Below are 144,179 nucleotides of genomic sequence, written 5' to 3' on the forward strand. Positions count from 1 at the left end.
TGTCCCTGTCAGGAAAGAAGCAAGTACCAGTCTCGCCAATATCGCTGCCTTCCTTCGCACATACGCAATAGAGCTGCATTCCGGCGCATCCCTGGGCACAATACAGCGAAACGGCTAATGCGCGTGCGCAATTCAGCTAAACGGCTAATGTATGTGTGCAATTCAGCGAAACGGCTAATGCGCATGCGCGATTCAGCGGAACGGCGAACGTGCGTACGCAATAGTGCGCGCACAATATGAGCCTCCCACTGGGCTATAAAGCCACTCTGTGCCATGACCAGATTGCTGGTTTGTCTTTCAGCTCCCCGTGTGCTTCCTGCTTGTATCCTGATTCCTGATTACCTGTTGTGACCCGGATTGACCTTGACCTGCTCTGATCTCTTCCTGCATCTGACCCTCGGCTTGCCTCTCGGACTTCTCCACTTGCTTCCTGTGTTTGACCCTCGGCCTGTCTACGGATATTGCTTCCTGTCTCCAGTGATTGACCCTCAGCCTGCTCCTGGACTTTGCTATTTTCTTCAGTGCTTGACCCCTGGCTTGCTCACAGACTTTGCCTCCAGTTACCTGTGTTTGTCCCTCGGCCTGTTTACGGACTTTGCTATCAATTTTCAGTACTAAGTCATCAGCTTGCTGACAGACCTGCTAACAGTCCTTTGCACTAGACTGTTTTTGCCTAAGAGACTCTTACTAGTCATCGGTGTTTGAGCCCCAGCCCGTTGTTGGATTAGCTATTTATCTTCCTTCTTGATCTTCAGCATCTTCCAGTCCTGCACAGCTGTCTCCCTGCTGGTGACCTTCATGCAAAACCTGCCCAGCCTGCTGGAGACTCGTGCCTCTTTGTGCCCTTCACCCCCTGTACCATCTTCAGGAGTGGAGTGCGCTTAGTCACAAGAGGTTACCGCTCTCAGCATCTCGGCCTCAGTGAGTACCCTTATCTGACAGTCCCCATACTGTCCTAGAACATTAGAGGTCTCCAGGACCCACTCAAATGCACCATGGTGTCCACAGTCCTCAGGAAGCATGCTACAGCTATTTATTGCCTCCAGGAGACTCATTTGATTCCAGAGATGGTATCCTGTGTTAATTTTGCATGGGTGGGATGGGGTACCACTCTACGCACACCTCCTATTCCAGGGGGGGTGAGCGTTCTAGTGCACCACTTCCAAGTAAATGATAAATTGATTGATACTGAAGGGAGATATGTAATTCTGCTATGTAAAGTGTATCAACTGAAATGTATTATGGCTGCTTTATATATCCCACCCCCTTTAACTCAGAGGCATTGAGAACCCTCCTAGCCTTTCAGCCTGGCCACCCTGACCTACCAGTGATTGTTATGGGGGACCTTAACTGTTACATGGACCCCCTCCTGGATAAACACCCGCCTCTGGCGAGCGGCCGCAAAATTGCCCGAACAGCACTGCGGAAGTTCGCAGAGGAGGTGGGATGGCTGAACCCATGGCGGGACCGTAATCCACTGCAAAAACAGTTCTCCTGTTTCTCAAAGATGCAACTATCTCCATCCAGAATAGATCTGTGCCTATGCACAGCACAAACATCCCGCTTTCTACATGACATTCAATACCTTGTCAGGGGCATCTCCGATCAATCCCCCCTCCTGATCCACCTAATTTCTAAGCCTGACATGACCCTGTTGAGGGCCCCCTGGAAACTCAATGCCTTCTGGTTAAACCTACTCCCCTCCCATGATGGCCTACTAGAGGCAATTAGGGAATTCTGGGAGTACCATGCGTACTACCCTGATCCTAATACCGCCTGGGATGCCTTTAAGGCGTTCCCGAGGGGTACTCTCATTAACATTTACATTTACAAACATCAATCCAACACGAGGGCACAGAAGGAGCAAGCGGAACACCTGGTACGCCAGCTTAAAACAAGGTTTGTTAATAGTCATAGTGATTCAAACAGAGAGTCCTGGCTAGCGGCGCAGGAGACGGTTGTTCAGATTACCAGGTCAGCAGCTGATAAAAAGATATTTTTCAACGGGCTTGCTTTCTATGAGGAAGGGGAACAGACAGGCTGCCTACTAGCAAAGATTGTGAAGTCTTGCCAGACTTCTCCCTCAATTGGCGCTCTTCGCACCAAATAGGGGAAGATGGTGAACACTCCTACCCTAATCATGCAGGAGCTGGTGGAGTATTACACAGATCTCTACAGGTCCAGAGCGGGATACGCGGAGGCAGAGTTGTTGGACGCCCCTATTATCATAGAGGACCTCCAGGAGGCGATTGCCCTCTCACCTAACTCTAAATCCCCGGGGAAACGATGGCCTCCCAACCAAAATATAAAAACAATACAGAGACTCCATTTTACCCCATCTCCTTAGAGTGCTCAACTCGGCCAGGGACAGTCAGAGTTTACCAGAGTCCATGACCAGAGCAAATATTGTACTTATATTGAAGCCGGGGAAGGACCCATTGGACCCTGGATCATATAGGCCAATATCCTTTCTGCAAAGCGATATTAAAATCCTAGCCAAGGTACTGGCCCTTAGACTTAATAAGGTTATCTCCTCCATCATACACCCAGACCAATCTGGATTTATCCCCCAATAATCCACTGCCATAAATCTCTGCAGACTTTTTCTTAATCTCCAAGCCCGGTCGGATAATACGGGAGACAGGGCACTGCTGTCATTGGATGCCCACAAGGCCTTTGACAGCATAGAGTGGCAATACCTCTGGACAGTTATGGGCAAGTTTGGATTCAGGGACATGTTTCTGTCCTGGGTCAGACTGCATTATATAGCTCCCCATAGGCGGTTAAGAGATAAGAGAGGCTGATCACGTTTCCCTACCCTTCAGACTTCACAGGGGGACCCGACAGGGCTGCCCTTTGTCTCCGCTCTTGTTCACGGTTGCGATCGAGCCAATGGCCGCCCTGATTGGGTCTAATCCGCAGGTCCAAGGCTTCAAGTATGGAGTTACATGAAAAAATCATGCTATACGTGGATGACACCATGCTGTTATTGGGAGACACTTCTGACTCCTTGAGAGCAGTGATGTCGATCATAGTACAATTCGGAACGTAGTCTGGCTTGGTGATCAATTGGTCTAAATCATCACTCATGGTACTAGATGCAGAACCTGATGCCCAGGGTACTGTGGCACTCCAAATACCGGTAACCTCAAGTTTTAAATATTAAGAAGTACAGGTCACCCCGGAAATGCAAGAATATGTCCCCCTTAATCTGTCACCCCTGTTGGGTCATATTCGTGCCTGGATAAAAGTGTGATCGAGACTAAAAGTGTCCCTGGTGGGAAGAGTAAACATTATCAAAATGATTTTCATGCGCCAGCTCTTTTATATTCTACACAACACCCGCATGGTGATCCCTCTTAAAATATTTTGCATCATTAACTCTATTTTTAGGTCCTTCCTGTGGCAGGATAAACCCCCCAGAGTCAAGCTGGAACAACTGCAGAAACCTAAAGATGCAGGAGGTCTAGCTTTGCCCAACCCTTGGCTTTATCAGCATGTAGCCCGAGCCCTGACCCCGCTGGACGGGGAGGCGGAGGGCCACCGTGCAACAGACCCCATCAAAACCCTCATGTGCCACGAAATGGGGGTTCCAGATATAGAGGAGGGTTTGGAGGCTTATGCCGCGTACACACGGTCGGACTTTCCGGCATACTTGGTCCGGCGGACCAGAGTGTGCCGGACAATCCGCCCGTGTGTGGGCGGCGGCGGACTTTTCCGGCGGACTTCTTCCCAAAAGCCCGCCGGACCTAGATTTTAAACATGTTTGAAATCTTTCCGTCGGACTCAGTTTCGGGCGGAAAGTCCGCTCGTGTGTGTGCTGGTCCGACGGAAAGCCCGCTCGTGTGTAGGCTGGTCCGACGGACCAAATACGACACGAGGGGATGGTATTGCATCTCGCGCTCGCTGCAATAGGAAAAACAAATCTTCCTATTGCGGCGAGCGCGGGGCATACCAGGCCCTTAGGTCTGGTATGGATTATAAAGGGGAACCCCGCTACGCCGAAAAAACGGCGTGGGGTCCCCCTAAAATCCATACCAGACCCCGATCCGAGCACGCAGCCTGGCCGGTCAGGAAAGGGGGTGGGGACGAGCGAGCGGCCCCCCCTCCTGAACCGTACCAGGCCGCATGCCCTCAACATGGGGGGTGGGTGCTTTGGGGGAGGGGGGCGCCCTGCGCCCCCCCCCCCAAAGCACCTTGTCCCCATGTTGATGAGGACAAGGGCCTCTTCCCGACAACCCTGGCCGTTGGTTGTCGGGGTCTGCGGGCGGGGGCTTATCGGAATCTGGGAGCCCCCTTTAATAAGGGGGCCCCCAGATCCCGGCCCCCCACCCTATGTAAATGAGTATGGGGTACATGGTACCCCTACCCATTTACCTAGGAAAAAAGTGTAAGTAATAAAACACACTACACAGGTTTTTAAAATATTTTATTAAACAGCTCCGGGGGGGGGATCTTCCTCCGGCTTCGGGGGTCTTCTTCCGGCTTCGGGGGTCCCTCCGCTTCATCTTCTCCCGGCGTCCGGTTGGTTCTTCTCCGCTCTCCGGCCTCTTCTCCCGGTGTCGCAGGTCTTCGGCCGGCCCCTCCGCTCTCTTCATGTAGCTCTATTGCGAGCGGAGGTCCGGACTTCTTGGCTTCTTGGCTTCTTGGCTTCTCTTCTCTTCTCTTCCCCCAGATGTTGACACGACGCTCTCTCCGGCTGGACTGGTCTCTGAGGGCTGCGTTGTGACTTATATAGGCGGAGACCCCGCCCCCATATGATGTCACAGTCCCTGGGCATGCTGGGACTGTGACGTTTTAGGGGGCGTGGTCGACCACGCCCCCTAAAACGTCACAGTCCCAGCATGCCCAGGGACTGTGACATCATATGGGGGCGGGGTCTCCGCCTATATAAGTCACAACGCAGCCCTCAGAGACCAGTCCAGCCGGAGAGAGCGTCGTGTCAACATCTGGGGGAAGAGAAGAGAAGAGAAGCCAAGAAGCCAAGAAGCCAAGAAGTCCGGACCTCCGCTCGCAATAGAGCTACATGAAGAGAGCGGAGGGGCCGGCCGAAGACCTGCGACACCGGGAGAAGAGGCCGGAGAGCGGAGAAGAACCAACCGGACGCCGGGAGAAGATGAAGCGGAGGGACCCCCGAAGCCGGAAGAAGACCCCCGAAGCCGGAGGAAGATCCCCCCCCCGGAGCTGTTTAATAAAATATTTTAAAAACCTGTGTAGTGTGTTTTATTACTTACACTTTTTTCCTAGGTAAATGGGTAGGGGTACCATGTACCCCATACTCATTTACATAGGGTGGGGGGCCGGGATCTGGGGGCCCCCTTATTAAAGGGGGCTCCCAGATTCCGATAAGCCCCCGCCCGCAGACCCCGACAACCAACGGCCAGGGTTGTCGGGAAGAGGCCCTTGTCCTCATCAACATGGGGACAAGGTGCTTTGGGGGGGGGGGGGCGCAGGGCGCCCCCCTCCCCCAAAGCACCCACCCCCCATGTTGAGGGCATGCGGCCTGGTACGGTTCAGGAGGGGGGGGGCCGCTCGCTCGTCCCCACCCCCTTTCCTGACCGGCCAGGCTGCGTGCTCGGATCGGGGTCTGGTATGGATTTTAGGGGGACCCCACGCCGTTTTTTCGGCGTAGCGGGGTTCCCCTTTATAATCCATACCAGACCTAAGGGCCTGGTATGCCCCGCGACGGGGCTAGCAAGGTGTCAATCTCGCCGATAAAAGCGGCAAGATTGACATCCTTCTCTAGTCCCGTCGCACCTGAGTCACGTTCAAAATGAACGGACTTGTCCGTGTGTGGGCAAGTCCGTTCATTCTGAAAGTCCGCCGGAACTCCGGCGAAAGTCCGTCGGAAAGACGGGCGGACTTAGCCCGCCGGAAAATCCCGGCGTGTGTGGGCAAGTCCGTTCGTTTTAAAGTCCGGCGCACCTGGCGGACAAAGTCCGTCGGAAAGTGTGCCGGACCAAGTAGGATAGAAAGTCCGCTCGTGTGTACGCGGCATAAGCCTACGCAAAATCGAATAAGAGATTCCCCACATTTGCTCTAGTCCAGAAAATATGGAACAAGGTCAGACAGTTACAGATGGTGGATGGTTTTACTAAATACAGCCCAATATGGGACAATGGGTACTACCCGGAACTGCAATCTCTGACGTGTGGTGCTCGGTGAAGGAAACACAGAGTCACGCACCTGCGCCACATTTTTACAGCAGGCAAATTGAGCACTTTTCCTGATCTGCGGGAGCGATTTCGGCTCCCACAGACGATGCACATTTATTATCTCCAGTTGCAACACGCTATCAGGGCTCAATCCAGCGGGACTCCGTGGATTCTATCCCCAACCCCCATATTTCACTATATGGAGGAGGTGAGCAGTTTTAGAGGCTTTATTTCTAACTGTTACTCGATGTTACTTGGGGTATTCTTAACGGGGTTCCCCTCAAGGACGGTGACCAAGTGGGAGAATGACATGGGTGCCCTCGAGGGGGAACAGTGTGAGGAGGCACTTCTGTCTGGCTAGGATGGGGGTGAGACCAAACTCTGATTGTCCAAGGTGTGCGAGAGACCATGGAGACTTAATTCATATGCTATGGCGTTGCCCCAAGCTCCACCTATATTGGAGAGGGGTCCTGAATACCATCAACAAAGCCTTCTCAGTTACTATCCCGAATGACCCAGACTGTGCATCCTGGGCATCTTAGACGACCTCCCCCTGGAGGACAATTTTAAACCGCCTATTGCAAGAGCCCTATTTCAGGCCCGCCTGCTCATCCTTCGGCACTGGAAGGCAACCGACCCCCCCTCACTCAGGGAATGGATTCACCAGGTGGGGGACACGTTACGGCTAGAAAAGTTTATCTTTCAACACAGGAGACGCCCTAGCAAATTTGAAGCGCAGTGGTCACCCTGGCTGAGCTCCCCGGGACCTCATACTTGACAGGCTACTGTGCTGAGTCAATCGCGAGAGGATTAACACCAGGCATCACTGATAGAAGATGGCCAGCGCAGTGGGTCATATAGGTTGTTGGGCAACAAACAAATGCATGTTGAAGCTACCACGCCCTAGGCTGAGGTGTAGAGTTGATAAGATAAAGTGTATGTATACAGTGACTTGTTGAAACTGGAATCTTTGACATGATTGTAACTTTTGTTTTTTTTTTGATAAACTTTTTTCTGAGAAAAAAAAAAAGGAAGCATATTTCAAGTGTTTTACAGTTTCAGGCGTTTTTGTTTAGCCAACAGAAAACACTAGGGAGAGGAGAGGGAGAGAAAATTAGGGGTGAAGAGCTGCTATTTGAGCGTTTTACAAATGCTTTACAGGCATTTTACAAGCGTTTTTCTGCTCAAGTCAGGCATTTCTATTGAAGTCTATGGGGCCAAAAATGCTTGTAATCTACCAAAAAGAAGCTCATGTACTTTTTTGAGCTTTGGTATTTTGCTTCAGGAGACAGGATGCCCATATGTGAACAGGGCTTGTTGAAATGAATGGAATTTTGCTTGTTGGGCGTTTTGGAGCTTCAGAGCTGAGCGTTTTACAAGCTGAAAATCGCTGAGGCATGAACAGGGCCTTAAAGTGGAACTACAGTGCCTTGAAAAAGTATTCATACCCCTTAAAATGTTTCACATTTTGTCATGTTACAACAATGTAATGATGGAGGCAATCAGCCTGTGTTATGGAAGTCCAGGTTGCTTTGATAGCGCCCTTCAGCTCGTCTGCATTGTTGGGTCTGGTGTCTCTCATATTCCTCTTGACAATACCCCACAGATTCTCTATGGGGTTTAGGTCAGGAGAGTTTGCTGGCGAATCAAGCACAGTGATACCATGATCATTAAATCAGGTATTGGTACTTTTGGCAGTGTGGGCAGCTGCCAAGTGCCAAGTCCTACTGGAAAATGAAATCAGCATCTTTATTAAACTGGTCAGCAGAGGGAAGCATGAAGTTCTGTAGAATTTCCAGGTAGAGGGCTGCGCTGACTTTGGACTTGATAAAACACAGTGGACCAACACCAGCAGAGGACATGGCTCCCCAAATCACTGACTGTGGAAACTTCACACTGGACCTCATGCAGCTTGGATCCTGTGCCTCTCCACTCTTCCTCCAGACTCTGGGATAGAGTTGCCACCTCATCCCTTTAAACCCGAACCAATCTGAATTACACAGGTTCTGAGGCTAGTTTAATGCGGATAAGGCACCAAGTGAGTTTAATTACCACCTTAATCAGCCTCAGAACCTGTGTAATTAATATGTGTTCGGGTTTAAAGGGATGAGGTGGCAACCCTACTCTGGGACCTTGATTTCCAAATGAAATTCAAAATTTTCCACAGTCCGTGATGATTTGGGGAGCCATGTCCTCTGCTGGTGATTTTATGAGATGCACCTGTATAAGAATACCAAAAGCAAGTTCTTAAAAAGGCCTCCTTTACACTTGCGGTTGTCTGTAAAAAGAGATCCATGGTGGAACGCTTTTCACAGAGTGGCAAGGGGGTGGCTCATAAGCGTTCAGAAGGCTCATAGTTACAGTGAGGCCCCATTTACTTGAATATGTCGCCTTCGGTGCACGGGGGGATTATTTTTGCCAAGCCACAAAGGATGTGTCATATGTACACACGGCTATGTTATGCGGAATTCATATTTAACATCAATCCCACCACTCACACTGCTCATGTGTGAACATAAATACTCCAACCTTTGTAAAAAAGCAGAAACTGGCTTACATAAACTCCTTTTGTAAAAACTGTAAGCTGGTGACCTTGCTCATTTCCCATAATAGGACATGCAGAGTCCCTGCTGAACCAGCCGAGCCAGTCCTTACTATAGCACGACATTCTTACCTCAAATCAGATGGAAGCTACACACAACAATCCTCACCGCGCAGCTAAATATAGAAGTCAAACATAGTAAAACTGGTCCTACTGACACCAAAGTAATGACAGTATTTGATAGCAGTACAGATACAGTCAGTTGTGAAGAGTGAGTACACATACTTTTCTAAATACAGCTCTCAGCCAAGGTGATAAAAACCTTGGAAAAAATTTCTCTTATCTATTTTTTCAAATATTCGTCATTGAACCCTTTCGCTGCCAGAGCGTTTTTGCTATTTTTTTGTTTTTTTAATTCTCCACACCTGTAAGAAAATGCACATTTTGTAAATGGAAATACACTCTAAAGCGGAGCTCCGCCGTTTTATTTATTTATTTTTTCTATAGTCAGCAGCTACAAATACTGCAGCTGCTGACTTTTAAAATAAGGACACTTACCTGTCCAGGGCTCCCGCAATGTCAGCACCTGAAGCCGATCTGTCCCTCCGCACTCGGGTGCTGCCGCCGCCATCTTCGGTAAGGGAATCTGCTCCCCCCTGAAAGCTGCCAAATGTGACACCGGAAGGTGGGGGGGAATCTGAAAAGCGGTAGTTCCGTTTTTGGGTGGAACTCCGCTTTAAGGTGGAACTACACTGCATCTGAGCACCACAAACCAAAAACACTATTTCATTTATTTTTAATATTCAACGCGAACTCCCCCATTCATCCATGTCTCCATGCTTTTTTTTGCTGAGAAACCACTTTGAAAAACACCCCCAAGAATTCCTGCCTGTGCCCATCTTGAGTAAGGGCTGATGATTCATGTAGCATTTCCTGGAATTCATCTGCCCTTAGCTCAGGCATGCAGACCGGAGGGTGTGCTTAGCTGAGAAAGACCCTTCTCCCCTCCTGAAGACTTCTGGGATGTATGACATCATTTGCCTACACCTGGAAACCTGAAAGTAACTAAAGAAATGTTAAAAAACAAACAAAAACAAATTTAAAAGAAATAAAAACACAATATACTTTCCTATCTATTTACTAATTCTAGCAGCGTAAGGATTAAACATAGTCAATGTTGATTGAGAGGGTAAAGTTCTGCTTTAAACCCTGAATACATTACATATTTTTTAAAAGCAGAGACCCTGTAGAATAAAATGGTTGTATTTGCAAATAATCTATGCGCGATTGTTAATAAGATCTATATTTTCAGTAGCAAATACACAAATTATATTTAGTGCACACAAACACAATATAATCTTCCAGTGGTGAGGTCATCGCGGGATGACCTCACCACTGCGACTCCTTGTCGCAGTGGTGACGTCATCCCGCGAGCATCTTGTTGTTCTTATGCATCCTGAGCTTTCACTGCTTAAGTGCTGCGTTTGTCAGTAACGTTTTAATATTTTATCAATGGAATAAACCCTTTTGATATACAGAGAGCACTAGATCTTCTTTTTTTAATTCCTATGTTGACCGGACCCAACCGAGGGACTTTCACTGGCTGATATCCAGATAATTAGCCTGTGGCAGCATGGATGGAATAGGAGCTTCATGTTCAGCTGACCCGTTTGTGTCCCTGAGAGGGAATCTGCTTTTTCTGACCTGCTGGTATAACAGGGGTCAGAATTTGAGGTGAGCAGCTAGAATATTGAGGTGGAGGAGAGCACTAGGACTTTCTATTATTTGCACTACGGGTGTTGGTTCGTTTGACAGCCATTTTCGTTCAGAAGATTTTGAGGACAGTTTTTGGACTTTATATCACATTTGTTTGAAATATTCCGATTTATCATGTCACTTTCACTTTGTTAATTTTAGTGTGTATTATTCCCAGTCAGGGAACACGAATATTTGATTGTGTACCAAGTATCTTGCTATTTTGCAAGTTTATCATTTATTCTTGTTGGGATTTTCTTTCAGCTATTTTGTTATTTAGGCAGCGCAACACTGTTTTGGTTATAGAATTGCCCTCAGTGGATTGCAGGTGTAATGCCAGGGTACAGCAGACTCTTCTTCCAGCTCCCTGCCAGTACTGAGGTATAGGCTTTCAGATAGAGAGCTAGAGGAAGAAGGAAGGATCACCATGCTCATGTCCAATTGGGAATCACAAGTACGTCTGCCAAGTCAAGGTCCGTCAGATCTCTGTGAATGAATGATGTGGCTTTGCTATGCTAATTTTTAAAGTGAGAGCCGTTACAGGAGAGAACCCCCACATGCGGTGACATTGTTGCTATTGCACCATGTTACACCCTAAAAACAGGTGGAACCTAACAACTTCAATAGCGGGCACTTTGACCCCCCTACTCCCTGACAATTTTCAGCTTTCACGCTGTCATACTTTGAATGACAATTGCGCAGTCATACAACACTGTATCGAAACTTCATTTTTTGAGACAGATAGAGCTTATTTTTGATGGCATCTAATCACCACTGGGTTTTTTTATTTTTTGTTAAACAAATGAAAAAAGTCCAAAAAAACCCCCAAAAAAGTTTTTCTTAGTTTCTGTAATAAAATTTTGCGAATAAGTCATTTTTCTCCTTCACTGATAGGAACTCTTGCGGCTGCACTGATCAGCAGGACATTGATGATCAGTGCCCTGATTATCAGTGTAAATATCCCGTGTCACACTTGCAGATTACTAGCTCTCCTCTCCTCACGCATTGACAGTGCGTGAGGAAAGGAATGCCGATAACCGTTAAGTTTGCTTACATGTGATCAGCTGTGATTAGACACAGCTGATCACGTGGTAAAGGGCCGCTGTTAATGGTCCTTTACCCTGATCACAGAACGCAACAGATGCACGCCGGGGACATGGTTTTAGGAGGATGTCCATGGACGTCCTCCCAGAACTGGATGACCGCGCTGTAGCAGTCTTTTGGCTGCAGCACAGTCGGGAAGTGGTAATATTGTACAAAAGGTGCAGCTGACCTTTAAAAATCTGTACAGCTCATCAATTTAAAGTTGAAAGAGAAGTATGGCCAAAGCTTTTTTGGCCATACTTTTCATGTGGGTCACAGTAGTGCACTTAGTTCTGCTTTCCTGTAACCCAGAATCACAGGGTAAAGTATGCGGTCAGCTGACATCACAGAGCCGCGACAAACTCAAGATGTATCCTGACAATAATGTCAGGATCCACCTACTGTACTTCAGCACATTGAATATCACTGAAGTCAGATCAAAGTAGGATCATTGTCTTAACTGATCCAACTTTGGCATGCGACTTGTGCTCTGGGGATCTTGAAGGGGAACTCCATGCCAAATGAAAAAAAAAAGGCATGGGTTTCCCCCTCCAAAAGCATACCAGGTCCTTCGGTCTGGTATGGATTTTAAGGGGAACCCCCACGCCGAAAAGAGGGCGTTGTGTTCCCCCACAAAAACCATACTAAACCCTTATCCGAGCACATAGCCCGGCAGGTCAGGAAAGGGGGTGGGGACGAGCGAGCGCCCCCCCCCCCCCTGAACCAGGCCGCATGCCCTCAACATGTGGGGGGGTGGGTGCTTTGGGGAAGGGGGGGCCCTGTGCCCCCCCACCCCAAAGCACCTTGTTCCCATGTTGATGAGGACAAGGGCCTCTTCCCGACAACCCTGGCCCCCCTCCCTATGTGAATGAGTATGGGGTACATTGTACCCCTAACCCCTTCACCTAAAAAAAAGTGTCAAAAAATAAAATGCAGTACACAGGTTTTTAAGGTAATTTATTATAACAGCTCCGGCGTCTCTTCCGACTTCTCCCCTCTCCAGCTTTTCTGTCTCCTCCACTGATGTCTTCTGCTGGTTCTTCTCCCCTCTCCGGGTCTTCTCCGCTCTCTCTCCGGTTCTTCTCCCTCTGTCCGCTGTCTTCTGCCACTGCCGGGTCAACACGGAGACAAGGTGCTTTGGGGTGGGCCCCCCCCCCCTGCCCCAAAGCACCCACCCCCATGTTGAGGGCTTACCTCCTGGTACGGTTCAGTGGGGGAGCTCGCTCATTCCCACCCCATTTCCTGACCTGCCGGGCTGTGTGTTCGAATAAGGGTCTGGTATAGATTTTGGGGGGGCACCCACGCCATTTTTTCGGCGTAGGGGGTTCCCCTTAAAATCCATACCAGACCAAAGGGCCTGGTATGCTCCCTAAGAGGGAGCCCATGCCGTTTTTTGTTTTTTTTCTTAACATTTTGCGTGCAGTTCTTGATATTGTCGGGGATCAATGTTGGATCCCTGTTCATTGAAGTTGGACGCATGTGGGACTTCAAGTCGCAGGGCAAAGTTGGATCCAAAGTGGTACGACTGTCATGTCATACCAGTGTGAACCCGGTCTCCATGCTGGAGGATATCTCTTATGCCCCGTACACATGGTCGGACTTTGTTCGGACATTCCGACAACAAAATCCTAGGATTTTCTCAGACGGATGTTGGCTCAAACTTGCCTTGCATACACACGGTCACACAAAGTTGTCGGAAAATCCGATCGTTCTAAACGCGGTGACGTAAAACACATACGTTGGGACTATAAACGGGGCAGTGGCCAATAGCTTTCATCTCTTTATTTATTCTGAGCATGCGTGTCACTTTGTTCGTCGGATTTGTGTACACACGATCGGAATTTCCGACAACGGATTTTGTTGTCGGAAAATTTTATATCCTGCTCTCAAACTTTGTGTGTCGGAAAATCCGATGGAAAATGTCCGATGGAGCCCACACACGGTCGGAATTTCCGACAACACGCTCCGATCGGACATTTTCCATCGGAAAATCGGACCGTGTGTACGGGGCATTAGATTTCAGCCTATAGGCTGAATGAAAGAAATCTATGCATGTACTATATGACCAGATTAAAGTGGTTCTAAAGCCTAAACGCTTTTTTATCTTAATGCATCTTAAAGTTAAAAAATGTTAGTCATATTATAATTTATTTAAAAATAAACCGTTGCACTGTGTGGGGTTCCGGACCAATAGCTGTCTATTAGCTCCATCATTAGTAAACAAGCACATGATTAGAGCCTGAGGCTCTAATTGGCTTGTTTAATATTGTCCTCAGGGCGCAGAACATTGCGCTCTGAACCCTCCCACTTTTGATTTTAGCGAATGAAAATTCGCCATCGCGTCATCTCCAGTTTCTCCTCCTGGAAGATCTGGAACACGGAAGCCGCGTATCAGGGAAGCCGTGACAGGCCAGGCTGGAGGTAAGTACCTGGAGGGGGTTGTTTGCGCCCACCACCCCCCAAAAAAAGAATGTAATCACCAGCCGCCACTGCTTTCAATCCATGTCTAGAAGAAAAGGAAACCGGCAGCAGCATTTCAACCCTTTTCTATTTATCCACCCCAGATAAACTTAGTATAAAATGAAAGATAAAATTTGTGTAAATGTCTACCTTAAAATCAACTGCCAATACCAAACTGTGAGCTTCAAGGTGCGTTTCACAACCCAATATATTCAGAGTAAACATGCACAGTCCTTTGGGTGACCCCACTAAACAGGGCTATGACCCCCGCCCAAAGCAACGATAGGTGTGTGTGTGGGGGGGTATAATTCCTACCACCACCGGCTGCTGTCTCTATAGCTAAAGGTGAAGAGTTTGGGGGGTCAAGAGTGCCCCCAACCTCATGAATGAGCCTGCAAACACATGAATAATTCAGCAGAGAGAAAACATTGTGAGTATTCATTAGTAAAGTGTCAGAAAGGTATTTTCTCAGCTCACGGGTTATATTTAGAGATCTAAACATTTGAAACTATAGAAACGTTTGTGTTTAGAGCTCTAGGTAGGTCTAACCTCACAAACAGCCTTTGTTTACTGACAAGTTCACATAAAGTACCAGCCTGCAGCTACAGGTATGCAATTTCCATTCAATCCCATCACTCAGCTCATTGGGGGGGGGGGGATTTGGGACTTATTCTCCTTCCCCCATGACAACGATGACACTTGGCAATAGGTGCTTAGGAACCCAGCACTGTGACACATGGGGAGAGTCCTCAGTCCTATTTAAAGCTAGTCCCATACTGTAGATTTTGCAGGCTGAACAAAAGGAAGTCAACAGCTTCCTTCATTCATGCTAAATAGCGTGGATGGAAGAACTCATCGCTGCAGATTACTACATTCAGGCAGCTGGAGCTTCCATGGCTTTCTGAACACCCGAACAGTAAATGGGTCAGCTGAGAATTTTGCACCCAGCTCAGCCAATTTTGTAAAAAAATCAGAAAAATTCTACTTAGGCTAGGTTTCCACTATTGCAACCTTAAAGTCGCACAATTTTGATGCAACTTGAAGCAATGCCTGTATATTCTTGAGGTCTATGGACCTCAAGTCACATCCAAGTGGGACCAAAGTAGTGCAGGGACTACTTTGAAGTCGCTGCGACTTGAAGTCGGACAGATATGAACGGTGCTCATTGGAAATCATGGGGTATAACATGAATGATAAATGGTTTTCAATTTTTTTTACAAATAAATATCTAAAAAGTGTGGCGTGCATTTGTATTCAGCCCCCTTTACTCTGACATCCCTAACGAAAATCTAGTGGAACCAATTACCTTCAGAAGTCACCTAGAGTCCACCTGTGTGTAATTTAATCGCAGTATAAATACAGCTGTTCTGTGAAGCCCTTGGAAATTTGTTAGAGAACCTTAGTACACAAACAGCATCATGAAGGCCAAGGAACACACCAGACAGGTCAGGTAAAAGGTTGTGGAGAAGTTTAAAGCAGGATTAGGTTATAAAAAAAATATCCCAAGCTTTGAACATCTCACAGAACACTGTTCAATCCATCATCTGAAAAAGGAAAGAATATGGCACAACTGCAAACCTACCAAGACATGGCCGTCCACCTAAACTGACAGGCCGGGCAAGGAGAGCATTCATCAGAGAAGCAGCCAAGAGGCCCATGGTAACTCTGGAGGAGCTGCAGAGATCCACAGCTCAGGTGGGAGAATCTGTCCACAGGACAACTATTAGTTGTGCCCTCCACAAATCTGGCCTTTATGGAAGAGTGGCAAGAAGAAAGCCAATGATGAAAGAAAGCCATAACCGCTTGCCAACCAGCACACACCGATGTACATCGGCAGAATGGCGCTGGTAGGCAAAAGGGCTTACAGATACGTCCCCTTTAAGAAGCGGTGTCGCGGGTCCCGGACTCGATGTCCGCGATCGTGTCAGGGAGAGGAAGAACGGAGAGATGCTTTTGTAAACAAAGCATTTCCCCGTTCTGCCTAGTGACAGGACAGAGATCACTGCTCTCTGTCATCGAGAGCAGTGATCACTGTCCTGTGTGTTAAAGCCCAGCCTCCTCACAGTTAGAATCACTCCCTAGGACACACTTAACCCCTTCACTGCCCCCTAGTGGTTAACCCCTTCACTGCCAGTGTCATTTACACAGTAATCAATGCATTTTTATAGCATTGATCGCTGTATAAATGACAATGGTTCCAAAATAGTGTAAAAAATGTCCAATGTGTCCGCCCTAATGTCGCAGTCCCGATAAAAATTGCAGATCGCCGCCATTACTAATAAAAAAAAAAATAAAAATGCCATAAAACTATTCCCTATTTTGTAGACCACTGGTTCTCAACCTTACTAGTGCCGTGACCCCTTGATAAAATTTCCCAAGTTGTGGGGACCCTAACAGTGAAATGGTTTTCGTAGCGTGGGTTGTCAGCACCCAAGGCAAGACAAGCCATTTGCGCCCCTAAATGGACATTTAGCGCTCCCTGAGTCCCTTCCCCTCGTACAATATTGAAACCCCTTATGGTACATTTTAGGATGTACCACTCTCTTTGTTCTCCTTTCTTTCTCTATCCCCATTTCTTGTTCTTTCCCCATCTTTCTTGTTCTTTTTATTATTTTTTATCTCCCTTTTTCTATATTCCTCCTCCTCTTTTCCTCTCCCTTCCATGTATTCTCTATTTTTATTCCTTCTCTTACTACTTGGTGGGAATGGAATGAGTGGCACTGCTAGCAGGGTAGTTGGGATAAGTGGCAGTGCTGGCGGGGAGTTCGGATGCGTGGCAATGCTGGGGGGAGTTCTGATCAGCCAACTTAGGTGCTCTTGATCAAGCTCATCTGCTGATCTGAGAACCGTAGTGGGGACTTTTAATGGCAACTATAATCACAGGTAGTGTTACTCACTGTCTCCGGCATCACTGTGTCCCGACTTTGTGGTCTCGTAGCAGTGACACCTATGGCGAAATCAGGAGATAGGGTCTCCTCCAGCCCCTCCCACTTCACATTTCTCACCAGTCAGCTGACCTCTAGTCTCTGTCCCCCAGCCATGCCGTGAACTGAATGTGCGGCTGCGAAGAGGCTGAGTGGGCAGCCACGGGCTCCAGGAACAGCCAAGCTGGGCGGCCGCAAAAAGGCTGGGAGAGCAATGCGGGCTTCAGGAACAGCCCAGGATTCGGTGACCCCTGGCAAATCATCATTTGACCCCCAGGTTGAGAACCACTGTTGTAGACGCTATAAATTTTGCACAAACCAATCAATATATGCTTATTGCAATTTTTTTTACCATAATATGTAGAATACATAATCGGCCTAAACTGAGGAAAAAAATTGTTTTTTTTTTATATATTTTTGGGGGATATTTATTATAGCAAAAAGTAAAAAATACTGCGTTTTTTTTCAAGATTGTCGCTCTTTTTTTGTTTATAGCGCAAAAAATAAAAACTGCAGAGGCAATCAAATACCACCAAAAGAAAGCTCTATTTGGGAAAAAAAAGGGACGTCACTTTTGTTTGGGTACAATGTCACATGACCGCACAATTGTCAGTTAAAGCGATGCAGTGCCGAATCACAAAAAGTGCTCTGGTCAGGAAGGGGGTAAAATCCTCCAGGACTGAAGCGGTTAAGAAGTCCTGTTTGCCGTTTGCGAGAAGCTATGTGGGGGACACAGCAAAGGTGGAAGAAGGTGCTCTGGTCAGATGAGACCAAAATTGAACTTTTTGGCCTAAAAGGAAAAACGCTATGTGTGGCAGAAAACTAACACTGCAACATCACTCTGAACACATCATCCCCACCGTGAAACATGATGGTGGCAGCATCATGTTGTGGAGACCCGCGGGAGTCTATGCCCGGAATTGGTTGCAAATACCTGTGTTAGACAGGTATTTGCACCCCCACCCCTGAAAAGATCCAAATGTGACACCGGAGGGGGGGAGGGTTCTGAAAAGCCAAAGTTCCATTTTTGTGCGGAACTCAGCTTTAACTGGCACTTGTGCGGTCATGCAACACTGTACCCAAAGGAAATTTATATCTACTTTGGGTTATACAACATAATCAATAAAATCCTATTTCGCCAGAAATAGGCCAAAATGTATTCGGCTATATGTCTGGATAGATTATATACACAGAAACACATACATACACACATTCACAGTTGTGCTCATAAGTTTACATACCCTGGCAGAATTTATGATTTCTTGGCCATTTTTCAGACAATATGATAGATAACACAAAAACTTTTCTTGCACTCATGGTTTGTGTTTGGCTGAAGCCATTTAGTATCAATCAACTGTGTTTACTCTTTTTAAATCATAATCACAACAGAAACTACCCAAATGACCCTGATCAAAAGTTTACATACCCTGCTGATTTTGGCCAGATAACAAGCACATAAGTTGACACAAAGGAGTTTGAATGGCTATTAAAAAAGTAACCATCCTCACCTGTGATCTGCTTTGCGTGGGGTGTGTGTGTTATCTAATAGAGATATCTATCTATATCAACGAGTTTCTGGACTCCTGACAGATCCTTGCATCGTTCATCCAGTGCTGCACTGACGTTTCTGGATTCTGAGTCACGGGGAAAGCAAAAAGAATTCTCAAAGGATCTGCGGGAAAAGGTAGTTGAACTGTATAAAACAGGAAAGGGATATAAAAAGATATCCATGGAATTGAGAATGCCAATCAGCAATGTTCAAACTCTAATCAAGAAGTGGAAAATGAGGAGTTCTGTTGAAACCAAACCACTGTCAGGTAAACCAACTGAAATTTCAGCCACAAATGACTGGACAATTGTTCAGGATGCAAAGAAAAACCCACAAATAACTTCAGGTGAAATACAGGACGCTCTCAAAACATGTGGTGTGGATGTTTCAAGATGCACAATAAGGAGGCACTTGAAGAAAGATGGGCTGCATGGTCGAGTCACCAGAAGAAAGCCATTACCACGCAAACGCTACAAAGTATCCCACTTACAATACGCCAAACAGCACAGAGACAAGCCTCAAACCTTCTGCACAAAAAGTCATTTGGAGTGATGAGACCAAAATTGAGCTTTTTTTGGCCACAACCATAAACACTACATTTGGAGAGGAGTCAACAAGGCCTATGATGAAAGGTACACCATTCCTACTGAGAAACACGGAGGTGGATTGCTGATGTTTTGGGGATGTGTGAGCTATAAAAGGCACAGGAAATTTGGTCAAAATTGTTGGCAAGACGAATGCAGTAAGCTATCAATAAATACTGGAGGAACATTTGCATTCATCAGCCAGGAAGCTTCGCACTTGGACATTCCAAGATGACAATGATCCAAAACACAATGCCAAGTCGATCTGTCATTGGCTACAATAGAATAAAGTAAAGGTTCTGGAGTGGCCATCTCAGTCTCCTGACCTCAATATTATTGAGCCACTCTGGGGAGATCTCAAACGTGCAGTTCATGTAAGACAGCCCAGTAATTTACAGGAACTGGAGGCTTTTTGCCAAGAGAAGTGGGCAACTTTACCATCTGAGAAGATAAAGAGCCTCATCCACAAAAGACTTCAAGCTGTCATTAATGTTAAATACACAATATCAAGAACTGGGGTAGATAAACTTTTGATCAGGGTCATTTGGGTAGTTCCTGTTTTTATGATTTAAAAAGGAGTAAACACAGTTGATTGATAATAATTGGCTTCAGCTAAACACTAACCGTGACTGAAAGAAAAGTTTTTGTGTTATTCATATTCTCTGAAAAAGGGTCAAGAATGTATGTATGTATATATATATATATAGATAGAGATATATATATATATCTCTCTATCTATACATACATAAACACACACCACTATAAATACCAATAAGTGTTTATTTTGTTTGTGTGAAAGTTTTAGTCTCTAAAAACTATGGGATATACAGTAGATTTGAAAAGAGATCAGTGCTAATGTCCCGAGGGCCTCATTTCTTGAGGCCCTTAAAATGACAGGACAGTACAAATACCCCCCAAATTACTCCTTTATGGAAAGTAGACCGTCTGATGCATGGCAAGTTTTTTGAAGTTGTATTTTTTGTTGCCTTTTTTTTAAATTTAAGAAATTGAATAAAATGTGCTTTGTGTCACCACAGTAACACTGTGCTGCTCCGACGGGTGATCAGGGATTTTAATTATTTTTTAGCACTTCGTGGTTACAATGAATATCATTGTAACAGCAAAGTTTTCAACTGTCATGAACGGGTTACATGACAGCTGTAATCAATAGGGATCTGTGATTGGCTCCAGCTAATCTTTTGGTACAGGGTGCTGTTATTGGTCCAAGTATTATGTGATAGCTGTGGGCCAATCCCAGCATTGGAAACAGCTGGTATGAACTAATTTATTCATAACAGCTTAGTTGACATTGTGATCATAAACACAGGGCCTAGAGTACCGGGATCCGCAATCATGTATGTGATTGTGCCTGCACATGCCGCCCCAATATATGAATGTAGCGGGTTGGCAAGTGTTTAAAGAATAAGATTGTTAACCACTTCCCATCTAGACCAATTGTGCCACTTTGCTCCTACATGTAAAAAACATCATTTTTTTCCCAAAAAATTACTCAGAACCCCCAAACATTAAATACAGTGGGGACAGAAAGTATTCAGACCCTCTTAAATTTTTCACTCTGTTATATTGCCGGCATTTGCTAAAATCATTTAAGTTCATTTTTTTTCCTCATTAATGTACACACAGCACCCCATATTGACAGAAAAACACAGAATTGTTGACATTTTTGCAGATTTATTAAAAAAGAAAAACTGAAATATCACATGGTCCTAAGTATGCAGACCCTTTGCTGTGACACTCATATATTTAACTCAGGTGCTGTCCATTTCTTCTGATCATCCTTAAGATGGTTCTACACCTTCATTTGAGTCCAGCTGTGTTTGATTATACTGATTAGACTTGATTAGGAAAGCCACACACCTGTCTATATAAGACCTTACAGCTCACAGTGCATGTCAGAGCAAATGAGAATCATGAGATCATAGGAACTGCCTGAAGAGCTCAGAGACAGAATTGTGGCAAGGCACAGATCTGGCCAAGGTTCCAAAAAAAATTTCTGCTGCACTTAGACGCCTTTCACACCGAGCCACCTATAGCGTTGGCAGTAAAACGCCGCTATTTTTAGCGGCGTTCTACCATCGGATTTGCGGTGCATTTCGGCCGCTAGTGGGGCGCTTTTAGCCCCCGCTATCGGCCGAGAAAGGGTTAGAACCGCCCGCAATAGCGGCATTTTGCCGGCGGTATCCCAGCGCTGCCCCATTGATTTCAATGGGGAGCAGCAGTGGAGGAGCAGTAAACACACCGCTCCTTCACTGCTCCAAAGAAGCTGCTGGCAGGACTTTTCCTGAAGGCCTGCCAGCGCACCGCTCCGGTGTGAAAGCCCTTGGGCTTTCACACTGGAAACAATGGAGCAGCTGTTTGAGGGCGGATTGCAGGCGCTATTTTTAACGCTATAGCGCCTGCAAAACGCCCTCGGTGTGAAAGGGGTCTTAAGGTTCCTAAGAGCACAGTGGCCTCCATAATCCTTAAATGGAAGACGTTTTGGACAACCAGAACCCTTCCTAGAGCTGGCCATCCGGCCAAACTGAGCTATCTGGGGAGAAGAGCCTTGGTGAGAGAGGTAAAGAAGAACCCAAAGATCACTGGGGCTGAGCTCCAGAGATGCAGTCCAGAGATGGGAGAAAGTTGTAGAAAGTCAACCATCACTGCAGCCCTCCACCAGTCGGGGCTTTATGGCAGAGTGGCCCGACAGATGCCTCTCCTCAGTGCAAGACACATGAAAGCCTGCATGGAGTTTACTAAAAAAAAATAAAAAAATAAAAAAACAAAAAAACACACCTGAAGAACACCAAGATGGTGAGAAATAAGATTCTCTGGTCTGATGAGACCAAGATAGAACTTTTTGGCCTTAATTCTAAGCAGTATGTGTGGAGAAAACCAGGCACTGCTCATCACCTGTCCAATACAGTCCCAACAGTGAAGCATGGTGGTGGCAGCATCATGCTGTGGAGGTGTTTTTTAGCTGCAGGGACAGGACAACTGGTTGCAATCGAGGGAAAGATGAATGCGGCCAAGTACAGGGATATCCTGGAGGAAAACTTTCTCCAGAGTGCTCAGGACCTCAGACTGGGCCGAAGGTTTACCTTCCAACAAGACAAGGTCCCTAAGCACACAGCTAAAATAACGAAGGAGTGGCTTCACAACAACTCCGTGACTGTTCTTGAACGGCCCAGCCAGAGCCCTGACTTAAACCAAATTGAGCATCTCTGGAGAGACCTAAAAATGTCTGTCCACCAACGTTTACCATCCAAACTGACAGAACTGGAGGATCTGCAAGGAGGAATGGCAGAGGATCCCCAAATCCAGGTGTGAAAAATTTGTTGCATCTTTCCCAAAAAGACTCATGGCTGTATTAGATCAAAAGGGTGCTTCTACTAAATACTGAGCAAAGGGTCTGAATACTTAGGACTATGTGATATTTCAGTTTCTTTTTTAATAAATCTTCAAAAATGTCAACAATTCTGTGTTTTTCTCTGTCAATATGGGGTGCTGTGTGTACATTAATGAGGAAAAAAATGAACTTAAAATGATTTTAGCAAATGGCTGCAATATAACAAACAGTGAAAAATTTAAGGGGGTCTGAATAGTTTCCTGTATATATGTTTTTTTTAGAAGAGACCCTAGGGAATAAAATGGCAGTCGTTGCAACTTTTTATGTCACACTGTATTTGCGCAGCAGTTTTTCAAAAAAAAAAAAAAAAAAAAAAAACCACAGTAAAAGTTAGCCCAACTAATTTTTTTGTAGGACATGAAAGATGTCACACCGAGGAAAGAGATAACCAACATGTCACGTTTTAAAATTACGCACACTCGTGGAATGGTGCCATACTTCGGTACTTAAAAATCTCCATAGGCGACGCTTTAAAAAAAAAGGTCACATGTTTAGAGTTACAGAGGATGTCTTGGGCTTGAATTGTCACTCTCGCTCTAACACACACAGAGATACCTCATGTCTGATTTGAGCGACGTTTACATATGTGAGCACGACTTATGTATGCGTTCACTTCTATGCGCGAGCAAGTGGGGACAGGGGCACAATAAAAAAAAAAAAAAAAAAAAAAAAAAAAAAAAAACACACACTATTTACACTTTCTCTTAACCACTTCCCTACCCACATATAGTCATATGACGTCCTGGGATGGGATCTCCCATTCTGGGTGGACGTCATATGACGTCCTGGGATTCCCGGCCGTCTAGGGGGCGCGCGCGCCGCATTGCTCAGGACCCGGTGCGTGTGCCCGGCGGCCGCGATGTCCACCGGGCACACGTGATTGCCCGTTAACCGGGCCGGACCGTGGATCTGTGTGTGTAAACACACAGATCCACAGCCTGTCAGGTAAGAGGAGAGCGATCTGTTCCCAGAACGGAGGAACACTGATCGGTCTCCTCCCCTTGTACATCCCCTCCCCCTACAGTTAGAAGCATTCCCTAGGAGACATATTAACCCCTCCCCGCCCCCTAGTGGTTAACCCCTTCACTGCCTGTCACATTTACACAGTAATCAATGCAATTTTATAGCATTGATCGCTGTATAAATGTGAATGGTCCCAAAAATTTGTCAAAAGTGTCCGATGTGTCCGCCATAATGTCGCAGTCACGAAAAAAAATCTGCCTTTCCAGCCGCATCCTCAGCATGGTTTATATCCGCCGGGCCGTACGGGACGTCATAATGTCACACCCGGGCCTCAAAGGGCCATAGAGATGACTGGGGACCATCTGGTCACCAGAAAGCTCTATGCGCAACTTCCGGCGGCGAATGATTCATTCTCCAGTCTTGCCCGTGCCATTGGAGGGATGACGTCCCCTCCCGCCACCTGTAAGAACATTCAAGCGGCTGAACTGCTGCTACGATTGTTCTTACGGTGCACAGAATCGCTGGCCGAAAAACAATATTCGACTGATGCCTCATAGTTACATATAGTAGGTGAGGTTGAAAAAAGACACAAGTCCAACCTATGTGTGATTATGTGTTAGTATTACATTGTATATCCCTGTATGTTGCGGTCATTCAGGTGCTCTTCTAATAGTTTCTTGAAGCCATTGATGCTCCCCGCTGAGACCACCACCTGTGGAAGGAAATTCCACATCCTTGCCGCTCTTACAGTAAAGAACCCTCTACGTAGTTTAAGGTTAAACCTATTTTCTTCTAATTTTAATGAGTGGCCACGAGTCTTATTAAACTCTCTTCTGCGAAAAAGTTTTATCCCTATTGTGGGGGCACCAGTACAGTATTTGTATATTGAAATCATATCCCCTCTCAAGCGTCTCTTCTCCAGAGAGAATAAGTTCAGTGCTCGCAACCTTTCCTCATAACCAAGATCCTCCAGACCCTTTATTAGCTTTGTTGCCCTTCTTTGTACTCGCTCCATTTCCAGTACATCCTTCCTGAGGACTGGTGCCCAGAACTGGACAGCACACTCCAGGTGCGGCCGGACCAGAGTCTTGTAGAGCGGGAGAATTATCGTTTTATCTCTAGAGTTGATCCCCCTTTTAATGCATGCCAATATTCTGTTTGCTTTGTTAGCAGCAGTTTGGCATTGCATGCCATTGCTGAGCCTATCATCTACTAGGACCCCCAGGTCCTTTTCCATCCTAGACTCCCCCAGAGGTTCTCCCCCCAGTGTATAGATTGCATTCATATTTTTGCCACCCAAATGCATTATTTTACATTTTTCTACATTGAACCTCATTTGCCATGTAGTTGCCCACCCCATTAATTTGTTCAGATCTTTTTGCAAGGTTTCCACATCCTGCGGAGAAGTTATTGCCCTGCTTAGCTTAGTATCGTCTGCAAATACAGAGATTGAACAGTTTATCCCATCCTCCAGGTCATTTATGAACAAATTAAATAGGATTGGTCCCAGCACAGAACCCTGGGGGACCCCACTACCCACCTCTGACCATTCCGAGTACTCCCCATTTATCACCACCCTCTGAACTCGCCCTTGTAGCCAGTTTTCAATCCATGTACTCACCCTATGGTCCATGCCAACGGACCTTATTTTGTACAGTAAACGTTTATGGAGAACTGTGTCAAATGCTTTTGCAAAATCCAGATACACCACGTCTACAGGCCTTCCTTTATCTAGCTGGCAACTTGCCTCCTCATAGAAGGTTAGTAGATTGGTTTGGCAAGAACGATTCTGCATGAATCCATGCTGTTTACTGCTAATGATACTGTTCTCATTACTAAAATCTTGTATATAGTCCCTTATTATCCCCTCCAAGAGTTTACATACTATTGAGGGTAGGCTAACTGGTCTGTAATTCCCAGGGATGTATTTTGGGCCCTTTTTAAATATTGGTGCTACATTGGGTTTTCTCCAATCATCTGGTACCATTCCAGTCCGTAGACTGTCTGTGAAAATTAGGAACAACGGTCTGGCAATCACTTGACTGAGTTCCCTAAGTACCCTCGGATGCAAGCCATCTGGTCCCGGTGATTTATCAATGTTAAGTTTCTCAAGTATAATTTTAATTCTGTCCTTTGTTAACCATAGAGCTGCTTCCTGTGATGTGTCATGAGGCTAACCACTGCAGTTTTGGTTACTGAAGCCTCCAATTCCCTCGTGAAGACTGAGGAGAAGAATAAATTCAATACCTTCACCATCTCCCCATCCTTTGTAACCAGATGTCCTTCCTCATTCTTTATGGGGCCAATATGGTCTGTCCTCCCTTTTTTACTGTTTACATACTTAAAGAATTTCTTGGGATTTTTTTTTTTTTGCTCTCCTCCGCTATGTGTTTTCATGTTCTATCTTAGCTGTCCTAATTGCACCCTTGCATTTCTTGTTGCATTGTTTATAAAGTCTGAATGCTGATGATGATCCCTCAACCTTGAATTTTTTGAAGGCCTTCTCCTTTGCTTTTATATGCATTTTTACATTGGAGTTAAAGCCATCCAGGACTTTTGCTCGCTCTTTTAAATTTATTACCCAATGGGATGCATTGGCTAATGCCCTTATTTAACCACTTAAGGACCGGCCACTGTATATATACGTCATTACTTTAAAGATGGATATCTCGGTAACAGCAGCAGCTGCTGCCACAACCGAGGTATCCATCTTTAGGGCTGGCGATTCTGTACACGATAATGGTTGTCTCTGCGGCAGGTTCGCCGCGAGATCACCATTATCGGCGGCAGGAGAGGTGCCACCCCCCTCCCGCCGCTTACCGGAGCCGTCGGTAGCGGCGGAGGCGATCAGGTCCTTTCTCTTCCTCAGTATAGAGACGAGTGAGGCTAAGATGGCGCCCACCCGTCTCTATACCATAGGACGGCCGGAGCGACGTCATTACGTCGGCCCCGCCCACTTCTCTTAAAAAGGCACATTTTTTTTTGTGTCATTTTTTTAAAACGCCTTTTTTTTTTTTGCATTATAGTCTAAATATGAGATCGGAGGACTTTTTGACCCCAGATCTCATATTTAAGAGGACCTGTCATGCTTTTTTTCTATTACAAGGGATGTTTACATTCCTTGTAATAGGAATAAAAGTGATCCAAATTTTTTATTTTTTTTTAAAACAGTGAAAAAAAATAAATAAAATAAAGTAAAATAAATAATAAAAAAAAAAATTTTTTTAAAGCGCCCTGTCCCGACGAGCTTGCGCGCAGAAGAGAACGCATACGTGAGTAGCACCCCCATATGAAAACAGTGGTCAAACCACACGTCACCGTGACCGGTAGAGCGAGAGCAATAATCCTAGCCCTAGACCTCCTCTAACGCAAAACATGCAACCTGTAGAATTTTTTAAACGTCGCCTATGGAGATTTAAAAAAGTTTGACGCTATTCCACGAGCGGGCGTAATTTCGAAGCGTGACATGTTGGGTATCAATTTACTTGGCGTAACATTATATTTCACAATATAAAAAAAATTTGGGCTAACTTTAGTGTTGTCTTATTTTTTTTATTCAAAAAAGTGAATTTTTTCCAAAAAAAAAAAGTGCGCTTATAAGACCACTGCGCAAATACGGTGCAAAAAAAAGTATTGCAATGACCGCCATTTTATTCTCTAGGGTGTTAGAAAAAAAATATATAATGTTTGGGGGTTCTAAAGAATTTTCTAGCAAAAAAAAAAAAAAAAAGTTTTAAACATGTAAACACCTAAGATCCAAAACGAGGCTAGTCCTTAAGTGGTTAATATGCTCCTAAAGCAAACCCATCTCTCCTCCGTGTTCTTTGTTCCTAATATTTTTATCCCAATTTATGCCTTTTAGCAAGGTTTGTAGTTTAGGGAAGTTGGCTCTTTTGAAATTCAGTGTCTTTGTATTCCCTTTATGTTTCCTATGTGTGATTTATACTTACATACCTTGGGCGAGAAGTGGTTAAAGTAGTACTGGCAGACTTTAATCCTAAAGAAAGGCTGTGAAAAAGGACAAAAGCGCACGCTAAGACCCCATACACACTATACAACTTGTAGTCAGATTTTTTTTTTTTTTTTTTAGATTTACCAAAACCATGTAGTGCAAGGGCCTGCATACAAATTGAAATTCTTAAGGTTTGATTTCATATTATATAGTTTTGGTAAACCTGAAGGAAAACAAATAAAATAAAAATCTACAGAAAATTGTATAGTGTGTATCCAGCTTTAATTTTTTTTTTGTGCTTTAACAAATCCTGAGCTATCCTTCAACTCTATTCAGACTTGAGAAGTTTGCATTTAAAACTCAGGTTAACATAGCTTGTGCCAAATGCCATTTTGTTCCTGCAACCCTGGCTCCATTGGTCAGACACATCACACTTGCTGTGCTCATTACAGACTCATCTGGGAGCACAACCGGAAGGTGGTAAAGCATGTTCACAGCAATTTTTATGTCAAAAAGGGAAAAAGCGTCCAATGTTTTAACTCAAGCCACAATGCCATTCTATAGACTGTAAATGCTTTCAGATTTACTCGCATTAAATAAGAACTAAAAAGCAATAGTTTTAGTATAATTCTATTACATATTAAACAGAAGTCGATTAAAAAAAAAAAAAAAAAAAATTATACCTATTGACGGGGTGTCCTTCCCATTATGGTAATTCTTTAATACACGTGATTTTGACTTGGCATCACCACTGTGTGCGCAACTTAACTCATTTCACAAACTTAGATAATTGCTGTATAGCACTGCTGCAATAGACAAGTCCAAACCAAAGCAGCAAAAACAAAAATACACTGGACGACATTGCTATTGCAAGAAAGAAACCATTCAGTGTCAAATTGTCCGATAAAGCAGCTTAGTATTCGTCCAAGGTGTCCACTCTGGGAATAGACAGACCCCGTTCCTTCAAGGCCTGCACCTTCACCTTCTCTGCCTCCTGCTTGCTTTGCTGCTCTACTCGCTGCTCCTCCAAGATCTCCTCAATGGAAACTTGAAGTAATGGAGTGTCGCTCTCTTTCTCTAGGTCCTGCGTGAAAAAAACATGAGTGGTTTAACCACCAGGAAACATCAATACACCTTAAAGAATGCTAAATCAAAACTGACATATGATGCAGCCTGTCAATAGCAACACAGCAGAATTTGTAATACTGGTCGGTTGATCCTGCCCATTGGAACCTTTATTTTTACACCATTTATTAAAAGAAACAAGGGTACACCACAGCTTAGCTGGTGTAAATTCAGATGCTAGACCACGTATGCTAAATTAAACCACCAATAGTAAATTCTTTGTATAGATTCTGTAACCTATACCCATGCACACCATGGGAGCATAGTTACAAGATTAATTGTACATGCACCATCAATGCGCAGTTGTACAAGCATAATCAAGCTTTTTTAGCTAGCCAAAGCTGCCCATATGGATATTCTGGACCACCCAACACTTCTCCACACAGCCACGGCCATCTTGATCTTCCACGAGGACTTACCTGCTATTGATTCTCTTCTGCAACCATTGTTGGCCAGTGAGGTGTTCTCAATGAGAAAAACATCAGGAAGACATCAAGTGGGAAAGGCCAAGTCTCAGATCCCAAAAAAGTGAAGCCATCTTGTAAGAAAAAGGTTCATGGGACAGCACAGAAACAAAGCTTTGCTGGCTAACAAAGTTAATAGCAGAAGTTTAAATGGCTGACAGGCACGATTTAAAGTTCAACTCCAGGCAACGGGAATATCTTCCAAATGATTTGTATTTCTGTCCATCTGTCTATCCAGTACTGAGATTTACACACCACAGTTTGTTGACTTTTCTCAGGGCCCAGGAGCCTGTGATTGGGCATCGAAGGGGCAGCAGTAGGCAGTTTAGGTAATGTAATGTCTCTACAATCTAGTCCTGTCCCCCACCTGTGAATGCAGGACACCCAAATAGTCCCAAGTACTGCCTTTCCCCCTATGGGTCTGAGCTCTCTTATACAGGGGATTACAAGAAGCTGATCTAAAGGTAAATTTTAGGCATTTACACTAGTTGCATTTAAAAATAAAAAACCACCAACACACCATTTCATAATACATAACTGAATTCATTGGTGTTCTCAAATGTATACCAAGAGTTCAGTACCTAGTGAATATAAAAATTGAAATTTTTCCAGGCACAAAAGAGGACACCCAAAGGAGGATGTAAACAAAGGATAGCTTGAAGTTAGGTGCATTTGCAACTCTTCTGTACTGCTACCTCAAGTCTGGTATACACCACTAGTTCAGCTAAGGTCAGAGCCATTGTACCAACAATCCAATGTTTAGTACAGCGATCTCCCCTGCTATTCTATTGTGTTCTGACAGAACCCCCACCAGAACACTCCAGACAGTTATTGGCTGAGAGCACTGACCAGGAGTTGGCTAGCAGACCTTTTTCGGCCAGGAGCCTTCGACAGTAGCTGGCCGAACGGCTGCCTTCTGTCAGACCGGCTACCATACACAGGGGCCGATCAGCGGACGTTCCATTTCTGGGTGGAACTCCACTTTAAAAGGAGATAAATCCTTCTGGTCCTTATGTGGTTAAATGATTAGTACCAAGGGGTCCAAAGTGTGCCAAGAAAATATCCCCCCACACCATTACACCACCACCAGCCTGAACCGTTCATACAAGGCAGGATGGATCCATGCTTTCATGTTTACACCAAATTCTGACTCTACCATCTGAATGTAGCAGCTGAAAGCAAGACTTATCAGACCAGACATTTTTCCAATCTTCTATTGTTAAATTTTGGTGAGCCTGTGCGAATTGTAGCCTGTTTCCTGTTCTAAGCAGACAGGAGTGGCTCCCGGTGTGGTCTTCTGCTGCTGTAGCCCATCTGCTTCAAGGTCTGATGTGTTGTGCATTCAGAGCTGGTATTCTGTATACCTTGGGTGTAACGAGTGGTTATTTGAGTTAGTTGCCCATCATCTCAAACCAGTCTGCCCATTCTCCTCTGACTTTAACAAGGCATTTTCATGCACACAACTGCCTCTCACTGAAATTTTTCTCTTTTTTAAACTATTCTCTGTAAAACCCTAGAGATGGTTGTATGTGAAAATACCAGTAGATCAGCAGTTTTTGAAATACTCATACCAGCCTGCCTGGCCCCAACAATCATGCCACGTTGAAAGTCTCTTAAATACCCTTTCTTCCCCTTCTGATGCTCAGTTTGAACTTCAGCAAGTTGTCTTCACCATGTATAGATGCATAAAAGCATTGAGTTGCTGCCATGTGAATGGCCGATTAGCAATTTGTGTTACCAATTGAAACAGGTGTACCTAATAAAGTGGCCGGTGGGTGTATACGCCATCTTACTCACTGGCAAGAGAGGCAGGGATGTAGTTTCTCAAAAATCTTTAAAAGCCAGAAGCTGCTCAACCCTGCATTAGACATGCATCTTAAAAACAAACAATTTCCACTTAAACTAGACCGTAAAATTATTTCATTTCATTAGCCTACTTACAATTTCCCCGAGGAGAACCACATTCTCGCCTCTCACAACAAATATTCCCCTGGGGATATCACCATACTTCTTCCCAACGTGTATCCGCTCTACGGTCTGGTGCAGCACAAGATTAGCTAAGGAAAAAAATAAAAACAGACATGAGCTCCTGTAATTATTCCTAGAAGAATTACTTGTAATTACACCCAAAATAATTATCCGTGCACACAACTTTCCTGAGCAAGGAGTACACAATGCTCATACTATGGGTGGGAAAAAGAAGGGGGGGGGGGGGGGGTGGAAACCACCACTTGTAAAAGAGGCTTCAATATAGAAACGTGTAGATTGCTGCAAAATATGCATAATCTATAATTATACTGCAATTGTAAATCTGCAACACAAGTATCCTATGTCTTAAGCATTGCAGGCGAAGATTTATTCCTATGGATTTTAAGTTCTTATCTTTAAAGAGGAACTAAAGTCTGGAAGCTGTGCCCAAAAGAAGGCAGGAAGAGGGCAAAGAACTAGTCATCAGTATTCCCTGTGGTCTCCCTACAGCCGATCTCTGGAGCCATCAGCAACATGCTTATTCAAAACGTGGTCATCAATGCAGCCTACTTAGCTCTCCAATAACTGGTTCCTTGAAGTGGCCTTGTCCCCATCTTCTCTAGTGGCGGGAGGAACATTTCTCCATAGCAAATGAAAAACAGAAAGAGGTCCTGAAAGGGTCCACACAACAGAATGTTAATTTACTCCCCCCCCCCCCCCCAAAGCTGCAGGGACAGATTCATGGTAAAAAAGGATGCTTGCTGTAAAAGTAGTGCTTTTTAAAATCTGAACCCCAGGAATTCAGACACTTTGTAAAATCTGTTGACATACTAAGAGTTACATCCAATGTGGTGCATGCCACCTTCTGGAATCATCTCTTATTTACGGATGTTTTATGGAGCTCCCCTTCTCTGCAGCCCATTCACAGAAGCCTTTGTATTTTGTATTCATACCCCTTGAAAAATATTCCACATTCTGCCATGTTACAACCAGAAATGTAAATTGTATGGGATTTTATGTGATAGAACACATAAAGTCACAAAGTGGCAGGAAAATGATTTTCAACATTTTTTACAAATAAATATTTGAAAAGTGGCGTGCATTTGTATTCAGCCCCCTAACTTTTATACTTCCAACTAAAATCTAGTGGAACCAATTGCCTTCACAAGTCACCTAATTAGTGTTCACCTTTGTGTAATCCAATCTCAGTATAAATACAGCTGTTCTGTGGAGCCCTCAGAGGTTTGTTAGAGAACCTTAGTGAGCAAATAGCATCATGAAGGCCAAGGAACACACCAGACAGGTCAGGGATGAAGTCGGGGAGAAGTTTAAAAGCAGGGTTAGGTTATACAAAAAAAAAAAAAAAAAAAAGCGGTGTGCATGTCACAGGTATCCAAAGCTTTGAACATCTCAAGAAGCACATTCAAGCCATCATCTGAAAATGAAGAGAATGGCACAACTGCAAACCTACCAAGACATGGCCATCCACTTTAAACTACGGCCATCCAGCTGTTGTGGAACTACACATCCCACGAGGAATTGTAAAACTCTGACATTCACTGATATGACTAGGCATGATGGGAACTGTAGTGCCGTAGTTTGAAGACCCCTGACCTAAACTGATTGGGGGGGGGGGGGGGGGGGTTTGCAAAGAGAGCATAAATCAGAGAAGCAGCCGAGAGGCCCATGGTAACTCTGGAGGAGCTGCAGAGGTCCACAGCTCAGGTGGGAGAATCTGTCCACAGGACAACTATTAGTTGTGCACTCCACGGGACAACTAATTAGTCATGCACTCCACAAATCTGGCTTTTATGGAAGAGTGGCAAGAAGAAAGCCATTGTTGAAAGAAAGCCATAAGTGCTGTTTGTGAGAAGCCATGTGGGGGACACAGCAAACATGTGGAAGAAGGTGCTCTGGTCAGATGAGACCAAAATTGAACTTTTTGGCCTAAAAGCAAAACGCTATGTGCGACAGAAAACTAACATTGCACATCACCCTAAATACACCATTCCCACCGTGAAACATGGTGGTGACAGCATCCTATTGTGGGGATGCTTTTCTTCAGCAGGGACAGGGAAGTTGGTCAGAGTTGATGGGAAGATGGATGGAGCCAAATACAGGGCAATCTTAGAAGAAAACCTGTCTGCAAAAGACGAGACTGGGGTGGAGGTTCACCTTCCAGCAGAAGGACGACCCTAAAAACAAACATACAGCCAGAACTACAATGGAATGGCTTTGATCAAATCATATTCATGTGTTAGAATGGCCAAGCCTTAAATCCAATTGAGAATCTGTGGCAAGACTTGAAAATTGCTGTTCAGACACTCTCCATCCAATCTGACAGAACTTGCCTTATCTTGCAAAGAAGAATGGGCAAAAAGCTCACTCTAGATGTGCAGATCCCTATAGAAAAAAAAAAAAAAAAAAAAAAAAAAAAAAAGTAGTTACATTTTTGGTTGTAACATGACAAAATGTGGAAAATTAAGGTGTATGAAAACTTTCAAGGCACTGTATATTCCTCCCCCTTAACAGTAGTTGAAACAAAAACTACTGGAAGGAACAAAAGGGCTATTATACTGACACACACACACACACACACACACACACACACACACACACACACACAACCTGACCACTTTGCCTATATAAATCAAAAGGTTATTTGCATGACAAATGTTTAACTTTCAGCTATAACAAGCATTTCCCTATACACATTTGAATGCCACAGATTTCTGTTGAGTTACACGTAAAGAAGGACAACTATGAGCTCACAGGGTAAATAAAGTGCACTGTTGTCACAAAGCTGCCAACACCCAAACAAATATTATATAAAAAAGGCAGGTATAAAACATAAAAATGGAAGCCATGGGGGAAATGTATCAAAACTGGAGCAGCTGTTCATTCATGGGAACTGGTCAGCTTCTATTATCAGCTTGTTTGGTTATAGTTGAGCTTTTCTTCCACTTTAACCATTGTTGAAAAGGTTTCTTACCTACTCCTAACCAGTATTCTATAAAAGAAAAAAAAAAAAAAAAAAAATCTGTGTACTTACCTCCTTTTAAATATGACGTGATCCTACAGCTCTGGCTCCTCTCTGTTATTAATTGGCTCCTGCACGGGTCAAGAGGGAGCGCTGACAGCAGCAAGACCTTGGGAGCCTATGGGCAATGTCCCAATATTCACAGCCATTGTCAAGTGCTCCCTTACAGAGGGCTGAAAGATCACGTGAACGGACAAGAGCAAAACGAAAAGTTGAAGTACACAGATTTTTTTTTTTTTTTTTTTTTTTTTTTTAATAGGTTTAGAGAGGAGGAAGGGAACATTAAGAATAGTTATAGTTTTCTTCCGCTGGAAGCTTTGAAAATGAAAGCTAGAAGCAGAGGTGGGGGACTAGAGTCACATGAGTTGACTCGAGTCACCTGTTTGAGGACTTGGGACTTGCTTGACAAAATTAAATAAATGACTCGACTTGACTTTGACTTGGGCTATTTGACTTGCAATGACTTGGCACCACCAGTGCTGTGTCTTGGCCTAGGCAAAAGCACCCCCCCCCCCGCAAAAGAAAGCTCCCCCCCAAGTCCTGGCTTCGGGGTAGATCAGTATTTTGACTTAATTTGTGACTTGACCAAAATAAATGACTTGACTTGACTTGCTTGACTTCTAGCAGGGACTCGACTTGACTTGCTTGCTTTTCGCCACAGTAACTTGGGACTTGCTTGTGACTTACTCCCATCGCTGGCTAGAAGCCAATTGGTCGTCAAGCACAGCTGCGCCATCTTTCTGAAATTCCCCCTATGCATTTCTGGTGAGCATGCAAATAATGTGCAATCCACTTCATCTTGTGTTGTGTTATCTTGGACCACCAATTGTGCGTCACTACTATTATGACAACAACAAAAAAGGAAGTAGAAGACATGGGAGAGGAAAGGCCTTACCACCAGTTTTGGAAGTGGATGGAATTTGTATGGGCAAAATAAGATTATCCCAAATTATGAGCCTCCAAAGTAATGCAAAGTATAAGAGGAGTCTGAAAATTAGATATCAAAGAAATCCTGGACAGCCGCACTCCAAAAATATTTGCCTTTATTCAATAAAGTCATCCAAAATACAGGTCACAGCAGAGTGAAACAAAGCTAACGCGTTTCGCACTACACAGTGCTTTGACTAAGCACTCTGCGTAGTGCGAAATGCGTAAGCTTTGTTCTGCTGTGACCTGTATTTTGGATGACACTTTATTGAATAAAGGCAAATATTTTTGGAGTGCGGCTGTCCAGGATTTCTTTGACGTCTAACTGCTACAGCATTACCAGCACCTGGTCTTCTAGACATGAAGAAGGAGATGCCTTTTACTTTGATCTGACCCACCTGGAGCGGTGATACTCTCTCTCTCTCTACTTGGATGTCTGTGAAAATTACATTTAATCAATGAGGTCAGGTACTTTTACTGGAGTTAGAACTTTCTATAGGAATGAATGGAGAGTGCAGGTGAGAAAAGCATGTGGCCAGCTCAGAAACATGCGACAAAAGGTTCTGCAACCTCATCTCCAATATCTCAAAAAACAGATGGTAGGGCACAAGAAAAAAAAATACAAAAAATAAATAGAACAAAAAAAAAAAAAAAAAATGCATGCAAACGTTATGCTACAGTAAACAGGACATTAAAAACACTTAAACTCTATTCTAAATATAGGGAAAATTGAGTACTGTCCGTGATACTTTTTTTTATTTGCACTAACATACAATTTTTCAGGACAAGCTTTCGGGGTGTGTCCCCTTCTTCAAGGTCCAAGCAGTACTGATTCACAAATTTTAAGCAGAATGTTAAAGAAGAAGAAAAAAAAAAAAAAAAAAAAAAAAAAGAGAGAAAACCAAACACATACAAATCAATGGTATCAAATCAATCAATACCATTGATTTGTATGTGTTTGGTTTTCTCTCTTTTTTTTTTTTTCTTCTTTAACATTCTGCTTAAAAATTTGTGAATCAGTACTGCTTGGACCTTGAAGAAGGGGACATACCCCGAAAGCTTGTCCTGAAAAATTGTATGTTAGTGCAAATAAAAAAAGTATCACGGACAGTACTCAATTTTCTCTGTCACAATTGCACTAATACGGCTACAATTAAACTAAATATAGGGAATACTGGAGAGTAATCTCTGAATAATACAGAGATACTTTATGTATTGCTGCCACCTTGTGGCAAATATGTATTACAGCAGGCAATTGAATAGAAATGATAAAGTTAACAAATTAGCTAAAACAAATGAACAATGGTTCACTTTGCATGACAGATGGGCCTTCTTCTTATACCATTACCATCTTATTGTATTATCCATTCTGCCTTTTCTAACAAGAGGACCAATGATGCTCCCAGGTCACAACCCATGGACTTTTCAAATGAGTCAATAATTGATGGATTTTTTTTTTTATATTATATGCATTTATTTTGCACACATGTGTGTGTCAGAAGGCCTAGCGGTGTGCATGTCACAGACTGCCATAGCTCTCAGAGACCCCCAGACAGAGCAATACATCCAGTAGCAATTTGCTGGCCCTGCAAGCTGCGATGTATGGAGAGACTTTGGAAATAGAAGCAAATCTTCTGAACTTACTGCTTTGGAATTTTTAAATTTAAATTATTGCACAAGTTGAATGAGAACATATGAAAGATTGGAGTTTGTTTCATGAATAAAGGCAGTCTTCGGGTTACAAACATGGGGTCTGTAGGTTTGTTCCCAAGTTGAATTTGTATGCAAGTTGGAAAAGGTATATTTTTTAAGTGTAAATCCAGCCAAAAGAATAATTTAAGTTTTTTGGATAGCATAGAGAAGGGTTAACAACCCTGTGCCATTTGTTTTTCTGTCTGTGCCCCTGTTCAGATCATTTCACCTCACTTTCTGTCTCTGACAATTGGATTTTGAAAATTTTAGGTCGCTGTGGAAACAAGGACTGGTGATAAAGCTCCAGTGGAGACACCTTTTCCCCATAATAACTCTAACAGGAGTTTCCCTTCCTAGGGGTAGATTTCCTCTCACTTCCTGTTGTCTCCCTCCATTTATAACCCAGGGACCGCCTGTATATAGAATTTTTGAATGAATTTTTACATTTCATTTTAATAAAATACCAGTTTTACGATCATGTGTTATTGATCTAGGAACACCAAATTACATTAAATTTTTTTTTTTTTATCTTCTGAGGAACATTTATTAGTTTAATTGCATAGTGCTGCAGTCTGTTCGGGATTCCTTTCTTGCAGCAGATTAAGGAAGATTCGTAAATCAGAAAAGTAGAACTGAAGAGAGTTGCCAAAATTGATCTGGCATGGTAGTACAGGCCATTGTTAGGGCTAAATTTACACAGAGCTTCAATATGTGTTTACTATCTATTCACATGGATTCGTGGGAAAAAGAAAATAGAAAAAAGAAAAAGAAACCACAAACTGACCCTTAAAAAGTGTATATACATCCCAAAAAGAAACAAATAATTTTCTCCATTTTGGTTCGTTAAATATATCATGGAAAGCAATAAGTGCAAAAATAGATCTGTTGATCTTGCCAAAATTCAGAGCTCTCCAATTTGTCCCATTTCTTGTGCACACTTCCTGGGTTATCGCTAGGAGTCAAATTAGTCCTCCTAATTCTTATCTTGGGACTATAGAATAAGTCTTTATGTTGTGGAAAATAGTATAGGGGGTAGATTTAAGTAGTGAGCAAGAGAAAACTGGAAAGGGCTGACACCTTTCAGTCCACAAAAAGCTTGTGTGTGGTCAGCCCCATAATAAAAAAAAAAAAAAAAAAAAAGTTAGGAACTGCTAACTTTTTTTCTGGCAAATCAATGGGTCTTCTGTACTTTCAGGGTCTTTAAAGGGATACAACACAGGATACATACAACATACATTACCTTTTCCAAAAGCCTATGTAAGCTATGCAAGCTTTTGGGCCAACAAAGCTCTCCCCCACTACTCTTTCCCTGGCTAGCTCTGCAAAATACCTAAGGCTTTCCGGTATGGGGGGGTGCATGTGACCTTTTATGATGCAGTGCTCAGGTCTAGCAGTCATGTGCTACACCTAAGCACTGTCACATAATGGTGGTGGTGGTGGGGGGGGGGGGGGGGGGGGGACAAGGCAATATCGCTTCCTCCAAGATGCAACATCAGGGGCTGTAACAAAGAAAGCAGAGATGGGGGAACGCTTCTTTGAAAGAAAGGCGGGCGTAAAAGAGGCCCCGTCACAAAAAATTAATTAAAATGAAAATAAACCCACCCCTCCACGAATGTTTTTTTTTTTTTTTTATTCACTGGCAATGTGCTGTTGAACTTGCTAGAAATATTGACTAGTCCAGGAGAGTCAATTACTTAGCACAGCCCCTTCTTCCCTACACGGCAGTCTTCTCCTCTTTTAGGAATTTCTGATTACTGTCTGTGCTGGTCCAGCCTCCACCTGAGACAGCTCAGAATCTATTGGGGCTGCTGATATTTATTACAGGTACTCGAATAGTGGCGCTATGTAGTATATGTATGCACACTTCATTTACATTAGTCCCTGCCCTCAAGGAGCTTACAAGTTAAGGTTCTTACCTCACATACAGCAAGCTAGTGCCAATTAACCTACCAGCATGTCTTTGGAGTGTGGGAGGAAACTACACAGGGAGAACATGCAAACTCCAGGCAGGTAGTGCCGTGGTCGGGATTTATACAGAAGACAAAAAAAAAAAAAAAAAAAAAAGAAGACCGTACATTTTGTGTAAAAAAAAAAGCCTTCGTTTCCGTCATACAATTTTGCAAATTAGTAATTTTTCTTCATAAATTTTGGCCAAAATATATACTGCTACATATGTTTGTTAAAAATAAACCAAATTAGTGTATATTATTTGGTTTTGTGAAAGTTAGGCTTGGTTCACACAGGGGCAACCTGACTTACAGCGCGACTTTGCAAGGCGATTTGGAGTCGACTTCAAGCAACTTACAACGCGACTTAAAGTTGCCTCCAGGACAGGTGACTTTGGCCAAACACAGAATAATCAGCTCTCTGGGAGGGAGGGGTTTGCCTGAGTAAACTAATTTCTTTTCCTGTAAAGTCGCTTCAATATAGATGGAAATCCGACTTGGAGGCAACTTTCTATGAAATCTATGGGTACAAGTGGCCTAGAAGTCGCCTTAAAGTAGTACAGGAACCTTTTCTGAAGTCGGAGCAACTTCAGTAGTGTACATTAAGACAGCTCTCATTCACTTCAGTGGAATTTTTTTTATGTCCCGCGACTTGGGGCAAATTGAGGTCTGACAAGTCGGATCACAAGTTGCTGTAGTCGTGTGAACCAGCACTCAGAGTTTACAAACTATGGTGCCAATCACTGAAAATTGATAACATCTGATCAGGCCTTCAGTACATCAGGTGTATCTCATTTCGTGAGACAATAACATGTCAGGAAAGTACAAATACCCCCCAAATGACCACTTTTTAAGTAGACATTCCAAGGTATTAAGTAGGTAGCATGGTGAGTTTTTTTAAGTTGTAATTATTTCCCACAATTCTTAGCAAAAAATGGAGATTTTTTTTTTTTAAAACAAAAATTGTCATATTATCAGGTTATTTCTCACACACAGCATACGCATACAACAAATTACACCCCAAAACACATTCTGCTACTCTTCCCCGAGTATGGCAATACCACATGTGTGAGACTTTTACACAGCCTGGCCACTAAGGATGAGCTCAGGCGTGTTCGCAAACAGCAGTGCAGAGATCGGGAAATGTCTCATTGCCTGTGATTAGCGCTGTGCAGTGCCGACTTCCTGGCGCACTCTGCAAGTGCTGTTTGCGAACATGCCTGAGCTCATCCTTACTGGCCATATACAAAGGCCCAATATTGAAGTAGCACCTTCAGGCACTCTAGGAGCAAAAATTACACATCTCATTTCATTCCTACCCATCACACTTTTGAAGGTCTTTGAGCATCAGGACAATTGAATTGCCCACAAAATTACCCCATTTTGAAAAGCAAACACCCCAACGTATATTCTATGAGGCATGGGCTGCAGATAGGTACTCTTTATTAGGGGGGTGGGGGGTGGACACATCAGTGTGGTTGGTGTACACTGTAAGAGGTAACGAAATGTTACTGCAATCTCCTTCTCACACACAATCGGAGAACCCAGTAACATCTCGTTACCGCTCTAAGTTTACATTTAGTGATCAGCTATGAAAGGATCACAGACGATCATATGGTAAACAGCCACCAGCCAATGGCTGTTTACCAGCGTCGTAGACGAGCAGTGTTCCTGGGAACACGCCACTGACACGCATGTGCCGTGAAGAGTGAGGCGTTACCATCTGTGATCGGCCATGACTTCATCACGGCCGATCACGTGGTAAACAGCCATGCCCAATGGATGTTCACCCCCCTCGGTGGCGAGCGGTGTCTCCGTGACACTCCGCCACCGAAGGTACAGGGCTGCACACAATCGCGTGTATGCCCTGTTTAAATGGACAGACATGATATGATGCACGCCCCGAACAAGAGCTGCGCCGTCCGGCCGTCATATGACAGCCGGCAAAAAAGTGTTTGCTAGAAATGAACAGGGAAAATACCTTTTCCGACACTGCAGCTGTACAGTCACATGATCCCCGAGCGGGCCAGCCTTGATCTTTGCAGAGAAGTGGGAGGGGCCAAGATTCCCCTCTGCTGGCCGGCTGATGTCACAGGGTAGTCTCCGCCCCTTCTGCTTCTCTCCATAGAGCGAGGCTGACCAGCACAGTGGAATCGCACAGCTGCAGTGTCAGAAAAGGTATCACTCCCCCCTATTTCTAACAAACACTTACATTAATGGCAGCATATCTGCATGGGATTCCTTTCCTATGTGCTGCATTATGCAGCTGAATAGAGGTGGGAGGGGCGGGGAGGAAAGCGATCTCATGATGTCAGGGAATGAGAGGGGAAAGACTGTCAGAGGGGAGAGCAGGGCTGTGGATGACTAGGCATGTAAACTGACCACGGTAGTCTGGCTCAGCAGCCATGGATTATTGTGGTCAGCAGGGGGACTCAGGAACTGGCAGTATCAACCAGATTTATTACCAGTTAGGAAGAGAAGAATTGCACAGCACAAGCACTGTGCTGTTAGTCATGCCTTAAAAAGGAACAGGACCTTTGTAAACAAAAAAAAAAAAAAAAAAAAAAAAAAAAAAAAACACACCACACACACCCCTTAGACTTACCAGTGACGGTATTTCTACAAGCCTTTTAGGACAGCACCTTGGAGAGAGCGCAGCTCCACCTCTTGACAGGAAACACTGTGTGACAACACCCCTTTAAAAAGCAGCTGCTTCCACCATGCCGTCAGTTGTTACCGAGAAATCCACCGACATGCTGGAAAATATAATCAGACAATTACCAGGTCCTATAATTATACTTTACATATGATAACCAAGGGAGGGAAGTAGGCTGCTGTCCTGAAAGGCTCGTAGAAATACAGTCACCGGTAAGTCTAACTAAGGTTTTCTCCCTTCGCCTTTCAGGACAGCACCTTGGAGAGGATAACTGAGAATCTTACTGCAGGGTGGGACTACTGCCTGTAAAACCTTCCTACCAAAGGATTGGTCCGAGGCTGATAGCAGATCCAAGCGGTAGTGCCTTATGAAGGTCGAAAAACTGGACCATGTTGCAGCCTTGCTCAGGAGATGCACCGGCCCTTTCTGCCCATGATGCCGCCACTGCTCGAGTAGAACGGAGGTAATACCCCTTCTGGAGGTTCCAGACCCAAAAGATTTGTAAGCCTCTTTAATGGCTTGCTTTAACCATCTTCCGAGGGAAGCTTTACCTCCTTTGTGAGTACCTTCCATTAAAACAGAGTGAAGATGACTTTCTGATTTCCTTTGTTCTTTCCAGATATTTAAGCAGACACCTCCTGACATCAAGAGTATGGAAAGCCTCTTCTCCTGCCCCCGAAGGTAAAGGACAAAAAGTAGGGAGAATGATTTGGTAGAAATGCTAGATCCGTCCTTAAGACTACCCTATCCTGTAGACATCTCATAAAGGGCTCTTTAATTGAAAGGGCTTGTAACTCACTAATTCTACGTGCAGAAGTTACTGCTACCAGTAAAATAGTCTTTAACGTCAAAAAACGTAATGATGCTTCTTCTATGGGTTCAAACGCTGCCTTACTCAGTCCCTGAAGAACTAAAGATAAATCCCATTTGGGAAAATTAACAACAGGTCTAGGCTTTACTTTTGCCATTGCCCTAAAAAAAATCTGATTATTAAAAAGGTTTCCTTGACAGGATTCTTTCCAAAAAAAAAACTGATAAAAGCAGCTACCTGCGTCTTGAGCGTACTTGCTGCTAACCCCTTCTCCAATCCCGCTTGAAGAAATTCCAAAACTGAAATCGTAGTACAAATCAAAGTTTTTATTGGAACACCAGGAATTATAGATCTTCCAGACTTTAAAGTAAATGTCTCTCGTCACTTTTTTTCTACTTGCAAGAAGGGTAGAAATAAGCTTCTCTGATAAACCCTTCTGTTTTAAGATTTGTTCTTCAGAAACTAAGCTGTTAGTTTGAGATAAGCTGGATCTGGATGGAGAATCTGGCCCTGACTCAACAGATCTGCCCTGATTGCTAATCTCCAAGCAGGTTTCACTGAGAGGTTCATCAAGGTTGAAAACCAGGGTCTTTTCGGCCAATAAGGAGCTGTTAATATTAGCTCCGTGGACTCCAGTCTGAATTTGGCCAACACCTTTGGTATCAGTTGAAACGGGGGAAAAGGCGTAGGACAGATGGAAGTCCTACTTGTGAGCTAGCGCATCTACTCCGAGAGCTTGATCCTGTCTCTGAAGAGAGAAGACTGGTATTTTTGCATTTTCCTGTTTTGCAAAGAGGTCCACCTGGGGGTAACCCCAACTCCTGGAAATTGTTTAGAATAATTTCTGATTGAGAGACCACTCTGCTTCCCTTATTTCTTTCCTGCTGAGGAGATCTGCTAAGGTGTTTTCCGTCCCCTTCAGATGGACTGCTGATAGAGAGGCCACATTGTTCCCTGCCCATCTTAGGATCTGATGAGCAAGACCCATTAGAGTTCTGCTTTTTGTGCCCCCTTGCTTTGTTAAATATACTACGGCCGTCATATTGTCTGACAATATTTGGACATGTTGTTTCACTAGAAATTCCTGGAAGGAGAGGAGGCTTAGGTGAACAGTCTTTAACTCTCTCCAATTTGAAGATCTTCTCGCCTCTGGTTTGGCTCAAACTCACTGAATTGTTTTTTCTTCCAGATGAGCTCCCCATCCCCATGTGCTGGCATCTGTAGTCAGCCTTCTGGTTACCAGAAAGGCCCAAGGAAGCCCTTTTGAGACGTTTCCTTGGTTCCTCCACCACCAGAGCGATCTTTTTGCTCTTGCCCCTATGTTGTATTTCTTCTCCAGAGGTTCCTGGTATGACCAATTCATCAGAATATCTGATTGCAGAGGACGGGCATGCAACCTGGCCCACTGCACCGAAGGAATTGCCGCTGTCAACAGTCCCAGAGCGGACATGGCTTGTCTTACAGAGATATCTGCGTTGGATTGAAGAGTTTTCAGGGTCAACTGCATCTTCTCTATTTTCTCCTAGGGCAGAAAAATTCTCTGTTCTATCGAGTCTATTTCGTACCCCAGAAACCTTACCCTTTGAGATGGAATTAGGGTTGACTTTTGAAGATTGAGAAGCCATCCCAAACTTTTTAGATGCGTTTGAACTGTCTGTAGGTTGACCTCTACTTGACCCTTTGAGTCGGCAAACAGTAGCAGGCCATCCAAATAGGGTACCATTGAAATCCCCTTCAGCCTCAGGGGCTCCAAAGATTCCGCCATCACCTTTGCGAATAGACGCAGGAATCTTTGTGATGGGGGTGCTATTGGTATATGGAGATATGGCTTCCATCGATTTGAGAGATGCCTATGACATTTTAGCAAGTTCCTCACTGAGAAAATCGTATCCATCCTGAATTTTTTGTATTTTATGGATCGATTTAGAACCTTCAAATTGAGAATCAGGCGGAACTTTCCTGATGGCTTTTTGACCAGAAAAATGTGGGAGAAAAATCCCTTCCCCTCTTGATCTTTCGGAACCTGGGAAATGACCTTCTGTTGCATCAGTTCCTGTAACAGAGACTTCATGGCCAGAGCCTTTTCCCGATCCTTTGGCAGGTTTGTGATGTAAAACCGATTTGGGGGGCTTTGTGAGAATTCCAATTGATAACCCTTTTTGACTAACCCCAGAACAAAAAGGACTCTGTTTTTTCCCAAATTGGTAAGAAGTCCTGTAGTCTCCCCCCTACTAGATGGTCATTGTTTTTTAGGGGTTTGTTCTGGGGTTCTAAAGAGTACCCCACCTCTACCTCTTCCTCTCTGAGAAGACCAGGGTCTCTTCTGTGTGTGGTCCTTTTCCTTATCGGCTTGTCGAAAAGGACGAAAAATTTTCCTCTGCTGTACTGTTTTCTTCTTCTGTGGGAAAGTTTTCTCCTTATCTGCTGTCCTGTCAAAGACAGTCTCCAGTTCTGGCCCGAAAATCAGGTCTCCTGAAAAGGGAATTCCGCACAGTTTTACTTTGGAAGCTGAATCCCCTGACCAGGTCTTTAGCCAGAGTGCTCTTCTTGCTGAGTTAACAAGCGCAAAGGACCTGGCTGACACCCCGATAGATTCTTCTGCCATATATTTTACTGCCTTAAGCAGGGTAGGGAAGGACTCCAATAAGTCTCTTCTGGAGGTACCTGCAACCACATGATTTTTAAGTTGATCTAACCAACACTCCAAATTCCTAGCCACAACTGTAGCCGCCATTGCTGGCTTAAGATTAGCTAGAGATGAGTCCCAGGCTTTCTTCAGTAGCCCATCTGCCCTCTTATCCATAGCATCTTTGAGAACACCCATGTCCCCAAAAGCTAAATCAGTTTTCCTAGATACTTGAGAAAAAGCAGCATCTATCTTTGGTTTCTTATTCCACAACAGTTCCTCATTCTCCTCAAAAGGAAACCTCCTTTTGAGGGCTTTAGAAAAGAACTGTCCTTTCTTTGGATCCTTCCATTCCTTTTTAATAGTGTCTGTTAACACTTTATGCACAGGGAACACCCTGTGTCTAATTTCCTCCAGCCCTGGTACATCTTGTCATGCACGGACAGCTGGGCTTTTTCTTCCTGGATCTCCAGGGTAGTATAAAAATTTCCTTGAGTAATTCATTAACCTCCTCAAGTGAAAGCTTCTATCTAGATGATCTGGTCTCTTCTTCCACCTCCTCCTCCTCCTCAGAATCAATGGTTGAGGCTGGAATGCTTTTCCTTTCCTCCTCCGACTCACTTTCCACCTGTCTGGAAGTGGACTGATGGAAACTGGAGTGAGAACTCTGTTCTTGGCTGGAACTCTGGCCGCGTTTCACAAGGAAACACACTGTCCCTAGGGCCTCTGCTAATTCTTTCCTCACAGAAGATAAGAGTTCTTTGCACTCTTGTGAGGACTCTGCTTTTACTAAATCCGCAATGCAGGATTTGCACAGTGGTTTGGGCCAAGAGTCCCTTAAAGGATTTTTGCATGAGGGGCACTTCCTCCCTGTTCTCTCTGATTTGGCAGTAGCTTTCTGAAACAGAGAAACAAAAGAAAGCCAGGTCCTTAGAACTAAGGCCTCAGAGAAAAGTAGTACCCCCAGCCAACACCCTAAGTGCCCAGAGTCTCACTCCTTTGCTGAACTGCTAATGGAAAAATTTTACCCCATAGCAGACAGCAGCAGGCTTTGAACCATATAAAGATAAAAACACCCAGTGACATAAAAGGAAAGAGGTGCCACCGCACCTCTCCTACCTAGGCCTGGCAGGAACCTGGGTGCCTGCATCCACCATTGCTGCCGACGATTCCGCTGTCTCCATAGTGAAATCCGCAGCCACTGCACTGTGTACAAGGCTCCATGTGCCAAACAAAAGGAAGTCTCGGCCAGAGGACCCGCCCCTTCCTCCTGCATTCCAGCAGCAGGAACCAATTGCTGCTACACCCCGCCGGAAGTCTCCGCCCACCGGAACTGGCGTCACCCGCTGTCCGGGATTCGGCGCTGCCATGCAGAGGCCTGTCATGGACGCTCTTACTGAGCACACCCGCGGCCCCCGAACACCCCGGGTGGAAAACTTCCGGCAGATCATTACTCCTGTGAGCCAGAGAAGGAAGGGACACCAGAACACCCCCCTCACGTGCGGGAAGGAGCTGGGCTGGTCTGAGTACCCAAACATGGAGGTCCTGCCAAAACCCTCTCCTTGGAGAGAGCGCAGCCCCTCTGGTTCCCCAAGCAGTGCTTCCACCATGGCGGAGGAAACACTAAAAACTGACGGCATGGTGGAAATAGCTGCTTTTTAAAGGGGCGTTGTCACGCAGTGTTTCCTGTCAAGAGGTGGAGCTGCGCGAAGGAAGGCTGGGCTCACACTATTGCGAATTGAATGCGGGTTTCCCTGCATGCAATTTGCATGTCAGGAGATTGTGACCGCCTCTCAATGGTGCCGGTTTACATATCTCCGCAACGGCTCCGGTGCAAATTGCACAGGAGTCCTGTGCGTCTTCTAGTTCGTTTCAGGTCTGAATTCAGCCAAAAATTAGGACTGAAATCGGACCTGAAACTGAACAGGGATGCACCAGATCCCTGCTGTGAGCGGCTCCATGCTTCAGTGTGAACCCAGCCTTAAGGCCTGATTCACACCTATGCAGGTTGCATATTGCAGGTGCATTTTGTGTTTTCAATAGATGCTTTTCATTCATTGAAGTTCCTGGCCCTTTCCATAAAATGCAGATGTGAACTACAGCCATGGTAAATGGACTGTAGTGTATTTCTGCAAAACTGAAAACGTGCAAAAAAAAAAAAAAAAAAAAAAAAAAAAATTAAATTAAGGAATAGGTGTGAACCAGGCCTAAGTGGTTCTTAAGGCAGATGGTGGGTTCACTCAAGAGTAAGGGGCCAGGAACTTCAGTGAGGGACCAGAGGACTGCTCTGTGCAAAATCACTGCACAGTGCAGGCAAGTATGACTCTTTTTTTTTTTTTTATATTATGTATAACAAACACACAAAACAAGACTTTAATATCACATTCATGAAAATACTTTTAACGACTTCCATACCGGGCCATTGTCATATGACGCTTGTAGGAACACTCTGTCTCTTCGGGCGGGCGTCATAACATCTTGGGCTTCTCGCCGCTCCTGTGGGCCCACAGTGCGGCGATCGGGGATGAGGCGTGTCCCTCGGGAAGCAGCCCATCCCAGATCAGTGTAAAGAGCCAATAAAAATTGTCTCTTTACCATGTGACCGGGATTGTGTCCAAACACAGCCATTGTCCTCGTGAACGGCGCTCAGGGACGAGGCTTGTCACACTGACACAGCCCATCCTCGATCGCAGTAAAGAGCCAATGAAATTAGCTGTGTCCAATCACAGCCGGTCACAGAATGTCAAACCGCAGTAACAAGCTGTTACCGGGCTCTCCTCCTCACACAGTCATCATTGCGTTAGCAGCTCGTTACCGCCTACAGTTTACGCTAAACACACTGATTGCCGCCCCACAATAAAGAGGACCCGTCACCAGTCCATCAGAGCACCGGCCACCAGCCCATGCCTTTATAGGGATGTTAGCTCTTCAAAATTGAGTCATTTTGTGGGTAATTCCACTGTCCTGGTGATCCAGGACCTTCAAAAGTGCAATAGGTAGGAATGAAATTATATGTATAATTTATGCTCCTAGAACACCTGAAGGTTCTACTTCAATGGTGGACCTCTTTATGTGGCCAGGCTGTGTAAAAGTCTCACATGTGGCATCGCCATACTTGGGAAGAGTAGCTGAATGTGTTTTGGGGTGAAATTGAAAGTATGCATATGCTGTGTGAAAAATAACTTATGAAAATGTAAAAAAAAAAAAAAACCCACACCTCACCATGCCTCCTACTACATACCTTGGACTGTCTACTTTCCAAAAAGGGGTCATTTGGGGGTATTTGTACTTTCCTGACATTTCAGGGCCTCAAGAGATGATAGGCCGTCAGTACATCAGGTGTGATCAATTTTCAATAATTTGCACCATAGCTTGTAGACTTTCAGACAGATCAAAATAATATACACTTAATTGGGTTATTTTTACCAAAGATATGTATCAGTATAAATTTTGGCCCAAATTTATGAACAAAAATTACTTAGTCTCTAGAATAAAATTTTGCAAATAAGTTTCCCCTCCCCCCAACATTTTCACACTTTTTTCACTTCTGTCGCAAAAAATAAAAAACCCACTGGTGATTAAATACCACCAAAAGAAAGCTATTTGTGTGGAAAAAAAAAAAAAAAAAAAAGGGACGATACAAATTTTGTTTGGGTACAGTGTTACATGACTGAGTAATTCGCATTCAAAGTGCGAGAGTGCTGAAAGCTGAAAATTGGTCTGGGCAGGAAGGGGGTATAAGTGCTCAGTATTGAAGTGGTTAAAATGAGCATCTTTAAAAACAGACAGCCTCATGTTGTCTTGAATTGAAAAGACAACAGGTTTGTCGTGTATTTTTTGTTCCAACAGCCTCAAGAACCTGGTTATAAAAGCCCATTCCAAAACAGCCCAACACACACTGAACATTTAAGAACAGTTCTCACCAAATTGGTCGATGCTTCTCAAGTATCCGATGAGAGTTCTTCCATCTCTGAGAAGGACCAAGTGTTTTTCTGTAAAGAAAAGAAATTAAATTTTAGGACTTTAAAAGTAGTTCAGTCAAAAACTAAATCTAAGCTTAAAGTGTATGTAAACCTCACATATACCCAGTGAAGTGAACAGCCCCAGATTATACACAGGGATGAAACAAATCTCCCTACATACATTTTACATGTACATCTGCGGTCTTCAGCTGTATATATCCTTTAGAAAGTGCTATTTCTGTTAAAGATTTTTCTCTTCCTGGTTAACACTGCAGAGAAGACTGGGCATACAGCCAAGACAGCTGATTGGAGGAAAGGCACACACCCCCTCTCCTTATAGGCAAAGGAAGAAAGGAATGTGCATAGCTCTGCTCTTAGACAGCAATCTGACTGCTAATCTATTTATAGTAACCTCCCCAAAACACTTCTTGTCTTGGAGAACTTGTCAAAAATTAATCATGCTGATAACAGAGGAATGGAGCAGGAGAAAGCTATGGGACTTAGCTCTTTGAAGAGAGATAAGAAAACACTGCTCAAATTTCATGAATCGGGTTTAGATCCACTTTAGCCCAGGTTCACACTGATCTGCGGGAATTAAGCTCCCACTTTTCAGTCCCGATTTCGGTTGCAATTTCACAGACATCTGTGTGGGTTACTGTACAGATGTCAATGGAAATCGCAAAAAGTAGTAAAGAACTTACTTTAAAAACGGTGCTGTGCTGCAAATGCAGAGTCGCACTGATTAGGACGGTGCCAATGCCAGCAATTTCCGCCAATTTGACATGTCAAATCACACTAATGTGAAAGAGGGCTTAAAACTGCTCCCGTCCCCATTCTAAGTCCTATACTAACTACCCTGTAAAAGAAAAGTCTATACTTGCCTATTCTGAAGGCACTCTTGGTCCAGTCACATGATCTCTCCAGCGGCTGGCTTCATAGGTGAGGAGTTGGCAATGTCTTTACAGTGACATCACCCATAGGCTTATAGGGGATCGATTGTCCCCCTACTACACTGAAGCTGTACTAGGAGCTGATCACGTGACCAGAACTGAGCGCCCTCAGATTAGGAAAGTATACACATCTCTCCCTTACAGGGTAGTTGGTAGACCGCCTCGAAGGGGGATGGGAGCAAGTTTAAGACCCCTTTCACACTGCTGTGTTTTTCAGGCGCTTTAGCGTTAAAAAGCAACTGAAAGAACCCTCATCTGCAATCCCAATGTGAAAGCTTGAATGCTTTCACACGGGGGCGCAGCGCTGGCAGGGCATCAAAAAAAGTCCTGCATGCAGCACTTTCGTGTTTTTGCCATGGGGCTAGGTGCACCGATGGCCCGAGCCCTTTCACACTGCCAGCGCAGATCTCCATTGAGATCAGCTACTATGACTGCAACTTTTGCTGGTTTTTCTTTCCTTTTAAATGTCCAATTATTGCTTAGCCCCTGTGTCTGTGTTTTTTATTGTTTTGTAATAAAAAACAAAAAAAAACCCACACACACACCACACACGGGGGTGGGTGGGGGGGGGGGGGACTGGGAGTATACTTGCCTAGGTGGATACAGCATTGGTTAGATCTAACAGAGCTGGGGACTGTCAGTTACTTTTTTTTTTTTTATCCACCCCTCCAGCACTCACTGGAGCGCTGGGCTATGGAGGGAATGTGAGTGTCTGGCTCGAGCTCTCAGCAGATCGCTGAGAGGCTAAGTCAGCTGCTGGTCCAGGTTTCTGAGCGGATCACGACCATATGATCGGGCTGTGTGAGGTCAGCCGACATTTGTTATATTGCATATTACCAATTCTTAGATTTAATGGCTGTATTCGTTTTCTTTTTGAGGCTCTTTTTTCCCCACTTGGTGACCCCATCGGTAAGATTTTCAGAAGAATAAGCTCTTGCAGATGTAGCAGTTAGAGGGTTGAAACAAACCATTTAAACACTGACAGGGATGCTTACAATAATTGGGGGAAATGCGATACCCTATGAGAGGGTGAGAGCGATGACACCAAATTTAAACACACCTGCCCCCATTCACACCTGAGAACTTGTAACAATGAGTCACATGACACCGGGGAGGGAAAATGACTAATTGGGTCCAATTTGGACATTTTCACTTAGGGGTGTACTCACTTTTGTTGCCAGCGGTTTAGACATTAATGGCTGTGTGTTGAGTTATTTTGAGGGGGACAGCAAATTTACACTGTTATACAAGCTGTACACTCACTACTTTACATTGTAGCAAAGTGTCTTTTCTTCAGTGTTGTCACATGAAAAGATGTAATAAAATATTTACAAAAACTTGAGGGGTGTACTCACTTTTGTGAGATACTGTATATCTGTAGTGTTTACTAATCTCTCTCTAAAGCCCCGAGTCTCCTGTCTTTCTGCTGCTCAGTTCCTGTTATCAGCATGATAACTTCTGACAAGTTCTCCAACACAGGAGATAAAAGCAACTGTGTTGGGTAGGTAGGAGATATATAAGCAGGGAGCTTGTCTATTCAGAATACAGCTCTGCGTGTTCCTTCGTTCCTCTGCATGTTCGGGTGCCTTTCCTCCAATCAGCTCTTACAGTGTAAGCTCAGACTCCCCACGCACTGCTGAAACAGGAAGACAGATTTCTAACAAAATGTTCACTTTCTAAAGTCTAGAGAGCTGAAGACAGCAGATATACATGTAGACCTACATAGGGAAGATTAGTTTCATCTCTGTATCATCTGAGGCTGTTCACCTCACTGGGTATATGTGAGGGTTTACATCCACTAACTGCTTAGAACATCAGTTAGCTGGAGTTTTGCTTTAATTTGTGTATTTAGATCTGCTAGTACATCGAACACTCCCCTCTCGCAGATGAAAACCCCAAAAAAGAAAAGAAATGCAGCCATCACATCTAAGAAGCTGCAATAGGATATAGATTTTCTTTTGGGTTTTATACCACTTTAGGGCAAGTATAAAGCTCAACCAGTGTCTGGCCAGTCAAGTATTCTACTTGCTCCAGTACGTCACAGCATTGCTCTGAGCAGCTCATTATTGACAGATCTACAATCATAACGCATGCTGGAGGCTGCCCTTCTCAGAGGTTTTATTTACCATGTTCCTGTGGTGTCAGATATGGGAAATATAAGGCTCTGACTTTCCAAGTGAATAGTTCTTCAAGTGGGACTTACAACTCGGGCAATTTGGACTGCAGAATGCATCCCACGTTATCAGAGTTGTGATGTTACAACCTGAATTCTGCCCGGAGAGACCCAGTCAATTGCCAATTTTGGGTCTGACCCCTGAAAAAGTCTTTTCTGGTAAAACTTGGTTTGGGATCTATATGTGATGCTTTCAATTCTAATAAATAAAAAAAATACAAAAATGGAGTATATGAAAACGTTTAGTTTCTATACCCTTGAGTCTGCACCATTTGTGTGGATGGAGGAGTATGTTCACCTTTATTTAGCCTACGGGCTGAACAGATTAAAGAAATAACTATAATAAATAAATGCGACATTCATGTATTGTCAGCTTGCAAAACAACATCATTACCTGCATAAAGAGGATTATCTGCTGACAGTGGCCTGAGTAAATCTACATTGCTGAAGACTTTATTTTCTGTTTCTTCTGGTTGCTACAACTAGATACTTTAGCATTATAGAAACCATATTAAAACCTGTGCTGTATTAAAAAGTATCAAAGTGACCGTTTGTGGAAAATAATTGATACTTGGCAGAAACAGTTGGCTGTGCAGTGGAGAGCACAGTGTGCTTTAGGAAATGCTAGTTTAGCTACACTACTACACCAGCCTTTTTCAACCAGGGTGCCTTGAGGTTTCTTCAGGGGTTCCCTGGCAAAATGCCAAAAAAAGGATCACAAATTGTATAAAAGCCAGCAGGTGGATCAAACCTGCCTTTTAATTTAGCAAAGCCACAGGTTTTCATTGTGCACCATTACAACTTTCTAGACACTGGCATCCTAACAACCAATGACATCATCAGTTAATAAGGAGGATGTCTGTTGCCTCCACAGCATCCTTGATTGACCCTCCTGTGCCCCTCTCCCTCAATACTGGGGTGACATTAGCTGACTGATGGGAGAAAAATTGAGGGAGAAGAGAAACATTGGAATACTAGTCTGTACCAGTTTGCAAAAGTGTATTTGCTTTGGAAGAATAAATCACCTCTAACGTGGGTATCTTGCTGCATTATGTAAAATTATTAGAATAGTTTACATTTTAGAATGGGGTGCCTTCATAATTTTAAACACTTCCCATCCGCCATATAGCAGAATGATGGCCGGAAAGTGGTTGCATTATCCTAACTGGGTGTCATACGACGTCCAGCAGGATAAGCCGCTGGGGGTGCGCAGCGTGGTGATCAGTGGTGTGTCAGCCTGACACAGCATCTCCGATCCCTGTAAAGAGCCTACAATGTAGGCTCTTTACCATGTGATCAGCTGTGTCCAACCACATGGCTCACAGCTCATCACATGGTAAACAGGAAGTGCCTTTTACCAGCTTTTCCTCTACTCATGCTGACAAGGCACAAGTAGAGGAGAGCCGATCGGCTGCTCTGACAGGGGGTCTGCGCATTGATTATAAGTGCAGACCCATAGAGGGTGCCCACTAGAGCCAACCAGGGATCCCACTAGAGCCCACAGATGCCAATCAGTGCCCAGTGATTGCCCGTCAATGCCTCCTAATCTGTGCCGCCTGCCAGTCAGTGCCCACCAGTGCTGCATATAAGTGCCTCATCATTGAAGGAGAAAACTTATTTACAGAGTTAGAAAATAATAAAATATATTCCAGCATTCTCTGTCTTACAGCCGGAACCCAGCACTGTGTACTGTATGCAGCTTCAACTACATATGGTGCTTAAAGCCAGTGGAGGACTTACTGAAGGGAAGGAGTTTATTTGGACTAGCTTTGTCCAAAAAGAACTATTTAACCACTTGCCTACTGGGTACTTTTACCCCCTTGTTGCCCAGGCCGATTTTTAGTGCTGTCGCACTTTGAATGACAATTGCGTGGTCATGCAACACTGTATCCACATGAAAAATTTTGTGTCACAAATAGAGTTTTCTTTTGGTGGTATTTAATCGCCACTGGGTTTTTTTTTGCTAAAATAAAAAAAGAAAATAAAACACCACACAACAATTTACATACTTGGTTATAAAATTTTGTATTGTATTTTCTCCTTCACTGGATGTGCACTGATGAGGCTTAACACAGCTCTATGTAGGAACGATCTACAAGTCCTGACATCCTTGGCGGATTTTGGCTTGTAGTTCTCAAAAAACTGCTGATCGCTGGTGCATGGCTTTACAAGCTCCAAAAATATTATTATCAATATTAACCACTGGGTACTTAAACCTCCTTCCTAACCAGACCAATTTTCAGCTTTCAGCGCTCACACTTTGAATGAAAATTACTCAGTCATGCAACACTGTACCCATATGAAATGTTTGTCCTTTGTTCACACAAATAGAGCTTTCGTTTGGTGGTATTTAATCACCGCTGGGTTTTTTTATTTTTAGCGCTATACATGAAAAAAGACCGAAAATTCTGTTAAAAAAAAAAAAACAAAAACACTTTTCTTTGTTTCTGTTAAAATTTTCCAAATTAGCAAATTAGTAATTTTTCTTCATAAAATGTATACGGTTACATATCTTTGGTCAAAAATCCAAATCGGTGTATATTATTTGGTCTGTGTGAAAGTTAGAGTCGGTTCACACTGAGGCAGCACGACTTGCGGCGCCTCAGACGACTTGAACACGACTGCAGCAGCGACTTGCAAAACGACTTCTATATAGAAGTCAATGCAAGCCGCCCCCAAAGTCGTACAGGAACCTTTTTCTAAGTCGGAGGGACTTGCGCATAGCCTATGGAGCGACGGATGTCAGCGGAGACCTGTCCGCTGACATCTGACCCTGTCCGAGCCACTAAAAGCAGACGGATGGCCCTACGTCCAGATCCGTCACTGGCGGATCGAATCGGGTGAGATCTGACGAAAACAGACATGCTGTCCGCTTTCATCCGGTCCCTCCATAGGCAGCAGCGGTGCCTGACAAGCCCCTCCCCGCTCAGTGAGAAGAAAGGGACTTGTCATCCGCCGGCTCAGCGGAGATCAACGGACTGATCTCCCGCTGAGCCGGTGGACCGAGGCGGGCTCCGTGGAAAGGGAGTCCGCCTCGTGTGAATGAGGCCTTAGAGTCTACAAGCTATGGTGCCAATCACTGAAAATTGATCACACCTGAAGTACTGACAGCCTATCTCATTTCTTGAGACACTAACAAGCCAGGAAAGTACAAATACCCCCCAAATGACCCCTTTTTGGAAAGTAGACACTCCAAAAAGGTATGTAGTAAAAGGCATGTTGAGTTTCTTGAAGTTGTAATATTTTCCCACAATTCTTTGCAAAATCAAGTTTTCCCCTCCCCCCCCCCTTTTTTTTTTTTTACACCCCAAAATACATTCTACTACCCCTGAGTATGGCGATATCACATGTGAGACTTTTACACAGCGTGGCCACATACAGAGGCCCATCATTCAGGGAGCACCTTCAGGCGTTCTTGAAGCATAAATTACACATCTAATTTCTTGACTACCTCTTGCACTTTTGAAGGCCCTGGAGCACCAGGAAAAGGGAAATGCCCCAAAAAATTACTTAATTTTGGAAAGAAAAAAAAAAAAAAAAACAACTTATAATCTATGAGGCATAACGAGTCTTTGAACGTGTCTTTTTTTTCTACAAGTTTTAGGAAAATGTGGGAAGAAAATGAAAAAGGTTTTTTAAAAAAAAAAAAAAAAAAAAAACACAAAGTTGTCCATTTATACAATATCTCTAAACACAAAGCAAAAATGACACCCCAAAACATTGTCTGCTACTCCTCCTGTGTATGGCAAAACCACGTTTAAAATGTTTTTACACAGCCTGGCCACATACAGAGGCCTAACATGCAGGGAGCACCACCAGGCGTTCTAGGGGCATAAACTTAAAGTCTAATTTGACTACCTATTACACTTTGAGGCACTGTAGTGGCACTGATGGGCACTGTAGTGGCATGGATGCGAACTGATGTGTCAGGGATAAGCCAGGGATGGCTGAGCATGGATGGCCTAGTAGGGATGGGATGGCTGAGTGTGGATGGGAATGGATGGATGGATGAGTATTGCTGAGCATGGATGGGATGGCTGGATGAGTGCTTAAATGGGCACAGAACAGCGCTGTGGGCACTACACATCCAATCTCTCCCCTCACATTGTACCGATCGGTACGGGGAGGGGGAGAGATGAACCGGACATGACGCCGGTTTGTTTACAAGTGATCGCTCCATCATTTGCCGGAGCGATCAGGTGGGCCTGGAGGTCACGGATATTCCAGGGGGCGTGCGGGATTCTGGGAGGACGTCCTCCCAGAATAAGTCGACCACGCTGCAGCCGTATTTCGGCTATGGCCCGGTCAGCAAGTGGTTAATAAATGCACTTCTTACCAAAAACATAAATATAATCCTTGAGCCTGGGTTCACACTGAAGTAAATTTACAGTGGGTTTGATGCGTTTAGGAACACACAGATTCGCAGGTCATGTAAAAAGCATAGTATTCCATGGCTTTGGTTCACATCTATGTTGCGAATTTGGTGCGAGACTAAAAAAGGGTCCTGTGTGTGTTGACTGCAAGAGCAATGCAAACTCCTATGGTGCAGTGCGAATTTTATCTTCATAGGCTTCAATTGAACTTGCAGTAAACTCGCAGCACACAGATCACATCTCTGTGAATTGTTCACTGTCTGCCTCCTGAAATTCACACCTGTCCACCTCAAAAACGCAAGGCAAAATTCACACCTCACACAGGACACAAAACGGATACGAAGTACATCTCATCGCAGTAGTGTGAACCTAGGCTTAAAGTGGCAGGAAACATGGAGAACAACTTTAATCAATGTAACAAAAGTATCCATCAGACTCAAAACAAAAGCGTCTGGATTAAAATCTCTGACAGAAGAGTATTAGTGCACCTGCATTAGGAGCCAAATCATGATATAATCTGAGTGCCAAGGCAGGTGCAATCACCCATCCATATTCCTGTCCGAGATTTCTATCCAGGAGCTTTTGTTTCGAGTTTTAAGACTGCATTCACACCCGAGCGTTTTCAGCTCATAAAACGCTCATCTCAAAAGTTCAAAAAAATGCTCCAACAAGCAAAATCCCATTCATTTAAATGGCCCCTGTTCACATCTGAGAGTTCTGTCACCCGAAGCTCAAAAAAAGTACATGAGCTTCTTTTTGGGCAGATTACAGGCGTTTTTCATATTGGTGACCCTTTGACCTGTACAAAAATTACACGATTTTCCGCCTGAAACCGATACGCTCAGGTGTGAATGCAGCCTAAGGCCTCAAGCACAGAGAAAAAAAAAAAAAAAAAAAAAAAAAAAGGGGGGGGGGGGGTGCAAAGCCAGTACCGACGCCAGAAAAAAGCAGCTGTAAACGTGCTTTTAGAAGCGTTTTGCAATGGTGTTAAAGGACGTTTAGCAGCATTTCTCTGCCCTCTTCCATTTTCCACTCCCAAATCCAATTACTACAGCTTAAAAAAAAAAATTAAAAAAAAAAAAATAAATGTGTGATGCAGCTTAATACTGTATACAGCGTTAACACACATTTAGCCACGTTAGGCGTTTTACAGCTTAACGCAGCTTCTCCACAAGGCCATGTTTTTTTTTTTTTTGCAGCTTAAAAACACATATGCCACTTACAGGTCCTAAAAGCCTACGCGTGCAAGGACACATAGGGTGCAGTTACCTGGTTTTGTCAGGTACCCACTCCCACCTCAGTTCATGAAGTGAGCCAAAAGTTTGCCCTCTCCCTCCCCCCGAAGCCCATTCACAAAAGCACAAAGCAAATTCACGCATGAGCAGTAGGAAACCGGCTGTGAAAAAAAAAAAAAGTTCGGGTGAGGACACCGCAGGATGACTGGACAGGTAAGTGCCCTAGTAGTAAAAGTCAGCAGCTACAGTATATGTAGCCTGGAGCATTGTAGTCGAAAAGCAGATCTCTCATGGGGGCCCCCACACACATTCTGTGAGATGCTGGTCTAGGGCAAATGTTTGGAGATGGAGTAAAGTGCCAACTGTCAAATGCAGTACAGTATTTTACACCCCCCCCCCCCCAATCAGATTTCTGCACCCCACTGTCCATCCTGCAGACCCCAGACTAGCATAGTGGGGAAGAGGAGAGGGGACCATCTGTTAGCCGATGCCCTCTACCCAACATGAACCCAGAAGTGGCGTGCATTATATCTCTCCTGGGTTTGGCTGTCCCTTTCCCCGGCTGCTGTGCCCATGGAATAAGCTAATGGAGCTCAATCTGCATTGGTTATAGCAAAATAATGACTGAAGCTGGTGCCACTTTTTATTTTCTTTTTAAGCCAGTGATCAGCTTTCTTGTAAAATGTGATTCAGTTGGCTCCCCACCCCCACTTTTCTCTGGGAGCCAGGGAGAGCTCCCCACAGAAGAGCTGAAGGGCCATCTGCCCCCCCCAACCTGTGTTTTGTTAGTTGCTTTGGCGGGCAGGGGAGACATCGGGGGTCTGACATCTCCATGAAGTGTACCTGTCCAAAGTTATTACAAGGGGATTGTTTGCTCCCTTGGGACAGCAGCCAAGTTAAATTGGGGGGGGGGATGTGTGACGATTCGCTTTCATGACATCAAGAGGGAGAAATCCTCAGACTGAGGAAATCTGTTCTGCTGACAATTGTCTCAGCGAGGTGACATTCACTTCCTGTTGCATTTATTAAAAAAAAAAAAAAGGGGACAGGAAGTGGAGGGAAATCTCCCCCCATGGTAAACAAACTGCTTCCTCCCCTCACCCACAGCTCGAGGGTTGCCACCTCATCCCTTCAAAACCGAACACGTTACTTACACAGGTTTTGAGGCAGATAAGGCACTTAATGAGTTTAATAACCACCTAAGAGCCGGTTCACACGGGGGTGACTTGTCAGGCGACCTAGCCGCCTGACAAGTCGCCTCCTGTTCTGTACAATGGAACCGTTCTAATCGGAGCGACGCAAGTCGCTCCGACTTAGGCTCGGTTCACACTAGGACGACTTGTCAGGCGACCTAGTCGTCTGACAAGTAGCGTTCCGTTCTGTACAATGGAACCGTTCTAAGGGGAGCGACGCAAGTCGCTCTGACTTAGAAAAAGGTTCCTGTACGACTTTGGGGGCGACTTGGGGCGACTTGCATAGACTTCTATACAGAAGTCGTTTTGCAAGTCGCCCAGGCAGTCGTGTGCAGATCGCCTCGGTGAGGCGACCTGCAAGTCGTGCCGCCCCTAGTGTGAACCGAGCCTTAGAAGAAAGGTTCCTGTACTACTTTGGGGGCGACTTGCATAGATTTCTATACAGAAGTCGTCTTGCAAGTCGCCGCGGCAGTCGTGTGCAAGTCACCTCGGTGAGGCGACCTGCAAGTCGTGCCGCTTCTAATGTGAACTGGCGCTTAATCAGCCTCAGAACCTGTGTAATGAAAGTATAACTAAAAAAACTTGTCAGTTTTTATCACTGTCTGTGCCCTCTGTTAGGAAATCGCCCCCCCCCCCCACATTTTCCTGTTATAATTAAGAGTTAGAAAATATTAATAATAAATTTAGAGTTGTCCCCAGAAAAGTAATAGAGGGAAAACCTTCCAATGGGGACACTAGTTCTGGTGACCTCAATGAATTCTCTTAATTTGCAGGGATTTCCTCACTTCCTGTTTGGCTATGGGGCAGGAAGTGAATGGAAATCTCTACAATGGGACACAGATGGGAGGAAAAATATAAAAATATTCTGACAGGGGTTATAACCCTGCCTTACTATATCCAAAAATAGAGAAGTTCTGCCTATAGTTATACTGTAATGTCTGTGTACACCATTGCCGGCCTCCCTGTGTCCAGGAGCAGTCAGGGGTCCCTAGACTAGACTGGCCTCATCTCACAGACATGTCACCATCTCCTGAGAACTACAAGTCCCAGCGAGCCCCAGACACACACACAGAACACATATGAGAGGAGGAATACTGACTGTCTATGTCCTCTATGAGGCTGGCTGTCCCCGGCATATAATTCATTCTGCCTCCCGCCCCCACCGCCCCGAACGGGGCTTCTCTTCACACGGGACACCGCTCAACACCGGCCACCGGAAGTTCCACCATCCTTCACTTTCCACTTCCGGCGGCACGGCAGTCTTTTAGAGGCGTGGGTTTCGCACGAGTGACCTCGCGCAGCAATGGGGGGGCGCGGCCAGAGTATGTCACGCACTGATTGGACGGAACACCCCAGAGTAGCTTGGTGTTGGTGAGTGACTTTTAAAGTGGGCGTTACCAATGCGTTAATGTTTCCTGATTGGCGGAGGGGAGATGCTGGGGCTGGCCAGGTGCTCCAGTGGTGATCAGCAGGCATGCGCGGACCGTGGTCTTTGTACATTGGAAAAAATGATTGTTGACGCAACGGTAAAGTTTTACTCATGATTGGACAGGATCATTATAAGGACAAATGAGGGCGGGAACTTCGGAAAAATGACAGCTAATTCCCCTCACTTCTCATTGGCTGTACAAACCTCTAGTGGGCGTGGTCATTTTCACGCGCTCACGTCCCATTAGCTGTTTTAGCGGCTCGGGCCCCGTGATTGGCTGTCACCCGGTTGCCGTCTTGGGCTCCGCGACTGCGCAGTAGGAGTGTGTTTGCGCGGCTGTGTCTACAGTTAGTTCCATGTCTGCCGCGCACAGAGCCGGGGATGGTGGCGGATATTACCCGGGAGGGGAGGTGCTGGGCCGCCAGAGGCAGGAGGAGGCGCCGGCGGGCTGGGGAGCCGGCTATTATTCTCCGGAGACTGGAAGAAGCTGGCCGGGAGGCGGGGAGATGGGAGGAGCCGGCGGAGCTCAGGTAAGGGGAGGAGAGGGCTGCGGGCAGGAGGGGGTGTGATCACCCAACTCGGCCACTGACTGAGGGGGGCGCTGTGTGCAACACCGCCATCCTACTTCACACCACTGTGTCTGTCATCTCCATCCCTCTCTTCACTCATCTCCATCACCCTCTTCACCCCACCGCCTGTCATCTCCATCCCTCTCTTCACCTCATCTTCATCCCCCTCTTCACCTCATCTCCATCCCCCTCTTCACCCCACCGCCTGTCATCTCCATCCCCCTCTTCACCCCACCGCCTGTCATCTCCATCCCCCTCTTCACCCCACCGCCTGTCATCTCCATCCCCCTCTTCACCTCATCTCCATCCCCCTCTTCACCCCATCACTCATCTCCATCCTCCTCTTCACCCCATCACTCATCTCCATCCCCCTCTTCACCCCATCACTCATCTCCATCCCCCTCTTCACCCCATCACTCATCTCCATCCCCCTCTTCACCCCACCGCCTGTCATCTCCATCCTCCTCTTCACCTCATCTCCATCCCCCTCTTCACCCCACCGCCTGTCATCTCTATCCCCCTCTTCACCCCATCACTCATCTCCATCCCCCTCTTCACCCCATCACTCATCTCCATCCCCCTCTTCACCCCATCACTCATCTCCATCCCCCTCTTCACCCCACCGCCTGTCATCTCCATCCTCCTCTTCACCTCATCTCCATCCCCCTCTTCACCCCACCGCCTGTCATCTCTATCCCCCTCTTCACCCCATCACTCATCTCCATCCCCCTCTTCACCCCATCACTCATCTCCATCCTCCTCTTCACCCCATCACTCATCTCCATCCCCCTCTTCACCCCACCGCCTGTCATCTCCATCCTCCTCTTCACCTCATCTCCATCCCCCTCTTCACCCCACCGCCTGTCATCTCTATCCCCCTCTTCACCCCATCACTCATCTCCATCCCCCTCTTCACCCCATCACTCATCTCCATCCTCCTCTTCACCCCATCACTCATCTCCATCCCCCTCTTCACCCCATCACTCATCTCCATCCCCCTCTTCACCCCATCACTCATCTCCATCCCCCTCTTCACCCCATCACTCATCTCCATCCCCCTCTTCACCCCACCACCTGTCATCTCCATCCCTTCTTCACCCCATCACTCATCTCCATCCCCCTCTTCACCCCATCACTCATCTCCATCCCCCTCTTCACCCCACCGCCTCTCAACGCCATCCCCCTCTTCACCGCTCATCGCCATCCCATCTTTCTCTTCACTGCTGATCTATCATCTCTATCCTCCTCTTCACTATCGGTCATCTTTACTGATATCTGTTGTCTCCATCCTCAACTTCACTGTGGATATCTGTCATGCCCATCCTCCTCCACTCTGCTGATATTTATCTTCATCGTCACTAATAATATGTCAACTCCATCCTCACCTTTAGTGCTGTGTTCTTCATCCTCACCTTTACTGCTTATATTTGTTATGTCCATCCTATTCATTGTCACTTCTGAGATCTGTCATCTCCGTTCTCATCCTCGTTGCTAATATCTGTCATCTTCATCCTCTGCTTCACTGCTTATATTTGTCATCTTCCTCATTCTCATTTTCAGGTCTAAAATATGTCCATTCCATTTTCATCTTCAGTGGTGTCATCTCCATCCTCCTCCTTCACTGCTATCTGTCATCTCCATCCTTTTCTTAACTACCTGTCAACTCCATCCTCATCTTCACTGCTTATATTTGTTGTCTATCTTCTCCGTACCTTTGTTATGTATATCTGTCATCTCCTCATGTAGACTTCTTCTATCGGTCATCACTCCTTCTCATATCTATTATGTCATTTATCTTCTCATATGTCATGTCCATCCCTCATATCTGTCACGTTCATCTGCCTCTCATCTCCACTCCTGATATCTGTCATGTCCCTAATGTTCTTCTCATCCCCTCTGATATGTGTCATGTCTGTCCTCTGCTCAGTACTCCTCCGGTGTGATGTCTCCTCTGTACCATGTGTAGGGTTGTGTTATGTCTCTAATGTGTCATGCTGGTCCCTCATTATGAACATCTGATTTCACCACTGGATTTTTTTTTTATTTTTTTGTGATATAAATGAAAAAAAGACCAAAAATTTTGAAAAGAAGAAAAACCCCAAAACAATATTTCCTACTTTCTGCTATAACAAACATCCAATAAAAAATAACATTTCTTAATACATTTAGGCCAATATGAATATTTATAATGCTACATGTCTTTGATAAACAAAATCCCAATAAGTCTATATTGATTGGTTTGTGTGAAAGTTATATTGTCTACAAACTATGGGATATATACTGGAATTTATATTTATTTTATATACTAGTAATTAGGGATGGGCGAACAATTTGGCCCAAGCATGTGTTCGTACTGAACATTTTCCTGTTCAGCCGTTCGCCAAACATCCGAATTTGCAGGGTGTCGTCCCCCCCCCCCTGACAAACAGTGAATTCTGCTCCCTGATTGGGCAAAAAAACCAAATTCTCCTTCACTGATGTGTGCTAATGAGGCAGAACTGATGGGCACGGATAAGGCAGCACTGACAGGTGGCACTGATGGGCACAGATGAGGAGGCATTGATAGGCGGCACTGATTTACACTGATAGGCTGCACTGATTGTCACAGATGAGGGGTTATTGATAGGCAGCAATGATGGGCACAGATGAAGTGGCACTGATGGGCACAGATGAGGCGGCACTGATTGGCAGTTTTGATTTACACTGATAGGCTGCACAGATGAGGCGTTATTGATAGGCAGCACTGATGGGCACAGATGAAGTGGCACTGATTTGCATTGATGAGCACAGATGAGGCGACACTGATAGGTGGCACTGATTGGCAGCTCTGATCTGCACTGATAGGCTGCACTGATGGGCACAGATGAGGAGGCATTGATAGGCGGCACAGATGAAGCAGCTTAATAGGTGGCACTGATTGGCTGCACTGATGGGCACAGATGAGGAGGCATTGATAGGCGGGACTGATAGGTGGCACTGATTTGCACTGGTAGGCCGCATAGATGAGGCGGCACTGATAGGTGGCACTGATTGGCAGCTCTGATTTGCACTGATGGGTACAGATGAGGCGGCATTGCTAGGCGGTACTGATAGGTTCAGTACTGCACTGGGGATTTTAGTCAACTAAAATACGCAACTAAAATGGCATTTTAGTCAAAAGACATCATCAATCTTGTCTCCAAATATCACCCAACCCGTCCTCTCTAGCCCCCCCCCCCCCCCCCACATGCTTGTCTCCAGGACTTTTCCTGATCCTCCCCCATCCTTTGGAACTCTCTACCCCAATCTACCTGGCTTTCTCCTGTTCTGTCCACTTTTAGGCGATTCCTGAAAAACCCATCTCTTCAGAAAAGCCTATCCTGCATTCAGCTAATAAAAGATTCAGTTATTTCTCCCATCAGCTCATCCCTCACATTGATTATCTTTTGTTCCACCAGCCCCTTCATATTAGATTGTGAGTAGGGCTCTCCTCTTGTAATGTAACTGTATTGTCTCCCTTTTATATTGTAAAGCTCTGTGCAACTGTCGGTGCTATGTACATTCTGCATAATTATAATAATAGTAATGGAGAGGAGGGGGGGGTGTTTTGTAGTCCAAATCATGGGAGCAACCTAGGCAGCAGCCAGAGGTGTACACATGCCAGAGTAGGAATTAAGCCCCCTGTTGCTTTTGGTGGGTGCTGCCATCTGCCAATCAGGGCCCATTCAACTAAATGGGGCCACTTTGTAGGTGCCCCGCAACTGTATACTTCTGTGGGGTCCAAGGGGATTAAGCAGGTGGTGAGGAAGCAACACAACGCTGCCTGCTTTAACCCCTTATTTGCTTTACATATGTAGAGCGGCCTCATTCACTTGAATGGATCATACTTGGCAGGTGCTACACCCACCAATCATGACTGGGCGTATAACTCCTACTGCGGCTGTGACATGTGTACTCCTTTGGCCACGGCAGCTAAAAGGGGTATGGTTGGGGCAGGGGTGATAAAAACACATCTTAACTATGGGGTTTTACCACCACCCCCCAACTGCAAATGTAAATGAGCCCTTAGTGTAGATAAACAGGTACAACTTATGTGGGAAGATTTGTTTTAAAGGGGTTGTAAACCGTCGTGTTTTTTCACCTTAATGCATCCTATGCATTAAGGTGAGAACTTCTGACACTGACCAGCCCTCCCCCCCCCCCCCCGTTTTACTCATCTGAGCCCGTTCGTTCCCACGGCGGAGATACGCTCTACTTCTCTGGCCGGGGTTCTCGGCTCTTGATTGGATAGATTGATAGCAGCGCAGCCATTGACTCCCGCTGCCGTCAAATCCAATGACGCTGGGGGCGGGGCCGAGTCTGGCATTCTGTGTCCATGGACGCATATGCTGGCCTCGGGAGCGCGCCCGCACGTAAACCCCCCCCCCCCCCCCCCAGAGGAGTGCTTCTCCTAGAGCAGTGATGGTGAACCTTGGCACCCCAGATGTTTTTGAACTATATTTCCGATGATGCTCTTGCACTCTGCAGTGTAGTTGAGCATCATGGGAAATGTAGTTCCAAAACATCTGGAGTGCCGAGGTTCCTAAGGGGTTTACCAATGCGGGGAGGAGCCGCGAGTGCTGTTGGGGGGACCCCAGAGGAGGATGATCGGGGCCGAACTGCACAGTGGAGGTAAGTATGATATGTTTGTTATTTAAAAAGAAACAAGGGTTTACAACCCCTTTAATCTCTGTGTATCACCTGAGGTCAGTCATTTCTCTGGGTATATGTGAGAGTTTATAACATTAAGTGTTATCAGTCTAGGACAGGAAGTGTGTTTCTGGCAGGATCACCAGGTGAAAATGAAGGGAGAAGGTCAGAAACAATGAAAACGAATGCAGCCACCACATCTTGGCACTGGTTATGCTGCAGTATATTATATTTATCAGTTTTTGTTTAGATACAGTTGTGATACTTAATCTGATCATTTGTGACATATCCACTCTAATTTACTTCAAGACAACAATCTTATTTGGAAAACAGGGAGGGTCTTATGCAGGCAGAACTACAGTGCATCCAAAAGTATTCACAGTGCCTCACTTTTTCTATATTTTGTTATGTTACAGCCAGGGTGGATAAAAATCAATGATTTGTTTATTATTCTTAAATTTATTTTAATAAAATGCTTTTGGAGTAAAAGTCTATCTAAAGATAGTTTTCTATTTAAGATGCATTAATAATTTAGTTTATTCAGCATGAAATGGAGCTTAGTTATGTAGTATGAGGCTGTATATTCTGCAATATTTACATTTTTGGTAAACTCATTCAATGAATCCAAGCTCTGCAAGCTGAGATAAACATGCACTGCATTGATGCATTCACACAATTTCACAATAACCATGAGATAAAACAAAGTTCAGGAATATTCCTTTATCCCATTGTTTTGCAAATCTATGTACACTACAAACTGTATGATTGAATCGGTTCTGATATCGCTGTTTTACTAACCTGCCAGCTTATTATTCTAAATAGGAAACCTTCGTTTTGTTTGCAAATATTAAAGATTCTAACTACCAGCAAGAATGAGTCCTTACATTTAAAGAGCACCTGTCATTTTAGATTCTTCACGGCAGCGCCTGTTAGCGGGCATCCCATCCACTCACCTGCTGCCGCCACGTCCCTCACCTTGTGTCACTGCCGCATCACCAGATGTCCCATTAAAGTGAATGGGACTGTCGGTGAGCCAACAGCGGGTCAGAGGAGGAGGAGCTGCTGCGGGACAGAGATGACAGTTGCTCTTTAAAAATGATGATTTAAATCAAGCCTTTTTACTAGTGATTTAAATCACATCCACCCTGGTTACAGCCTTATTCCAAAATGTATTAAATTCATTATTTTTCCTCAAAATTCTACAAACAATACCCCATAATGACCACGTGAAAGAAGTTTGCTTGAAATCTTTGCAAATGTATTAAAAATAAAAAACACGTGTACATAAGTATTCACAGCCTTTGCCAAGGCACTCAGAATTGAGCTCAGGTACATCCTGTTTCCACTGATCATCCTTGAGAGGTTTCTACAACTTGATTGGAGTCCACTTGTGGTAAATTCAGTTGATTGGACATGATTTGGAAAGGCACACACCTGCCTACAGTTGTGCTCATAAGTTTACATACCCTGGCAGAATTTATGATTTCTTGGCCATTTTTTAGAGAATATATGAATGATAACACTAAAACTTTTCTTTCACTCGTGGTTAATGTTTGACTGAAGCCATTTATTATCAATCAACTGCTTACTCTTTTTTACATCATAATGGCAACAGAAACTACCCAAATGCCCCTGATGAAAAGTTTACATACCCTGGTGATTTTGGCCTGATAACATGCACACAAGTTGACACAAAGGGGTTTGAATGGATATTAAAGGTAACCATCCTCACCTGTGATCTGTTTGCTTGTAATTAGTGTGTGTATAAAAGGTCAATGAGTTTCTGGACTCCTGACAGACCCTTGCATCTTTCATCCAATGCTGCACTGATGTTTCTGGATTCTGAGTCATGGGGAAAGCAAAAGAATTGTCAAAGGGTCTGCGGGAAAAGGTTTTTAAACTGTATAAAACAGGAAAGGGATATAAAATGATGTCCAAGGAATTGAGAATGCCAGTCAGCAGTGTTCAAACTCTAATCAAGAAGTGGAAAATGAGGGGTTCTGTTGAAACCAAACCACGGTCAGGTAGACCAACTAAAATTTCAGCCACAACTGCCAGGAAAATTGGTTGGGATGCAAAGAAAAACCTACAAATAACTTCAGGTGAAATACAGAACTCTCTGAAAACGTGGTGTGGCCGTTTCAAGATGCACAGTAAAAAGGCACTTGAGGAAAGATGGGCTGCATGGTCGAGTCGCCAGAAGAAAGTCATTTCTACACAAATGCCACAAAGTATCCCGCTTACAATACGCCAAACAGCACAGAGACAAGCCTCAAACCTTCTGGCACAAAGTAATTTGGAGTGATGAGACCAAAATTTAGCTTTTTGGCCACAACCATAGACACTACATTTGGAGAGGAGTCAACAAGGCCTATGATGAAAGGTAAGGAGGTGGATCGCTGATGTTTTGGGGATGTGTGAGCTACGAAGGCACAGGACATTTGGTCAAAATTGATGGCAAGATGAATGTAGTAGGTTATCAACATACTGGAAGAACATTTGCATTCATCAGCCAGGAAGCTGTGCATGGGACGTACTTGGACATTCCAACATGACAATGATCCAAAACACAAGGCCAAGTTTACCTGTTATTGGCTACAGCAGAATAAAGTGAAGGTTCTGGAGTGGCCATCTCAGTCTCCTGACCTCAATATTATTGAGCCACTCTGGGGAGATCTCAAACATGCAGTTAATGCAAGACAGACCAAGAATTTACAGGAACTGGAGGCTTTTTGCCAAGAGGAATGGGCAGCTTTACCATTTGAAAGGAAAAAGAGCCTCCTCCACAAATACCACAAAAGACTTCATGCTGTCATTGATGTTAAAGGGGGCAATACACAGTATTAAGAACTGGGGTATGTAAACTTTTGATCAGGGTCATTTGGGTAGTTTCTGTTGCCATTATGATTTAAACATAGTAAACAGTTGATTTATAATATATGGCTTCAGTCAAACACTAACCATGAGTGAAAGAAAAGTTTTTGTGTTCTTATTCATATTCTCTGAAAAATGGCCAAGAAATCATAAATTCTGCCAGGGTATGTAAACTTATGAGCACAACTGTATATAAGGTCCCACAGTTAACAGTGCATGTCAGAGCACAAACCAAGCCACGAAGTCCAAGATATTGTCTGTAGACCTCTGAGACAGGATTGTATGGAGGCACAGATCTGGGGAAGGGGACAGAAAAATGTCTGCAGCATTAAAGCTCCCAATAAGTACAGTGGCCTCCGTCATCCGTAAATGGAAGAAGTTTGGAACCACCAGGACTCTTCCTAGAGCAGGCCGCCTGGCCAAACTGAGGGATCGGGGGAGTAGGGCCTTTAGTAAGGGAGGTGACCAAAAACCAGATGGTCACACTGACAGAACTCCAGCGTTTCTCTGTGAAGAGAGGAGAACCTTCCAGAAGAACAACCATCTCTGCAGCACTCCACCAATCAGGCCTGTATGGTAGAGTGCCCAGACAGAAGCCACTCCTCAGTAAAAGGCACATGACAGCCCACCTGGAGTACCTAAAGGACTCTGAGACCATGAGAAAAAAAAATTCTCTGGTCTTATGAAACAAAGATTGAACTCTTTGGCCTGAATGGTCACGTCTGGAGGAAACCAGGCACCGCTCATCACCTGGCCAACACCATCCCTACAGTGAAGCATGTTGGTGGCAGCATCATGCTGTGGGGATGTTTTTCAGCAGCAGGAACTGGGAGACTAGTCAGGATCGAGGGAAAGATGAATGCAGCAATGTACAGAGACATCCTTGATGAAACCCTGCTCCAGAGCGCTCTGGACTTCAGACTGGGGTGAAATTTCATCTTCCAACAGGACCACAACCTTAAGCACACAGCCATGATAACAAAGGAGTGAACACGGGACAACTCTGTGAGTGGCCCAGCCAGAGACCAGACTTGATCCCGATTGAACATCTCTGGAGAGATCTGAAAATGACTGTGCACCGATGCTCCCCATCCAACCAGATGGAGCTTGAGAATTCCTGCAAAGAAGAATGGGAGAAACTGCCCAAAAATAGGTGTGCCAAGCTTGTAGCATCATATTCAAAAAGACTTCAGGCTGCAATTGGTGCCAAAGGTGCTTCAACAAAATATTGAGCAAAGGCTGTGAATACTTATGTACATTTGTTTGTTTGTGTGTTTTTTTTTTTTTTTTAAATAAATTTGCAAAAATTTCAAACAAACTTCTTTCACATTGTCATTATGGAGTATTGTTTGTAAAATTTTGAGGAAAATAATGAACTTAATCAATTTTGGAATAAGGCTGTAACATAAAATGTGGAAAAAGAGAAACGCTGTGAATTCTTTCCGGATGCACTGTATATGGCAAATGGAACTGGTTAAAATGTAATTCTTATGAATTGCTGTCTTGTATTTTTGCTTAAAGCCACTCCTTATCCTAATATTTAAATTCTGTGTGAGTAATGTTTTTGACAGTGCAATGGCCTAATTCTTCTGAATGATTGTGTCAATGCATAAGGCAATTATTGGTGCATGTAAGGTCATATTTTAAAAATAGTAAGCTGGCAATCAGTCTGTGTGTGGGATGAACGACTCCTGTAGCTGCTATTACCTGCTTGAACCTGCAGTGGGTAACGGATATATGGTTGTACATGTGTGCTGGAACATATATGGCAGGGTGGATTTGATTTAAATCAAGTCAATTTTTAAATCACTAGTAAAAAGACTCGATTTAAACCATTAAAGCGGGATTCCGGCCAGCTAAAATTTTTTTTTTTTTTTTTTTAAAGTCAGCAGCTACAAACACTGTAGCTGGTGACTTTAAAAAAGTAGACTTACCTGTCCTGGGTGCCCGCGATGTTGGCCGACCCGTCCCTCGGCTCTCGGGTCCTGGCACCGCCATCCTAAGTAAGGGAAACAGGCAGTGAAGCCTTGCGGCTTCACTGCTATTTTCTTACTGCGCACGCGCGAGCCTCTGTGAATGGCCCCGTGGTTTTCTGGGAACACACACAGTTCCCAGAAGACAACGGGGCCGCTCACCGAGGACCAGGACACATCGCGGAATAGGAAGGGGCAGATTAGGAAGACTGCCTAGCAACAAGGGTTTAGGTAAGTGTAAAAAAAAAACAAAAAACATTTTTTAGGATTTTTGGTGCAACTTTTTTTTCAGGGTGGCCCTCCACTTTAATTTTTAAAGAGCAACTGTCATCTCTGTCCTGCAGCAGCTCCTCCTCTGACCTGCTGTTGACTCACTGACAGTCCCATTCACTTTAATGGGACAGCTGGTGATGCGGCAGTGACACAACAAGGTGAGGGACGTGGCGGCAGCAGGTGAGTGGATGCCCGCTAACAGGCGCTGCCATGATGGATCTGAAATGACAGGTGCTCTTTAAATGTAAGGTCTCATTCTTGCTGTTAGTTAGAATCTTTAATATTTGCAAACAAAACAAAGATTTCCTATTTAGAATAATAAGCTGTCAGGTTTAGTAAAACAGCGATATCATAACGTTTGTAGTGTACATAGATTTGCAAAACAATGGGATGAAGGAATATTCCTGAACTTTGTTTCATCTCATGGTCACTATGAAATTGTGTGAATGCATCAATGCAGTGCATGTTATCTCAGCTTGCAGAGCTTGGATTCATTGAATGAGTTTACCAAAAATGTAAAAATACAGCCTCATACTAGATGACTAAGCTCTATTTCATGCTGAATAAACTAAATTATTAATTTACCTTAAATAGAAAACTAAGTGTGTGTATGTGTGTGTGTGTATGTGTGTGTATGTATGTATGTACCGTATTTATCGGCGTATAACACGCACTTTTTTCCCCTTAAAATCAGGGGAAAGTCGCAGGTGCGTGTTATACGCCGATCCCCTGCGATCCCGAGCTGTCAAAATATCAAAATCGCCGACCGCGATTTGAAAATGGCGCCGCCGGCGCCGAAATACACAGAGGCGGTCCTCGGCTCTTTCCGGCGGCTCTCGTTTACTTTCGGTTTCACTCGTAGCCCCGAGCGGAGCTATCCGAGTAGGTTCGGATAGCTCCGCTCGGGGCTACGAGTGAAACCGAAAGTAAACGAGAGCCGCCGGAAAGAGCCGAGGACCGCCTCTGTGTATTTCGGCGCCGGCGGCGCCATTTTCAAATCGCGGTCGGCGATTTTGAAGCCCAGCAAGCAGGGACAGGGGATCGAAGGCTGCACTGGGGCAAGGCTGCACTGACAAGGCTGCACTGACATGGCTGCACTGGGGGCAGGCTGCACTGGGGAAGGCTGCACTGAGAAGGCTGCAATGATGGGCATTTAAATGTAAGTTTTTTTCCCTTCAACTTCCCTCCTAAAAGTTTTTTTTTCCTTAAAATTCCCTCCTAAATTGGGGTGCGTGTTATACGCCGATAAATACGGAGATATATATATATATATTTATTACAAACTTTGATTGAATCACAGTTGTCAGACAAAATTTATATTTATATATAATATAATTTTTAATCATTGATCTATGAACTGTTCTAGGGGGTGTCATGAACATTGAATTGACACCCGCAGCGGTTCGCAGAGGGCAGTGTGAACTGCCTGTGAGGGAGATGCAATGCTGGAATCGCGCTGGTTCCCGCATCGCTACAGTGTGAACCCAGGCTTAGCCCAATGTCTGTCATATGAGGGTTTTCTTCTAATATTTATAGAAAATGCATTGTGACAGGTTAGACCTCATGCACACTGGGCATTTTTACAGCTGCAGTTTTTGGCAGCAGATGTTTTTTTCTACGGTCAATAAACTCCCCATTATGTTATCAACTGTTTTTGGCAGGGGCGTTTTTGGGAAGGGTTTTTCAGCTGTAAAAATGCTCTAACGTCAAACTCTGATAGACGCGATTTGTGCCCAATGCGGCTCACCAGCGTTTTTTAAACATTTTTGACCCTATTAATTTACAAAAAAGACCAAAAAAAAAAAACGCTTAAAAGACGATAACGCTAAAAAACGCTATTACAAAATTGCTGAAAAGCTCACTGCAAAGCTACTGGCGTTTTTTATAATGTTGTTGTTATAATGTACAGTGTGCATGAGGCCTTATATCTCTATGCGTTCATACCTCAGTGTAGTCCAGTGGTTCTCAACGCCTGCCCTCAGAACCCACTAACAGGCCAGATTTTAAAGCCTTGTGCACACGATCGGCCTTTCCGCAGACAAAGCGTCAGACTTTTGTCCGAAGGGCGTGTGCCGTGAACTTGTCTTGCATACAAACGGTACACATTTGTCGGCCAACAAACACGAACGTAGTGACGTACTATGTGGAATGTCAGCTCTTGAGCGCCACCCTTTGGGCACCTTCTGTAATGTTGTTGTGTTTGGTGGTCATTGATTCCGAGCATGCGTGTTTTGTACTTTGGACTTTTGTGTGACGGACTTGTGTACACACGATAGGAAAATCTGACAACAGACCATTGTCCGCAGAAAATTTACTAGCCTGCCATCCAACATTTGTTGGCGGAAAGTTGGACAACAATTGTCTGTTGGAGCGTACTAACGGTCGGATTGTAGGCAAACAGTCTGTCATCGCACAATTCCCTGCAGAAAATCCGATCGTGTGTACGAGGCTTAAGTATTATTTGGGGAGATGCAGACCTAGAATACAGCAATCACTGATCAGCAAATGATATCACCTGTGATGTATTTCAGCTAAAGTAGCACAACTTCAAAGCCGCATTGGAGTGAACCAGGGATCATTCCTCTTCCTCATCCTGCATCTTCTTCTGTTTGCCTTTGCCCTTAGTAACCTTGAGGTATTGGTTGGACCTTGTATGTCATCTTCCTGACACCCTGACTCACCCACTCCTTGTTGTGAGAAGTTGCTCTCCTCATTGCTCCCTGCAACCTTCGGTGTTGTAATGTAATCTCGTATTGATCGATGCGGATGGTATCAGTCAGTTTTTATAGAGATGACGCTTGCTCCTGGGAGGAGGGAGCATAGCGAGATGTCTTTGAGATTTCCTTTCCTTTTATATGCTGAGGAAAGCTTTGCCCCATGGGAGATGAAATATCATCAACAAAATATCCGCACGTGGTATGGTAACAATATAAAAAGAATGGCTGTCTGGAGAAATGCTTGTATATTTATGGTATTATGGTTGTATTAATATGTAAAACAGCAGTTTTCGATTCAGGTTTTTATTTTTTTTGTAGAATTCTTCTTAAACACTCAATCAACATGAACTATTTTTAATCCTTTTTGCTACTAACATTCATAAATTGAAGTATATTATATTTACTTGTTTTCAACTTTTTATTTTTTATTTTTTTTCCCTACATTTCTTCAGTTACTTCCTGGTTTCTGGCCTAGGCCAAAATGACATCAAACATCCCAGGTGTCTGGATTCAACAGCTGAGGTGGCTACACTTAGAAACTGGAACCAGACTGTATATGCTTTAAGTGAGATTTATTTACAATGAAACAAAAATCATCCAAACAACAGCACACAGCAAACATAAACGTAATATGAACAAAAATCCCAGTGACAGAATGCCTGACTAATAACCCTAACAAACAGGATACTATATACAATATGTAAAAAAATGAACAAATAAGGTAAACCAGAGATGCAGGGAACAGATGGAAAGGGGGAACCAAAACTGGGGTCAGAAACAAGGAAGAGCAGGTACAAGCAGGGTAGATAAAAATCAAATATATAGAGATTATGTATATATAAGTTCAGGAATATTCCTTTATCCCATTGTTTTGCAAATACATGTACACTACAAACTGTATGATTGAATCGGTTCTGATATCACTGATCTACTATCATGACAGCTTATTATTCTAAATGGGAAATCTTTGTTTTGTTTACAAATATTAAAGATTGTAACTACCAGCAAGAATGAGTCCTTACATTTTAAAGAGCACCTGTCATTTTAGATCCATCATGGCAGCGCCTGTTAGCGGGCATCCACTCGCCTGCTGCCACCACATCCCTCACCTTGTTGTGTCCCTGCTGCATCACCAGCCATCCCATTAATGTGAATGAGACTGTCGGTGAGTCAACAGCGGGTCAGAGGAGCCGCTGCGGGACAGAGATGACAGTTGCTCTTTAAAAATTCTGATTTTAAATTAAGCCTTTTTACTAGTGATTTAAATCGGCTTGATTTAAATCCAATCCACCCTGGGTACAAGGCGGTGGGATACAGGGTACAAGGCAGGAGCAAGATCGGGATTACTGGAAACTAGGCCTGGCGGCAGCAGCAAATCACTAAAGCAGGGGGCACCAAAGAGGGGAGGACTGAAATCAGCAGCCAGAATCAGATGGAGACTGATTACTGGAAACTGGCAGCTGCTGGGAGACACCCGATGGTGGACACTGGAGTAGGGCTGGGGAAAAAATCGATTCAAATCTTAAATCAAGTTGAGAGGTTAAATCGATTCAAAATTTATGCAAATCGATTTTTTTTTCCTGAAGAGCTGCGGGCAGGAGTTTTTAGGCGAGGCCGCGGCTTCGGTTTAGTCTCGCCTAAAAACTCCTGCCTGCAGCTCCCTAGGAACGTCGCTGACACCGCGCTGGCCCTGAGAAGCTGCGGGCAGGAGTTTTTAGGTGAGGCCGCGGCTTCGGCCTAGTCCACGAGGCCGGATGCCGCGGACTAGGCCGAAGCCGCAGCCTCGCCTAAAAACTCCTGCCCGCAGCTCCTCAGGGCCGGCGCGGTGTCCAAAAAAAAAAAAAAAAAAACTCGATGTGAATCGAGTGTTTTTTTTTTTTTTCTTAGAAAATCTCCCAGCCCTACACTGGAGCTGCCATCTCCTTGGAAAGAACAGTGCCACCAGCAGGTGATTCAGATGCTGACTTCAGGGGTCTTCATGGGCATTATTTTTTTTTTTTTAATCTGGTGGAGGAGAGGAGGAGCTTTCTCAGCTAAGCACACCTTCCTACCTGCATGCCTGAGCTAAGGGCAGATGGATTGCCGGAAGTAAACGTTGCATGACTCGTCTGTCCTTACTGACTGCGGCTAGAAAGTTACGGAGTGTTTTCCAAAGTGATTTGTAAAGCATGGAGACATGGATGGATTTTTGACTTTACCTTGAATATTAAAAATGAATAAACTGTTTTCAGTTTGTGGTGCTCAGATACACTTTTTAAAGAGACGCTATCACTTTGCAAAGTGACAGTGTGTATGTAAAAGCCCCCCGCCCCCAAAACCCTGATGCTCACCTTGGCACCGCTCATGTCTCCATTGAAGACAGTGACCGTACCCAGTGTTTTCATGACGGGGAGCATGTGATCCAGGGTTGCCATCTTTTCTTCAAGCCAAACCCGAACACTTTAGCGACCTGGGAGACCTTTGGGTTCCCATAGAAGAGTGGTAATGCGGTGAGCATAGCATGCCGCAGCGAACCGTGGGTGTGGCCAAATTCTCTTGATGACATTGCCTTGCCCTCCCAGTGATGCCAATCCTGCCCCCAGACAGCCACCCGCAGCTCCTGGATGGAAAAAGATTTTTGTGGGACTGTCTTGGTTACTTGGGGGAGCTGTAGTCTGGTCTGAATAATGTGTCTGAGTTTTAGACTGCCTGAAACCCAAACACATGATTCAAAACCCGGACTGTCCGGGTGAATCCCGAACAGGTGGCAACCCTAATGTGGTTCTAGCAGCCTATTGCTAGGCCTATACAATGATTACCTTCTCATTGACATAAGGGGACTTTAAAGCGGTGTTCCACCCAAAAGTGTAACTTCCGCTTTAAGCACTGCTTGCCCCCTTACATGCCACTTTGGCATGTAATTTTTTTTTGGGGGGGGGGGGGGAGTGAGTACCTGGCTTGACAGGGACTTCTTGTCCCATTTCCTCCTTCCATTGCTTGGCTGCCTAGGCGACTCCTCCTCTCCCTTCCCTCTCTGCAATCTTCTGGGACTCGTCACAGATCCCAGAAGATTGCCTGGCAACTAGGAGAGCGTAGCGCGGCTCACGACCGGCTGTAAAGTCGCAATCTGTCACAGTAGTAATGGAGAGGAGGTGGAGATGAATGAGGCTTCGGGCGCCTACATCGCTGGACTGTGGGACAGGTGAGTGTCTGTTTATTAAAAGTCAGCAGCTACACTTTTTGTAGCTGCTGACTTTTAATAAACTGAAAAAAGACTGGAACTCCGCTTTAAGGGCTACCAGATAATACATAATACCAGTTCACATTAAAAGAATTTCTTTATTGTACACGGACAGTAAAAACAAGAGCAGCTGCAGTATAGTAGTTTGCAATCGTAGTTAACTCCAAGCTGGTTTGTACATTAGCACAAAGGCATCTGACGTGTTTCGAAACCACCTTCTTCTTCAGGCAGGTGAATGTAGCAAACTATACAGTGGGGACGGAAAGTATTCAGACCCCCTTAAATGTTTCACTCTTTGTTACATTGCAGCCATTTGCTAAAATCATTTAAGTTCATTTTTTTCCCCATTAATGTACACACAGCACCCCATATTGACAGAAAAACACAGAATTATTGACATTTTTGCAGATTTATTAAAAAAGAAAAACTGAAATATCACATGGTCCTAAGTATTCAGACCCTTTGCTGTGACACTCATATATTTAACTCAGGTGCTGTCTATTTCTTCTGATCGTCTTTGAGGCCTGGTTCACACTAGTGCGACAAACACTCTGACATTGGGAGCTCATGTCGCATGACGTGTGAAAATCAATGTTTCCCTATGAGAGCCGTCCTAACTGGTCCGACACAAGTCGGTCCGACTTTGAAAATGCTCCCTGTACTAGTTTGGTTCGACTTTGATCTTACTTCAGCCCATTGACTATCATTAAAGTCGGATCGCCGTCTTGCATGATCCGACTTTGGCATTCGACTTGTGCTCAGATGATCTTCAGGGGGAACTCCGCGCCAAATTTTAAATAAAAAAACGGCATGGGTTGCCCCTCCAAGAGCATACCAGGCCCTTGTGTCTGGTATGGATTTTAAGGGGAACCCCCTACGCCGAAAAAATGGCGTGGGGGTCCCCCCCGAATCCATAACAGACCATTATCCGAGCACGCAGCCCGGCCGGTCAGGAAAGGGGGTGGGGACAAGCGAACGACCCCCCCTTTCCTGAACCGTACCAGGCTGCATACCCTCAACATGCAGGGGTGAGTGCTTTGGGGTGACCTGTGGCCCCCCACCCCAAAGCACCTTGTCCCCATGTTGATGAGGACAAGGGCCTCTTCCCCGACAACCCTGGCCGTTGGTTGTCGGGGTCTGCGGGCGGGGGGCTTATCAGAATCCGGGAGCCCCCTTTTAATAAGGGGGCCCCAGATCCCGGCCCCCCACCCTATGTGGATGAGTATGGGGTACATCGTACCCCTACCCATTCACCTAGGAAAAAAAGTGTCAATAAAAAAACACACTAGACAGGTTTTTAAAGTAATTTATTAGGCAGCTCTGGGGTCTTCTTCCAACTTCAAGGGTCTCTGCCAACTTCTCCGCGCTCTCTGGCCTCTTCATCATGTCACCCGGTGACCCCGCCCCTTATGACGTCACAGTCCCGGGGCATGATGGCAATGTGACGTGGAGAAGAGGCCAGAGAGCGCGGAGAAGTCGGAAGAAGACACCCCCCCCCCCCCCCCCCCCCCCCCCCCCCCGGAGCTGCCTAATAAATTACTTTAAAAACCTGTCTAGTGTGTTTTTTTTATTGACACTTTTTTTTTTCCTAGGTGAATGGGTAGGGGTACGATGTACCCCATATTCATTCACATAGGGTGGGGGGCCGGGATTTGGGGGCTCCCGGATTCCGATAAGCCCCCCGCCCGCAGACCCCGACAACCAACGTCCAGGGTTGTCAGGGAAGAGGCAATTGTCCTCATCAACATTGGGACAAGGTGCTTTGGGGTGGGGGGGCCACAGGGCGCCCCCCTACCCCAAAGCACCCACTCCCCCATGTTGAGGGTATGCGGCCTGGTACGGCTCAGGAAGGGGGGGGGGTCGCTCGCTTGTCCCCACCCCCTTTCCTGACCAGCCGGGCTGCGTGCTCGGATAAGGGTCTGGTATGGATTTGGGGGGGACCCCCACGCCGTTTTTTCATCGTAGGGAGTTCCCCTTAAGATCCATACCAGACCCAAGGGCCTGGTATGCTCTTGGAGGGGCAGCCCATGCCGTTTTTTTATTTCAAATTTGGCGTGGAGTTCCCCCTCGAGATTTATACCAGACACAGTGCCTGGGCCGAAGGTTTACCTTCCAACAAGACAATGACCCTAAGCACACAGCTAAAATAACAAAGGAGTGGCTTCACAACAATTCCGTGACGGTTCTTGAATGGCCCAGCCAGAGCCCTGACTTAAACCCAATTGAGCATCTCTGGAGAGACCTAAAAATGGCTGTCCACCAACGTTTACCATCCAACCTGACAGAACTGAAGAGGATCTGCAAGGAGGAATGGCAGAGGATCCCCAAATCCAGGTGTGAAAAACTTGTTGCATCTTTGCCAAAAAGACTCATGGCTGTATTAGATCAAAAGGGTGCTTCTACTAAATACTGAGCAAAGGGTCTGAATACTTAGGACCATGTGATATTTCAGTTTTTCTTTTTTAATAAATCTGCAAAAATGTCAACAATTCTGTGTTTTTCTGTCAATATGGGGTGCTGTGTGTACATTAATGAGGAAAACAAATGAACTTAAATGATTTTAGCAAATGGCTGCAATATAACAAGGAGTAAAAAATTTAAGGGGGTCTGAATACTTTCCGCCCCCACTGTATATAGAAAGTGCAACATTAGTATAGCAATAGTCCTCAATCAAATCAATGCATAACATGAATCACTCTGAGCACTGACCTATAGATGCATAGAAAATATACAAAAACAGCCGCTGAATAAAAGTTTTTTTAAAATCAAATCGATGGCATTCCACTGTTTCACCAGACAAGGGGAGATGAAGTCCACAGACCCTCACCCTTCCAGCACTGGGGCAATGGCAGAGAGTAACCAATGGTTCAGGTGTAGTTGCCAAAACAAATGAAAATAATAATGATAGTAATAGCAAGGCATGTGTTGACCAAGGGAGTGAGATCATTGCTCCCCATAGCACCTGACACTGAGGATTTAAGTTCTGGCTACCATGGAGAAGCATAGAAGAAGTGCTGCCAGGGCAAGTATTGGGTGATGGGGACTTTACAAAGATGCTGTCTCGCTTTTCTTTGAATGTTCAAGGTCACAGTGTCTCCTGAAATGATCTATATGCAGTAGCAGCTTGTGGTTCAGAAATGTTCCTATAGATGTGCGTCAGGGCATTACACAACCTTGCATGCCGTCATCCTTAGCTGATCCTGGTATCTGTCCAGGTCTTTATGTATATACTTGCATGATGATACAAGCACTCCTCCTCCAGTGGCGTCGCCCGTTAACACAGCCTTAACCACATGCGCGGTGTCGTCACTCGGTGACTCATGCTTGTTTAAGTTGTGCAAAAAGATTTGAATAAGACACTTCCCTGTAATGCACCTCCAAGGTAAGGTCACAAGTCGTCTGTTGTTCCCTGTGTATTCAACAAGATAAGCTAGTCATGTCTTCTTCTTTTATGTTCATTGACTTGTTTATGGTCTGCTTTTGAGATGAAAATAACATTTTAAAGTTGGGTTTCCCTAAAATGTATCTCTAGCCAAAACCTTTTTTGGGGTGGGTTTTGGGTAGGTTAGGGTTTTTGCTTCTAGGTCAGGCTTATGTTTCTTTGCTGTCTGTGCCCCCATAAGGGAGACTTTCCTTCACTTCCTGCCCTGAAAGTGCAACAGGGAGTGGAAATGTCTCCAAAATGAGGGGAGATCCCCCTTGTTGTCACCCAAACAAGTGTCCCCATTGAGAGATTTCTCCTTACCTCCTGCTTGGGGAATAAATTGTTGCCTTTCCTATCACTTTCTGTCATAGCCACCAAGCTTCTACTTTGCTAGTATTGTTCGATTATGTGATGGGTTCAGTTTAATGCCAGATTTGAAAATCTCCAACAAGCAAGTATTTGCAAGATCCTGGCAAATGAGGATATACGAGAGGGGTTCTCTAAGAAGCCTGGAGTGATGTGTGTGTGTGTGTGTGTGTGTACTAGGCAGTATGGGTATTACAAGTCAGAAATCATTCATAAGCACTGGCTGAAATTTATTGATCACTTTATTCCTATTAAGATTTTACATTTTAAAGTCCTTTTCAGCTCAGGGAAAGCCTGGGAGTTCTACATAAATTCTACCTGGCACCTTGGTGTCAATGGTGACTCCTTCCCTTATGGACAGATTGTACCTATGAGCAGGCAGCTCTGCTGTGCTGTCCCTTTATCTAATCAATAGAGCTTTGGGAATCCTTTGTCACCTGTTAAATGTTTATTTGTAAAAAAAAAAAAAAAAAAAAAAAAAGTTGTGTACATTTAGTTGAGTGAAAGTTGTTAGTGCCCATTCACACCACAAAAATGTCCTCCAGATTCTTTCTGGATGCGTTTCTGCATGCACATTTTTGATGCGTTTCCAGCAGCATGTCTTACTTTTATTTTTTTCTGGAACTGAAAAGCACTGGAGTGCACTGCACTGGTGTGAACTATGCCATTGGAACCCATTCAATCTACTTTCAATGCGTTTTTGATGCAGAAAAAAAGCACTGCATGCATTCAGCAGTACATTTTACAGAGCCTACGTAAATGACCTCCGTGGCGTATGCTCCAGATGAAAATGGTGTGAATTAGGAGTATACGTCAGTGAGCCGGCAACTGTCTCTTCTACTGCATCTCAATGGCTAGCTGTATGCAGCAGCAGCTCAACCAAGAAATGTCATCAGACAGGCAGTGTACAGTGCATGAGGCCTTAAAATATATATATATATATATATATATATATATATATATACTATACTAAGCTTAGTCCATCAATTTTCTGAATTGTTGCATCGTATTTACTGTGCTTGTATTTCTATTGTATTTTATATTTTCAAATGCAGTAATAAAGCTCAGCCCTAAAGACATGTCTCCTTCTCTTTTTTTAGAACACATCATATTCAGGGTATGATCCAAGTGGCTGGTCTTGTGCAGGTCAACCCAGACCTCCTTATCCCCCCAATTACACAGTTGGAGGACAGGTATGTACACTTACCTGTTACTTGTAGTAGCACAATATGACCAACCTCTTCTGCTCCATATTGGAGACTTGTCCTGTTGTCTTCATTTCTTTGAAATACTAAGCTTGTCCAGATAGAAGGATAAATGTATATGTAAATGGAGGATCCTTTATACAGGACATGGGGTAGGGATCCCCCTTATCGTGGTTTGCTTACAGAAGACAAAATATATGTGGTGGCTTTTTTTAAAATTATATAATATGATGAGGTGAATGGCTTGGGGTTTTTTTTTTTTCACAGGGTATGGAGCACTATGCCAATGGCTCATATGGACCAGCCTATAGTCAGTCTGCAATGAATCCTTCTTATCCTGGCATTCACCCACCCAATCCCTATTATCAACCACCTCCTCCTCCTCCTCCCACGCAGCCTCATTATACTGTGGATCCTTATAAACAACAAGGCGGTGCACCGCAAGCCCCTTCACATTGGGGTTATCCTCAACAGCCTCCCCAATATCAACAATACCCCGCTCCTCCGGTGAGTAACGACTGCCTTTTCTAGACTGACATTGATACGTTTGTCATAGGTGCTTTCTTTGTAATATGAAATATTTGTATGTGTAAGTCATTATGCATGAGTGGACTGGGTCAATCCAGCAAAGAAGTTGTCTAATGCATCTAAAATGTTTTTGTTCCTTTTTCTATTATCGTCGTTAAAAACAAATATATCTCTTTGTTTTCTTGGAAATATCTTTTGCATGAACCAGCTGCTTTCTGAATTCTAAAGATTTGTCCATCCAAAAAGCAATTAAAGATAAACTCAAGGCAAACAACTACATAAAGCTGAATTATACACATAATTATTTCACCTGCACAACCAGGTGGGTTGTACCACTGTCTCTATTGCAGTTAGTAATACGGCCTGCTGATTGGACAGTGAAGGAGCAGCAGGAGATGGACTGGTTCTCCTTTACTTTCCATTTGCCCCTCCTCCTGTCACCTTGTTCCTTATCATATTTGCATGCAGAGCACCTAGTGGTGTCCTCTCATTCTCCCAATCTGAATGCAGCTGTACAGGGGATTAAAAGAGGCTGATATAAAGTCAATTAATACACATAACACTCATATATTGAAATGGTTTTACCTGCTAAAGGACTTGTATTTCCTTCCACCCAGTCCTAAGGTTTACACAGCTCTGTCACACAGCACAGCCCTGCCTGGAAGGTGTGTGTGTGTGGGGGGGGGGGGGGGGCAGCGAAGGTGCCAAATGTAGCATCGGAGGGGGGGAGGAAGCGTATAAGCGGAGGTTCCACTTGTGGGTGGACGGAAACCCGGTGGAACAAACAGCTTGGTTAAGCACAGCACTGGATCCCTGGACAGGCGAGTGTCTGTTTATTAAAAGTCAGCAGCTACAGTTTTTGTTTTTGAAAAAAAACACCCCTTTACCTGTCCTACCCACCACCATCTCCAGTAACCACTCCATCTCTGTATAGGCTGCAGCACCACTCTCCACCTCCTGCTTTCACTGGAGACGCTGAGGGCAGTGGAAACCATAGGCTACTGCCAGTCAAACGCCTTAGGGGAGGGATCAGGGGTGTGGCTTCTTGGCGCTGTGTGTATCTATGGACACACACAGCTGACACACACACACACAGCCTGGCTTTGGAGCGTGTGCACGGTACCTCAACACCTGACATGCTAAGTATACACCTAGAGGAGGGAGGAGCAGACAGCCCTGGTGGGGACTTCTAAAAGAGGAGATAACTAGATAAAATCTTCTTTTTTTTTTTTTTTTTTTTTTTTGCTTAAAAAAAAAAAAAAAATCTTTTAGTATCACTTCAAGTAACATTTACTGGTCTTGTCTTTCCCCCAGCCCATGATTAGACAGTGAAAGTAGAAGCACAGACTGCTGGGCTCATCTCCTTAGCAATCCTCTCTCACCTCCTATCCTTATGACCCTTGTTGGTACTGGAGCATTGCAGCACAACTGGCTGGCTTCCTGTGTTCCCTCTCTCCTCCCACTAGTTTGAGCTCTGCTGTGCCAGTTATAAAAGTGAAACGTTTAACACATGCCTATTGTAAAACTGAAAATGGCAACAGGCATGACCTTTGTACGCAGACAATACCTGAATATCTATAAAGAAAAAATATTCTGTCCTCACAGGTATTAGTCATTTTTACAAGGCCAACTCCATAAGATGCCTTGTCCCACATGGTCATTATATTCGTTAATTTATACAAGTGAAAGAACTGACCCCCAAGACTAATTAAAGTGATTGTAAAGTTCCGTTTGTTTTCCCTATAAAAATAACAAACATGTTATACTTCCCTGCTCTTTTGTAGTGGTTTTGCACATAGCAGCCCAGATCCTCCTCTTCTCGGGTCCCTCTTCTGCGATCCTGACCCCTCCCGTCTGTTGAGTGCCCCCACAGCAAGCAGCTTGCTATGGGGGCACCCGAGCCGAGTCACAGCCCCATGTGTCCATTCAGACATGGAGCTGTGACCTGGCCCCTCTCTCTCTCTCTCTCTCTCTCTCTCTCTCTCTCTCTCTCTCTCTCTCTCTCTCTCTCTCTCTCTCTCCTAATTGGCTAGCTGTCTTTGACAGCTGCGGGAGCCAATAGCGCCACTGCTGTGTCTCAGCCAATCAAGAGGGAGAATCTCGGACAGCTGAGACATTCGTGGACATCGCTGGACAGAGAGGGGGCTCAGGTAAGTTTTAGGGGGGCCGCTACACACACACAAGGCTTTTTATCTTAATGCATAGAATACATTAAAAGACAAGTCCAGCCTGAGCTCATTTGGCTGGGCTTCTCCTATGGGTCACAGGAGTGCAATTAGTTTTGCACTCCTGTGAACCCTTTTCAGCAGAGAGTGGTCTGAAGTCCACTCTCTGCTGACGTCACCAAGATCAGTCCAGGTACCGCGTCATCCCGACTTCGGAAGTCTCGATCCGCCTCCAATGAGCGTGGAGGAGGTGAGAGAACCGAGCCATCAGCGGTGTTCAATTGCTCGGTTCTCAGTTAAGAGGCGGTGGGGGACAGATGCAGCATTCACCTAAGTATGAATATGAAATAAAAAAAAAAATCCCATACTTCTCTTTTAAGATAAAAAAAAAAAAAAAAAAACCTTCTGACTTTACAACCCCTTTAAAGGTAGCATTTGACCCACCATGTGAAAGGCATCTTCAATATTGGTGCTATGATTAACACTTTTAATTCTCCTGCTTTAAATGTGAACTTTAAATAGTTAATGTGGACAAAGCTGGTCCAAACAAATTTTCATATTGTATCTGTGTGTCCATAGATACACACAGAGCCAATAAGCCACACCCCTGGTCCCTCCCCACAGGTGTTTGACAGCAGCAGGAGCCTATGGTTCCCACTGCCCTCAGCGTCTCCAGTGAAAGCAGGAGGTGGAGTGTGGTGCTGCAGCCTATACAGAGATGGAGTGGTCACTGGAGATGGTGGTGGGTAGGACAGGTAAAGGGACATACAGCGGCTCTCAGTGCTGTATTGACTGTATTAGAATCAGCTACATTCAGTATACAGCTCTATGTTCCAGACGCAAACTTCCTGTCCCTCTCCCAGAGCAAAATCAAGTCAGGCTGAGCGCTGTACAGCCATTCACAAGGAGCATTGTATTCTCTGAATACAAAGCTTCCTCTGATTGGTTAAGGCGGAGAGGGGGGAGGATGACACCAGGATCTCCACCTCATTCAATCAGAGGAAGCCATGTATTCAGTGAGCGAATACAAAGCTTCCTATAAATGGATGAGCAGCGCTCAGCCTGACTCCCATCCTGCTGCCTGGACACAGTGCCGTTTACTATTTGTAGCTGTGGCTACATACAGGTCAGACAGCACTGAGAGCTGCTCATGTCTTTGTGAAGTATATAGTTTATATGGACCAGCTTGGTCCAAACTTCACTAAAAGCTGGAGATCAGCTTTAAAGGTTAAAGTCGGCAATAGATTGATCGAATTGATCCATCTATTGGCAGGCTGGTTGTACTGAAGTCGATGGTGGGGTTGTAAGCACAGTTCAGATACTCACCCAGCCACCGGATCCAGCGTTGTCCCGCTGACATTCTTCTGTCAACATACACCGCCTAGTGAAGCCTGCCGTCTCTTCCGGGTTCAGTCGGTGGGGCCTCCCAGTGACGTGCCGGTGGCGCCACTAGGCCTATCTGCTCCCAACATACTGAATGAGAGACGGGCATATCCCAGGAGGCCCAGCGAGCACTGTGCACGTCATTGTCTAGAGGAATGACCTGCATTGAGGGGAGGACCAAACTGCAGAAAAATAAAGGTCAGGAAAAAAAAAAAAACTTGTCAAAATGGGTGAAGTCCCGCTTTTAAGTGATTGTAAACCTAAACTTTTTTTCAAATTTTTTTTAAATGACAAACGTGTTTATACTTACAGGGGTTGGACAAAATGATGTAAACAAGTATGGTAAGAGAACAAAATAGTTACATTTATATGGTGTTGGCATCCAGGATGGCCTGAATTCTCCTGGGAATTGACAAATCTAAGTCGCGAATGGTGGATACCATCTACACATACGAGGTAGATGGAGAAATCCCCCCTTATTGGGACATTTGTATTCTGATAGCGGCAACATGTTCTTTTGACAGAAGTTGATCGAGCTGAATTTCAATCTGCATATGGCTTGCTTAACCCCTTGCCGACCGGCTCACGCCAATATACGTCGGCAGAAGGGCACGTACAGGCATATTAACGTACCTGTACGTTGCCATTTAAGACGCGGCATTGAAGACTCGATGTCCGCAAGGATACCCGCGATCGTCTCATGGAGAGGAAGAACGGGGAAATGCTGATGTAAACAAGCATTTCCCCGTTCTGTCTAGTGACACTGACACTGATCACAGCTCCCTGTGGTCGGGAGCAGTGATCAGTGTCATGTCACACGTAGCCCATCCCCCCCACAGTTAGAGTCACTCCCTAGGACACAATTAACCTCTGCAGCGCCCCCTAGTGGTTAACCCCTTCACTGCCAGTCACTTTTACACAGTAATCAATGCATTTTTCATCACACTGATCGCTGTATAAATGTGAATGGTCCCAAAATCGCGCCAAAAGTGTCCGAACCAGTGGCTCTAATACAGTGGTTAGTGCTAAAAATATGCACTGTCACTGTACTAATGACACTTGCTGAGAAGGGGTTAACATCAGGGGCAATCAAAGGGTTAACTGTGTGCCTAGCGTGTGCTTTTGTACTGTGTGGGAGGTGCTTTTACTAGGGAAAGACATGGATCCTTGTCAAAGTAGGAATGCAGGATCCATGCCTTCCCTACTAACAGGACAGCAATCTGCCTTGTTTACATAGGCAGGCTGTCGTTCTGCCTGCCAGAGTCTGCTATACCCGCAGATCAGCCCTCGCTGTGTATAATCAGCGGGAGCGGGCCAGCGGCGTCGTGCATGCGTGCCACCTACCCAGAAGTGTCGGATCATGTACTAGGTACGTGTCTGGCGCAGCAGAGCCACCTTGCCGCCGTATGTGTAGGATATACGGTCGGCAAGTGGTTAATGCTGAGACTGCAGCATGTGTGTCATTTTTTTTTTTGTTTTCCCTCTAGTTCCAGTCTGATTTGAACAGGCATTGACCTAATTGGCAGCTCTCTTTCTGGCAGGTCCTTGGAAGAACATAAGTGCTAATAACTACTCCTAATGACTTTGCCCGAGAAAATGCATGTAATGCTGGCCATACATTATACAATCTTCTTGTACAATTTTCCTTTAGTTTGCCAAAACCATATAATATGAGGTCAAACCTAAATTTTTCAATTTGTATGCAATCAGGCAAGCCCTTGCACTACATTGTGGAAGGTAAATCTAAAGGAAATTGAATAAGAAAATTGTATAATGTATGGCCAGCTTAAGACTGGGCAGAACTTATCTTGTTCTTGATTGCAATGAACATGGAGATGTAATAAAAATGCCTCCTTTTTATATTGCACTGGTAAAAGATAGCAAGATATCTCGTTTTTCAGGGAATGCCTCAACAGAGCCCACAAAATGAAAACTGGAACATGTATGGAGCCCACAACCCATACCAGTGGCCCCCAGCACCCCCTCCTCCACACAACCCAAACAGCGGCCATTATATGGCTGGTGGCAGACCACCATGGACAGGAGGAGACGTACCACCAGGAGTTTATGATATGAAGGTAAGCCAGCACAGGTTGCAAACAGGTAATTTTTCTCCTTCATTGATGTACGCTGATGAGGCTGCACTGATGGGCACCGATAAGGCGGCACTGATAGGCAGCACTGAAAGCCATGTTCAGAAAGCTTTAGATGTTTATCTTCAATTGTGGAAGAACTACATGTCTCATTATGTCCTGCCAGTAAGCCAGGGATCTTCTCATATCAACGTTTGGAAACAAGAAAAAAGAAGAACCTAGTGCTGGTAAGGCACGGTAATACCCCTCTGGATTTTATAGGCAAACCAGTTAATATAGTAAAAAGAGTATTTTACTATACACTGTACATGTACAATAAAATTGTAAATAGCAAAAAAGAGATATATACAATTACATGGAAAGGTTTGTAGCAAATATACTTAGGTAAACAGTAGTATGTGACTCAGCCGAGCTGCATTGCATACTAATGTATCAGGGATGACACTGTTAATAAAATCTTAATGTCTGTGTAGTAGCCCTTCCAACTTAGCTGTGAATGTGCACATCTAACACAAAAAGCCCTTTGACGGAAAAAAGAAGACAGATGGAAAATTGTCAGCTCAACGGTGGCTGCATCTAAACGGATGCGGCCATAGTTTAAGGCCAGGTTCACGCATGTGCTGTGCAAACTTAAGGTCCGTTTTCACTGTGAATTTCCAAAGTAGCTGTTCAGCTGCGATTTAGATACAAATTTTAGGAGCAGGCGGCCGCTGGCAATCTTGACAATGCCTGGTTGTTAACCACTTGCTTACTGGGCACTTAAACCCCCCACCTGCCCAGACCAATTTTCAGCTTTCAGCGCTGATGCACTTTGAATGACAATTGCGCGGTCATGCAACACTATACCCAAATGAAATTTTTATAATTTGTTTCCCACAAATAGAGCTTTCTTTTGGTGGTATTTGATCACCTCTGCGGTTTTTATTTTTTGTTAAAAAAATTTAAAAAGACCGAATTAAAAAAAAAAAAAAATTTTTTATATTTTGTTATAAAATTTTGCAAACAGGTAATTGTTCTCCTTCATTGATGTACGCTGATGAGGCTGCACTGATGGGCACCGATGGGCTGCATTGATGGGCACCGATAAGGCGGCACTGATGGGCAGCACTGAAGGGCATGGATAGGTGGCAGTGATGGGCACTGATGGGTGGCAATAATGGGCACTGGTAGGTTACACTGATAGGCAGCATTGCTAGGTGGCACTGATTGGCACCACTGCTGGGCATTGATAGGTGCCACTTGTGGGCATTGATAGGTGGCAATCATGGGCATTGATAGGTGGGCACTGGCAGGCGGTAATTGTGGGCACGGATGAGGCAGATGTGCCTCCTTCCTCTTCGGGACCGATGTCCCTTGCACATAAACTGGTGAAAAAAAAAAAAAAGATTACCGAGCTTTTGTTTACATCACGTGATCAGCTGTCATTGGCTGACAACTGATCACATCGTAAGGGGCCGGGATCGGGCCCTTATTCGGATCTGTGATCACCTGAGTCTCAGCGTGCAAAGGGGAGGACGTCATAAGGCGGAAGTTCAGGTCCGTGCTGTGGCCGTCATTTGGCTATAGCGCAGACGCCACGTGCTTAAGGAGCAGGCCAGCAAGCTGGTCCCTGTGTCCCTAACAACCGATGACTCATCAGCTGTCAGCGGCTTCCCACTGACAGCTGAATGTAAACCAAAGAATCGCCAGCAATAAAATTTGAGAAACAAAACTGTGTAGGGGTACCTCCCAATCCATACCAGGCCCTTTGAGTCTGTTATGGATTTTAAGGGGAACCCCATGCAAAATGTAAAAAAAAAATTTAAAAAAATGGCATGGGGTATGTCCCTCCCCCCAATCTCATACCAGTAGGTCTGGTATGGATTTTAAGGGGAACTTAACCCCCCCCCCCCCCCCCAAATCGACACCAGAACCTTATCTGTGTATGCAGGCTGACAGGCCAAGAAAGGGGGGGCGAGCAATAAACCAAGGGGTGTCACTGGATGTCCCCCACCTTCTCGTGATGTCATCAACTCAGCCCCTTGTCCATAATGTCACAAGGGGGAGGGGACCCACACTGTGATGTCACTGGGTGGCACCACCCCTTCATTTATTTTGCAGCGGGAGTCAGCGCAGCTGTTAGACGGCAGTAGCTGGCATCGGGTTCAGACCTGTTTTTTTTTTTTTTTTTTTTATGGGGCTTTTTTTGGGTCGTCGGTGGCGTTCATCGTGATTGACGCTGGATTTACTTTGCAGGGACATTGTTTTTTTTTTTAATAAAGGAATTGTCAAACTGTCACTGTTTTTTTTTATTTTTGACAGATTTTTTTTTTTTTTTTACAATGTACCCCATACTAATTCACATAGGGCAGTGGTGGGATCTGTTAAAGGAGGCTTTGAGATATGGCCAATGGTTGTGGGGAAGAGACCCATGTCCCCATGATAATGGAGACAAGGTTCTTTGGGGAAAGGGTGGAGCACCCCTTACCCTAAAGCACTCCTTTCTGGCCTGGCAGGTTGCATGCTCAAACAAGGATCTGGTATATATTTTGTTTTTCTTTTTTTTTTTTTTTTCATTTTTTCATTTTTTTTTCATTTTGGCATAGGGTTCCCCTCAGAATCCATACCAGCCCCGAAGAGCCTGGTATGGGTTGGAGGGACCCCCCATGCTATTTTTTTTTTTTTTTTCAATTCATGTTCAAAACTGATGAAATGTGCGATTGAGAGTAGCAAAAATTTAATCAAGCCAATGCATTTTGGGGGAAAAAAAGACTCCTCCTTCCTCAGCCCTGTTGCAGCATACTGATAATAAATGGGGAAGGATCAGCTGTGGTGCTGACATCGCTGGACTCCAGGACAGGTAAGTGTCCTATTTATTAAAAGTCAGCAGCTGCAGTATGTGTAGCTGCTGGCTTTTAATTTTTGCAGAGGTGGGTGGAGCTCCTCTTTAACACCTACACAACCATATTGTTGTAAACATTCTTATCGGCTAGGTTGCTAGCACATATCAGGAGATGTGTAGCCACCCTTAAAAAGTGGATAATCCTTGTGCAGAATGTCATGTTTATTTTCTTAACTGTCCTAAGTATCTGGCTGACTGTCTGAACAAAGACTTCTCATGGGAATGACGTAGCCACCCCTCCTACAATTGCTCTCTCCTGTTTTCAGAACTTCACAAAGAGCGTGATGACATTACTCAATGACTCATCTTTGTTTATGTGTATTGCTGACGTCAGCGTTTTGCTGGGATATTTATCTGGCGATAGATACAGTACGCTCTGTATGATCTGGAGCATCAGGATTCTACAAAATGGGTGGATCACACTATTGCATGAGAGCATTCAGCCCCCTCCCATCTCATTCCTGGTTTTCACATACACTATATTGTCAAAAGTATTGGGACGCCTGCCTTTACACGCACATGAACTTTAATGGCATCCAGTTCTTAGTCCTTAGGGTTCAATATTGAGATGGCCCACCCTTTGCAGCTATAACCGCTTCAGCTCTTCGGGGAAGGCTGTCCACAAGGTTTAAGAGTGTGTGTATGGGAATGTTTGACCATTCTTCCAAAAGCGCATTTGTGAGGCCAGGCACAGATGTTGGATGAGCAGTCTCCGCTCTAATTTTTCCCAAAGGTGTTCTATCGGGTTGAGGTCAGGCAAGTCCAGCTCCTCCACCCCAAACTCACTTATCCATGTCTTTATGGACTGGTCCAAATCATTTAGTGGAGGGGATTATAGTATGGGGTTGTTTTTCAGAGGTTGGGCTTGGCCCTTAGTTTAATTGAAGGGAACTCCTAAGGCATCAGCATACCAAAACATTTTGGACAATTTTATTCACCCAACTTTGTGGGAACAGTTTAGGGATGGCACCTTTCTCTTTCAACATGACTCCGCACCAGTGCACAAAGCAAGGACCATAAAGACATAGATGATCGAGTTTGGGGTGGAGGAACTAGACTGGTCTGCACAGAGTCCTGACCTCAACCCAATAAAACACCTTCGGAAGGAATTAGAACGGAGACTGTGATCCAGGCCTTCTCGTCTTGTCTTCACAAATGTGCTTCTGGAAGAATGGTCAAACATTCCCATAGACACACTCCTAAACCTTGTGGACAGCCTTTCCAGCAGAGTTGAAGCTGGTATAGCTGCAGAGGGTGGAACAACTAAATATTGAACCCTACAGACTAAGACTGAGATGCCATTCAAGTTTATGTAAAGGCAGGCGTCACAATACTTTTGACAGTATACGGTAACTACAGATAATTTGGCTAATTACACATGTCACAGGAAAGCTCAACCAATTGAGTAACATCCTGTAATACCCCTTCATTACCGGGCCATATTTAGCTTTTCAGTGCTGTGATAGTTTGACTATTGTCATAGAACACTATACCCAAATACATTATTAATGATTTAATTTTAATCTTACAGTATATGACAGAGGACTTTGTATTCATAGACCATGGGTTATATGTAGCTACCTTCACGTGGTCACTGTCAAACTAAACTTGTTATGGTCACCCACACAGCACACCATACAGCCCCAGAGCTATCCAGCAGGTCCCAGATCAGGTACCTTGGGGACCGTACTTGGACTCCACTCTGTTGGCATGGCCTGTAATGTTTGCTTGCACGGGATCCGGTGTTAGGTGTCACCTAGGCATACAGTGCAACATGTGTAGTTCCAGGGCCATAGTCCATTTCTTTGGTGCCAAGACTCTGAAGATCCTTTCGGGGTATGCCCACAGTGACGGTTGAAACCTTGGCCTCTAACAGGCCCAGTGTTATAGATAAGATATGTGTATGTGTACACCGATTCCTGGCTCTTATTGACACTATCTGCAGTGTGTAGCACACTATGCAGTTTACTGGTCAGAGGAATGGGGAGTTACTCACTTATTGTGCCATCCCATGCCATTTTATGCATTAAGATAAAAAGCCTTCTGTGTGCAGCAGCCCCCCTAATACTTACCTGAGCCCCATCTCGATCCAGCGATGTTGCACGAGAGACTCGGCTGTCTGAGACTCTCCCTCACTGGTTGAGACAGCAGGGAAGCGCCATTGGCTCCCACAGCTGTCAATCAAAGTCAGTGAGGAGAAAGAGGGGATGGGACCACTGCTCCGTGTCTGAATAGACACACACAGCAACGGCTCGGATCCCCAATAGCAAGCTGCTTGCTGTTGGGGGCACTCAACAGGGGGGGAGGAACCTGAGAAGAGGAGGATCTAGGCTGCTCTTTGCAAAACAAAAACAAAAAAAGAGACTTTAGTATCAATTTAAAAAAAGTTTTCTTTTGCCAGGGAAAATGGTCTAAGAGCACCAAGTAGGCTTTGTTTTCTTTTGTTAAATAAGCATGTCTTTATGACTGTTCTTATGACTCAAAATAACATTAAATAACATCTTATGAACCATTCCCAGAGAAATTTAGATAATTTACTAGGGAGTTCCCAACCTTTTTCTCACAACCTTAAATGTCATTACCAGAATTGTCACCCATGCACATAGGCATTGGTATATTTTTTTTGACTTATGGAAGGGTAAAGCGTTTTGTAGTTAGTCTGTGATGTCTTAGTTTCATCTTCTGTGCAGGGCTAGTTTTATTTCTGATGATGAATGTGCAACAATAATGAGAAAGCTTGTGTTTATTCTTGGTATAATTCTTTTTTCATCTTAATTTTTTATTTCAGGATCCACCTCAGACATCCAACTACAACCATCAAAGGCCCTACCCTGGCTACCCCTCAAATATCTCTCAACCAGGGCCAACACCGGAACCCAAGCCTAACCCACCTGCCTCGATAGCCCCACCCAACCCTCATTACAGCGCCTCTCCTCAAATGTACAACCGGAAAGATCCTTCAAACCAAGAAACCAGTCCTAGAGCCAAAGAAGCTAATGCTTCTCCAGCTGATCCTTCAAGCGCCCATCCTGGCATTGTGAAGATCAGCGAAGTCTTGGAAAAGGTGGTGGAACTGGAGAAGGAGGTGGATGAGTTTGTAGGTAGAAAGACTGACATGAGTTACCGATGTTTAGAAGAGTTATTAACAAAGCAGTTATTAGAATTAGATTCTGTAGAAACTGGTGGTCAGGACGGTGTTCGTCAGGCACGGAAAGAAGCTGTGAGGAAGCTGCAATTGATTCTGGAGAGGCTAGAGCGGAAGGGTTTGTGATTTCATGCAGCAGAAGTAAAGGATTCTATATTATAAAGGTTTATTTGGATTCCAAGAGGTTTCTGGCCAGCCGACATACAAAATGGCATGGTCTTCGGGTACCTAACATGCCAAAAATATGATGAAGGGGTAAGCCACCTATTTAAAGAAAAATAAGACATCCTTTCGGATGCCCTGCTGGAATAATTGGACCTCCAGCACCCATGGACCATCACTGAGTCACCTTGAAGAATATTTACAATGGAAATTCGTTGTAGGTTGTGGATGTTTTCGTAAAGAACTAAATATTTTAGGAAAAACGCTGTGTTTTTCTGGAAACTATTTTTTTTTCTAGGTAGAATAAAGCCATTTTGGAGTTCACAGGTTTTAATTACTTAAAGCCATTTGAAGATAAACTTTGCCACTGACTGCAGTCATTACCAAAACCACAAGACTTTATTTGCCATTAAAAACCGTTCTATGACTGTGGCTACCTAGCATGACAAGTGTTTGTGTTCTCTGCATATTTTTGGATGTGCAATACATTCATACTTTAAAGTTTTGGAAATGTGAGAGTCACATGTAAATGATTTAATGTCTCATTTTATTTGGGGGACTGTACAATAAAAAAAACAAAAAGGCCAGTGTGGGTACCTCCCAATTAGGGACTATCGTCAAAAAAAAAAAAAAAAAAAAAAAAAAAAAAAGAGATTTGGGTGAAATTAGGTGGATCCAGTGATTGGCCTGGTACCTCGATCATGATACAGGATCTTTCAAATAAAGTTCCAGCCTGTGGAAAGTCCCATTCAAATGCCAGAGCCCTTGTAAAGGTTGCCATTCTTAACCTGGTTGCACACACTTATATGAATTTTCCTGCCTCATAATTTTGCGAATCGCATTTGAACCCTTGATGCTTTCCAGTGCACATCATAATCTTTGTCAAATAAGCTTTCTATCCATATATTATATCCTCTGTATTGTGATTTTTTTTTTCCTGTTGCTTTTTAATACATTAAAAAGTCCCTGTAAATCTGGAAAAAGCTTAGGGTCTCTGCTCAAGCTTGCACAGCCCTGTTCGGGTGGATCCCTGTGTGGGTGCAGGCTAGATAAGAATCTGCCCTGACTCAATACATACTGTAAGGCAGAAAAAGTATCCCAGTTAACACCCAATATGCAAAGCCATCTGTCGTGAGAGTAATAGAAGCCTCAGCAGACTCTGTCTGAGCCATGCACTGACGCGTTTCACCCTGCTCCCAGGACTTAGTAATGGAGATGAAAAAGTCTCCCTGCAAAACAAGCAGTTAATACTTTGCTGTCCTGCTGCATATGCTGCTGACCTCTGCTTGGTTTAAGAGAGAACTTGCTCAAAGATCTTCTGCATTTAGCACTTCTGGGGATGTTAAATGCTGTTGTCCCCAGCTGAGCTCTGTAGTTTCCTCCACTAGACCCTACATCACTATAGGATAGGGGGTGGCAGAAGCAGCCATAATATGTAGTGGAGGACCAGACATCCAACTAATGCTGAATATCTTTTAGCAAGATTATCTCTTCAACATTGTGGAGTTTGGTGGCATGGGCAGCAGGACCGGTATTAATAGTTTACTTTGCAGGGGGCCTTAATTTCTTGTTTTAATGATAGCTAAAGTTGCTTTAGGAAACTCATTTATTAATCCAAGTCTTTGTGCGTTTCCTGTTCAAATGTCAGAAAACGTACCACATTCTAATGACTTTCATTTTTAGAAAACCTCAATTTTGTGTCAGAACCTGTGCATTGTGGGCATCCTGATCGTAGCATAAAATTCTCATTTAAATAGATGGAATGTGACATCCCAATCTGATCAGATTTGGGTTTTACATTTAAAGGGGGATCACAGGGCAAAATATATGTTTGCTTTTGGCTGTTTTATAGTATTTAAGCGGAACTACACTGCATCTGAGCTCCACAAACCAATAACTTCTTTTAATTACTTTGTTAATATTTAAAGCAAACACACCCATCCATCTAAGTCTCCATGCTTTATTGTGCTGTGAAATTGCTTTGAAAAACATCCCCTTGCATAAGGATGGTGAACATTGGCTCCCCAGATGTTTTGGAACTACATTTCCCCTGATGCTCAACTACACTGCAGATTGCATGAGCATCATGGGAAATGTAGTTCCAAAACATCTGGGGTGCCAAGGTTCGCCATCACTGCCCTAGCATTTCTGGTCGTGGCCATCTTGAGTAAGGGCAGATGATTCATGTAGCATTTACTTCCTGAAATTCATCTGCCCTTAGCTCAGGCATGTAGGCAGGAGGGTGTGCTTAGCTGAGAAAAACCCCCCTTGCCCCCAAAGACTCCTGATGTACATCATTTGCCTAGGCAAGAAAGTGGGAAGTAAAAGAAGAAATGTTAAAAAAAAAAAGTTTTCAAAACATGTAACTATGATATACCTTTCTATCTATTTACTAATGCTAGCAACACATTGATTAAAAATAGTCAGTGGTGTTCGAGAGAGTAAAATTCCGCTTTAAGCAGGGATTGCCCAGCTTTGCTTTGCCATATTTAGATCTGCTTGAATCTACAGCATAAAATTTCACCTGCTGGTAAGATTTGACATTTCAGCATGACCATTGCTATGTGATGATCTTAGCACGCATTATGCGAAAGGTGACTCCCAGTTAAAAAGCAGACATCCGATTTTTTTTGTACACAAAATCTATTTCATTTGTACAGAGCTCCCATTGTTATTTAAAGCGGTAGTTAAGTCTGCCAAAAAATAAATTAAAAAATGCCCCAATCCCCCCCCCCCCCGCACGGTAATAACAACATAAAGTGCTAGCATGCATCACATTTTAGCACATTATGATACCTTAAAATTAAGCCCTCCAGTGGGGCACTGTCACTGCTGACAGGGCTTCGATCTTCACCCGGTCTTCCGGGTTTGTGGACTCTGGCCGTTTGATGTTACGCACGGGAGTCACAGTCGCAGCACAGTGCTCTGGATTGACAGCATGCTCAGTATGCCTTCAATTCGGAGCACTGTGCGCATGTGCTGGTGACATTACCGGCTGCAGAACTATAGAATATCTCCTAAGCGGTGCACGTTTAAGAAATATTCATTGTACCTACAGGTAAGCTTTATATTATAAGCTTACCTGTCGGTATAGATGACCATGTGATGTTTACTACCGATTTAATAACCTGTTGAAAGACCTAATTCTACCCAAGCCAAATCTTGATTTTTTTTTTTTTTTTTTTTGGGATAAATCAATCTTTGTCATAGTCTCGGGGAAAACTGCAGACAATCGTAATTATTGATACAGAAGGGGTATGATTATCTTACCAGGATAATAATTTAAAAAACCTTATCTCAGGAAACGTGACTGTCCAATTAAAGGATTTGTGAATAGGAAAAAAAAAAAAAATCATTATTTACAAAACTGAAGATAATTTTCTTGAAATACCCGTAATGAAGAGGATGAATGTTCTGTGTATCACCATAGCAACAGTAAGGACCTGAAACTCAAACACATGCAGCTGTCTTGGGAATAACAGGTTTTGTATTTGCACTGAGAGGAATACCGTGTAACTAAATAAATATATATATATATATATATATATATATATATATATATATATATATATATATATATATATATATATATATATATATTAATGTATAATTAAAAAAAACTTGTTTCATAAATAAAGCCATATAGAAACGACTTGTATTTCTTGTATTCAATTTGCAAGAGCTGTCTGTCTTAGCTTTCTGCTGTGAGCTTTAACCACTTCACCTTAAAGCGATTTTTTTTATTATAACAGACATGTCATACTTACAGTGCCTTGAAGAAGTATTCGTATCCCTTTAAAATTTTACATATTTTTTCATGGTACAACCAAAAACATAAACTTATTTTATTGGGAATTTATGTGATGGACAAACACAAAGTGGCACATACTTGTTAAGTGGAAGGAAAATTATAAATATGTGAAAAGTGTGGTGTGCATTTGTATTCAGCCCCCCCTGAGTCAATACTTTGTAGAACCGCCTTTCACTACTATTAAAGCTGCAAGTCTTTTTGGAGATGTCTCTACCAGCTTTCCACATCTACAGAGTGAAACTTTTGTCCATTCTTCTTTGCAGAATAGCTCAAACTCTGTCAGATTGGATGGAGAGCGTCTATGAACAGCAATTTTCAAGTCTTGCCACAGATTCTTAATTGGATTTAGGTCTGGACTTTGACTGGGCCATTCTAACACATGAATGTGCTTTGATCTAAACCATTCCATTGTAGCTCTGGCTGTATGTCTCAAGACTTTTGCAGACTCTAACAGGTTTTCTTCTAAGATTGCCCTGTATTTGGCTCCATCCATCTTCCCGTCAACTCTGACCAGCTTCCCTGTCCCTGCTGAAGAAAAGCATCTCCACAACATGATGCTGCCACCACCATGGTTCACGGTGGGGATGGTGTGTTCAGGGTGATGTGCAGTGTTAGTTTTCCACCACACATAGTGTTTTGCTTTTAGGCCAAAAAGTTCACTTTTGGTCTCATCTGACCAGAGCACCTTCTTCCATGTGTTTGCTGTGTCCCCCCACATGGCTTCTTGCAAACTGGCCTTCTTATGGCTTTCTTTCAATAATGGCTTTCTTCTTGCCACTCTCTTCCATAAAGGCCAGATTTGTGGAGTGCACGACTAATAGTTGTCCTGTGGACAGATTCTCCCACCTAAGCTGTGGTTCTCTGCAGTTCCTCCAGAGTTACCATGGGCCTCTTGGCTGCTTCTCTGATTAATGTTCTCCATGCCCAGCCTGTCAGTTTAGGTGGATGGCCATTTCTTGGTATATTTGCAGTTGTGTCATACTTTTTCCATTTTCGGATGATAGAATGTACAGTGCTCAGTGAGATGTTCAAAGCTTGGGATATTTTTTTTTTCTTTATAACCTAACCCTGCTTTAAACTTCTCCACAACATTATCCCTGGCCCATCTGGTGTGTTCCTTGGCCTTCATGATGCTGTTTGTTCACTTAGGTTCTCTAACAAACCTCCTGAGGGCTTCATAGAACAGCTGTATTTATACTGAGATTAAATTACACACAGGTGTACTCTATTTACTAATTAGGTGACTTCTGAAGGCAATTGGTTCCACTAGATTTTAGTTAGGGGTATCAGAGTAAAGGGGATTTTAATACAAATGCACGCCACACTTTTCACATACTTTTTTTTTTTTTTTTTCAATAATTTTACAAATAAATATCATTTTCCTTCCACTTTACAATTATGTGCCACTTTGTGTTGGTCTATCACATAAAATCCCAATAAAATACATTTACCTTTTTGGCTGTAACATGACAAAATGTGGAAAATGTCTTTGTCTCTGGGTATGAATACTTTTTCAAGGCACTGTACCTGCTCTGTGCAGTGGTTTTGCACAGAGCAGCCCCGATCCTCCTCTTCTTGAGTCCCCTGCTGGAACTCCTGGCTCCCCCTCCCCTGCCGAGTGCCCACCATAATAGGTTGCTTGCTATGGGGGCACTCGTGCAGGCTCACTCCCAAGCCGGATCTGTGGCACGGCTTGGGCCTCGCCCCCCCGCTCCCTCCCTCACTGGTTGTGATTGACAGCAGCAGGATCCAATGGCTCCCACTACTGTCTCTGAGCCTATGAGGAGGGAGAGAGCTGCTGCTCTTGTGCACAGCACTGGATCAAGATTGGGATCAGGTAAGTATAAGAGGGGGGGGGACGGGGGAGCTTCTCTCTGTAGGTTTTTACCTTAATGCAGAGATTACATTAATGTAAAAAAATCTAAGCTGGCCATACACTTGTAGAATTTTCGTAAGAAGATTTTCATTTTAAGAACATGTGTTTTATAGTTTTTCTAATTGTCAGTGGGGGTCAAATCAACATTCAAAAGGAGCAGGGTGGAAAAATTTTCTTGGCAAATTAATTTCTAACAGTGAATGTGGTTTTCTTTGGGGAAAGTCCATTCACCCCAAACTTGAATGTTAAAGGCAGCGCTCACAACAGGGAACACACCTCATGGATAAAGGGTGGAGTCCTTCACTGGGTGCTCTGGCTCAAATGGCCTCCAGCCATTGAATAAAACCGCTCCAAGAAAAATGTAGCCGGCAACTCCAGAATCCTATTGAAAATATTTGCTACATGAAGGTCAAGATAAAAAACATCTGACGTGTTTCGGCATATAGCCTTGTTCACAGCATAGTCATAAAATGAATGACAGAACATATATACTACATACCTCACATGAGGATAAGCAGTGTGTAGCAAATAAAGATTTTCAATGGGATTCTGGAGTTGCTGGCTACATCTTTCTTGGACTTGAATGCTAAAAGCAAACAATTTGTGAAGTACTTTTGAACGACATTCGACGTGTCATGGAAGATGTTTGTATGAACAATTGTATGACGAACTTTAATGAATGGACTACTCCAAGTAGAAAGGATCAATCTGTATAAACCAGGTAACCAGGTAATGCTTTATTAAAAATCTTTAAGTAGATGTACTCACATAAAAACAATGCAGAGCAAACCTCTCTCCTACGAGCAGCGAACTCGTTCTGTGTCTAGCAATGTGAAACAGCCTATTCCGTCCCTACGCGTGACATCACTGATCACGTGACTTCTTCAGGGGATGAAGAAGATCTACTTAAAGCGGGGGTCCACCCACACCGCCAAAAAAAAAACATATTAAAAGCCAGCAGCTACAAATACTGCAGCTGCTGACTTTTAATACATGGCCACTTACCTGTCCCAGGGTCCAGCGATGTCGGCAGGGGACGCCGAGAACCCGCTCGGTTCTCGGCAGCTGCCGCCGCCATCCTTGGTGAGGGAATCAGGAAGTGAAGCGTTGCGGCTTCACTTCCCGGTTCCCTACTGCGCATGCGCGAGTCGCGCTGCGCGTCCCAAGTGGTCCCCGCTCTCTCCTGGGAGCTGTGTGATTCCCAGGAGACAGCGCAGAGGGACGGGAAGTGGCGTAGACTCCCATGGGAGTCTATGCCGGAAGTGGGTGCAAATACCTGTCTTAGACAGGTATCTGCACCCCCCTCCCCCCTGAAAGGTGCCAAATGTGACACCGGAGGGGGGAGGGTTCCGAAAAGCGGAAGTTCCATTTTTGTGTGGAACTCCGCTTTAAAGATTTTTAATAAAGCATTACCTGGTTAATACATACTTCACTATCAAGTACCTTTGTCCTGCATATTCCTGTACATACATACCTGAGATGTGGAGGCTGAGCTAGGATCCACGCTGGTCCAGGACCCCTGATAGGACCATAGCCACTTGTAATCAGCTGCCATTAGGATAACCCAACACCGGCAAGCGTGGATATAGGGACGTGATTGAGGCTCAGGACCTGGCGTTTTAGCTACAATTCATGCGGTTGACCTAGCACCGCTAGGTAAGGGGCCACTGCTTACATTAGTGTTTTATGCACGAAGAGGACACTGAGTGAATTGCATCCCAGACACCCCACTGTTGTTTTAGTGAATACACCAGAACTTGCATTTGCACCTTCAATGACTTTTACACTGGCACTTTAAGTTTGAAAAGGATTTTTTATGCACTTTTTTTCACATACAGATGATGCTGATTATTAAGACTTGAATGTTTTTTAGTGTCAACACTCATTTATGCGATTTATTATGCGATTTTGTCATTTTATTAATTGACCACAGACAGAGATTTACAGCTTTCTTCTGGTTAGCGCAGCACCTCCCCCCCTATACCTCAAAGTGTTTTCTTAATCATACAGTACAGAACAAACTATTTGTATTTTTAGATCATGGGTTATATTCTGCTAAATTCAGGTGAGTGGACACTGGCATAATATCTTGCTAAGGCTGTCCCCAGAGCACCCATATAATCACGCCCGCTCTGTGAGACTGACATTTTTTTGCTACTCTCCTTAAACGATGGGCCTGTTCTCCTCTGGAGAATTATTTTCCTTTTTTTATCATTCAACTTTTATTCTCTGAAATGTCTAACTGCTTATGCCCTAGGCTATCTAGCAGCTTTCTGGATTGGTTATCCTTTGCGTGTACCTTGGAGACCATACCCAGATCCCACTGTTTAGGTCTGGCCTGTAACTTCAGGCACAGGATCCTGTGTTAAAGTTCCACCCAAAAGTGAAACTTCAGCTTTAAGGACTCCTCACCCCCTTACATGCCACATTTGGCATGACTTTTTTTTTTTTTGGGAGGGAGGGAGTGCGTACCTGGTTTTGACAGGTACCCAGCTTCCACTTGTTCTCCGGCCACCTAGGCGACTTGAGCTGAATTTATCTACCCCTCCCTCCCTGCAGTCTTCTGGGACATGTCACAGATTCCAGAAGATTGCCCAGCCATTGAGGAGGCACAGTGCGCATCGGTCTGTGAACTAGAAAGCTGTCACAGCTGGGTGCCCACACTTGTGATGCTGGCGCCAGAGAGAACCGAGGGCTCGGGCGGCAGCATCGCTGGACCGTGGGACAGGTGAGTGTGTGTTTATTAAAATTCAGTAGCTACACTTTTTGTAGCTGCTGACTTAATAAACACAAAACCGAGTGGAACTCCACTTTGGGTGCTCGCCTTGGCACTTAGTGCAACATGTGTAGTTAGTCACAGGATGCTATACAGGTCCAGGGCCATGGTCCATTTCTATGGTTCCCAGACCCTGAAGAACCTTTTGAGTGTATGCACAAATCAACCTGGACCTCTAACAGGCCCAGCTTTGTGAATAAACTAAGATGGGTTTTCCCTACCCTAAATTTTACAAGCTGTGTTCTCCACTGTGAACTTATTGATATCGTGTGGACTAGTTTTTGCCTAACAGGAACTGACTCAACACAGCCTAAACATGTCCCTATGGGTACTGAAAAATGAAGTAAGAAAAAAAACTTACAGATTGATTTTGCACTTTATGAGGACTGGCCCAACCCTAAAAGAGTGTACATTCCTCCTAAGCCTTTTTTGTGATTTATCCTATGACAGAGAATTTTAAAAACAACTGGGCTATTCCAGTAGTGGATCGTGACATTTCAGTTCTCAATAAACAACTTACAGTTCCTATTGAGGATGTGCCCTCTTTTACGGATTATGCTTATAGGCATTTAAAGCCCTTTTAAAGGCCTTATTTGTTCTTGCAGGCCCAGCCCTGCAACCAGCTATTGCTTCTAAGTCCATTCGCCAAACTATTACTAGCTTGTTTTAGAGCCCTTTCACACTGAGCCGGTTTGCAGGCGCTATTGCGCTAAAAATAGCGCCTGCAAACCGACCTGAAAGTGCCGCTGCTTTGTCTCCAGTGTGAAAGCCCTGAGGGCTTTCACACTGGAGCGGTGTGCTAGCAGGACGGGAAAAAAAGTCCTGCTAGCAGCATCTTTGGAGTGGTGAAGGAGCCGTATGTATACGGTTCCTGCCCATTGAAATCAATGGGGCACCGCGGCTATACCGCCGGCAAAGTGCCTCTGCAGAGGCGCTTTGCGGTGGTTTTTAACCCTTTCTCTGCCACTAGGTAAAACTGCCCCGCTATCGTCCGAATACCGACGGTAAAGCGTCACTAACAATAGCGGCGCTTTACCACCGATGCCGCCCCAGTGTGAAAGGGGGCTTATGTTGGCACTATAGGGAATGTGATTCACCAAGTCTTGGTGATTCACCAAGCTAGGGTTGGTGGCATATCTTTTATATAAGGCCACTAGGTCTCTCACAGGTCTCACTTCAAGTCTGCAGAGGTCCGCTTTGACCCCCCCTCCCCATTCTCCATCAAAGGTTCCCCCTGCTCAGCTGTCATTGTTCCCATCAGTTGCTAGAAACATTAGCATCCTAGCAACCAACTGCATGCTTGCCCCATCATTCACAGGGGCATGGAACTTCTATAGCTTCACTCCAGATCTGTTCGGTCCAACATATTCATGATGTGGAACAAACAAGTAGTCTTTGGATTTCCCAATGCCTCTGTCCATCCAGACAAGGCGATCTCTGGTGGATCCCTATTACTGCTCTAGACTTGGTAAAGTCTTTCTTCCACACAGAACTGGCATATATGAAGGTTTACTTGTTATTACAACTCAAAACACAATATGGTGATTTATAATTTTGATCTAAACACGTGTTATTTTATCTCATGATAATATCAGAACAGTCATGAATATCTGCAGAGCAGTCTTGATCATAGGAAAGAACATGCTTGTTTTTTAGAATTATTATTTTCTACAAATATGAACTCTGGAGGTGCCTTTAACCACTTCAGCCCCGGAAGGATTTGCCCCCTTAATGACCAGGCCATTTTTTGCGATACGGCACTGCGTCGCTTCAACTGACAATTGCGCGGTCGTGCAACGCTGTACCCAAACAAAACTGATGCCCTATTTTCCCCCAAATAGAGCTTTCTTTTGGTGGTATTTGATCACCTCTGCAGTTTTTAAAAAAATATCGCAATAAGCGTATACCTATTGGTTTGTGCAAAGCTATAGCGTCTACAAAATAGGGAATAGATTTATGGCATTTTGATTTTTTTTTTTAAATTAGTAATGGCGGTGATCTGTGATTTTTAGCGGGACTGCGACATTGCGGCGGACAGATCGGACACTTTTGACACATTTTTGGGACCACTGACATTTATACAGCGATCAGTGCTATAAAAATGCACTGATTACTGTGTAAATGACAGTGGTAGGGAAAGGGTTAACACTAGGGGGCGATCAAGGGGTTAAATGTGTTCCCTCGTGAGTGTTTCTAACTGTATGGGGATGTGACTGACTAGAGGAGGAGCCAGATTGCTGCTCCTAGCTAGTAGGATCAGACGATCTGTTTCTCCTCTCCTGACAGAATGGGGATGTGTGTGTTTACACACACATCCCCTTTCTGGCTCTTGAGCCCGCGATTGCATGTGGCTGGTGGACATCGCACCCACTGGCCACACGCATTGGGTCCCCCGCAGTGCAGCGGGCGTGTGCGCGCGCCCACCCGCTATAGCTGTTTAAAGGGCCGACGTACCGCAACGGCGATTTGTGCAGGAGAGCTGACCTGCTGCAGTAGAATGATGGCGGCTGGTCGACTAGTGGTTAAAGAAAACCAATAACAAAAAAATTTTTTTAAATATTCTGAATCCCCACCTTTGTTTTGCCTTCTTCTAGACCAGGGGTCTTCAAACTTTCTAAACAAAGGATCAGTTTACTGTGACGAAGTGACGGCCATAATGACTTGGGACCTTTTCACCTAACCTGGAGTCCTGGTGAGGTGATTCAGAAGCATGTTTTGACCAAACTTAATTGTAAGGTCACACGCTCTGAGGTGAGCAGCCATTACCTAAGGGCGGGGAGCACCTGAGTGAGATCACTGTGATAGATCTGTATGATCATGGTCACCAATCAAGTCACATTTGTTTTTATGTGTCTTTCTTATAAGGACTTTTTATTAATTCTGAACTGATCCTGGATGGTCAGGTTGTCACAGACTTATATGCACTAGAGCACTTTATGATCACTTGTGTGTCACTCTATAAGTTATTTATGTGTATTTTCAAATGTTTATTCACCATTTATGAAGTGGGATTCTGTATCGTGACACCAGTCACATATATGTCACTATAGCATTATTTGTTTGTTTCTCTTTCATTTTATATTCACTTCAGATTCAGCAGACCATTTGGGAGATAGCGCAGCACATTACTTATTATTATTCAGCTAATACACAATAGTATGGGACATGATTAGTGCTAGCAGTTGTCAATTTAATCACTGTGATAAGGGAAATTTTATTAGGTAGCTCGCAAGACCTTTTCTTTTCTTTTGTTTGATATATATAATAAATACTTAATGTGTATAAACAATAACGGTTGAGTAGACAAATACAGTATCTCACAAAAGTGAGTACACCCTTCACATTTTTGTAAATATTTTATTCTATCTTTTCATGTGACAACACTGAATAAATTACACTTTGGTACAATGTAAAGTAGTGAGTGTAAAGCTTGTATAACAGTGTAAATTTGCTGTCCCCTCAAAATAACTCAACACACAACCATTAATGTCTAAACTGCTGGCAACAAAAGTGAAAATGTCCAAATTGAGCCCAAAATGTCAATATTTTGTGTGACCACCATTATTTTCCAGCACTGCCTTAACCCTCTGTGACAAGGAGTTCACCAGAGCTTCACAGGTTGCCACTGGAGTCTTTTTCCACTCCTCCATGACGACAACACGGAGCTGGTGGATGTTTGAGACCTTGCCCTAACTGCCCCACAGATGCTCAATAGGGTTTAGGTCTGGAGACATGCTTGGCCAGTCCATCACGTTTACCCTCAGCTTCTTTAGCATGGCAGTGGTCTTCTTGGAGGTGTGTTTGGGGTAGTTATCATGTTGGAATACTGCCCTGCGCCCCAGTCTCGGAAGTGAGAGGATCATGCTCTGCTTCAGTATGTCACAGTACATGTTGGCATTCATGGTTCCCTCAATGAACTGTAGCTCCCCAGTGCCGACAGCACTCATGCAGCCCCAGACCATGACACTCCCACCACCATGCTTGACTGTAGGCAAGACACACTTGTCTTTGTACTCCTCACCTGGTTGCCACCACACACGCTTGACACCATCTGAACCAAATAAGTTTATTTTGGTCTCATCAGACCACAGGACATGGTCCCAGTAATCCATGTCCTTAGTTTGCTTGTCTTCAGCAAACTGTTTGCGGGCTTTCTTATGCATCATCTTTAGAAGAGGCTTCCTTCTGGGACATCAGCCATACAGAACAATTTGATGCGGCGTATGGTCTGAGCACTGACAGGCTGAACCCCCACCCATTCAACCTTTGCAGCAATGCTGGCAGCACTCATACATCTATTTCCCAAAGACAACCTCTGGATATGACACTGAGCACGTGCACTCAACTTCTTTCGTCGACCATGGCGAAGCCTGTTCTGAGTGGAACCTGTCCTGTTAAACTGCTGTTTGGTCTTGGCCATCTTGCTGCAGCTCAATTTTCAGGGTCTTGACAATCTTCTTATATAGCCTAGGCCATCTTTATGTAGAACAACAATTCTTTTTTTCAGATCCTCAGAGAGTTCTTTGCCATTAGTTGCCATGTTGAACTTCCAGTGTCCAGCATGAGAGAGTGAGAGCGATAATACCAAATTTAACACACCTGCTCCCCATTCACACCTGAGACATTGTAACACTAATGAGTCACATGACACTGGGGAGGGAAAATGGCTAATTGGGCCCAATTTGGACATTTTCACTTAGGAGTGTACTCACTTTTGTTGGCAGTGGTTTAGACTTTAATGGCTGTGTGTTGAGTTATTTTGAGGGGACAGCAAATTTACACTGTTATACAAGCTGTACACTCACTACTTTACATTGTAGCAAAGTGTCATTTCTTCAGTGTTGTCACATGAAAAGATATAATAAAATATTTACAAAAATATGAGGGGGTGTACTCACTTTTGTGAGATACTGTAAGTGTGCAAACACAATACCATTAGCAATATTACATAAATGCAATAGTAAAAATGTGTAAAATGTGTAAAATGTGACCCAGTGATCTCTGTGTCCTGTGATGTACTTCAAGAAAAGGATTTTACACTCAAGCTGTTATAAAAATCCTATTTTCTTTATCGTACATCATGGCACACAGAGCCATAGTGATAACTATATGGGATGCAGTGTTAATTTCTTCGACTAAAACGACTAAAACATTTTAGTTGACTAAATGAATATTATTTTAGTCGACTAAAATAAGACTAAAACTAAAACAACTGAAATTACTAAAATACGACTAAAACTAAAATGGAATATTATTCAAAAGACTAAAATGGGGCTAAAACTAAAATGCCATTTTAGTCAAAAGACTAAAACTAAATTGAAATGTTTCTTCAAAATTAACACTGGTCTGTAGTGCATGTTCATATCTCAATGTAATAATAAATAACGTATTCGATTTTTCACTCCAGCAGTATATAATGAATTTGCAAACTATAGAGAATTGTTAACTAATGCATTACAATTGAATTACACCTATTAGATTTTAGACGACTAAAATATGCTGGAGATTTTAGTCAAATAAAACGTAGGACATTTTAGTTGACTAAAATGTACTGGAGATTTAGTCGACTAAATACGACTAAAACAATTGCAGAAGACTAAAATGGGACTAAAACTAAAATGCCATTTTAGTCCTAAGACTAAAACTAAATCGAAATTTTCTGCCAAAATTAACACTGATGGGATGTCCCAAAGCAATGCCCACTGAGGGGAGGGAGATACAAATAAGCAGGACGCCATCAGACTTGAGGACCTATACTGCAGCCCACAGCACACTGCACCCAAAGGCGCTATCCTCATGTCTTTTCACAGCCACCTGATAGAATCTAGTGAACGTATGGACTGAAGACCAGGTTGCGGCCTTGCAATTCTAAGCCATAGAGGCCTGGTGATGCACTGCCCAAGCAGCACTAACTGCTCTGGTCAAGTGTGCTTTGATCTTAAAGGGTGGAATCCTCCCTTTCAAACCATAAGCTTGAATGATAATTTGCCTAACCCATCTAGAAATGGTAGTTTTTGATGCTGTCTGTCTTTTCTTAGGACAGTCTGGTAAAACAAATAAAACATCTGTTTTCAGAATCTGAGCAATTGCCTTTAAATAGCTTACCCTGCTAAATACCACTTATCTATTTATACCATACTGCCCCTTAATAAAACTTAAATAACCACACAACAACTGAGGTGGGTTAAATGGCCAACATGGCCTTTATTAATAACCAACTTTTATTTAACAATACATATTGTAAACACCCACCTAAACTTCACTATGCTCACTGAAACGTATAACTTTTAAGATCCAAGGCGGTACCAGTGTATCCACAACCCTCTTTGTTTGTGTCCGAGGCCCATCTAACTGAGTTGCCACCCCAGCTGCTATTTATAATAGCTGGCCTAAACCCAGCTGACCTCAGCCACCCCAGGGTCCTTAATCTACACGGTCACTAGCCAGTGAACCGTTCCCTCTCGAGGATACCATACCTGATGGTTCCCCGCCGTTTACCCAGAATGCATCACATTCCACCACCTCCAAGGATCCCAAAATGCCCCCATTTACCACTCCAACTGGAAAACCTATACCACCATACCTATATTCAGGGCGGGAGGGAGGGAAGCTCTTGACCAGTTCAAAAGACTGTTACAGCCTCACCCACTCATCCTTATTTTATTAACTACTGGCTCCCCCCCTTTGCACCAAATATTGACCAATAATAACCTTTTAATTAAACTTATATGCCACACCTTAAACCTAACCTTGCTGGCTTGCCTTATCACCCTGTCATGTCCCCCTCGCTGACTCGTGCCTTCTCAGCTACGGGCTTCTCTTGACAAGGGTAGCTAAGAGCTTACCCAGCTAAATACCACTTACCTATTTATACCATACTGCCCCTTAATAAAACTTAAATAACCACACAACAACTGAGGTGGGTTAAATGGCCAACATGGCCTTTATTAATAACCAACTTTTATTTAACAATACATATTGTAAACAGCCACCTAAACTTCACTATGCTCACTGAAATGTATAACTTTTAAGATCCAAGGCGGTACCAGTGTATCCACAACCCTCTTTGTTTGTGTCCGAGGCCCATCTAACTGAGTTGCCACCCCAGCCGCTATTTATAAAGACTCAGGGCCTAAACCCAGCTGACCTCAGCCACCCCAGGGTTCTTAATCTACACAGTCACTAGCCAGTGAACCGTTCCCACTCGAGGATACCATACCTGATGGTTCCCCACCGTTTACCCAGAATGCATCCCATTCTACCACCGCCAAGGATCCCAAAATGCCATAGCGCAGCAGGTATGACTCATTATGCCTGCGCGCTCCTCCACACCTGAAAAGCCCTCTGCACTCCGTCCTCCAAGCCCAAAAACCATAAATCAGTACCCACTGCATTAAGGTGAACGCCATCACCCCTGAGGAACCTCCAAGTCTCGGATTCTAAATCCAAGTGCCTAATGACCTGACCTCCGTTCCTGATAAAAAAAATCTCCCTACCTCCTTGTTGACTTTCACCCGGGCTTTATTGATTCGGTCCACAGATCTGGCCTCTCTCCAAAAAGTACGTGCCACAATCTCCGACCAAATAAATATAGTGCCCGGAAAATCACATCTAAGTCTGAGAAAATCAAACCGAATGTCGCGAATCAGTTCCCTGGATCGTCTGACACCCAGATCATCCCCCCCTGCATGGATAACCACAATATCAGGAGCCCTGTCCCACCATGCAAATTTATGAACCTCAGGAACCTCCCTATTCCACATCATCCCCCTCACTCCAATCCAACGGACACTACCTACCTCCCATGGCAAACCTAGCTGCCTAGCCGTGGGCCTGACTTCCGCCCTCCTGGCCCCCCGGTAAACAAAGGAATGCCCGAGGATCCACATCAGGCATCTGCGACCTGAAACAGACAGAGAAGAAAACATTGCCCCACCACCTGCACCCAAACACCACTTAACATGCACAAACGAACCACACAGAAAAGAAGAAGCAAGAAGCGTGAAATGCAGAAAGAAACATGAAAAACACACCCCACTTGGTTAGATAAGATGAGGCCTGACATAAAGCCTGAACCTGTCTGATTCCCATCTACCGATCCGTTTGATAACCGCCACCCCCAGGCCCCATCTAGCTGTCTCCGTAGCAGCGCCAATACGAAAAGAGTGCGAACCATACTGACTGGGAACCAATCCTGCCGCCGTAAGACACTTGCGGAAAACCGCAATGAACTGGAAACGTGATAAGAACGAGCCATCCAAGTGCATCAAGAAAGGTCCCGTCCTATTAGGCCTGACCACTGCCAACTGCAATACAGCCGTGACTGGGCACAGTCCGGCCTCCCCACCCCGAAACAACTCCAAAATGGCCCCTTTCCCAGTCTGATCCGTTTTCGACTTCTGAATGGTAATACTCACCGAGTCACCATGCAGCGTCACTTCCTCCCTCTCGAGACCCCCAGCAACGCGCTTAGCAGGGCTGACCAGCTCCCCTATGCATAGGGCCCCAAAGAAAGCTAACAAAAAAGCTGCCTGAAACAACCGCTGCTCATACCTCATAAGGCACACCCGTGGTATAGCCACCACTAGCTTTCGTAACGTATCGAAAGAGACTGGGCGCTCTGATCCTTAGCCTTGTAACCCTTGCGATAGTCCTTCAAGGCCTGATGCACAATGAACGACTTTGTGACATCCACCTCTCCCTGCATCTTGAACCAGAAGGCCAATCCCGCTAACTTACGTTCCACCGCCGACACAGAGGCCCCTTGAAGAAAATTATTTACAATAAAGTACAAGACCAACGTCGACCCATCGTCCCGAGGCTCAAGCCCCCCTACCTCTGCCACCAACGCATTCCATTACTTCCATGCTCCAGCGTATGCTCCCCACGTCGCCTCACTCAATCAATACTGCGGCGACTCCGATGCGCTCACCCATAACCGCTGAGGACAGGGGGTACCATGCTGCTCCGCCTCCGGTGCCAAGACACGGAATTCCGTCTACTGCGAACGAGACAAGGCATCCGCAATCCTGTTAGAAACCCCCGGAATGTGAACAGCATAGATGAACACATTAAGTCGAAGGCATAACAACACCAAATGGCTTAGGTGGAGGTAGTCCTGGCCAAAGAGGCAAAAAAAAAAACTCCATTGTGGAGAAAATAATAGCTGAGCAACTTTTTCATTACCAAATGACTTTTCATTGTGAAAAACAAATGATTGATAAGACATATTTACAGAGTACTGGCTGTACACTCCTGTGGCCAGAATGGCCTTCTAGCTTAATTGTTGGCATGCTGACTTATCAGCACATGTAAACACAGACAATTCTACATAAAATGGAAGACGTACAAAAGACAAGATATGACTTCAACATGGCTAAACTACTTTTCAAATATATATATATCCCTTACAATTAAAGTAATTTAATCAAAAAGTACCCTAGACTGTGATCACAAGAGGGAAACAAATCAAACACAGAGATTTCTTTAATTAAGTCATTTTTGCAGTATCTGGTGTGGATCCAGGTGACTTTTCCTTCAAGTTTTGCAAAAACTGTACATGAAATAGATGCTGTATTGAGTCTCCAAACATTTCCTTATATATAAATGTCTCTTAACAATCCAAAAGTCACCTGGCTTTAGTTTTAGATCCTTTCAAACTTTTAGGATCTGGAATTAGGGAGAAAACACATAAATGAGTTTGTAAAAAACCTTAAAAGATCATCAACATTCTCTGTGAGATCCGAATGGAGGACTTCAGCTGCTGAGACAAAATATAAGCACACTCCCAAACAAAATCTCATAGGGAGAGAGTCCAATATCCCCCTTAGAGGCTTCATAAAATATAAGAAAACATTCAGGCAAAAGTTTTCTAGTTTCTTACTCTACTTTGTCCGCTACATTGTAGACAGTAAGGGGTGTAAAAATAAAACCTCAAAACTTCTAGTAAGGACTCTCCTATAAAAAATGATTTCTTTTGTTACTCTCTGTACTTTCTGCACTCTATATTTACAAACTACTTCTGATAACACTTTTTACTGTGGCCTTTGCAGTAGCATTTGCCACTGGACATCCAAAAAACATGTCCATACAGACAAAATGCATACTCGTAAGATCCTGACTTGAGCATCTGGATATATCTTTTTTGTAATCTCTGGAAGGGATGTTGAGCTTTTGGTAACACCTTTGGTAACAGGTAAAACAAGAAGTGGTATGTTATAAAAACAACTGTGGAGAACCCTGGCTCTATCCCATGCTCATTTACTAAGGCAGCCATAACTGCTTGTGACTGATGACACGGTCCATGTGTCAAGCTGAAGGGAAAAGAGTGGCTGGCAGACATAAATGATCACCTTTTCCAAAGTCCTGTTTCATAAGAAGTTGCCCCCTGTGGACCACTTGTTCTTTTCGTTCTGGGGTCCTTAAAGTTGAATTATTAATCCCAGCTATACTGGGCCAGAACTAGGGTGGAATCTGTGAGTTGCACAGACCCATCAAGTGTCCGGGGCTGTAAATGCAGCATCCTTAGAGTCACCTGGTCTGCTTCCATGTGTGAAAGTTAATATGGCTACCTCAGCAAGAAGCTGGAAGGCTGAAAACAGCCAATCAAATTAACTTGGCATGCTTTATTGGTTTACCTGCCGAAGTAAAAACAAACTTCTGGCCCTTCAAATGGAACCAAAAGCTCTCTATATCTCGACTATCTATATAAATATACACTCTTTTTATAGCTCACAGGCTTTGCTAAAACATGGAGCTCTGCTTCTTGAGCTGGGGAAAAAGGATCCAATGACTTTGAATACAGAGTATCCTTCTGGGTGATAAACTGCATACTCAAATCTACAAAAAATGTAATATCTGGGTCTTCAGGGAGTGTGTCCTGCACTGGGCTCACAGCAGCTGATTCCTATGTCATCAATTTAACACATGCGTCTTTTCCTTTCTTTTGAATAAATGTACGCATTTTTCATTGTTAGATTTGTACATAAACAAACTCATATTTTAAACCATATTTTAAACCTTTCATTAGACAAACATTTAGTTAGCTGTAAATTTGCTGCACAGAATGTCGGACCATTGACCAAAACAATATCTAACTTTGTCTAATAGCACCTTTGCATAAAAGCTACAGCTCTGATATATCGGGGTGAACCCTTCATTACTGGGTCCAGCTTGCATAAATATATTACAATGTCTTGTTTTCTATCACACTATTTGTGTAAGAACTCCAGTTTCATGTTTCAAAAGACAACTTTTTCCTGGCAATATTATAATAAATGATAACAATACCCTGTGGTCATGCAGAGATGTCCATAAATCCAAAACTATTCTTCTGCTTATACCACTGTACTTTACAAGAAAAAGGGGCACATCATTTCACAATCCACACATTCTGCTTTGGATTTCAAAAATAAAAATAAATAAAAACAAAAGGACCAATCTGTATGATGGACCAGAAAGCATCAAAAACTATAAAACAACTGGCTGCAGGTGGCATCTATCCTAACAGGGTGTGTGGATTTGATGTGATGGGTCTGTTATATTTAAATTGTATTTATTATTACTCTTACATCATGGACCGCACATCAAGTTATTATCAAGAACCTTGAAATTTCATTTTTGTAGAAGAACTTCTTATGTATCCCATCCATCTTGGCTTTGTTAAATATTATGGCAGCTTTATTCAAAATAACAACCTCATCTTAATCTTTTTTTCTCTCAATAAGGGCTTATTGTATAAATGTAAAATTACAAAATTGTTATCTTAATCTAAACTAATCCCATTTTTACAAATTTCCCCAATAACCTGGATTTCATTTCCAACCAAAGGTTGTCTAAACCAGTTTCATTATATCTATATAATTGTTAAACTCATATTAGAAATTAATACTCATTATTACTTAATTTTACTTAATTTCCCTTTTTTAAAGTGCACTGTTTCCACTATCAAAGGATATTCAATTTGTGTAATACACGGTTAAATGTAACCTTCATTTTACCATGTTTGGAAAATAGATTCAAAATAATTGTGATCACATTGTTTACCATTAGATTCGTTAACCCGGCACATTTTGTTATAAATGTTTTGTCTAAAAAACAGAAATTGGCATGGTGTCCTTCCAGCTTATCACTAACCTCTCATCCCAGCCACATTTCTTTCAGGAGAGCACAAAGGAGGGGGTCACATCTGCGTACATGACACACACAAGCAATAGAACTAAAGGTCCCAGCATTCGCACACACATACAATATCTCTCTAAAATCGCTTACATTTTTCCCATTTGTACACAACACATGCATATCATTCTCTCACTTTCTTTTAACTCTTTAATATTTCCCTGCCTAAATTCTGCTTTCCTTATTTTGTTTAAATAACTTTTATATCTAGCTTCTATGATTCTATGATCAGATGGGGAGCCACAGTGCTCATCCCATCTTCCCTCTCTGACAACATATAAAGTATTCTGTTTTACCTGTCATTTCTTTGTTTCTGACTTTTACTAGTTGTAGTGCCTGATCCCAAATTCATCCCACAACTTAACATGAAAATGTCCCTTTCTGTCTAGTGTTAATGTCACCCTTGATCCATCCTGCTCACATTGATAGCTGTTTCTCTAGCTGTTTACTCTGCATGATTCTTAGTCCCTGTGGACTTTGGTAACCCAGTTACCCATTGTGGATCCCTGTCCACTCTAACCATTAATCTAGGGGCTCAGTATAGGCGGAACCACACCTTCGGTTCATATATAGCGCTTCTCTTGCGCTGGGCATTTTTGAGGGTCTCTTACCCTTCATTCCCTTACTTAATTCAATGCCCATAATGACTGGCCAGTCTTCTCTCTTCTCTACTTGTGCCTATACCCTCTTGCCTCTAAACTACTTTATCTAGCAGATGTACTACATATACCTGTGAACAGTACTATTCTTCCCTTTCTTATTTATAACACTCCGATGGACAATAGACAGGGACAACATAACATATAACCACCAATCAATACAGTTCGATTAAGGGGAGTAAAATAGGTACCCTTTGTCCCGAAAATGCCTTACCGATCAAGGAAGTCTGATAACTCAAATGTAAGCAAAAGGCTTACCTCAGCCGGCTGATTATCAGAAATTCCCGGATCGTCTCAAGCTCCTCGTTTCGGATACTCAGGGTCACCTGGAATCCCCTCCTAAGGCAAAGCTCGCCATGCATGACTCGGTTGAATTGATGATAGGCAACTCCTATTCTCATATTGATTAGTGGTTCCAAATTAATAATATCTACTGCAGTAGGGAACAGACACAAAAGATACGCTCAGCATCTATCCAAATTACTGTTCTGCTTTATTATGACGCAATTGAAGGTTTTTATGCACATGATTACGTAGGTATCACATTAATATTACAATTGTAGGTTTATGGTAACAAGGGGCGTTACATAGGCAGGCTAATTCTAATCAGGACTCGAAAGAATGTAAACATTTACTGAAAACATTATTAGTGCCGTGTGCACAGTGAGGGCAGTGTGCAATACATACACAATACAATACAATTATATACAGAACTTACAAATTTCCATTACAAAGCGCACCACTGGGAGAGAAGAGGCAGATAAATTGTTTATGGCAGTAACCACTCCCAAATTGTCACAGTGGAGACGCACTTTTTAATTCTGAAATGCACTCCCCCAAATTTCCACTGTCAGCACTATAGGAAAAAATTTCAAAAGTGCTAGGTTACGCAACCAACCCGCCACCCTCCAATCATCAGGCCAGCCTCCCGCACTCCACTTACCCTGGAAGAACGCTCCATATCCTCCTGACCCTGCCGCATCGGTAAACAACTCCATGTCCACATTGCTAACGGGGCGTGACATCCAAACTGATCTCCCATTGTAAGCAGCCAGGAAATCGTCCCATACCCCGAGATCCGCTCGATGATCCCGAGTCAGACGGATGAAATGCCTAGGGTTGCTGACACCTGCCATTGCCAACGAAAGTTGACGGCAAAATATCCTACCCATTGGGATAATTCTGCAGGCAAAATTCAATTTGCCCAACAGAGACTGCAACTCTTTGACCCGAACCTTATGTCTGCCCCCCAAGTCCTTAACTTCCTGCCTCAAAGCCACAAGCTTGTCTTCTGGCAAACGACACTCCATGGCCAGGGAATCAATCGTGATTCCCAAAAAAAACAGTTCAGTCGTGGGGCCTACTGTTTTTTCGGGTGCCAACAGAATTCCAAAACGAGCCGCCATGTGCTGTAACGTTCCCAGCAGAACCACACAAGCATTGGAATCCGCCGGGCCGATACACAGGAAATCATCCAGGTAATGGATGATGGAGTTCAACCCGGAGACATCACGCACTACCCATTCCACAAAGGAACTGAAGTTCTCGAACAACGCACATGAGATGGAGCACCCCATAGGCAGACAACGGTCGACGAAATACGACCCCTGCCACCGACAGCCCAATAGGTGCATGCTATCCGGATGAACTGGAAGCAAACGAAATGCTGCTTCCACATCCACTTTCGCCAACAAAGTGCCCCAGCCATACCTCCGTACCCATGCGATCGCGGCATCAAAGGAAGTATAGGTGACCGCACAGGCCGAAGTTTCTCCGTTACCACCTCAGGGAAAAGGCAAGCCGACTGTAAATTAGCTGGAATCGGGGGAACTGTATCCAGAGAATCCCTCCCCCAGGAGTCGAGCCGACTCCCGGTCCAGATACCTATTTAGGAAAGGGAACATCCTTCCCACCATCACCGGCGTCCTCCCTTTTTCCAGACCCATCTCCTGTCTTGTGCTTACCGGCCTTAAAACACCTGGTGAAGGCATAACTGCCCCCGCATCCTGAGCATTCATGTTTGAAGCGACAGGACCCCCCGAAACGACAAGAGCTGTCGTTGAATTGCCAGCAGACCCCCTTCTTTCTAATGGCCGATGAACCTAGGGTGGAAGCACCGCCAGCCCCCCCTGGAAAAAACTGATTCCCGCTCCCGGCCGGGGTCATAAGTTTCATCCAAAGCCCTATGACTTTGTGATCCCATCGGAAAGCCGGTCTGACCGCCTTTCTTTGCCGAAACTGCTCGTCATAGCGTAACCACGCCATGCTGCCATAAACTCTATTAGCCTCCCCGATCGCGTCTAGATAACAGAACAAGGCCGAGCAGCTCGCCGGTTCCTTTTTGCCAATCACACTGGCCAAAATTGCAAACGCTTGCAACCAATTATTAAACGTGCGAGGAATCAGAGGATACCTCCGTTTTTCCTCATCCTCCTTTTTACTTTCATCCGGCTTGACACGATCTAGATTAAATTTTTCCAGGGGAAGTAGAGAAAATATCTCCAAATACTCCCCTTTCCAAATCCTATCCCGAACTTCCGGCTTTAGGTGTGCTCCCAGGGGTCCCTCGAAGCATACATATACTTCGCACTTCGCCGCGTCAGCCAGTCTCACCTTATCCGCATCCTTGTCCTGTGAATCCTTCTGCTTTTCCGCCGTCTCCACCATACTAGCCCCATGAAGCACATCCCCCATTGTCCCTACTGTTGAAGGGGTAGAGGGGCTTATTACCGTCTCCGCTGGTCCCACGGACGCGTCCCCCACTGCAGCTGCTCCTCCGAGCACTCCCCCACTGCCAATCCTTTGCAGCAATTCCCTTAAACCCAGCAGCACTTCTCTCGTTAGGCCCTCCGTCCCCGTGCCAGCAACAACCCCCCCCTTGCCCCTGGGCTCCCAACCCTGACAATACAGGAGGAGAAATAAAAGGTAAAATAGGAGGACACTCACCAGGCTGCATGGGGCGGAAAACCCCTCCAGCCGCCGGACTGACTTCCCTCACGGCGTCCCCAGGGTCCTCCACCAGCTCACCCTCCTCGGCACTGCTGGCATCCAATCGCCGTTGCTCCAAGGTTCTTCCAGGCTCAGGCAGCCGCCACAGCGCCGTCCGTCCTCTCTCCTCCCTTTCAGCTTCCTCCGCTCGGTGCGCTGACAGGCTCTCCGGCCTGCGCCGATCCGACCTTCGACCTCTGCCTCCGCTGACGTCATCATCCTGTGCCCCGGCCCGACCCGGGCGCGCAGGCGCCACCTGTGAACCGGAGGTGCGCGGCGCAGCAGCCAATCTTCCACGGGCAGACGTGCCCTTCCTCTCCCGCCGGCCATCCGAGGTACTGGGGGAGCTCCAGGCCGGTGCTCGCAGCTCCATCTCTCCCACGCTGAGCTGGTGTGCTGACCGGTACCTCGCCAGGCACACCAGCTGCAGTAGCCGGAATCCTGACGACGGAGGATGGGGGGGCGCGGATCGCCGAGGAGACCCCATCCCCCGCAGGCTCACCCCCGTCCAAGGCAGGCATGCGCTTGGCAGGGGGGCCTGAAGGTTCCGCTTGCGGGCTCCCGTTGCGGTGCTGAGCCTGAGGGTTCCTATCCAGTGTGAAGCGCTCAGGGGGTTTAGACCTCCTAGCGCGCTGGGGCGCAGGTCCCATACCGGAGGGACTCTGCTGAACCCCTTGCAAGAAGCCGATACTTGGCTCTGGATCCAGTCCGCTCCATGTACATCCGCAGCTGCTCTAAGCTGAGCTAAAAGTTGCTGTAGCTCACTCATCTTAAACAGGAACTCCACTCCCAAATTCCAGAGACACCTAAAGCTCTTGACCAGAAGCTCTTGACCAGTTCAAAAGACTGTTACAGCCTCACCCACTCATCCTTATTTTATTAACTACTGGCTCCCCCCCTTTGCACCAAATATTGACCAATAATAACCTTTTAATTAAACTTATATGCCACACCGTAAACCTAACCTTGCTGGCTTGCCTTATCACCCTGTCATGTCCCCCTCCGCTGACTCGTGCCTTCTCAGCTACGGGCTTCTCTTTAATTGCTCTCACTACACCAAGGGAATGTAGTGACTTCTCAAGCCCAGAACGAGGTTGAAATTAAGGAAGGATAATATCCTGGTTCAGATGAAAAGCTGACACCACTTTAGGCAAAAAAACTGGATGAGGCCGCAACACCACCTTATCCTTATGGATAATTAAATACGGCTCCTTACATGAAAGAGCAGCTAATTCTGATACCCTTCTTGCAGAGGATATTGCAATCAGAATGTCACGTACCTTACAGCGGAGCCCGAAATGATGAGGGTGGCCTCTTGCACGGTTTCGGTCCAAGCACCCCTGGTGGAGGGTACAGGGAGTGCGAGGGCAACAGAAGGGTGCAGGTGCCTGCAGGCAGGAGGCTGGAACTTGGAGATACAGGAACCTCTGCTGAGGAGATGTGGAAACTGATCACCAAACTTGTTCAGCGGGAGCCAGATCAGGATCAACTGCAGAATCAGGAACAGGCAGGAGTCGGCAACAGTCAGAAGGCAAAACCGTAACCGTACCTGCCTTCTGTGCCAGGATTCACGCCAGCGTTCGTGCGTGCACGCATGCGCATTAGCACATTAGCACATTGGCGCATGCGCGTTAGCACATTAGCAGTTTAGCACATTGGCACATGCACGTTAGCACATTAGCGCTTTGGCGCTTGCGGGTGCGCGTTAGCACGCGCGCGTTTGCATAGAGGTGCCATTGTGCATGCCCACCCTGGATCTTATTTGTCTCTGGCTATGGTTCCGTGCATGCACATTGGCATTAGCAGAACGAGCATTGGCAGCTGCTGCACGGAGACGGGTGCTTGCTGTGTGAGTTCTCTGACACAGAAATACTAATTTCCTTGTCAAAAGGACCAAGGGAATAGATCGTATTGGCTCAAATAGCTGTTTTTGCAATACTGACAAAATGAAGTTCAAATCCCAAGGACATAATGGTGACCTAATTGGCGGATTAAGCCGAGTCACCCTCTGTATAAAAGTCCTGACCAAGGAATGAGAAGTGAGTGGTTTCTGAAACAATACCGATAAGGCCAAAAGCTGACCCTTGATAGTACTTAAGGCCAGCTTCATTTCTACTCCTAATTGCAGGAAAGCCAGAATTCTGCCTATAACATACTTCCAAGGATGCCAACCTTTGGATTTACACCAGGCAACATATGCTCTCCAGACTCTATTATATATGACTCTGGAAGCTGGTTTCCTAGCATTAATCAGGGTAGATAGCACTGACCCTGAAAGACCCCGATTCTTCAGAATGTGGGTTTCAATAACCAAACCATTAAATTTAGAGTTTGTAAGGTAGGGTGGAATACTGGTCCCCGCGAGAGCAGGTTTGGACATGGCGGGAGGGTCCATGGGTCCCCCACTGCCATCCTTATGATCTCCGCATGCCAAGAACTTCTGGGCTACAAGAATCACCAGTTTCCCTTCTTGCTTGATTCTGCGAAGAAGACGAAGTAGCAGATGAACAGGAGGGAATGCATAAATCAGTGAAAACTGATCCCACGGAGTTACCAACGCATCTGACCCGCAAGCGAGAGGATCTCTCATCCTTGACAAAAAGTTGTCCAGTTTCTTGTTGAACCTGGATGCCAACAGATCTACATCCGAGGTCCCCCATCTTTGGCATATAGCCCAGAAGATGTCGGGATGAAGAGACCATTCCCCCTGAAACAACTGCTGGCGACTTAAGAAGTCCGCCTGCCAATTCTCTATTCCTGGAATGAAGATTGCAGATAGGCAGGGTACATGCTTCTCTGCCCAGGCTAGGATATGATTTACCTCCCTCTAGGCTGCATGACTCCTGGTGCCCCCCTGGTGATTGATATAAGCCACTGCTGTGGCATTGTGGGTTTGGATCCTGACAGGACAATTTCGCAACCTGAACGTCCAGGCCTCCAGAGCCAAGCGCGCCGCGTCAATCTCTAGAATGTTGATGGGCAAGGTTTTCTCGGTTGTGGACCATTTTCCTTGGGCAGAGGTTTCTTCCAGGACTGCTCCCCAACCCGAAAGGCTGGCATCTGTTGTTACCACCTTCCAGGTAATTGGTATGAAGGATTTCCCCTTCTGCGGATTCTTGTTCATGCACAACCAACTGAGGCTCTGACGTACCTTTGGAGTCAGATGCATTGGGAAATCTAGAGCTTGGACCATTTTTGTTCTAAGCAGTTAGTATACTGTTTTTCAACAGTCTCTAATGAAACTGGGTATAAGGAACAGCTTCGAATGAGGCCACCATCTTCCCTAATAACCTTATGCAAAGGCAAACGGAGGGATTCTTCTTTGTCCAGACCACCTGCACCAAATCCCTTATAGCGCTGGTTTTTCCCTGGGGCAAAAACACTCTTCTCTGGGCTGTGTCTATGATCAGACCTAAGTACTCCTGCCTTCTTAGTGGCTTTAAGGATGATTTTTCTAGGTTGCAAATCCAACCTAGGTATTCCAGGTAGTTGACTGTGCTGACCACACTTTGGTCTAAGCGGGCTACGGACCAGTCTACTAGTAACAAGTCGTCTAGGTATGCTATAACCATTATGCCCTGAGTTCTTAGTCTGGCCAAAGGTGGGGCCAGAACCTTTGTAAAAACCCGGGGTGCAGTAGCTAGGCCGAAGGTTAAGGCTACAAACTGAAAATGGTGCCCTTCTACCTTGAATCGCAGACATTTCTGGTGAGCAGGGAAAATAGGCACATGCAGATAGGCATCCTTGATGTCGATTGACGCCACCTTGTAGGATGGAAACTACTGACCAGATTGACTCCATGCGAAATAAGCAAATATTCAGGAACTGATTTAACCCCTTGAGGTCTAAGATGGGCCTGACATCTCCATTTGGTTTTGGCACCGTGAAAAGGTTTGAATAAAACCCCAGACCCTGCTCTTCCACAGGGATCTCCATGATCACTCCTTGAGATCATGGAGGAACAGTGATTGCCTTTTCCCTGGATCTTTGGGAACGTTTGACCTCAGAAAACGAGGCGATGGAAACTCCTGCAACTCTAGTTTGTAACCTAGAGCTATAGTGGAGGTGACCCAGTTGTCCTGAATCTCTACCTGCCACACGTTTGCAAACTGCAAAAGTCTTACCCCCATGCGAGTGAGCGGAGGCGCCCCTTCATAAGGAGGCTTTAGAATTCTGCTTTGTAGGTTTTCTCCCCCAGGGCTTCTTTTGTCCCTGGGCATGACCTTGAGCTTTATCTCTTGAACCTGACGGCGGAGGCCCCGGCCCTGGAGAGGAAGCTCGTTTAAATGAGGGACGCTTATTCTTTCATTTAACTGGTAACAAGGTACTTTTTTATCACCTGAAATCTTTTGGATGTATTTATCCAAGTCATCCCCAAATAGCCGTTCACCGTGAAATGGAAATCCAGCCCAGAGTTTTTTGCATGGCGCCCCGGCTGACCAGTTTTTCAGCCACAAGATCCTATGCATATGCACCAATAGGAGCGTAAGGCGAGAAGCCTGTTGAATATAATCTTTAATAGCGTCAATTGCAAAACACAACGCCCTAGGCAATTCAGCTAAATCTCGTGCCTGCTAAACTGGAATATCTCGAAGAACCTGCTTTAGCTGGTCTTTTAGGGATTGCAGATGTCTATTGCTGCAATCGCAGGTTTAGTTACCACACCTGCCATAGAAAAAGAAGCCTTCAGTAAAGACTCTAGCCTTTTATCTGTTGGATCCCTGAACATCTGAGCATTGTCTACAGGACAAGTCAGGTTTTTATTCACAGAGGAGATAGCAGCATCCGCTACTGGAATACTCCATTTCCTGGTAAATTTCTCTTCCATAGGATAGAGAGTTAAAACTTTTTTAGGAGGGAGAAAATGCTTATCTGGGTGAACCCAATCAGCATATATAAGCTGTTTCAGCAATGGGTGCACCGGAAAGGCGTTAAGAGCCTGCAGGGGTTTTAGCGAACCTAGTGAAGAAATGGGCCTTTCGGCTGACTCTGTCAAGGGCAACTTGAATGCAGAGCGGACCATTTCAGTAAGGGATTGCACAAGCAATTTCTCAGATTGTGAGGCTGAGAAAGGTTCTTCTATAGTTGATTCTTCTGAAGAGGAATCATTAGATTGCCCCTCTTCCCGGTCCCCTGAGGGTAATTCCTCTTTCTCTGGCCACTGCTGCTCTTTTGACAGGGGGTCCGGAGCGGGGGAGGGAGATCTATTACATTTCCTCCCACTCTGGGAAGAGAATGCGATTAAAGCTGCTAACCTCTGTTCTAACCCAACCATAGCTGAGGATAAGATGTCCTCAGTAACATAAACAGGGGCTGGAGGATTGGAAACAGCTGCTGCACCAGAGAACACCAATGGCTCATCCTGGCTAGCCACCTCTAGTCTATCCGGAGAGGAAGGTACTATGGAGGCATGACCAGGGTCCTCAGAGCCTGATGGGGATGCCTTAACCTTTTTTGCAGGGGTTGAAACCACTTTTTTAGGAGGCATAATGCAGAGCAAAAAAACAGAGGTACTACAAAGACAAGCGCATCCACTGCTGATCCTTAGTCCAGCAATAAAAGCTGCTAATAATGGTCAGCCTGATGCTTGAGCAAATAGATGTCATTCAGAATGACTGTATATATCACCATATGCCACCCAAGTTGCTGCTGTGTCATTCCGTCAGTCAAATGTTTTCCTGACTGAAGCCTCTTAAGGACCGAGCCGCCGTGCGCTGTCGAGTAAAGAAAACATGACGCTCAACTCACGTACCGGCCTCGCGCTACCAGGGGTGGCTCATCCCGCCCCTGGTACGCCTCTGAAAATTCAAAACAAGATTCCAGCTCGCGCGCATGCATGCCACTTCCAGAGCCACCTGGGAAGCCTGTAAAAAGCATTCCCCTGGGGGGAAACCCAGCGGGGTAGGTAAGCCAGACCGCCCACTGGCCAGGCATGGTCTTATAGAGAAGATGCTGCTCCGATGACCCAGCAATCCCCTTGCCCTCCATCCTCAGTGGCAGCGGCCTTCCAGGGATAAACCCTTAGAGGTATGCAAAATCCCTTTTCTCTTTTCCAGACACAGCAGCGTACACAGGGAAACCTGGCTATTGTGGAGAAGTATGCTCCCTATGCCATCTAGTGGTGATTTTTAGGCATGACAAGAGAAAATATTTTTGCTCAAAGAAGAATCCTAAGCAAACCAAGTTTCCTTAGGACCTTCACTTACCTTATCCCCACCGCAGGATTCTGTTGGAAACCAACAGATCCAATTTTCCCCCATCATGGCGGGCTAAGTCAAAAGACCTTCAGGGACCGGATTCCTCAAAAAGGGATTTCCACTCCCCTGGACCTGTATAGCACCCTGCCAGAAAGGCTTTGGCATTAAAAAAATAACCAAAGAACTGGGTCCCAGGGTCCAGCCCTCCAAGAGAGGCATTACAGGCAAAACCTTGTTTCTTCGGTAACGAAGCCCGGGTACCATTCACCTCAGCCTTTAAATGGCACTTTGAATGGATCCGACTTGATAGCTTGCTCATCCAGCAAGGATTGCTCCAGTGGAGCTCTTCATAAAACATCTTTAACCGTGACCAACACCTCAGACACTGAAGAAAAAACTGAGGTACTCCCAGTGTGGGAGGGGTTATATAGGGAGGCAACTTCCTGTCTTGGGCATGCCAGTGTCCATCACCTAAAGGTGGCTATATACCCATAGTTATCACTATGGCTCTGTGTCCCGTGATGTACGATAAATAAATTTTTTTCTGTTCAGCCCAAGCTTCCCTTTCCACCACTGCAGATTGAAGTAAATCACACATACTGCCGTCATTGCAGTCTCCTGCCTACTTGAGCACACCTGGCCAACATTAACACCTTCTTTTACCACTGTTGTCTTGGCACAGGTAACAACTATTGCCAACATTGTAGGCCTGCTACCATTACAATCTCATACTGGGGCAATTGCTTCTTTGCATCAGTACTTTTAATTTGGCACACCTAATTTTTTGCAGCTGTTTCACAGCTTTAAATATTGTAATTTTTTTGTAAGCAAGGTCCATCCTGTGCCCTGCAGGAATTTTTCTGTCTGGTGGTGGCATTTTGTCACCACCAACAACCAAAGCCCATTATGTGCTCTACAGGAATATTTCTGTCAGTTGTGGTATTTGGGCACCTCCAAAATCCAAACCCCAATAGTTTTGCAGCTTTTGTCATGGTTGGAAAAAAATGACACATTTCGGCCATGTTGGATCCTCTGTTTTCTCCTCTCCTCTAATGCACGAATATGTGTATTGGGTTACAGTGCTTTGGCACTAGCAAGACCCCAACCCCAATTTTTACACATCTTTGTCACCCACTTCATGACCAAGCCCATTCTGGCACTTTTTGTTTACAAGAAAAAATTTTTATTTTTTGCTAGAAAATTACTTAGAACCCCCAAATATTATATATATTTTTTTAGCACTACAATTATTGCTCTCACGGTAATGTTCATGGAAATACCTCACATGTGTGGCCCATGTCAATGTACACTGTTTACATATGCGTGCACGACTTACATACAGTATGCACTTGCTTCTGCACATGAACATGGAGGGATGAGGGCGCTTTACTTTTTTAAAAATTTATATATTTTTTACTTTTACACTATCCGTTTAATTTTTCATTTATCACTTTTATCCCTATTACAAGGAATGTAAACATAACTTGTAATAGAATTAAGGGATGACAGGTCCTCTTTATGGAGAGATCTTTTTTTTTTTGTTTACAAATGATTTTTATTTTTGTAAAAGGTCATAGTTTAGTACAAATGTGTAACAGAAACAAAGGTACAGTACATCTGATATATCAAGTATGTACTTAATATGAGGTGAATGGTACACATAAAAAGAACATTGCAATACAACATAAGAACAATAATGATGCGATCTAAGTATGAATATTTCCTGTCAGGTTATATAACTTAAAACTCTGTTTTGTTTTATAATGATATGCATTATTAGGCTACATAAGGTGGTATGTCCCATGGGGACCATTTTTTTTTAAATGTGCATGGTGTCAGAAAGTGTATGGTGGATACACTTTGAGAGTCTTATTTGATCCATTCTACTCAATACCTGGGACCAAGGGACTGTGGATGAATGCCAATTAAAATCTATCATCCAGTGGATTGAGTATTAGTCTAATATGCTGTGTGGGTACATTAGGTATAGGTGCAAACAATAAACACATCTTAGGGGTGAGAGGAATTTTCTGCCTATAATATGTTCAATCTTAGCAGCTGCTTGTAGCTATATGTTTTTCAAAATTTTGCAGTTCCAGAATGTATGTAAGATGGTACCTTGATCTGGGCATCTTCTAAAACATGAGGAAGATACCAATGGATAAAATGAGTTTTTTTTTTTTTACGGGGTTAGGTACCATCTGGTGTGTAACTTGATGGCTGTTTCTCTTGCTGAAATTGAGCGAGTACATTTCAGTAGGTTTTGGATCATAGTGGTCCATTCTGCTAGTGTGAAAGATTGGTCCAAGTCAATTTCCCATTGAAGCATTGGTTTTGACTTTTCTGAAAGAGAAGGTTCATTTAAACAGTGGTAAAAACGAGAGATCAATCTCCTATCTCTCGTGAGCAGATGCAGATTTGTTCAAATTGGGAATAAGGGGGTTGTAATTTTAGAGAGAAGTATTTTTGGTAGAATTTTTCAATTTGAGTATAATTCTGAAATTGAGATATTGTATAGTTCACAGAAATCTGAAAAAGGGCAAAATGTATTATTTAGGGATAGGGATTTCAAGGTAGTGAGGTTGTGTAGTTTTCATATATAGAAAGTGCTGCTATTTCTAAAGACTGGGGAGAAGCGGGGGTCTCCTAAAAAGGATGCTGGGGGGGAGGAGAAATCAAGTCAAATTTAGGTTTATATCGGTGCCACAGTTGATATGAATGAGCCACCACCATATTTAAGGGATAGATCTCTCTGTGTTGGATTGACTTGGACAATAGAATGCCTTGAATATGGAATGGTATAATTGATTGTTCTTCAAAATGTAACCAAGGCACTTGATTTGAAGGAGCTAACCACTGAGCCAACTGTGAAAATCTTGCAGCTAGATAATAGCACCATAAGTTAGGTAGCAAATAAATACAGATAACTGCCGCACCAACTCTAAGAGAAAAAGCAGCCAACATGACAATCAGACTAATTGTGAGAAATAAATAAAACAATATGTGTGGCGCTATAGAGAATATTGGAAATCTACATGGATAAATGTAGACTCCTAGTGGTAAGGGTATTACCCAAAGTGACAACGGTGTATAAACAACCTATATATGGTGTGTAACCCCCAAAATTGACAATTCATATATCCAGAAAGTCAGATAAGTGACCCCAAAAAATGTGAGTGTATCTCACTGGATATAACATCTAAACAAAGGTGCAAAAAGGAGGAAATAAGGAGTATGTAATCAGCAACACAGTGAATGGTCTCAATAATCTCATTAGACTGATGATGCAAACATAGATGAAAAGACAGTATTACGTGTCTATAAATAGTGACGTATAGGAAAAATATTGTGAGTTAAAAAGTCCATATAGAGTAGAAATTGATGAGGGTGTAGGATGTTCTAAACTTTCATAAATGCTTCTCACTCCGAAGTCAGGGGCATACCAACATGCAAAGCCAGGTCTTCTCCAAACATAAATTCAAGCAAAGGGAAATGAAATGCCCTTAACAGAAATGGTGGATTCACAGGCCCTTGACGGTGAGTCAGATAGGCTTGTACCGTCAAACGGTAGGGTTAGATCTGGTTCCAATCCAGGGGAAGGGCTTGGTGGAAGAGGGAAGCCTCACAACTCGTTCGCCTCTGGAGGAGATGAGATGAACCCAACCTTCCTGCTAGTCTGGTTTCCTAAGGACAGGCTTGAATCTTCTGCCGAGTTCCACTTAATCGATGGCAATCCTCAAAATGTGGCAAGGAACAAACAAAGAAATAAAAGGCCTCCACATGGTGTAAATCCGATAAGCATGGAAAATTTATTGATATAAAAATGTTTCCAACATGTAATAAAAAAGGGCGGTAAAAATTAGGTTCAATTGAACTAAAAGCAGCGCAGTAAAGGGTAGCTAGGGTAGCAAAATGAACCCGACACGTTTCGTCCTCTAAGACTTCTGCTGGGGTACCCAGTATGTTATATCCAGTGAGATACACTCACATTTTTTGGGTCACTTATCTGACTTTCTGGATATATGAATTGTCAATTTTGGGGGTTACACACCATAAGTTAGGAAGGCTTAAACCACCATTTAAATGAGATCTGTGAATAAGAGTGTAACCAAACCTAATTTTTTTGTTGAGCCATATAAATTTGTTAATTTCTCTTTGAAGGTAGTCTAAAGTACTTTTGGGGATCAGTGTGGGTAAAACTCTAAAATTAAAAAGTAATTTAGGTAAAATCACCATTTTGGTAGATGTTATTCTCCCCAAAAAGGAGACCTGATAATTAGACCATAATTTTTGTGGTGTTTTAATGTTTGTGAATAGTGGTGGATAATTGGTTTGAAATAGAGTTTTATAAGATGGGGTAAGAAGGATGCCCAAATATTTAAAAGAGTGTGAGGTCCAAGTAAAGGAAAAACTCTCCTGCAAAAATGCTGCTAACAATGGTGGAATATTTATAGGCATTGGAAGGGATATTAATGGGTCTGAAAGGAACAGCAAAATGTCATCTGCGTATAGGCTCAGTTTGAAGTCTTTAAGGCCTTTGGAATAGCCTTTTATATTAACATTATTTCGAATGGCACATGCGAGAGGTTCTATGGCCAGGGCAAAAAAGGAGAAGGGAAAGGGGGCACCCCTGTCTAGTTCCTCTACCTAGTGCAAAGAACTCTGAGTTTTCATCTGGAAGTCTAATTCTAGTTTAAGGATTTTGGTATAAAGCTCTAAAACCATGCATGAATTAAGACCGTATTTGGGGAGCAGTAGTTCCAGGTACGACCAACTGACACTATCAAAAGCCTTGTGGATATCAAGGCTAAGAATAACTACTGTGTTTGCATGTAGGTTAGCATCCTGTATTATATTTGTGACAAGCCTTAAATTGTCAGTAATCTGTCTGCCCGAAATAAAACCCGTTTGGTCTGGGTGGATTATTGAGGTGATGACTGCCACCACTCTGTCCGCCAGCAAATGGCCAAAAATTTTGAGGTCATTATTTATAAATGATATTGGGCGAAAGTTCTGTGGTGAGGTGTGATCTTTATGGGGCTTGGGTAATAAACACATATTGGCTAGAAGCATTTCTTCTGGGAATTTATTGCCTTGTAAAATATAATTGTATTATTTGGATAAAATGAGGGGGCCAAAATATGTGAACGTTTTTTATAATATAAGGTAGAATACCCGTCTGGACCAGGTGCTGTGGAGGTTTTTAGGGACTTAATAATCTCAGTTACCATATTTATCGGCGTATAACACGCGCCAGCGTATAACACGCACCCCAAGTTTAGGAGGGAAGTTTAAAGAAAAAACTTTTAGGAGGGAAGTTTAAGGAAAAAAACTTACATTTGAAGTGTGTATTTGCAGCCTTGCCCAGTGTCCATCTGCAGCCTTGCCCAGTGTCCATCTGCAGCCTTGCCCAAAATTGCAGCATTATCGTTTTTTAAATTATTGCGCCGCCGATATACGGCTCATCTCACAGTCCCGCTCCTTGGCCCGGCTCCTATGATAGAGACACATTACCGGTCCAATGGCGGGACGTAAAGTCTAGGTGGCAGGACTGCGAGCGGAGCAGAGCCGAGCCGAGTACACAGTACACTCAGCTCGGTCTTTTTCGGCGGGGCTCGCTCCTCTTTCCCTCAAAAACAGCGGATATCGGCATATAACACACACCCACGATTTCCCCCTGATTTTAAGGGGAAAAAAGTGCGTGTTATACGCCGATAAATATGGTATTTCTTTAGCAGTACATGGTGCATTCAGTTTCTCAATTTCCTGGGCAGACAGAGTGGGAAGCAAAACGTCCCCAAGCCAATCCAAATAAGACTGTCTTGGTGAAAATTGAGGAGCTGACAGTAAATTTTTGTAGAAGTCAGAGAAAATCTCCATAACTTCTTTAGGGTGAGAGACTAAATTTCCGTTGGAATTGCGTAATTTATAAGCATGTGGGGGGTTTGTAGATTGTTTCAGCTTTTCTAGCAAACATGGTACAGGCAGAGTTGCTATAAAATAGGAATTTTGCTTTGGACCATCTGAAGGTCTTTTCTGTATCAGCAGACAATAGTGTGTCTAGGGCTCTTCTTTTATCTTGGATTATATAAATCTGAAGATGTGGACTGGGAATGTTTGTAATATAGTTTGTCTAATTCTTTAGTTAGGGTATTAATATCAATTAATAAAGCAGTATTAATTAGGTGACCTCTCATAACTGCCTTATGTGCTGTCCATAAAGTGGTAGAAGGAATGTCTGGAGTTATATTATGAGTGAAGTAATCTGCTAATTGTGTTGAAAGTTGGCTAATAGTGGGGTTCATTAATAGAGAGTTATTAATACTCCGTTTATATGGAGTAGGGGCCATGCCTATGTGAGATGTAGTGAAAGAAACAATGTGATGGTCAGACCAAGGGCACATGTGGATGTCAGCTTTAGATGAGTTAGCTAAAAGGATTGGGGGTCCCAAAAATATCTAAACTTGCATAGCTTTCATGTGGAAGAGAATAAAAGTATAACCTCTTATGCCAACATTTTGAGCTCTCCAGGTATCTATTAATTGAAGGCTGTGTAGGGAGCGGGAAAGAGATTTAGGGAATACCTTTGATGATAGGACAACTCTACTTCTATCTAGTACTTTATGGAGAGATCTAAGGCCCCAAATCTTTCCTTTACCTTTGAAAGCAAAAGATTAAAAAAAAAAAAAAAAAATTTTAGCTTTAAAAAAAAAAAAAATGAATTGTTTTCTTGCGCCCTAGACCAGAAGTGATGTCATGACATCGCTTTGGTCCTCCTAGAACATAGAGGTGATCAGAGACGACCTGGTCTCTGTTCAGCTCTATGGCCAACTGTGTGAACCGTTGGGTCATTTCCTGGGCTCGAGCGGTAAGCCAGAGAAAAACTGGCGAGTGGCGATAGGGGGGGAGGTGGGGCGGCGTTGGGACATCCCCTCCCGCTGCTTCTAAAAGCTAATCAGCTGCTCGGATCGCTTTTATGAGAAACAGAATCGCCTGCTGAAAAAAAAATAGCTTCAGCCATTTCAGCCACTTTAGCCAGCTTCAGCTGCAATTTAAAATATACATTATTATTATTATTATTATTATACAGGATTTATATAGCGCCGACAGTTTACGCAGCGCTTTACAACAACATTAGGGCAGACAGTACAAGTACAATACAATTCAATACAGGAGGAATCAGAGGGCCCTGCTCGTTAGAGCTTACAATCTAGGAACGGCCAATATAGTATTTCCCCAGCCAAAAAAATTACTAATTTTTAACTGTAACCACTTGCTGTACGTATTGCGGACAGCAAGTGGTTACAGTTAAAAATTGGTAATTTTTTTGGCTGGGGAAATACTATATTGGCCATTAATGTATGTTTTAAATTGCAGCACGCTGTATTATTTTCTGGCTAAAAAAGATGGCTCTCTGCTTCCAAATTTGCTTTTATTCACAATGGATGACATTATGTTTAGCAAATATCTACTATTTCTATAATCAGTGTGCACAAAAATAGTTTATTTTACAATTTCTGGAAGCTGACTCTGCCTCCAAATTGGCCTCCAAATAATAAGGATGAGATTCTCTGCTGGAAATCACTACAATTTTTATAGTATGTCTCTGCAAATACACAGTCTATTTTATGTGTATTTATTCAAATACTACAGCCTTATGTGAAAATATTATGTCTTCATTCAGACATCAAACAAACATTTTGGGACCTTGTAGGGCCCCTTACTTTTCCGTGAGAAAGAGGATCTGGGAGTTGCTGAAATATTGGTTGACGATACTGACCATGCTATTTATACAGCCATAGGTGCAAAAATAAATTCTCCGATGTCATTACTAGTTCTGCCACTAGATGGTAGTGTCTATTGCTTGCCTAATGTATTGTTCTTAGTATAAGTTTTTCCAGTTCCTATATTCTGTTTGTTTTCTTTGTTTCTCTGATGTCTAAATAAAGTCATACGATTTTCCTCTGAAGATAATGTGTTGGTGATGATCTCATATATATCTGTTTATGTTTTGTTCTTGGTATATTAATAGACAATAATGGTGTCATCACCACCTCCCAACACTGCTAAGTGATATGTCTGCTTTATATAAAGTTGAATGAGGTACGACTATGACTACTCATGATCCTTGAGACCATTAAAGGGTAAGTAAATCCTAACAATGAACTTCTCTTATTTGCACTCTTTTGGTCTTTTAAAAATACCGTTAAAAGGGTTTTATTGTTTTTCTTAAGTAAGTGCAAAAAATACCTGTTGATCCTGCTAGTATTGACGGTTATGGATTACATTCGTAGCACAACCCCCACAAGGGCTGCTGATAACTGTCTCCCCTATTCCTGCACAGCCAGGCAATAAGCATTTTTTTACTTGCATCCGGACACAAGAAATCAGTCTCTGAGCTTGGTTTTGTAGTTTTTATTAGGAATAAAAACTTGGATGGGTTAGAGAGGTTATGGGATGCCCAGCTTGGCAGAAACAATAAAAGGGGACAACTTCCTTAGGATCCCGGACTGTACTCCCTTTTAGACATCTTCAATCCTTCAGGATCAGCACCAAAAAGTCCCTTGAAGACTAGGAGCTCTTAATCCCCTTTAGAAAAGTAGCAGATTCTGTGGTAAACTACATGCAGGATTATCGCCTCTCCTTTTGTAATACTAATCCCAACTCTACTGCCTGCAGGAACCTCTAGCCCTCCTGGCTGCTTCAAAGATCTCCCAGAGCAAGGGATATAAAGGGTTAAGCACAGTGCTGTCCTTCTGAATCTCTCCCCTTGTGAATCCCTGGGTTGTGCTGATGTACTCAGTCTGCCCTCCTTGCTCCATGCTGCACCTTAGGTAAGATTCCTTCTCAAACCGTGATGCTAATAGGATCTTTCTAAGCCAGCCCATCCTGGAAGCAGAGCCCAGCCCCCAAGGGTCACCTCCTAGGCTACTGACAGCCTCTTAAGCACTCCATCTTCCACCTGACTCCCCTGCTGACATGGCTCCACCATATTTAAGGGCTGACCTAGCCACCCTGCCAGGACATTCTGCCTGAGGATTGGCCAAGTTCCCTCAATGCAGATCAGAACCTTCTGTCCTCCGCCCACTAACTCCCAGAAGCTTCTACCAGCTTCTAGATCTAGGGGGATGTATCGGAGACCTGCCTCTGTAGAACCATTCAGCCTGACTTGCAGTAACCTGACCCAATTTCTGACTCACATAACTTACCATGAGCCATAACTTATATTTTCCTAACACTGGTAGCACACTGGAGGGTGGTACACATTGTGCATAACTATCTCTGTGGCCTGCAGAACCCCTCTCATTCATTTTATGTGGAAGAAGAAATGGGTTCTGTTCTATTCTGGAGGGACTATGCTGCTTTTCCATAGATACATTAAAGTGAGTGAGCTTTGTTACCATCTTTCTTTCCTCTGTCAACCTGCTCAGAAACTGGTATCAGAGGTGAACTGGCTGGAAAACATCCATTTAACATGTCAAGGCATATGACCTTATCTTCCAGAAACTAGGGAACTTGGTGAAGTTCTCAGATTAGTCGCCCTCAGAGATTGTCTCAAAAGATAGTCTGCTTGAGAAGTGAGCGCATCTAACAACTAAACTACCAAGATATTCTGCAAGTTGCATTGAACTTATGTTAACACAGGAGAGATTTCCCGTCGCAAGGTGTGACTCCCCCATTGTCTCTTGATATATGCCACTGCAGTGGTGGTATGCATCTTTGGCATCACCATCCTACCCGACAGTAGATGAGAAAAGGCTGCTTGGTAGTAGGCTCTCCAACCTGCCTTGTGGAATAACAATTGACAACTCAGGAGGGTTTCTTGCCTTGTCCACCATCACAGACTTTTTTCATCAAGGAAAAGGCGATAATCTTCTGTTGGAGATTCTCTGATAACCACTGATCTAAAAAGCCTCTCTGAAAGGGACACATTCTCTATTGCACCCATTTAACCATTGGGGAGACTGATAATATGGTGGCAACCATAGCTAAGCTGCACTGCAAAGTTGTGAGGAAGGACATGCCCACAACTGAAAGAATGTGGGCTTTGACTAATGGAATCTTCTTGTGCAGATGGGAAATCACGCTCTGCACTGTATTTAGGTGAGGTCTCGGATATAGACCTTGTGAAGGTGTCAGTTGTCTTTTTCTATATTGACCAAGCAGACAAAATTTGTCATATCTCATACAACCATATGAATTTGTTTAAAACTTTCAAATTGACTACAGCCCTCCAGCTCTCTTATTTTATCATAAGAAGTTCTAATTTGGGAACTTGGACAATGGCTTTTACACATTAAAAAATAATTTCCCTCTTCTTAGGAAGAGACAGAATGTTGGTGGGAACAAAACTGAAACAAGACCTCTTCGCAAATCTCTGTTTCAATGTTTTTTTTCAGAATTTCAATGAAAAAATGTACATATAGTATAGTACAGAAAAAAAAACAATTAATAATTATTATGCACAAATATATTGTAATAATAGGTTAGGATGATTATAACTCAAAGCAACTCAAGATCTCAAATATATGTATGAGTATAGATGTTTACATTATGAGAATATGTATATGTAGATAACTTTCAAATGCAATAAAAAAGATTTGCAATATTAAAGATGTCAAGAATGTATTAGTTGGAATTTACACCCAATATATATAGAGTCTCTAAAATTATCCAATAAAATATGGATGGGTCATATGTCATCCTAATATGAATAATAGGTGTCTCATTGGGTCCAACAGATCAGTTCATAGCAAAAGTCAGAAATAGGAAAGGGAAGAAAGAAAGAGATGAGGAAGAAAGTGACAGATATAAAGTACTGTATGTCAACGTATCTGTGTATGAGAGTTCTTTAAGCTGATACATCTTTGGATTTATCATCCAGATAATCAATCCAGGGTTTCCAGGATTTCTCAAACAATACTAACCTATCATTTAAAATGGCTGAAAGACGCTCATTGACCATTATCCAAGACAGTTTAGCTTTGAGTTTATTAAAAGGAATTGTCGCTGTCTTCCAGGATCGCAAATCTCAATGAAATAAAAATAGATTTGGATATAAGTGCAGAGCCACACACTAATTACCAAAAATTAATTAAAGATAAGCTCCCTTTTTAAAATAAATAATAATTGCACATTTTTTGCAGATATAAATATTTACATTTGTTATTTTTATTTTATTTTTTTCTTAGGCCCCTTTCACACATGCGGACAGTATGTCCGTATTTCATCCATCCGTTTTCGGATGAAATACGGACATACATGCATCCCTATGGGATAGCGGGTGTCAGCGGATGTACATCCGCTAACACCCGATGTTGTCCGGCTCCGCTCTCGTCCGATTCTGCGGACGGAAGAAAATCCTATTTTTCTATCCGTCTGCAGAGCGGATCGGATGAACACGGACAGACGGTCCGTGTTCCTCCGATCCCCCATAGGGGAGAGCGGAGATCTGACAGGGCGGTCCCTGCACAGTGTGCGGGTCCCGCCCTGTCATCTGCCTGCTCAGCTGGGGAAAACGGAGCGATCCCCGCTGAGCAGCGGATAAACACGGGGCAGATCAACACGGATCCGTCCCGTGTGAAAGGGGCCTTAGGAGCCTGCAGTGCATTGCACACATGACCAGGCTCTTGCAGACTGCCAGTACAGTTGTCTGCCCATACCTACTTCATGGGCAGACAGTTACTAAAGCCCAGGAAGATCAATGAGCTATGAGAGTGTTCACCAGCACACTTGCAGTTCATTGAGAACTACAAGCCATCTGCCACAGTGTCAGATGGGACTTGTAGTTCATTAATTCTATATAAATAAATTCTATATAAATCATGTATAATAATAATTCCCAGAACTCTGTGAATGAAAGATACAGCTGTGTGGGCGGAGCCACACATGGCCATGCTGTTTTTGAATTGTGATAGCGGGTGCGGGCAGGCAGTTTAATAACATGTTACATGTTACACCCTGAATATGTTAGAGTAGAACTATAGGCAAAACATTTTTTTCACTTTGGATCAAGTAAGGGAGGGTCATAACCACTGCTAGTTTATTTTTTGCCATCTGTGTCCCTTTTGGGAGATATGGCTATGGGACAGGAAGTGAAAGGAAATATCCCCAATCCAATTCACCAAGTACAACTGGAATATCGGTGAAGATCTAAAAGTAGTGGATTTGCTGATTGGAATGAAGTTCAGGTAAACCCAGTACTGTTATGTATGTGAATGGGACAGCCATTCAAGAGAGTCGCATATATTAAAAAGCAAGAGCCACGTCAAAAGAATTTGGTCTGAGGACAGAAAACATGCCACATGAACCACTTGTTGACCCGACAAATATATTTTTGCCTCTACTTTACATAAAACGTAGACAGAGGTGTTTGAGACAGATGTTTCCAAGAATAACTGATGCTAAGATTATGGAAGTCATTTTTGTTGGTCTTCAGATCAGATGCGTCGTTATTGAAAAGTAGTTCAAAGCTCTGTTATTGGGGCTAGAGAAAATCGCCCGCAAAGAATTCAAGGATGTTGCTACAGAGCTACAGAACTACAGAGCACCAAACTACATTCAACTGGTTGACAAACAGCATAAAAGACCATTAAGTGTAACATGTTACTGAAGATTAATTTTCTGCATTCACACTTGGACTTCTTTCTTGAAAATCTTGGTGTAGTCTGTGACAAACATAGTGAAGGGTTTTGCCAGGACATTACCCCTGATACTAAGCGTTGTATCGGTATTCGTGTAAATGCTCCGATACCCGAAACCAATACTTTCAGGCTCGGTTCTTTCCGCTATTAGCAGGATTCCCCCACTGACTGCTGAAATGTATTAAAAGAAAAAAAAAAGCCAATAATTATCGGTTGTTAAGGAGCAGGGCTGCTGCGTCCTTAACAACCGATGACTCATTCAGCTGTCAGTGGGGTTCTCCTGTTGACAGCTGAAATGTAAACATAGTTCTAGCAACTGGAGGTGTCAAACAAAAAAAAATGAAGCCTGACCATGTTTATGACATTGCTCAGCCACTGAAACAGAAAGATAAAAAGAAACATTGTTTAATTTTGTATCTTTCTGTTTATTCATCTACAGATCAAATGAGATACATTTTGATCTGCAGATGAAGTCAGTTTAACTTTAAAGCAACCTGTTTAAAGTAAATGTTCCTCTGTTTAGCCCCTTACTAACCCTTAATTTACTCTAATCAGCCTTAATTAACTCCTTATTCTTCTTTTCCATTTAATTATTATTTTCCTACTGATTAATTGATTTTTGTTCACTTCTAATTTATAAACTTTTTTGTTTGCTTTTTTAGTTAATATTTTTACACATTTAGCATATAGTTACACATTTCACACCGAAAAAGTGCAAAATTATTATTTTAATTTATTTAATTTGTAAATAGCTTTTTGATCCTTTGTACAATTGCTGACAGCTGAAGTGTAAACAAAACAGTTACCGGTAGGTATTGGAAATTGGTATTGGCGAGTGCTAAAAAAAAAGTATTGGTGCATTCCTAGTATAGCTGTATATAATAATGTCACTTTGTAAGCGTACCATCACATGATGGCGTGTTGCCTAGTGACAGTCTCCTGAATGTAATGTACAAAGTTTATTGCACTTTAACCAAGGAAAAAAAATGTGTTGCTATGTAGAGTGCAGGATATTTATTATTACACTGTTGCTCTTCCCTCTCCCCATCCCTCATTTATCATGGAATGCTTTTCTTTTGAGGACCAGAGCATTTTTGTTGTGTTACTTGACCCATGAGGACAGGGCCTAATTTTAAGGGGATTGGAAGTATCACCCTCCTAGCGTAGGATGCTCTACAAATTTAGGCTCCTTTTGTAGGCAAAAGAGCATTGATTGCTTGCTCTGGTCTGCTCAGCGTTTCACAGACTGGGAGTTTGATTGCATCCCCTGCCTCTGGAAGAAGCTTCCAGATCATAGGAGTTGAGAGATTCAAATGACCAGCCTAAATATTTATCATCGCCTGGCCAATCTCTGGAGAGAAGTGTCCAAAAGGTGGCTATAGAGGTGATAAGCCCTGGAGAGATTGTTCTGTCCTCCCAGGAGCGCTCCAAGACATTCATGACGTTCATGTGACAACACTGAAGAAATGACACTGCGCTACAATGTAAAGTAGAGAGTGTACAGCTTGTATAACAGTGTAAATTTGCTGTCCCCTCAAAATAACTCAACACACAGCTATTAATGTCTAAACTGCTGGCAACAAAAGTGAATACACCTCTAAGTGAAAATGTTGGGCCCAATTAGCCATTTTCCCCCCCCGGTGTCATGTGACTCGTTAGTTTTACAAGGTGTGAATGGGGAGCAGGTGTGTTAAATTTGGTATTATCGCTCTCACTCTCTCATACTGGACACTGGAAGTTCAACATGGCACCTCATGGCAAAGAACTCTCTGAGGATCTGAAACAAAGAATTGTTGCTCTACATAAAGATGACCTAGGCTTGTCTTTAAGACACCAATGTTACTTCCTTATTCTTGGAGGGATGTGATCCCCTCTCCTTATTGGGAGATTAGTTACTCAATCAATATTTGTTGTTTTAATATGAAGGTTCTATAGTTATAATTGAAACTGACCCCCCTAGTCTAGTCTAGTCTAGCCTAGCCGGACTTAAGCAAACATAAAATATTAGTTCACTAGATTTGCTAGGCTCCCCTCCCTAATAGTACAATGTTTTACACGAAAAGTGCCGGGGCGGAAATGCATGCCACTTCTCGGCGAGTTTGTCGTCATCGGTAAGGTGGTGACAACCTCGCTCAACCTGATGGAGACTTCGGTTTCCTGGACCTATACGCATATGTTTTCATGTTTATATCAGTCGTCTATGTACTTTATTTCTGGGGGGACAGATGGACAATGGTCCAGTTCATCTTACTCCAACACTGCTTTCTCATTCTTTCTTTCTTTTTTCTTTCCTATTTCTTGGAGTGCACCCCTACATCAGAAAATTGAAGAGATTCATCAAAACATTCTTTTCCCGATGGAGATGACGAACATCTACAACAGGCAAGTACAGTCTGCCGAGCCATAATGCTAAGATCTTTAGTATCTCATTCCCATACTCACATACTAACGCATAATGTTCAAGGCTTAAATTCCCCTACAAAACGAGCCAAGGCATTTCAAAATTACCATAAATTGGATATAGATTTCCTACTTCTTCAGGAAACGCATTTTTCGCGTACCTCAGATACTTAAATGCTAGATATCCCACGTTCTATTTATCAAACAGCCCAGACAAGAAAAGAGGGGTAGCGATTTGCATTGCAAAAAGGGTCCCGTTTACTCCCATCACAGTTATCAGGGACAAGGAGGGGAGGTATGTCATGGTTGCGGGAAAAGTGAATGAAAATGCTATCACACTCATATCATATTACGCTCCCAATACGGGTCAGGTAGCATTTTTCGAAACTATGCTAAAAATTATGATGCCACACGTACAAGGTCAAGTTATAATGGGTGGGGACAGCAATGTCTCCCTGGACAAAGCCTTAGATAGGACCAATGTGCACAAACCTATTGTGAAACATATCCCCAAACAGGGCATTAAACTAGCCCAGATTTTACACTCCTACGACCTTGTAGATATTTGGAGAGACTTTCATCCCACGACCAGGGATTATACCCACTACTCCCAAGTCCACAAAACATACTCTCGCATAGACCACTTAATCACACAATCCTCACTCCTGCCCTCAATTAAGTCGACTAAAATAGTGCCCAGCTCATGGTCAGACCACTCACGAGTAGGGATGAGCTTCGAGTTCGAGTCGAACTCATGTTCGACTCGAACATTGGCTGTTCGCAAGTTCGCCGAACAGCGAACAATTTGGGGTGTTCGCGGCAAATTCGAATGCCGCGGAACACCCTTTAAAAGTCTATTTAGAGAAATCAAAAGTGCTAATTTTAAAGGCTTATATGCAAGTTATTGTCATAAAAAGTGTTTGGGGACCTGGGTCCTGCCCCAGGGGACATGGATCAATGCAAAAAAAAGTTTTAAAAACGGACGTTTTTTTAGGAGCAGTGATTTTAATAATGCTTAAAGTCAAACAATAAAAGTGTAATATCCCTTTAAATTTCGTAGCTGGGGGGTGTCTATACTATGCCTGTAAAGGGGCGCATGTTTCCCGTGTTTAGAACAGTCTGACAGCAAAATGACATTTTGAAGGAAAAAAGCCATTTAAAACTACTCGCGGCTATTGCATTGCCGGTCCAACAATACACATAGAAGTTCATTGATAAAAACGGCATGGGAATTCCCCACAGGGGAACCCCGAACCAAAATTAAAAAAAAAAATGACGTGGGGGTCCCCCTAAATTCCATACCAGGCCCTTCAGGTCTGGTATGGATATTAAGGGAAACCCCGCGCCAAAAAAAAAAAAAAGGTGTGGGGTCCCCCAAAAATCCATACCAGACCCTTATGCGAGCACGCAACCTGGAAGGCCACAGGAAAAGAGGGGGGGGACGAGAGAGCGCCCCCCCCCTCCTGAACCGTACCAGGCCACATGCCCTCAACATTGGGAGGGTGCTTTGGGGTAGCCCCCCAAAACACCTTGTCCCCATGTTGATGAGGACAAGGGCCTCATCCCCACAACCATGGCCGGTGGTTGTGGGGGTCTGCGGGCGGGGGGCTTATCAGAATCTGGAAGCCCCCTTTAACAAGGGGACCCCCAGATCCCGCCCCCCCTGTGTGAAATGGTAAGGGGGTACTTGTACCCCTACCATTTCACAAAAAAACTGTCAAAAATGTTAAAAATGACAAGAGACAGTTTTTGACAATTCCTTTATTTAATTGCTTCTTCTTTCTTCCTTCATCTTCTTCTTCTTCTGGCTCTTCTGGTTCTTCCTCCGGCGTTCTCGTCCAGCATCTCCTCCGCGGTGTCTTCTATCTTCTTCTCCTCGGGCCGCTCCGCACCCATGGCATGGGGGGAGGCTCCCGCTCTTCTCTTCATCTTCTTCTCTTCTTCATCTTCTTCTTTTCTTCTCATCTTCTTCTCCGGGCCGCTCCACATCCATGCTGGCATGGAGGGAGGCTCCCGCTGTGTGACGGCGTCTCCTCGTCTGACGGTTCTTAAATAATGGGAGCGGGGCCACCCGGTGACCCCGCCCCCCTCTGACGCATGGTGACTTGACGGGACTTCCCTGTGGCATTCCCCGTGACGTCACAGGGAAGTCCCGTCAAGTCACCGTGCGTCAGAGGGGGCAGGGTCACCGGGTGGCCCTGCCCCCCGTTATTTAAGAACCGTCAGACGAGGAGACGCAGTCACACAGCAGGAGCCTCCCTCCATGCCAGCATGGATGCGGAGCGGCCCGGAGAAGAAGATGAGAAGAAAAGAAGAAGATGAAGAAGAAGATGAAGAAGAGAAGAAGATGAAGAGACACAGTGGGAGCCTCCCTCCATGCCAACATGGATGCGGAGCGGCCGGAGAAGAAAATGAAGAAAAGGTTCCCCTTAAAATCCGTACCAGACCTGAAGGGTCTGGTATGGAATTTAGGGGGACCCCCACGTCATTTTTTTTTTAAATTTTGGCCGGGGTTCCCCTTAATATCCATACCAGACCTGAAGGGCCTGGTATGGAATTTAGGGGGACCCTCACGTCATTTTTTTTTAAAATTTTGGTTCGGGGTTCCCCTGTGGGGAATTCCCATGCCGTTTTTATCAATGAACTTCTATGTGTATTGTCGGACCGGCAATGCAATAGCCGCGAGTAGTTTTAAATGGCTTTTTTCCTTCGAAATGTCATTTTGCTGTCAGACTGTTCTAAACACAGGAAACATGCGCCCCTTTACAGGCATACTATAGACACTCCCCAGCTACGAAATTTAAAGGGTTATTACACTTTTATTGTTTGACTTTAAGCATTATTAAAATCACTGCTCCTGAAAAAACGGACGTTTTTAAAACTTTATTTGCATTGATCCATGTCCCCTGGGGCAGGACCCAGGTCCCCAAACACTTTTTATGACAATACCATGCATATAAGCCTTTAAAATTAGCACTTTTGATTATTCATGTTCGTGTCCCATGACTTTAACGGTGTTCGCGTGTTCGAACAAACTTTTTTCCTGTTCGCATATTCTGGTGCGAACCGAACAGGGGGGTGTTCGGCTCATCCCTATTCACCAGTACATATGACACTGACTGATCTATGGATGAGACCAAAACCCTCAACCTGGCGGCTTAATGCTTCATTACTTAATGATCCCATCATATATGGTGAAAAAGCCCTTCGACAGTACTTTACTGATAATCATGCTAGCGACACGTCCCCTAGCATTAATTGGGCTGCGCATAAAGCCACCATTCGCGGCAAATTGATCCAAGTAGCTTCTAGAAATAAACGTGATAACGCACAGAAGATACAGCAACAGGAAGACGAGTTACAAAAAATAGTTCAGGAACAAAAATCTAATCCTCATCTAGATCTGCGTCATAAAATAGATACAGCACGGACAGCATTGAACCTTAGCCTCACAACCAAAGCTGAGAAATATCTCCGCTGGTCTAGACATCGTTTCTACACCAGGGGAGATAAACCTACCACCCTTTTGGCTAGAAAGCTAACCCCTCACCCATTTAATCCTGCCATGCCGAGATTACAGACGAGGGATGGGAAATTTACCCAAAATCCCCAAACGATAATACAAGAATTTTCGAGGTTCTTCACTAATTTATACAACAAACCAAACTCATTTCCCAAAGCCCGGGCAGACAAATTTTTTCATGATATTCCTTTACCACGAGTAGCACAAGAACACATAGAACTAATGGAAGCAGATTTTACAGAGGGGGAGATTTTGGCAGCCATTAAATGTTTGAATCCCACAAAAGCACCTGGCCCAGATGGTTTCACAGGCCACTACTATAGAAAATTTGCAGCCATATTGACTTCACATGTGTATTCCTTTTTTAATGCGATATGGAAAGGAAGCCCACTAGCTACACACGAAAATGAGGCCCTTATACAAGTAATTCCTAAACCGGGAAAAGATCATGGGGACCCTGCTAACTATCGCCCTATATCGCTCATCAATGTGGACCTCAAACTGATGACCAAAGTGTTAGCGACCAGAATGAACTCCTTTCTAGCTACTTATATCCATCCAGACCAAATGGGATTTGTCCCCAATCGGCAGGCCCCTGAACAAACCCGACGAGTGATAGACATTATAGCAGCAATTTACTCTAACTGGGACGACCATGGCACACGGAAGGGAATGCTACTATCATTAGATCTTTGTTAGGCGTTCGACTCGGTCACATGGGAATACATCTATTACACATTAAGGAGATATGGATTTGGGTCTCACTTCCTGACTATACTACAGACATTATACAACGCACCTACGGCAAGACTCCAGATAAAAGGCTATAAATCAAACACAATAGACATACATGCCCTTTGTCTCCTATTTTATTTATTTTGCCACTAGAGCCCCTAGCGTAAGATAAGACATCATCATAATATAAAGGGCATCTATTGTGGTGACGGGGAGCAGAAATGCTCTCTGTTCGCAGATGATATTTTGATGTTCCTCTTCTCCCCGGTTACGTCTCTTCCCAATCTTTTCCAGGTCCTACGACCCTTCACGGTTTTTTCAGGTCTCACGATTAATCACTCCGAATCTGAAGCCCTACATTTAACAATAGAACAGCAGACAGTCAAACTGCTCCAAAAGTCATTCCAGTTCAAATGGCAGAAAGATAGGCTCCCATATCTAGGAATCTTTCTAACTCCCACTATACAGACCCTGTACCAAGCCAACTATCCCCCTCTATATGGGAAACAGCAGATTTATTGAGATGGGCTGTTAGCCCTCCGTCATGGTTCGGCAGACTGTACTCCATAAAAATGAAGCTCTTGCTGAGATTGTTGTACTTGTTCAGAACTCTTCCGATTGCCATCAATAGATCCGACCTCAAGATTTTTCAGAAAAAGATAATAAAGTTTATTTGGGGGGATACAAGACCTAGGGTGAATAAGCGAACTCTCTATACCCCCAAAACTAAAGTAGGTCTGGGGGTCCCAGATTTGGTCAAATATTTTGAGGCAGCCCAGTTGGCCCAATTAATTCGCTCCC

General features: G+C 44.1%; 2 protein-coding genes across 4 annotated transcripts; one reads left to right on the forward strand and one right to left on the reverse strand.

Moving 5' to 3' along the window:
- Window positions 1-28,071: 28,071 nt before the first annotated feature.
- Window positions 28,072-60,271, reverse strand: LSM1 (LSM1 homolog, mRNA degradation associated). Of its 3 annotated transcripts, none has more exons than XM_073622365.1 (4): window positions 60,151-60,271; window positions 48,555-48,623; window positions 30,907-31,022; window positions 28,072-28,460 (listed from the first exon to the last, which is right to left on the reverse strand). In XM_073622365.1, exons 1-4 carry the CDS (start codon window positions 60,188-60,190, stop codon window positions 28,290-28,292), a joined length of 396 nt encoding a protein of 131 aa, XP_073478466.1. In that variant the 5' UTR covers window positions 60,191-60,271; the 3' UTR covers window positions 28,072-28,289. The 3 variants fall into 3 exon arrangements, with proteins under 3 accessions (XP_073478466.1, XP_073478465.1, XP_073478468.1); XM_073622364.1 differs by lacking the exon at window positions 60,151-60,271 and adding an exon at window positions 59,617-59,863; XM_073622367.1 differs by lacking the exons at window positions 48,555-48,623; window positions 60,151-60,271 and adding an exon at window positions 59,617-59,871.
- On the forward strand, window positions 60,220-97,191 carry BAG4 (BAG cochaperone 4). The gene is made up of 5 exons (XM_073622363.1): window positions 60,220-60,476; window positions 81,131-81,223; window positions 81,503-81,742; window positions 87,213-87,389; window positions 93,074-97,191. The coding sequence occupies exons 1-5, from the start codon at window positions 60,303-60,305 to the stop codon at window positions 93,554-93,556; spliced, it is 1,167 nt and encodes a 388-aa protein (XP_073478464.1). The 5' UTR covers window positions 60,220-60,302; the 3' UTR covers window positions 93,557-97,191.
- The last annotated feature ends 46,988 nt before the right edge of the window (window positions 97,192-144,179 follow it).

The sequence above is a fragment of the Aquarana catesbeiana genome, linkage group LG03 (assembly GCF_042186555.1).
Source record: "Aquarana catesbeiana isolate 2022-GZ linkage group LG03, ASM4218655v1, whole genome shotgun sequence".
Lineage (NCBI taxonomy): Eukaryota > Metazoa > Chordata > Amphibia > Anura > Ranidae > Aquarana > Aquarana catesbeiana.

Coding starts and splice junctions, on each gene's coding strand:
- LSM1 (XM_073622364.1), bottom strand. CDS start 59,662: ATGAATTATATGCCGGGGACAGCCAGCCTCATAGAGGACATAGACA. Junction 31,023..48,554: donor GAGAAGCATCGACCAATTTG/GTGAGAACTGTT, acceptor TTTTTTCCTTAG/CTAATCTTGTGCTGCACCAG. Junction 28,461..30,906: donor TGGTTCTCCTCGGGGAAATT/GTAAGTAGGCTA, acceptor TTTTTCACGCAG/GACCTAGAGAAAGAGAGCGA.
- BAG4 (XM_073622363.1), top strand. CDS start 60,303: ATGTCTGCCGCGCACAGAGCCGGGGATGGTGGCGGATATTACCCGGGA. Junction 81,224..81,502: donor ATTACACAGTTGGAGGACAG/GTATGTACACTT, acceptor TTTTTTTCACAG/GGTATGGAGCACTATGCCAA. Junction 81,743..87,212: donor AACAATACCCCGCTCCTCCG/GTGAGTAACGAC, acceptor CTCGTTTTTCAG/GGAATGCCTCAACAGAGCCC.